We start from the raw sequence: 144179 nt of genomic DNA, 5'->3' as shown, positions 1-144179 counted from the left end.
GCTAGTGAGCAATATTTGGGAATGTAAATTGGAACAGCCAGTAAGGAAAATGGTATGGAGGGTCTTCAAAAACCAAAAATAGAACTACAATAAAATCCAGAAATTCCACTTCTGGGTGTTTATCTGAAAATAGCAAAACACTAATTTGAAAAGATACATACACTTCAATATTCATAGCATCATTATTTACAACTACCAAAATATGGAAGCAACCTAGTTGTTCATTAACAGATGTATGTATAAAGAAGATATGGACAACTGATTATTTCTCAGCCATAAAAATGAATCAAATCTTGCCATTTGTGAGAACATGGATGAACCTGGAGCATGTTATACTTCCCAGGTGGTGCAGGTGTAAAGAACCCACCTGCTGATGCAGGAGACATAAGAGACTCAGGTTCAGTCCCCATGTCAGGAAGATCCCCTGGAGGAGGGCGTGGCAACCCACTCCACTATTTTTGCCTGGAGAATCCTATGGACAGAGGAACCTGGCGGGCTACAGTCCATGGGGTTGCAAAGAGTTGAACATGGCTAAAGTGACTTAGCATGCACGCATGGAACATATTATGCTATATGAAATAGGTCAGACAGAGAAACAGAAATACTGAGTGATTTCACTTTGTGTGCAATCTAAAATAAAAAAACTAAACTAAACACACAAGTCGAACAGGAACAGACTCGTATAGAGGAAAGTGATGCTTGACAGAAGTGAGGGGGTGAGGAGACAGATAAAATAAGTGAAGGAGATTAAGAAATATAAACTTTCAGAACTTCCTTGATGGTCCAGTGGTTAGGAGTTGGCCTGCCTGTGCAGGGGACACAAGTTTGATCCCCGGTTCAGGAAGATCACACATGCTACGAGGTAACTGAGCCTGTGGACCGCAACTACTGAGTCTGCACTCTAGAGCCTGCCAGATGCAGCTTTGGAGCCCATGTGCTGCCACTACTGAAGCCTACGTGCCTGAGAGCCCATGCTCTGCAACAAGAGAAGCCACTGGAATGAGAAGTCCATGTTCCACAACTAGAGAGTAATCACTCTTGCCATAACTTGAGAAAGCCCACATGCAGTAAAGACTCAGTGCAAACAAAAGTAAGTAAATAAATAAGTAAATAAATTTAATATAAAGAAAGAAATACAAACTACTAGCTAAAAAAATAAATAAGTTATGGGGCTATAAGATACAACATAGGAAATATAGTCAACAATATTTTAACAACTTAGGTGACAGATGGTAAGTAGACTTACTGTAATTGTTATTTCATAATGTATAAAATATCTAGCCACTCTGTTGTACACTTTAAATTAATATAATATGTTAATTATAATTCAATTAAAAATAAATAAAATTAATCTATCCATAATTGTTCCTTTCTCACCATGAAAGGCTTCCAGAAGTTAAATAGCATTTATTTCACTTTATTTTGTAATTATGGGTTTTCACATTACTTGAGGTCAGGGCCTAAGGTTTAATTATTTCAACATGTACCACAAATTCCTAATTTAAAGTTTTGCCTTACTGGGAGCTAAATAATTTGTAATTAGAAAAATAAATTATTTCTTTTATTTATTCCCTAAATTTTTCTTAAGCATTTTAAATGTGATCATAAATGTAAAATTTCCATGTATTTTAAAGTCAAAGATTTATTATCTGTAAACATATTTTTATAAGGACCATTTTTGTCTAGCTTCTGGACAAATATAAAATTAGAGAAAGCAACAATGTTAATTATATGTCTTTTTTGTTGTTAAACCAAAATAATCATGCAACTTTCCTTCTTAAAGATATTTTTCTTCAATGGATGTTTCATTGTTCTTTCTAAGTGAACTTGAACGGGTCTTTCCCACAGAAAATTCTTCCAATGAAGTAATAAATTCTGATTTTTCCCCTCTATGTTCCCTACTATTCTGACAAAAAGTAAAAACAAGTCATCCATATTAATTATTGCTTTGGAATTTTAAAATAAATCTTTATATTCCACACATTATTTACATTATTTCTCTGTACTTTAATATTTTCTGTGCTCTTTTTCTAAATCTGATTTCATTATCATTTATTCTCATTTTAAAGTCATGTCTCATTTACCTCTCTCTTTTTTCTTGGTCTTACTTTTCTATGTCGTGGTCAGAAAGTCATGTTTCTGTTCTCATTGTGTCTACCTCTGCTCCATTCAGCTCATTTCATTGTCCCATTAAAACTTGACAACCTTTCTTTATAGTATAACACTCAATATTCATGTCCCAAATTTTTATTCTGTAACCTTCCAGGACCTGAACCCCTTTACAATGATGTTGAAAAATTCATGCTATCAGTGAGAGTTGGTGAAATTAAATTAAAAAGTAGATCTCCATAATTATACTCTACAATACTTAATAAAGTGTTTGTGAAAGAAATTTTACTGTCTCTTTATTATGTGAAAAATTTAATCTGATTTTAAAGGCCATTGTTATTTGACAGCTGAATATTCTATTATGCCACAAATATTTTTAAAAGTCAAGCTTATTCTATCCAATTCTGTTCCATATATATTTAATTCAGATGAATTTAATTACACAGTATACTAGGAGGATGTTTGCATTTTAAATGTTCATTCAGTTATGAAGGTATCCTCATCTGCTTTGTCTGAACAGAACTTTTCTGTCTGTTTTTGCCTAAGTGATATGTCTCTGCAGCTTCCATCAGAGGTTTCTGTCACCATATTTAAAACAGAAGTGAATTTGGGTCATCCAGTCTTAAATGAAGCTCCACAGTTTAAGTGTTAGAGTTTGAACTGTTAGGTAGCTTTATTTCTTGTTCCCCAATATGCAGTATGTGAATAACACATTAATGCAGATTTCCAATCTATCCAATTCTAAAATCTAATCTCAGAGAACCTCAAAAGATTGGAGATAAAGATGGATAAATAGATAGCTTTAAAATACATATAGATCTCTAAAAATCATATGGCACTTCAGTATATTTTGAATGTTCAAGAATCAGTTCAGATTTCTGGTTCTGACTAGATAGCAAACTAGAGTAAGAGGATAAACAAATCTGATGCAAAAAGACAACTGAGAAAGTTTCTACTAATGTACAACTGGAAATCACAAGTATTTCATTTGCTTAGTTCAACTGTGGTCAATAAATATTTGCATATTGTTTATTATGTGCCTGGCACTGTGAGAAGATCTGCATTCTACTCAAGGGTTACTGCGTTGAGGTGTAGAAGACAGCAAAATATGGATAGCATATCATACTGTGGTTGGTAAATGCTATAATCACAGGACAGAATTCCTCCATGGGCATTTCATGCATAATGTGAAAACACACAATTTTTTTCTCAACAAATGTTATACTTTCCCTGAAGACAAATAAATTAGAAAATAGAACACTTGAAAATTCTTATGTACAATTAATAATTTCCTTAAAGCTATATATAAATTGGGGCAGATGGATGACCTTTCTAAATTATTTCTATAAACATCTCATCTAATATGTTTTAGTGTAGATTATTGTACAGAATTTTTGAAATCCTGTTTTTCAACATTACTTTTATATTAGCAAGGTAAAAAGATATTTAAACTGTTAGTAAACAGATATGAGTCTTACAGTATGGCTTTTAGGGCGATTTTGCCCAAAGTTACAATGAACAACACACATTTAAATGTCTACTGGCAATTTCAAATTTATATTAATTTATGCTGACTTTTAACGAAATTTTTTTATAAAAGAGAAGGCCTAACAGGCTATACAAAGAGCTCATCTATTTTTGTTTCCATTTCCCTAGACCATTGTTACTTTAATAGAACACTCTACTGTGGTGGAAATATAAATCATCGCTTTCCAGTACAGTGTTCACTAGCCACATGTAGCTACTCATTGCTTGATATGTGGCTGCTGCAACTACAGAACTGCATTATTAATCATATTTAATTCTAATTAATTTAAAGTAATTCATATCATTAGCATCTAATGCATTGGACAGTATAACTGGAGTTATTTACCTGTGAAATGTCCTGTCCTGCATACTAAGTTGTGTCTGACTCTTTGCAACCCCATGGACTGTAGCCCACCAGGCTCCTCTGTCCATGGAATTCTCCAGGCAAGAACACTGCAGTGGGTTGCTATTTCCTTCTCCAGGGGATCTTCCAGACTCAGGGACTGAACCCAAGTCTTTGGCATTTCCTGCATTGGCAGGTGAATTCTTTGCCACTAATACCACCTGGGAAGCCCTTTACCTATGTAATAATAAAATACATATTTAGTTCCTCAACTCTTCTGTTTCTCTTTGCATTCAAAAAAAGATACAGGCTTTGGCAGGAAAGATGTAATACTCAGATCTCCTGCTTTAAGGATCTTAAGAGAAAAGCTGACCAACAACTGGAGGTACAGCTGCTCTTGTGACCATAACAGACAATGGCACCAGGGGCTGCATTCTGAATCCACCACCAGGTTCTGCTGAGTGCACTCAGTGGATGTACATAGCAGGAATATTGAGGCTGGTACATTCCTGCAGGATACCACCGAAGGATGATTTTGACTCAAGGAGACATGTTTGATCTGGAAGAAACCCTCTTAGGCCTATGCTACTGTTTGAGAATCTGCCTATCAATTAGCCTTTATGTCTTCTCCCTTTCACAGTATCTAGACTTGCATCTCAGTCTTCTGATTCTCTTCTAAAATTCCATCTCCCTCCACTTTTTCCTACACAGGCATTTCACCCTACAAAGCTCTTGCATATATAATCCTATCAGGGGAAACTGTACTTAGAGGACAAGAATCAACACACCAGCTTTTGCCATTTTTTAATAAGATATTTTACTACAGTTTTCAAAGTTAGAGGGTAACAAGTCTCCACAGAGAGGGTAATATAATTAGTGAGTAAGAGTTACAATAATTCAAATGTTTTTAGAACATAGTAAACTATTCCCTTCTAGAATGAGAAATCTAGTCTCCTTGGATTTTTTGTTGTTGTTGTTGTCATTTTCCCCCTCTGAATCACTTTACCTGATGCCTCTATGTTAGATATTTATAAAGACACGATGATAAATTCAAAAGAAAATAATCTCTTACCTTGCCTCAGTTGAAAACTTTGCACAAATTCTTCTTGACCAATGACTCTTTGCCGGGGTGACATTATCCTCCAAGGGATATTTACAAATATTTGCAAATATTTTAGGTTGTCATTGGCTTCCCTGGTGGCTCAGATGGTAAAGAATCTGCCTGCAATGCTGGAGACCTGGGTTCAATCCCTGGGTTGGGAAGATCCCCTGGAAAAGGGAATGGCTACCCACTCCAGTACTCTGACCTGCAGAATCCCATGGACAGAGAAGACTGGCAGGCTGCAGTCCATGGGGTCACAAAGAGTTAGACATGACTGAGCGACTTTCACTACCCTCAGTTCAGTTCAGTTCAGTCACTCAGTCGTGTCTGACTCTTTGCGACCCCATGAATCACAGCACGCTAGGCCTCCCTGTCCATCACCAACTCCCGGAGTTCACTCAAACTCACCTCCATCGAGTCGGTGATGCCATCCAGCCATCTCATTCTCTGTCGTACCCGTCTCCTCCTGCCCTCAATCCCTCCCAGCATCAGAGTCTTTTCCAGTGAGTCAACTTGTCTCATGAGGTGGCCAAAGTATTGCAGTTTCAGCTTTAGCATCAGTCCTTCCAATGAACACCCAGGACTGATCTCCTTTAGAATGGACTGGTTGGATCTCCTTGCAGTCCAAGGGACTCTCAAGAGTCTTCCCCAGCACCACAGTTCAAAAGCATCAGTTCTTCAGCAATCAGCCTTCTTCACAGTCCAACTCTCATATCCATACATGACCACAGGAAAAACCATAGCCTTCACTAGACGGACCTTGGTTGGCAAAGTAATGTCTCTGTTTTTTAATATGCTATCTAGGTTGGTCATAACTTTCCTTCCAAGGAGTAAGCGTCTTTTAATTTCCTGGCTGCAATCAGCATCTGCAGTGATTTTGGAGCCCAAAAAAATAAAGTCTGCCAGTTTCCACTGTTTCCCCATCTATTTCCCATGAAGTGATGGGACCAGATGCCATGATCTTTGTTTTCTGAATGTTGAGCTTCAAGCCAACCTTTTCACTCTCCTCTTTCACTTTCATCAAGAGGCTTTTAAGTTCCTCTTCACTTTCTGCCATAAGGGTGGTGTCATCTGCATATCTGAGGTCATCATAAATGAAGCAATGCCACTGACACTAGTGGGGAGAGTTTAGGGATGCTACAAAGCATCCTGTAATGAACAGGACAGATTTCCCACTAAGGATTACCAACCCAAAATGTCAGTAGTGCCAAAGATCTAGACAAACCATGATCTAGAACAAGCTTACTACCAAGCTATTGTATATCTGAACAATCTTCTCAGACTGTGTCCCTGCATTTGAAAGCTATTTCTAGCATAAAACATAGTCAGTATTATACACATAAAGAAGTGTAATATTCTTAATGATAGAGTTTCCCTAATTTTGTGCAACACTGAATTGGAATATTGGAATATAAATCAATTAAATCTTTAGGCTTCTAAATAAGGTTATTTGTTAAGTTAATGTCTGGTACAGTATCTTCAATTATGACAGTTATTGTCTTTTATTCAAGAAACATGTGTGAAGTTACTCCACAAGTTACAAGGTACAAGGCCATATAGCTCAGTCTCTAATTCTAAGACAGTAAACATATAGAGAAGAAGACAAGTAAACAATCATGAGATCATAATATCGCAAACTATGGGAATTCATAGAAAAGTCATCTAACTCCAAAAGGAAGAGTGATGGTATAAAAGTATTTAGAGTGAGGTATCCACAATAGATTTTTCAAAAGAAGCCATGTTATAAAAAGGTTTAGAATTTGGCTTTTTATTTATTGAGTAATAACAGTACAGATAAAGGGCATACCATAAGAGATGAAATTTAATCATCATATTCAGGGGACTATAAATTATGGACATAATTAATGAAGAAAATACATTTTGGGGATTAAAAAATATGAGATTACTACTAACGTAAGAAAGTGATTATGAAAGGTCTAACAGGCCAATACTCCAGAAGATGGTATTAAAGAACTAGGCTCACTGACAGTAATCATGATAATAGAAAGTGATAAAAATAAAGGTCTTTGAAAGCCAAGGGAATATAAATATTATAATTTATAGTAAGATCAGAGTGACAGTCAGGACAACTTGACCTGCTAAGATGTCTGAGAAGGTTAACATACCATGATGACATTAGGGACAGAGTAGAGAGGCAGCCAGCAAAAGCATTTATTTTGCACAAAGGAAATTAAGAATAGATTCTCAGGAAGTTGAATTAAGTTATCAAAACACAATTATGATTTCTTGCCAAGTTTCCAGGTAAGACCCAGTTTCAAACTTTTGCCTAAAAGTGAGGTCTATTCGTTAGGACCTTGGCCTGTGAGGTATGCAAGGCCAAATGGAAACCTCTGGCAGTATTATTCCCTGGCTGAGGTCATAAATAGAAAACACTATTACATCCTGGGATAAATGGCAAAAATTAGGAATATCCCTATAAATATAAAAGACGTAGTGTGGTGGTCCCCAGCCATTAATTTCACTAGTTTGATTCATGAAAAATCAAAGCAGAGAAAGCAAGTTGCCTGGTGTCTTTTCTTATAAAAGCCCTAATACTATCAAGGCTTCATTCATGACCTCAGCTAATCCTAATTATCTCTCAAAGGCCCAATCTCCAAATTTTGGGTGTTATGGCTCCAACTTAGGGATTTGGGGATATACACCACAATTCTTTCTATACCAATGTGTGTATGTGTGTGTGTGTACAGGAAAATTTTTCTTCCTACTTAAAATTTTTCTTTGACTCTCTATTTGAGATGAGCAAATAAAAATCTATGGAGGATGTGATCAAGGCTGTAGAGAAGAAAGAGCCTGAGCTTACCTCCTCCACTGGGCACACTGAAATTCATCTATTGTTACAGAGGAACTATCTATGAGAATGACCTGAAGACTAGCAAAAAAGATTTTCTATAATTAAAAATTTAAAGAAGGAATTACAAAAGATGAGTAGGAGAGGTGTGGACAGTGTAATTAAGACCTACACTCCCACAGAAATGACCCACAAACAGGAGGCCACCAGAACATCTGGCACTGAAAGTGCCATGGCAGAGAATCTTGTGTATGAGAAAACCAGGGGACAGTAGTAAACAGAGATTCTTCTTTTAAAGGATGCATGCAGAGGCTGTATATGGAAGCCAGATTCAGACTTAATGCACTCTGATCGTTCTGAGTCTTCTGGAGAGGGAGTAGGCAACTAAGACTCCCCTGGGGGACAAAGATACTGATGGCAGCCATTTTGGGAAGCTGAATTTATCAAAAAATAAAACAAAACTAGTGCTGGCAAATGCCATTTGAGGGCCCTCCCTTTAGTGTATTAGCATCAAGGATTTACCTGCCCACCAAAGAACCAGTACCAGCCTTGGGATCTTCACCAGCCCCATAGCCAGCAGTCACAGGAAGTGGTTCTGCTTAACAGAGGGCCTGTACCAGCTTCAGGACTCCCTTGACTTTATAGTCATCTGCTCCAGGATCAAGCCCCACTCACCAGTTGGTCAGCAGCCTCTGCACATGACTGAGCCAGGCATCACATCGGGCAGGGGTCTGCCCTATCTACCAGGATACCCGCAGTTGTTGGCCCCACAGCAACAGAAAGGCTGACCTAGCTCCCACAGGAGGAACTGCTAAAACAGCTCTAGTAGTCAGAGGGAATGAGTTGCTAGGACCCATAGGACATCTCCTGCATAAGGCCACTTCTCTAAGACTGGGAACCGCAAGCAACCTGCCTAATATATAAAAGTAAATACAGAGAATTAGGAAAGAGGAAGCGACAGAGGATTATGTTCCAAACAAAAGAACAAGAAAAAAATTCTCAGGAAAATAACAAAACTAAGTGGAGATAAACAATCTGGCCAATAAAAAGTTCAAGGTAATGATCATAAAGGTGCTCAATGGCCTCAGGAGAAAAATGGATGAAAACAGTGAGGATTCTAACAAAGAATTAGAAAACATAAAGAAGAACCAAGCAGCTGAAGAATACACATTTATAACTAAAATTAATATATCGGAAAAGACCCTGATGCTGGGAGGGATTGGGGGCAGGAGGAGAAGGGAACGACAGAGAATGAGATGACTGGATGGCATCACCAACTCAATTCACATGAGTTTGGGTGAACTCCAGGAGTTGGTGATGGACAGGGAGGTCTGACGTGCTGTGATTCATGGGGTTGCAAAGAGTCAGACACGACTGAGCGATTGAACTGAACTGATAGTAATTAAAAGAGTATGGTAAAAATAAATGAATAAAATACTTTGGTACTGGCACAAAAAAACAGACACTCTAGATCAAGAGAACAGAATAGAGAGCTCAGAAAAAAACTCACAGGTAAATGGTCAGTTCATCTATGACAAAGGAGGCAAGAATATACAACGGGAGAAAGACAGTATTTTTAGTAAACAGTGTTGGAATAACTTGTGAGTTACATGCAAAAGAATCAACCTGGACTACATTCTCACACCGTGCAAACTCAAAATGGATTAAAGACTTAAATGAAAGATCTGAAACCATAAAAAGTGTAAATGAAAATAGTTTTTAGACTGATGCTCTTTGACATCACTCCAGTTCAATTCAGTTCAGTTGCTCAGTCATGTCTGACTCTTTGTGACCCCATGGATTGCAGCATGCCAGGCCTCGTCCATCACCAACTCCCGGAGTTTACACAAACTCATCCAACCATCTCATCCTCTGTCGTCCCTTTCTTCTCTCGCCTTCAATATTTCCAAGCATCAGGGTCTTTTCCAATGAGTCAGTTCTTCGCATCAGGTGGCCAAAGTATCTTCAGCATCAGTTCTTCCAAAGAATCTTCAGAACTGATTTCCTTTAGGATGGACTGGTTGGATCTCCTTGCAGTCCAAGGGACTCTCAAGATTCATCTCCAACACCACAGTTCAAAAGCATCAATTCTGTGCTCAGCTTTCTTTATAGTCCAACTCTCACATCCATACATGACTACTGGAAAACCACAGCCTTGACTAGATTGACCCTTGTTGGCAAAGCAATGTCTCTGCTTTTTAATATGCTGTCTAGGTTGGTCATAACTTTCTTCCAAGGAGCAAGCGTCTTTTAATTTCATGGCTGCAGTCACTATCTGCAGTGATTTTGAAGCCCAAAAAAATAAAGTCGGTCACTGTTTCCACTTTCCCCATCTATTTGCCATTACTTATGAGACTGGATGCCATGATCTTAGATTTCTGAATGTTGAATTTTAAGCCAACTTTTTCACTCTCCTCTTTCACTTTCATCAAGAGGCTCATTAGTTCTTCTTTGCATTCTGCCATAAGGGTGGTGTCATCAACATGTCTCAGATTATTGATATTTCTCCTGGCAATCTTGATTCTAGCTTGTGCTTCATCCAGTCCAGTGTTTCTCATGATGTACTCTGCATATAAGTTAAATAAGCACGAAGACAATATACAGCCTTGATGTACTCCTTTCCTGATTTGGAACCAGTCTCTTGTTCCATGTGCAGTTCTAACTGTTGCTTCCTGACCTGCATACAGGTTTCTCAAGAGGCAGGTCAGGTGGTCTGGTATTCCCAACTCTTTAAGAAAGGGAATGGCAGTCAAAGGCTATGGCATTGTCAATAAAGCAGAAATAGATGTTTTACTGGAATTCTCTTGCTTTTTTGATGACCCATCGGATGTTGGCAATTAGATCTCTGGTTCCTCTGCCTTTTCTAAAGCCAACTTGAGCATCTGTAAGTTCATGGTTCATGTAATGTTGAAGCCAGGCTTGGAGAATTTTGAGCATGACATTACTAGTGTGTGAGATGAGTGCGATTGTGCGGTAGTTTGAGCATTCTTTGGCATTGCCTTTCTTTGGGATTGGAATGAACTGACCTTTTCCAGTCCTGTGGCCACTGCTGAGTTTTCCAAATATGCTGGCATTTCTTAGCAATATATTTTTGTCTATGTTTCTTCCCAGGTGTCTAATGGTAAAGACTCTGCCTGCAATGTAGGAGACACATGAGATGTGCATTCAATCCCTGGGTTGGGAAGATCTCCTGGAGGAGGAAATGACAATCCACTCCAGTATTCTTGCCTGGAAATTTCCACGGACAGAGGAGCCTGGTGGGCTGCACTTCATGGGACTGCAAATAATCGGGCACAACTGAGTATGCATACATGATACAAGAGCAATGAAAACAACAACAAAAATAAATCAATGGGATTTCATCAAAATAACAAAATTTTTGCACAACAAAAACTACAACAGATGAAAAATCAGCTAACTGAACAGGAGAATATATTTGCAAATGATAGAGTCAATAAATACTTAGGATCCAATACATCCCTGGAGAAGGGCATGGCAACCCATTCCAATATTCTTGCCTGGAGAATCCCCTGGGCAGAAGAACCTGGCAGGCTACAGTCCATGGTATCACAAAGAGTTGGACACAACTGAAGTGACTTAGTACAGCACATCCAATACAGACAAATAAGTCATACATTTGAACATCATAAAAACAAAGAACCCAGTTAAAAAATGGGGAGAGGAACTGAATACTTTCTCAAGAACAACTTACAGATGCTCAACAGGCACATGAAAAGATACTTTCTGAGCACTAATATTCAGGAAAATGCAAATCAAAATTTCATTGAGATACCACCTCACACCTGTCAGAATGGCTATCATCAAAGAGATGACAAATAAGCATTGGCAAGGATGTCGAGAAAGGGCAGCACTCCTGCACTGTCAGTGGGAACATAACTGGTGCAGCCTCTATGGAGTGTGAAGGTTCCTCAAAATATTAAAAAGAGGATTACCATATGATCCAGCAATTCTATTTCTCATTATTTATCTATCTATATATATATATGCTTTCCATTTTTTATTGTAGCATTATTTACAATAGCCAACATATAAAAGCAACAGAAGTTTCCATCAATAGACAAATAGATAAAGAAGATGCGGCAAGTATATACAAATGTGTATCTATATACATACATATACACAATGGAATTTTACTCAGCCATTAAAAAATGAAATCTTGCCATTTGTAACATCATGGATGGATCTAGAGGGTATTATGCTATGTGAAATTATACAAAGACAAATATCACATGATTTCACTTGCATGTTAAATCTAAGGAACAAAACAAAATGAAAATAGGCTAATAGATACAGAGAAAAAACCAGTAGTTGCCAGAAGAGAGGAGGTTTGAGGAGGGTAGGCATACGAGCTGACAAAGATTAGGTGACAGAGATATGCATAGTGGGTGACAGAGACAGCTATAACAGGTGAAGGAGATTAAGAGGTAAAAACCTTCAGCTATATAATAAATACATAATAAATAAGGCATAAGTGTATATATATATTTATAGGGGCTGGTGGGCTACAGTCCATGGGATTGCAAAGAGTGGGACATGACTGAGTGACTATAGATGAAGTGTTAGTCGTTCAGTCGTATCTGATTCTGCAATCCCATGGTCTGCAGCCCCCAGCCTCCTCTGTCTGTGGAATTCTCCAGGCAAGAATACTGGAGTGAGTTGCCATTCCCTTCTCCAGGGGATTTCCCCGACCCAGGGATCGAACCTGGGTCTCTTGCATTGCAGGCAGATTCTTTACTATCTGAATCACCAGGAAAGCCTTTATATATATATATATAGCATAAAGATATACCAAATATAAAGATCATCTCAGATATGCAGATGAAACCACCCTTATGGCAGAAAGTGAAGAGGAACTAAAGAGCCTCTTGATGAAAATGAAAGAAGACAGTGAAAAATCTGGCTTAAACCTCAACAGTCAAAAAACAAAGATCATGGCATCCGGTCCCATCACTTCATGGCAAATAGAAACGGAAACAATGGAAACTGTGACAGACTTTATTTTCTTGGGCTCCAAAATCACTGTAGATGGTAACTTCAGACATGAAATTAAAAGATGCTAGCTCCTTGGAAGAAAAGCTATGACAAATCTGGAGAGCATATTAAAAAGCACAGACATTACTTTGCCAACAAAGGTCCATCTAATCATAGCTATGGTTTTTCCAGTAGTCATGTATGGATGCGAGAGTCGGACCCTAAAGAAGGCTGAGCACCGAAGAATTGATGCTTTTGAACTGTGGTGTTGGAGAAGACTCTTGAGAGTCCCTTAGACTGCAAGGAGATCAAACCAGTCAATCCCAAAGGAAGTCAGTACTGGAAAGATTGATGCTGAAGCTCCAATGCTTTGGCCACCTGATGCGAAGAAATGATTCATTAGAAAAGACCCTGATGCTGGGAATGATTGAAGGCAGGAGGAGAAGGGGATGACAGAGGATGAGATGGTTGGATGGCATGAGTTGAGCAATCTCTAGGAGTTAGTGATGGACAGGGAGCCTGGTGTGCTGCAATCCATGGGGTTGCAAAGAGTCGGACATGACTGAGCAACAGAACTGAACTGATAGCATTAAGAACATTGTCAATAATAATGTAATAACTTTGTATCAGACACATGGCTACCAGACTTAGGATGATTATTTTATAATATATTCAAATGTCAAATAATTATATAGTATACCTGAAACTAATATTGTATATCAACTATATTTCATTTTTTTTTAATGTATGCACACATTAGCTAAAAACAAGATTATATTCATGTCCACGTATCCCAGTATGTCATAGAGAATAACAACCCAACCTTGCTGGTCTTTGCCTCCCAGGGTCAGCAGGAAGCATTGTTAAATGGAGAGATCCCCCAGTGGGCCAGTCAGTGCCTGGCAGTGTTGAACTCCTAAAGGAAGGGGCTTGCTAACCACTTTAGTTGCCTTGGCCTCTCAAAACTGAGGTTAGCATATTGAGACTGGCCAGGAGGGAAAAGGATCATCTGTTATCTGTAAATTCTTTGGCTTTGATTCAGTTAGCAGCTTTTAAAATGCCAGCATATTGTGGCTTTAAGGTTTAATTAAAGAGATTAACATAACAAATCCAGGAAACAGATAACCGTATTACATGGCTTTGGGTTTACCAGTAGAACATAAAAAAATTAAGATAATTTGATTTCCTGCCTTTGGAAAAAATTTTCCCAGATATATGCTAGACTATGCACACAAAAGTCATCGAGCAGACAATAGCCTTAACCAAATGTTCGGTACAGAAACTACCAGAACATGTGTGAACTTGTGTTGATCAATACTACTAAATTTTAGTAATTACAAAAATATACTATATCCTAAATGTAGTAGATACTAATAAATATGTTTCTCTATAACTGGTTTAGCTGAGAAATTTCAGGCAAGTGAAAAAGCTAAATCCTCAGTTAAAGTTTTATTTTTTTTTCAAATATATTCCCACTGTTTTATGTTGGCAGTATAAATACATAGCAGGAATGGATGAAGCAATGTCTATTGCTATCAGCATAAATGGCTAAAGGCTTCTTCAGGGGTTAATGGGGAGCGTATCTATAGGAACAATTTATGTTTTCAAAACTTGCCTATTAGGTGACAGTGCTTCTGCAACTGACAAGTGAGTTTCAGGGTGCAGTATACTATTCAGGGTCTTTGCCAGACAAGCAAGCCACACATCAAGAGGTGATCTAAGCTTTGGGGGCATATATCCTCTTCATCTCAATCCAGCATCTCATATAGTATGAGGATAGGTTTGTGACAGAGGCAAAGGTAAAACTGTACCCTTTCCAATGTTATTTGGCTCAAATACATGCAGGTTTTCATGGATTTCACCTAATTTTATAAATAATATTGTAAAGGATACATGCAATTGATTTATCATTTTCACTCAAAATCATAAATAATAGAGATAACTTTTCATTTGACTAGAGTTCAGAAAATAGGCAAATCATTCCTATTTAACTTTGCTGCAAATTCAGAAAAACAAATGCAATATAATGTTCTAAGTGTAGATAAGCAAATAATACACAGTCTGCTCAAGACCTTCCTTTTTCAGGTTCATGGTCCTTAAACTGTCCATTACAAGTCAATCAGCTTTCCAAGTTATTTTTGCTTAAATAAGTATATTCTAAATATTTTGTGAAGCTTATTTTTTTGGGGGGGTGGTTATTTTCTAGATATCAGTAAGGAGCAGAGGTTTTGCCATTCTCTCTGACATGATCTAAAAACAAGACAAAATAAAAAATAGCAAGACAAGGTTTAAAAAAATAGATGCATGAAAAGCAATAAATCAGAATATTGAAATAAGTTACATTTATTTGGAGATTTTCCTCAATCCCAGTTGATAGTAAAGGGATTCACGGCAACCTCAAACAACTATATAATTGTGCATCTAGATGGTTCTGGGGGCTTCCCTTGTGACTCAGCTGGTAAAGAATCTGCCTGCAATGCAAGAGACCTGGGTTCAATCCCTGGGTTGGAAAGATTCCCCTGGGGAAGGGAAAGGCTACCCACTCCAGTATTCTGGCCTAGAGAATTCCTTGGACTCTATAGTACTTGGGGTCACAAAGATTTGGACATGACTAAGTGACTGAGCACACTGAATATTCCATACTTTTCAAACTAACATTATTTGCAACATATCCTAGGAGACAATGATCCACAGTTCAAGCAGAGATTTTTCAGATTATTTGCTTTGTGATAAAATATTTTCTCCCTGGGATTACAACAGTAAGAATAAATGAAAGAAACTGCCATCTGTGGAGACTTTTCTAGTGTCCCCTCTAGGACACATTTAAAATATATTGATGATGACATGTCTCTTCTTGATTCGTCAGGAAGAAATCAATTTAAAGTGCTGTTACTGAAAAATGAACTCATATTCTCAGTTTTAAGATGAGGTAATGCTGAATGACAGAAGCTTTTGGTGACTGAAACCAAGAAAGAGGAAAGGAAAGGAAAAACATCAGTGGTATTTTAGGGAAAATTCACAGGAGTATGCATTGTAGATTACAGTGTTAAAGTGAACATCACTGACTACTGTAGGAGGATTTGGGTTGCAAAGAGCAGAAAGAAGAACCAAGTAGACTTAAATAATCAAGGAAATTATTGGCCAATGTAATTGCCTAGCAGTGTTCTTGGCAAAGGTTTGTCTGTGATTCAAAAAATTTTACTTATCCTCCATTTACTTCCCCTACTTCCTGGGTTTACTTCCACTGGACAAGATCTTTCCTCCTATTACTTAAAAGGTTATGAGCTGCCAATAAGACAATATGCTTCATGTACAGCTAAAAAGGGGTCATTTGTTTTCAAAGACCTTCAGGAAGAGTCCTGATGATTGCCTTGAGAATAACCTAGGACATGTGCAGGTATCTGGAATAACTGCTTCAATTATATTCATTATGCTTCCACTCTTAGAGCTGGGGTTTGATCAGTTTAATGTAAATTAAAGTATCTTTAAATGGAAAGAAAAGATAATTTCCCAAACAAAACTTGCCTTGCTTTCCAAAAGATGCAGATAAAGTGACAAATTGATGTTTGTCACTTAACTGCAAATATTCACTGAATGAAATGATGTTAACATTTAAAGAAAATAATTTGTTTACCCTGATTCTATGTCCAGTTTCTCACTACAAATTTTGCAGCCTAAAAACAACAACTATTTACTATTTCTGTTTAAAGATAAACTAAGGCATATTAAAATTTTCAAGAGTTTGAGCAAAATTGATTCCTATCAGGCAGCATCCAAGCTAGCAGACAGGAAAAGACCTTTGAAGAGCTATACAAAATCAAAGACTTTTATAAGCAAGAGGAAGAGGGAACAAGGAATGAGTTGAAAAAAAAAAAAAGAGGGGTTGGTTATTGTAAGGTTACTTTTCTTTAGGGAATGGCAGGAGTCTATCAGGCAAATTATCTAACTAGTGCTGATCAGGCAATTCCTGACTGACTGTTTAAGATTCCATTTCTGGGAAAGCTGAAACTGTAATTAAGTTAAATCTCAGTTTGACTTCCCTTGTGACTCAACTGGTAAAGAACCTGCCTGCAATTTAGGAGACCTGGGTTCAATCCCTGGGTTGGGAAGAGTCCCTGGAGAAGGGAAAGACTACCCACTCTAGTATTCTGGCCTAGAGAATTCCATGGACCGTATAGTCCATGGGGTCACAAAGAGTCGGACATGACTGAGCAAATTTCACTTTCACTTTGGTGATGTAGGGCTTATGTGACTGTCTTTGGGGACTGTAGTCTTGGTTTTTAACTCCTCACTCTTCTGAAGTTAGTCGACTGTCTAGTTTGCCATCGTGCTTAGGATAACATGATTGACATCAAGTAAAGTGTTGGCCAGGCTTTTGCTTCTGGAGTTTTCTGGGGAAAATCTGCTCACGAATTGTTCCTATATGTTGGCAGAATTCACTTCTTTGTGATTATAAAATGCAAATCCTGTCTTCCTGCTGCCTGAAGGTTGGAGGTCATTCTCAGCTTCTAGCCACAAGTTTAAGTTCCTTTTCTCATGATCCCTTCTGGTTGTAAGCCAGCAGTGGTTCGATGAAACATGCTGGTGCATCAAATCTCTGACTTGCTCTTTAGCAACAATCCCAGGAAAAACTCTCCTTTTAAAGGCTGATATGACAACATACGTGTTATATCAGCCTTTAAAAGGAGAGTTTTTCCTGGGATTGTTGCTAAAGAGCAAGTCAGAGATTTGATGCACCAGCATGTTTCATTGAAACACGTATGTTTTCATATGTGAAACGAATCACTAGTTCAGGGTCAATGCATGTTATAGGATGCTCGGGGCTAGCATGCGGGGATGTCCCAGAGGGAGGATAAAGGGAGGAGGGAGGTGGGAGGGGGGTTCAGGAGGGGGAACTTATGTAAACCTGGGGCAAATTCATATCAATGTATGGCAAAACCAACCAATATAATATTGTAAAATAATTTGCCTCCAATAAAAAATAAATTAACTACATAAAAAAAAATAAAAAAAAAATAATAAAGGCTGATATGAAGGCAATGGCACCCCACTCCAGTACTCTTGCCTGGAAAATCTCATGGATGGAGGAGCCTGGTAGACTGCAGTCCATGGGGTCGCTAAGAGTCGGACACGACTGAGCGACTTCACTTTCACTTTTCACTTTCATGCATTGGAGAAGGAAATGGCAACCCACTCCAGTGTTCTTGCCTGGAGAATCCCAGGGACGGGGGAGCCTGGTGGGCTGCCGTCTATGGGGTCGCACAGAGTCAGACACGACTGAAGTGACTTAGCAGCAGCAGCAGCAGCAGCATGACCAGATCAGACGTAAGCTGGCTTCCCTGGTGGCTCAGCCATAAAGAATCTACCAGCAATGTAGGACACTTCCTACAATGCACAAGCTGCGGGTTCGATCCCTGGGTCAGGAAGATCCCCTGGAAGAGGAAATGGCAATCCATTCCAGTATTCTTGCCTGGGAAATCCCATGGACTGTCGGACTACAGTCCAGGATGTCACAAACAGTCGGACACGACTTAGGGACTAAACAACAGCAGCAACAGTGACCAGATCAGGCCTACCCAGAAAAATCTATCTTAAAGTCAACTGTGTCACTAGAACATAGCCTAATCCTGGGAGCAAAACCCGTCATATTCAGCTAAGGGGTTATTCAGGACATACACCAGAAAGAGAAGGAAGCCTTTGGGGAAATCTTAGAATTCTAATACATCCACCTAATTACTTTTGGCCTATAAACTGATCTCTTAAACAAGTTTTACACATTTATCCACTTTAGAAAAGTAATTTCAATTATTATGCCAGGTGTATTTTAGGTACGTCAATTAATTATCATTCATATTTCGTAATTAGGGCCTTTGAATCTGGTGATTAAATTGACAAATTATTTTTTCTGAATCCATAATTTGATGAATCAACCAAAGAGTAATTTGCTTCTGAATCTCTCTTGAAATGGTCAGTTACCACCTCATTCCTGATAACCACAAATTGCTTAATTTGTATAGAGAAGGGGGAAAAAATGTAACACTAGTTTGTTTCCTCCTGCCACTTAAGAGAGAGAAAAAACGTTTGACACTTGCAGCCTATTTCCTCCCTTTGGAGACCCCTGGCCTTCCTGCCTGTTACCCTCTCATTAGGTTGAATTTTCTGTACTCCATTATCTCCCCATTTACACCAAAATTTGCTAGCTACTCAGATACTATGTATTTATAAAAATAAATTCCATATGCAAAGCCTTGTTTAAAAAGGTCATTTAAATATGTGGGGTGAATATAAAAGCTTATGATTAAAAAAAGGATATTTATGATCCTTCTGTGAATTATGATTAAATTGAAATAGTGAAGCTTTTAATATATAACAAAAGCTAAAATAATGTATCTATTATATTACGAAATTTTCATATATTCTCAGAATTGCCCCCACTTCTGTTGCTTAGTTAGTTTGCCAAAGGATTTAATGACATGTAAGATGTCAAAGATAAACTCAATTAACTTCATCCCTAATTCATACTTTCCTATACTTTACTTTCAATGTTAACAGCTTTCTCTAGTGTTTCCTTTTTTGACTTCTGTTCTTTAAAGTCAATAGTAAAGGGCTGAATCCCTCTGAGAGCCTGATAAAAATCCATTGATCTTCATCCCATAGAAATATGTATATGGGAATATATGCACATACATACAACATTTTGCTTTCAATTCCTTGACTCACTGATCCCCTAAAACTATCTCCATTTTATATCTCAAGCTTTGCTATTTGCTTCTCTGAAAAGTTTTATATCCATACTCTCTCTCCTTTTCCAGAGCTCTTATCCTCACATTTCATTTACTGCACTCATTTTCTTGCTCTTTCCAGACACTAGTGAATTCATACTCAATGCATCTTACACACAAATAAGGTTAAACTGTTTTTTTTTCTCAAAAAACTCTTTCAATATATTCATTTACTCAAGTCTCCCTCTCTGTTATTTTAATGCTCATTCTTTTCATCTAAACTTACAAAGGCCCCTTTCATCTCTTTTCCTTAAACTTACTGCCTTATCCTGTCCCCTAATTACTGGTTGAGGAAAATACTAAAGCAAGTGTTTTCCTGGCTTCAACTAAATTCAAATACTTTCTTCTAAGAGAAATTGACTTCATCCTGCTGTCTTCATGCCTTTCTTTGCAGCGGACTTCACAGACACTGTCAATGCCCTAGCTTCAGCTATCTGCCCTCCTGCAGTAAGTTTATTTGGTGTGTGTGTGTATATGCTGTTGATATTAATCTCAAACAATTTTTAATCTGCTCATTTTCTCCATTGCTGCACTGTATTGTCAGAAGGAAAATAGGTCCTGTGTCCATTGTATCTGTCCCTCTATCTTGCCTTGTCTCCCACTTTTAATTAAAAGTATTAGGTTGTCTGTAAAAAGCACAGGTATACACGCAGCTAAACAGTGCGTGTGTGCATGTTCAGTTGCTCTGTCATGTTGACTTCTTGTGACCATATGGACTGTACCCCACTAGGCTACATGAGATTTCCCAGGCAAGAATTCTGGAGTGGGTTGCCATTTCCTCCTTCAGGGATCTCTGCGACCCAGGGATTGAACCAGCATCTCCTGTGTGCCCTGCATTGGCAGGTGGATTCTTTCAGTGGAACCACCAGGAAACAGTTAAACAGAAGTAGTGAATAAAAAATAAGGCAATAATTTATATACCCTATATTTTTCAAATAAAGAAAAATTAATTTTAGTAGAACTATAGCTTGAAATCTTGTTTTAAAATTTACTGTTAATTATCTTAAAATATTTTTCACGTAACACATTACTCAAAAATACAAACATGTTTATACATGCATGCTTGCATGCGTGCTAAGTCGCTTCAGTTGTGTCCAACACTTTGCTACCCTATGGACTATAGTCCTCCAGGCTAATCTGTCCATGATTTTCAGCGCCCTCCTCCAGGGGATCTTCCTGACCCAGGGACTGAACCCACAGTTCTATGTCTCCTGCATTGGCAGGAAGTTTCTTTACCATGGGCGCCACATGGGAAGCCCATATTCATACATAGTAAAGTAAAGTCACTCAGTCATGTCCGACTCTTTGCGACCCCGTGGACGGTAGCCTACCAGGCTTCTCCGTCTATGGGATTCTCCAGGCAAGAATACTGGAGTGGGTTACCATTTCCTTCTCCAGGGTATCTTCCCTACCCAGGGATCGAACCCGGGTCTCATGCATTGGAGGCAGACGCTTTTAACATAGACAACTTCAAAAATAGAATATACAGCAAACTAACACAAAAAATTTTCATTCTCTCTGACAAAAATAAATGAAATGGGATAAGTTTTCAGGAGTTGCTTAGAGGTTAACTCTCAGACAAAGCAATTCATTGATGAGGTATTTTAAAAAATAAAATACCTCTTACCAACATAAGAGGGGCAATATAGGAGAAAGGGATTAAAAGGTTCAAATGACTAAGTATAAATAAGCTAGAAGGATATACTGGACAACACAAAGAATATAGAAAATATTTGTAATAACGATTATAGAGTATAAACTTTAAAAATTGTGAATCACAATATTATACATCTGCAATTCATATAATATTATACAACATCTATATGTCAGTAATCAATAAAAAATCCAAGATAGGAAGCAGAATTTTTGATCCTGTATTGTACTTAGATCCTGATGCCTGGTAACAGGATGGAGGGGAAAAAGAAATCTTAAATCGCATTAGTGTCTAGCACAGGAAAATAGTTACAGTTTGAAGAAGAAGTTTTGCCATGAAAAGTCTTCAATGATACAAAGTCAGGGACTGAGAGGAACTAGCAGAGGCTGACAGATTAGCCAAAAAAAAAAAAAAAAGATGTCCTTTTCATTATAGGGGACTAGAATGCAAAAGTTGGAAGTCAAGAAACACTTGGTGTAACAGGCAAATTTGGCCTTGGAGTACAGAATGAAGCAAGGCAAAGTATAATAGGGTTTTGTCAAAAAAAAAAAAAAAACAACACTGGTCACAGCAAACACCCTCTTCCAACAACACAAGAGAAGACTCTACACATGGACATCACCAGATGGTCAACACCGAAATCAGATTGATTATATTCTTTGCAGCCAAAAATGAAGAAGCTGTATACAGTCAGAAAAAACAAGACTGGGAGTTGACTATAGCTCAGATCATGAACTCCTTATTGTAAAATTCAGACTTAAATTGAAGAAAGTAGGGAAAACCACTAGACCATTCAGAATGACCTAAATCAAATCCTTTACGATTATACAGTGGAAGTGAGAAATAGATTCAAGGGACTAGATCTGATAGAGAACCTGATGCACTCTGGACGGAGGTTCATGACATTGTAGAGGAGACAGGGAGCAAGGCCATCCCCATGGAAAAGAAATGCAAAATAGCAAAGTGGCTGTCTGAGGAGGCCTTACAAATAGCTGTGAAAAGAAGAGGAGAAAAGGGAAGAGATACCCATCTGAATGCAGAGTTCCAAAGAATAGTAAGGAGAGATAAGAAAGCCTTCCTCAGTGATCTGTGCAAAGAAATAGAGGAAAACAACAGAATAGGAAAAACAAGAGATCTCTTCAAGAAAATTAGAGATATCAAGGGAACATTTCATGCAAAGATGGGCTCGATAAAGGACAGAAATGGTATGGACCAAACAGAAGCAGAAGATATTAAGAAGAGGTGGCAAGAATACACAGAAGAACTGTACAAAAAAGATCTTCACGACCAAGATAATCACGATGGTGTGATCACTCACCTGGAGCCAGTACATCTTGGAATGTGAAGTCAAGTGGGCCTTAGAGAGCATCACTAAGAACAAAGCTAGTGGAGGTGATGGAATTCCAATTGAGCTATTTCAAATCCTGAAAGATGATGCTGCAAAAGTGCTGCACTCAATATGCCAGTGGCCATATTTGGAAAACTCAGCAGTGGCCACAGGACTGGAAAAAATCAGTCTTCATTCAAATTCCAAAGAAAGGCAATGCTAAAGAATGCTCAAACTATTGCACAATTGCACTCATCTCACACGCTAGTAAAGTCATGCTCAAAATACTCCAAGCCAGGCTTCAGCAATATGTGAACCGTGAACTTCCAGATGTTCAAGCAGGTTTTAGAAAAGGCAGAGGAACCAGAGATCAAATTACCAACATCTGCTGGATAATGGAGAAAGCAAGAGAGTTCCAGAAAAACATCTCTTTCTGCTTCATTGACTATGCCATAGCCTTAGACTGTGTGGATACAAGAAACTGTGGAAAATTCTGACAGAGATGGGAATACCAGCCCACCTGACCTGCCTCTTGAGAAACCTGTATGCAAGTCAGGAAGCAACAGTCAGAACTGGACATGGAACAACAGACTGGTTCCAAATAGGAAAAGGAGTACGTCAAGGTTGTATATTGTCACCCTGCTTATTTAACTTATATGCAGAGTATATCATGAGGAATGCTGGGTTGGAAGAAGCACAAGCTGGAATCAAGATTGCCAGGAGAAATATCAATAACCTCAGGTATGCAGATGACACCACCCTTATGGCAGAAAGTGAAGAGGAACTCAAAAGCCTCTTGATGAAAGTGAAAAAGGAGATTGAAAAGGTTGGCTTGAAGCTCAACATTCAGAAAACAAAGATCATGGCATCTGGTCCCATCATTTCATGGGACATAGATGGAAAAACAGTGGAAACAGTGTCAGACTTTATTTTCTGGGGCTCCAAAATCACTGCAGATGCTGATTGCAGCCATGAAATTAAAAGACGCTTACTCCTTGGAAGGAAAGTTATGACCAACCTTGATAGTATATTAAAAAGCAGAGACATTACTTTGCCAATAAAGGTCCATCTAGTCAAGGCGATGGTTTTTCCCGTGGTCATGTATGGATGTGGGAGTTGGACTGTGAAGAAAGCTGATGGCCAAAGAATTGATGCTTTTGAACTGTGTTGCTGGAGACGACTCTTGAGAGTCCCCTGGACTGCAAGGAGATCCAACCAGTCCATTCTAAAGGAGATGAATCCTTGGTGTTCATTGGAGGGACTGATGCTAAAGCTGAAACTGCAATACTTTGGCCACCTCGTGCGACGAGTTGACTCACTGGAAAAGACTCTGATACTGGGAAAGGTTGGGGGCGGGAGGAGAAGGGGACGATGGAGAATGAGATGGCTGGATGGCATCACCGACTCTGTGGACATGAGTTTGAGTGAACTCCGGGAGTTGGTGATAGACAGGAGGCCTGGCGTGCTGTGATTCATGGAGTCGTGGAGAGTCGGACATGTCTGAGTGACTGAACTGAACTGAATGAAATGTATTATGGTTTGATTCACAGGAAACTCATGACAATAAATACCTGTCATGAGTTTAAAATGACCTGGGTGATTGTAACCTTATTGAATCCATCTCTTACTACACCTTTCTGCCTTTAATTCAGTCACATTGTATCCATGATTTATGTTATGTGTTTTATGCCCTTTTCCACTATGTTTATTTGCTCTTGGATCCTATACAGATTTAGTCTTAATCTCTTAATTCTGTTTCTTTATTTCTACTCATTTCTTAAACTTTACATTTTTTTTCAATCTTCTTTTTCTCCAATCACATTTTTAAGTTTAAAAATTTTAATTTACTTTGTTCTTTAAAAACTGTACTAAATTTCTTAGTATCTTTAGTTATTTTAAAAATATGAGATTGTACTTTTTGTCTATTCTTTAGGAATGTCTTCTTGAACCCTAAAGACTCTACCAGAAAACTACTAGAGCTAATCAATGAATACAGTAAAGTTTCAGGATATAAAATCAACACACAGAAATCCCTTGCATTCCTATACACTAATAATGAGAAAATAGAAAGAGAAATTAAGGAAACTATTCCATTCACTGTTGCAACGAAAAGAATTAAATACTTAGGAATATATCTACCTAAGGAAACAAAAGACTTGTACATAGAAAACTATAAAACACTACTGAAAGCAATCAAAGAGGACACTAATAGATGGAGAAATATACCATGTTCATGGATTGGAAGAATAAATATTGTAAAAATGAGTATACTACCCAAAGTAATTTATACATTCAATGCAATCCCTATCAAGCTACCAACGATATTTTTCACAGAACTAGAACAAATAATCTCACAATTTGTATGGAAATACAAAAAACCTCGAATAGCCAAAGCAATCTTGAGGAAGAAAAATGGAACTGGGGGAATTAACCTGCCGGACTTCAGGCTCTACTACAAAGCCACAGTCATCAAGACAGTATGGTACTGGCATAAAGACAGAAATATAGATCAATGGAACAAAATAGAAAGCCCAGAGATAAATCCACGCACCTATGGACACCTCATCTTTGACAAAGGAGGCAAGAATATAAAATGGAGAAAAGACAGTCTCTTTAACAAGTGATGCTGGGAAAACTGGTCAGCCACTTGTAAAAGAATGAAACTAGAACACTTCCTAACACCATACACCAAAATAAACTCAAAATGGATTAGAGAGCTAAATGTAAGACCAGAAACTATAAAACTCCTAGAGGAGAACGTAGGCAAAACACTCTCTGACATAAATCACAGCAGGATCCTCCATGACCCACCTCCCAGAATATTGGAAATAAAAGCAAAAATAAACAAATGGGACCTAATTAAAATCAAAAGCTTCTGCACAGCAAAGGAAACTATAAGTAAGGTGAAAAGACAGCCTTCAGAATGGGAGAAAATAATAGCAAATGAAGCAACTGATAAAGGATTAATCTCCAAATTATACAAGCAGCTCCTGCAGCTCAATTCCAGAAAAATAAATGACCCAATCAATAAATGGGCCAAAGAACTAAACAGACATTTCTCCAAAGAAGACATAAAGATGGCTAACAAACACAGGAAAAAATGCTCAACATCCCTCATAATCAGAGAGATGAAAATCAAAACCACAATGAGATACCATTTCACACCAGTCAGAATGGCTGCTATCCAAAAGTCTACATGCAATAAATGCTGGAGAGGATGTGGAGAGAAAGGAACCCTCTTACACTGTTGGTGGGAATGCAAACTAGTACAGCCACTATGGAGAACAGTGTGGAGATTCCTCAAAAAATTGGAAATAGAACTGCCATATGATCCAGCAATCGCACTCCTGGGCATACACACCGAGGAAACCAGAATTGAAAGAGACACGTGTACTCCAATGTTCATTGCAGCACTGTTTATAATAGCCAGGACATGGAAGCAACCTAGATGTCCATCTGCAGACGAATGGATAAGAAAGCTTTGGTACATATACACAATGGAGTATTATTCAGCCATTAAAAAGAATATATTTGAATCAGTTCTAATGAGGTGGATGAAACTGGAGCCTATTATACAGAGTGAAGTAAGCCAGAAAGAAAAACACCAATACAGTATACTTACACATATATATGGAATTTAGAAAGATGCAAATGATAACCCTGTATACGAGACAGCAAAAGAGACACAGATGTATAGAACAGTCTTTGGGACTCTATGGGAGAGGGTGAGGGTGGGATGATTTGGGAGAATGGCATTGAAACACGTATGTTGTCATATGTGAAACGAATCACTAGTTCAGGGTCAATGCATGTTATAGGATGCTCGGGGCTGGCATGCGGGGATGACCCAGAGGGAGGATAAAGGGAGGAGGGAGGTGGGAGGGGGGTTCAGGAGGGGGAACTTATGTAAACCCGGGGCAAATTCATATCAATGTATGGCAAAACCAACCAATATAATATTGTAAAATAATTTGCCTCCAATAAAAAATAAATTAATTACATAAAAAAAAAAAGAGGCCTTTGAGTTCCTCTTCAATTTCTGCCATAAGGCTGGTGTCATCTGCATATCTGAGGTTATTGATATTTCTCCCGGTAATCTTGATTCCAGCTTGTGCTTCTTCCAACCCAGCATTCCTCATGATGTACTCTGCATATAAGTTAAATAAACAGGGTGACAATATACAACCTTGACGTACTCCTTTTCCTATTTGGAACCAGTCTGTTTTTCCATGTCCAGTTCTAACTGTTGCTTCCTGACCTGCATACAGGTTTCTCAAGAGGCAGGTCAGGTGGTCTGGTATTCCCATCTCTTTCAGAATGTTCCACAGTTTATTGTGATCCACACAGTCAAAGGCTTTGGCATAGTCAATGAAGCAGAAATATGCAGAGTACATCATGAGAAATACTGAACTGGATGAAGCACAAGCTGGAATCAAGATTGCTGGGAGAAATATCAATAACCTGAGACATGCCGATGACACCACCCTCATGGCAGAAAGCAAAGAAGAACTAAAGAGCCTCTTGATGAAAGTGAAAAAAGAGAGTGAAAAAGTTGGCTGAAAGTTCAACATTCAGAAAACTAAGATCATGGCATCTGGTCCCATCGCTTCATGAAAAATAGATGGAGAAACAGTGGAAACAGTGACAGACATTATTTTTTTGGTCTCCAAAATCACTGCAGATAGTGACTGCAGCCATGAAATTAAAAGACATTTGCTCCTTGGAAGAAAAGTTATGACCAGCCTAGAGAGCATATTAAAAAGTAGAGACATTGCTTTCCCAACAAAATCCATCAAGTCAAAGCTTTGGTTTTTTCAATAGTCATGTATGGATGTAAGAGTTGGGCTATAAAGAAAGTTGAGCACCGAAGAATTGATGCTTTTGAGCTGTGATGTTGGAGAACACTCTTGAGAATCCCTTTGACTGCAAGGAGATCCAACCATACTAAAGTACATCAGTCCTGGATATTCATTGGAAGGACTGATTCTGAAGCTGAAACTCCAATGCTTTTGCCATGTGATGCGAAGAGCTGACTCAATGGAAAAGACCCCGATGCTGGGAAAGATTGAAGGCAGGGGAAGGGGATGACAGAGGATGAGATGGTTGGATGGCTTCACCGACTCAATGGACATGAGTTTGAATAAACTCTGGGAGTTGGTGATGGACAGGGAGGCCTGGTGTGTTGCAGTCCATGGGGTGGCAAAGAGTCGGACACGACTGAGCGACTGAACTGAAATGTTTTTATTGATTTATTATGGCTCTTTCCTGTTGCCATGGTTCTTGGCTAGAGTTGAAAGAGGAACTCTGGCCAGTGGTCTTCTTGAATATAGATATGGTAGTAAGGCATGGATGCACAGATTCTTCCCATAATTATCTGGAAGATATGTCAGTTCTCTGAATGACATCAGTAAAACCTGCACGGATTATGGGGAGGAGCAGGTGGAGAACCTAGTCAAAATTTGCTTTATTTTTTTTTTTAACAAAGAATTGCTTTATTAATACAAACTATTAATACATACCCAAACTATAAAGTGCTAAGAAATTTAAATATCTAAGTCACAGCAAACAGGTGGCAATTCAACATCCAGAGTCGACAGAATGCTTGAGGGAGACTGCAATAGATTAGACTCCCACAGTGGAGGAGGCATCTTCAGAGGCAAAGGGGGGCCCACGTGTAACCGCTGCTCAAGCTCCCTCTCCTCATCAAGTATCATGAGAGGCACTCTATTCAAGGGGAGGTGTGGGATCTGGTGCTCCTCAGGCAGGTCAAAACTCTCAAAATCTAATGGATTGAAGGGAAATAATTTTTCTATTTCTGGATAGGTGTCATCTGCGGCAGGAACTGAACTTTTTGCTTTAACAGTCTTCTCAGTAATCTTTTTGGTAGAGAAAGTTGTCTGTTTCTGTTTGAGTGGTCCATTCATCTTAACTGATTTTTCTGTAGCTCTGTTGACAGTTCCCAAAGCCTTTCTGGCAGGTTTTGGTAAAGCTGGTGGAGCATCAAACATTTTGCCAACACGTGGTGTTGAAACCTGAGATCTCCCATCTAAAGCTTTGACTGAAGGCACAGATAATAGCTTCAGCCTGTCCTTAGGAGCCACATGGATGCCTGGTTCTCCATTTTCCTTATCAACATAGATCAGAGTAGCTATTCTGGATCAAGTTCGGAGTAACAGCCAAACTCTCACAAGACTCATCTCCAAAAATTTGCTTTAAAAGCAGCTGCTTCCACTTTTCAATGCTGAAATCAAGAATTTGGGTGACTGAAGGGGAGAATAATTGCTATGCTATTAATTTGCACCCTAACTGTACCTTTAGGCTGGTGGCCTAAGGAAATATCTGTTATGTTATGTTTACATTTTAATTAGTATAGATTAGGCATTGTGGGAATTCACAGTTTGTCAGCCAACACTGTAAGTGGCATTATGACAATCTGCCTTTGGAAGTGCTGAAAAAATATTCCCTTTAGAACAAGAGATTTTTGCTCCTTTCTTCACATTGCACATAGAAAATTGCTTCTATTAGACTAATCTTGCCACAGAAAATGTTGATTAATTTAAAGAGTAGCTTTTCGGAAGCAGAGTAATACACAGACATTATGTAGCTTCATTTGGTTCCCTTGCAATATCTGTAAGTTTTTAATTGAAATGCATGAGACAATATCAGTATTTAGCAGGGTTTGAATATGTTTAGCCTGAGTATGTTTAAATGTTAGTCTCCTTTACCACCTTTTGGAGTAAGCCCAAATTCTTTATTTATCAAGGGAAGAAAGTGAACATCAAAGTAGAAATGACTTGTCTAAAGTATTTAGGATGATAACAGTGATAGTATATGGACTACATTTCAGATTATAGCAGCAGTTTTAACAATTCAAAAGTTAAGCAGACAGTAAAGATGTACATTTTATACAAAATGACAACTAAATTTTCTGCTGTTAAAATATTTTGAATGGGTGTAACACCTGCAGTGAAATGCTCCACTAAAGAGGAGGATTTTGTTTCCATTTCAACTTCTGCATTAATATCAAAGAGATCTTGTCAATTAACTGAAACTTAGGAACACATTTTTATCTATTAAACAGAGATTAAAAAATCTCTTTCTCACAGATGGCAATGAGGCTTAAATGAGAAAATGAGGTGAAATCATTTTGCAATGGCGAAGAGGAAAATAAATTTTAGTTATATCATTGTAGTTGTTGAACATGTATAGTTAGGATAAGCATAAGAAAGTGCTACTTTTAACAGAGAGTGATAAATGCACAAAACGGTTAAAACTCAAGCTAGACAATGCTAAAAATGACTTTGTAAGATTATTTAAATATTCAAAGTAAAAGATTCATGATGAATAACAATGGGAAATGAATTAGGGTAAATTTCTGGTTTTCTGAGAATAATGTTATCAAAACAGTACTTATTTAAATGCTTTGTAAATGTGTAATTGGCTAAATATTCTTGATTAATTGTTACAATATTGTATAAAATAGCCTTGTGCCAGTTCCAAATGTCAATAGAGCCTATTGAGAAACACTGGAAAAAGAGCTGAGAGGATGTGCAGCTCGTTGAAGTCAACACACGCCTTTGACTTCATATCTAAAGCCTGTGTCATTTCCCCCACCGGTAATAAAAAAGAAAAGAAGAAATGAAGGCTAATATTGTAAACATGTATGGACAAGTTCCCATGCATATAATACAGATTCTCCATTTTTACTACTCCAAGTTACAAGAAGAGACAAAAAGAGGAAATTTCAGAAAGAATATGTTCACTACCAGACCTGTTTACATGGCGATATGGAAGAGGGACGGAGTTATACCAGAGAATTCAAGAGGTCTATTTATTTTAAATTTCCTTTCATCTTTCCTTATTTTTCTCCTTCCTTCTTCTTTTTCTTTTCTTTGAAGATACTCATGTAATTACTTTGATAGCTGCAGTGATGATTGGTAGGGCAAGTACCTCATTATGAACTTAAATTCATTCTTTTAGGTCCTTGAGAATTTATACTTTATTCTGCCATCAATTCCCAGATATGCGGAGGAAATACAAGAATTTAAACTTCTAGCTATTTTTGTTTTATGGAATTTATCTTGAAAACCTCTTCTAAGAAACTCAAGGAACATCAATTTATGTTGCTACATATTTTTTCAAAGCTATGTGTGTAAAATGCAGTGCATAATATCTACCCAGGGTAAAAACTATATGATAATTTTAACTTAAAGGAAGAAAAACTCTCCCTTTTCTCTCTATGTAGAGGAAAACTAGAATGTACGTATCCCATAATAAGTAGGAATAATAGGATCAAAACATAACAATAAACATTTTTCCTTTATTCTCATCACTTTTCAGTTTTTAGCAATTAATTATGAATAGTAATCCTGAAATTGCTACAAATAACTCAAATAAATAACAATTTTTACTTATCTAAATAATACACAGATACTAGGAAGCATTTTGTTTTTTTGCTTTAAAAATTTACGACAATACACAGACCACATGAAACAACTACTCTACACATAAATCTTACGTTGGCTTATAATCTGTTTGTTTTATCACTCAATGGAAAGGCTGGTGAGACAAAAGAAACTGCCTTTACTATTAGTGCTGGAAAAGTCAGTTTCTAATCTCATTTCTGTATAATTACCTCACTTGGGTCTTTGATCCTCTGAATTTTAACAGGCCTCAATCTCATTTGATGTGAGATCAGTGTATGAATGATTCCAGCTCTAAAGGCACATATTTTACACATCTATATAAAACTTTATATATATATATATTAACAGGGGCTTACCAAATGGCTCAGATGTTAAGGAATCTGCCATCTGAGCAGAAGACCCAGGTTCCATCCCTGGTGAGGAAGATTACCTGGAGAAGGGCATGGCAACCCATTCCAGTATTTTTGCCCAGAGAATCCGTGAACAGAGTAGCCTGGCAGGCTACAGACCACGCAAACACAAAGAGTCAGACATGACTGAACTATTAACACACATACACACGCACACCTGTATATATACTAACAGGGGCTTCCCTGGTGACTCAGACAGTAAAGAACCTGCCTGCAATGCCGGAGAACTGGGTTGATCTCTGGGTTGGAAAGATACCATAGAGAAGGGAATGGCTACCCACTGTAGTATTCTTGCTTGGAGAATTCATAGACAGGGGAGCCTGGCAGGCTACAGTCCATGCAGTCACAAAGAGTTGGATATGACTGAGCAACTAACAATGTAAATTAACAGAATCCTTTGAATATAAGAATTCTCCCTTCTTTTACATTAAAAAAAGAAACTTTCACTTAGAAGTTGATTGAAACTCACTGACAAGAGTGCCTATGCATTAAATAATACATTTTATATATATATATATATATATATATTTTGTTAAATCCAGTAGATTCTGTAAACATTTGAAAAAACTGCAATACATACAACTGTGTTATTTATTCAACAGAAATAATGCTTTGTGCTTTTTTGGCTTCATTTAGACCAAATGTGACCAGATGATCAGGCACCATGAAATATTTTCTTTAGATCATGCTGAATTTTTAACAGTTGAGTTAATTTTCAAAAATTCAATTTATTCAGCTAAAATATTGTAGATTTATAAATTCTTTTGGCATGCTAAAAAACAAGCGGAACAATCATCTCCATCTTGGGTAGAGTATGTGCTTCTCCAGTTTACTTTGTCCTCCAGCTCTGTAGCTTTTCTTTTTTCTTCAGTCTGATTCACTTTTAAAACATGTTTTGCTTCTGCTTGGTCCCATAAGGCACCTAATTCTCATCCCACACTTTGATTATATTCCTCTTTATTTCATCCAGAGTCTCTTTAATTTTGTAATGACAAAATAAACTCACCTTGCTAAACTCAAATACAAATAATCCGTCTCAAATATATCAATAAAAATAATAAGGCAGAAACAAACAACTCAAATGCAAATAAAAGTAGGAAATTTACCTTTTCCCACATTAGCGACTGAACAACAACATTAACTACCTGTGGTTTTCCCATGGTTCCTTCCCCGCGTGTGTGCTAAGTCCCTCAGTTGTGCTTGACTCTTTTGTGTCCCCATGAATTATAGCCTGCCAAGCTCTTCAGCCCATAACATTTCCCAGGAAAGAATACTGGAGTGGGTTGCTATTTCCTTTTGAAGGGGATCTTCTCTACCCAGGGATTGATCCCGCGTCTCCTGCATGACAGGCAGATTCCTTACCATCTGAGCCACCAGGGAAGCCCTTCCCTTCCTGTACAGGTTCCTTTATCTTTTCTCAAGTGAAGTGATCCAGCCTCTCCCAGAACAATTCTTTAGCCTCTAACTTAATTTATGTATAGCACACTAATAACAGAAATTGTAGACAAAGTTTAGAAATGTGAATTCCTATGGCAAACAATAGGAACATTTTTTTGAATAGAAGAGGCTGTGAAAATCCATGCAAAATACATCCCATAGCTGCCTGTTTGCTCCAACAAACTGAGTCAGCCCAGAGATAGTAAATAGATTGAAACAGAATTAAAATATTACAGCTAATTGAAAATAATGATGAAAATAAACTCCATATTCCTCAAAGATTACACCAAGATTGGCAATAATATTTAATTTCAGTGGGTAAGAGACATTGAGATTTTCTTTTAATATACTGGACAGAAACTTGACATCTCCATTTATACTTCATGCTTTTTGTGTCCCAGTCTAGGAAATACTTCTTTCAAAACACAAGATGCTTACCCATTTGGTATTTTCCCATGTTTTAGAGGGCTTCCCTTGTGGCTCAGCTGGTAAAGAATCCGCCTGCAATGTGGGAGACCTAGGTTCCATCCCTGGACTGGGAAGATACCTTGGAAATGGGAAAGGCTATTCACTCCAGTACTCTGGCCTGGAGAATTCCATGAACGACAGTCCATGGGGTTGCAAAGAGTCAGACACGACTGAGTGACTTTCACTTTCATGTTTTAGAGATTCTTACTTTTTGTTTACATATATGATTAATCTTGATCAGTCCTGAAATAAATTTTCATTTGCAGTGTAAGACAGAAATCAGTCTCTTTTTCCTATTTTTCCCCATTGATATATTCATTTTTCTAGCACAACTTATTGAAAACAGTGTCTCTTTCACATAAGTTCAGTTCAGTTCAGTCGCTCAGTCATGTCCGCCTCTCTGCGACCCCATGAATCACAGCACGCCAGGCCTCCCTGTTCATCACCAACTCCCGGAGTTCACTCAAACTCATGTCCATTGAGTCGGTGATGCCATCCAGCCATCTCATTCTCCGTCGTCCCCTTCTCCTCCTGGGTGCTTTTGTTGAAAATCCCCTGATCATATACGTATTAGTCTCTTTTCAAATTTTCCATTGTTTTATTAATTTTTTATATTCTCAAGTCAGTATCATATAATTTTGATTGCTATAGCTTTTTTAACAAAGTCTTGAATCAGATAGTATAAAGCCTCCAAACTTGTTTACTTTTGACTGTTCTAGGTACTTCAAAGTACCTTTAAAGCTTTAAAGTAACTTAAAGCTTGCCAAATGTATCTTAACTAAAAATATTTCAAATTAATTTTACACTAAATTTAAATATAAAGTACAATGCAATTTTTGTAAATATTTAATGCAGTTAATTTGCATCTCAATGAAAAAATACATGTAACAATAAAACTAACAGAAATACTGTTGCGATAGAAGTGTTCATGAATTCTGAAATATAGAGAGTCAAAGAGGTGTCTTGATTTCAATTAATATTTGTTATTAAGAGTAATTATTTGTAATTATTATTCAGGTTATTTCTAACAAAGCAGAATGTAAACAAACAGTTAAGCTTAGCACAGAGTGGTCCTTAGTCAATTTGTCAATATACAGGACATTGACTGGCTGCCAAACTATTATATGCCTCAGGAGGTGTTAAGATGAGCTTCAATTTTTATATGATAATTGGAAATTTCAGAACCTAGTGTTCCATCAGTAAGCAAAGATGGATCTGTCCAAAGATATGATAACAATTTTGCAAAAAATTGCTGGTGAGTACAGATATCTAGCAAAGTTTAGCAAGTTCAAGTGACAGAAAAACTGCAAGAATAGGAAAATAATTTTTAAAATATATAGAATCATTCAATTACTTGTGATCTGTTGGAAACTGTCATTTTTCTAAATATTATCAAATTTCATTCTAAACCCATGGGAAAGAAACATGAAGCAAAAAATCACTAGGTCAATTATAGCTTATTTCATGTGTTATATTTCAACATCTGTAGCATGGAGAAAGAGCTTGAGTATTTGAATACTATTGACAAAACTTGACAAAGTTATTAATATAACATTTAATATAATACTTGTATTTCCTAAGCCCCCAAATAAGTGAGCATTTAATAAACATTCAAATACGGTTTTGCTTATTAAATACACATTTTAATAAAACTTTTTGGTCATGTTACTGAGGCATTTTTGTGTGTCTCTAATGAAAATAATCATATCATTCAAATTAATATTTATTCACAATTAATAATGATGCTATATCTTAGTGACAAGGAAAAGCATGCATATATAAAAAGTGGCATCACATTAATTAATCATGTATGTAATTTTCATTTGACAAATCTTTGTTGAGGATCTCATGTATGGGAATATCATATATGCTGTAGATGTAGCATACATACATAGCATATCATATATGCCTACATACTAGGGAAGAAAAAACAGTTTTTTCTTAAAGACATTGTACTTGAATGGGTAGAAAGTTTATTCATTAGAGCATATAATAAAATAGGAAATGCTCTCAAGCCAAATTACATTTACCTTTCAAGATTTATCTTTCCTCTAAAGTATTCCATATACTTTATACCTCTTAAAAATCTGTTTATTGTTCAAGATTTTCAACAATAAACCTTTGGCATGAGCCAAAATAATTTTCATCCTACACAGGATCTGATATTTTATTACTTTGAAATAAGATTAATATTGTAGTAATTGATAAAATCCGTGAGTAAAAGTTAGTTATTTGGAGTGTAAGAAAAATAACTTTCTAGGTAGAGCAAAAAGAGGATCATCAGCCTTCAGGCAGAAAAATGGCTGGGTTTATTTGAAAGCCAAAGTAAGACAATGTAGTGTTACCACTCAGTTGTGTCTGACTCTTTGCAACCCCATGGACTGTAACCCTCTAGGCTCCTATGTCCATGGCATTCTCTAGGCAAGGATTCCGAAGTGGTTGCCATTCCCTTCTCCAGGGGATCTTCCCAACCCAGGGATAGAACTCAGGTCTCCTGCATTGTAGGCGGATTCTTTGCTATCTGAGCAACCAGGGAAGCTCAAGACAAGGTAAGGTCAGTCTATAGAGCGCTTCATAAAAAGTGTGGGTTTATTATGAATTTGTATCAGTTTTCCAGAGTAGCTGAAACAAAAATATCAAAAACTGTGTAGTTTAAAAGAACAGAAATATATTCTTTCACAGTTCTGAAAGCCAGAAGTTCAAAATCAAGGTATCAATGGGGTTCATTCTTTCTGAGAGCTCTGAGAGAGTCTGGTGTATGCCTCTCTCCTTGCTTTTGGTGATAATCCAAAATCCTTGGTATTCACATGGGCATCTTTCCTTTGTGTCTGTTTATCTGAATTTCACTTTTATAAGGACAATGGTCGTATAGTATTATGTCCACTCTATGCCAATATGACCTCATTTTAACCCAGATAGCAAATCAGTCACATTTAAAAAAAGTCTAGTACCTATTACTCAATATATAACATTTTAGATTCCCATCCTGTGATTATTCAATCAAACACTATCAAGATACTGGTATGGAAGAAATTTGCAGAGGGAATTAAAGTCTCAAGTCACTTGACTTTAAATATAGAGACTATCTGGATGGGTCTAGCCCAATCAGACTGAGAAGGCAATGGCACTCCACTCCAGTACTCTTGCCTGGAAAATCCCATGGACATAGGAGCCTGGTGGGCTGCAGTCCATAGGGTCACTAAGAGTCGGACACAACTGAGTGACTTCACTTTCACTGTTCACTTTCATGCATTGGAGAAGGAAATGGCAACCCACTCCAATGTTCTTGCCTGGAGAATCCCAGGGACGGTGGAGCCTGGTGGGCTTCCGTCTATGGTGTTGCACAGAGTTGGACATGACTGAAGCGACTTAGCAGCAGCAGCAGCAGCCCAATCAGATGAATCCTTTAAAAGCAAAGAATTTGCTCCATATATGATCAGAAGAGGGAGTTAGATTTTAAAAGCACATGGGGAAGTCAACGCACTGTTGTTGACTCTGGAGATGGCAGGGCCACATGCAAGAACTGGAGATCTGTCTCTACATGCTGCTAGGGTAACAGCTGGCAAGGGACAAAAACCTCAGACATACAAACCTTACAGAAATGAATTATCCCAACAAGAATGAATCTAGAAGAGGATTCTTCTCCAGAACCTATAGAAAAGAGCCTCACGACACTTTGATTTTGGCCTTGTCAGACCCTGAGTAGAAAATCCAGCCCCACCATAGTAAACTTACAACTTAAGAAACTATGAGGTTATAAATTATTTTTAAACCACTAAGTCTGTAGTCATGTGTTACCCCACAGTAGAAAATAAATACAATTTTGTCCAGTGATTTAGACTCATCTCTTTGCATGGTTATTCTTTCCCACAATAAATATAGCAGTATTGCCATGAAAGAAAATTTTAGTTTCAATTTTTTTCCTTATAATTTCCTACTTGAATTCCTTTAAAAAAAAAAAAACAAACTTATCCAAGTAAGGCTTAAAGTACTGTCACAAATTCCTACTATATAAAAATTTGATGTTGTAGAAATACAACATGTGATATGGGAAATGTTGTATATAGTATGTGGTAGACTATGTTTCCTCTTCTTATAACTGAATATACTTTGACCGCCTGATGCAAGGAGCTGATTCATTAGAAAATACCCTGATGCTGGGAAAGATTGAAGGCAGGAGGAGAAGGGGACGGCAGAGGATGAGATGGTTGGAAGGCAACAGCGACTCAGTGGACATGAATTTGAGCAAGCTCCAGGAGATGGTGAAGGACAGGGAAGCCTGGAGTGCTACAGTCCAGAGAGTCACAAAGAGCCAGACACGACTGAGTAACTGAACACCAAGGATTTGGGGTTATCACCAGAAGCAAGGAGAGAAGCATAAACCAGACTCTCTCAGTTGTCACCAGCACTTCCCTGAAGCACCTGAATAACTAAAAAATGTTAAAACTTAGCCAGCCTTTATAGAAAAAAAAGTAATTAAGAATGACTTACTTTCTTTAAACTACTTTCTTGTTAATAAATTTTAAAAACTCATGGAAATTTCTATAAAATACCACACTTAAGCCAAAATAGGATTTATATTTTTCTAAATGTAGACTTCATAGGTTTCATTTAAATATAGCCTGGAATTTATTTCAGTTTTATTTACAACATGAAATTTTATTTACCTGTTAAGCAGTGGCATCACCGACTCTGTGGGCATGAGTTTGAGTGTACTCCGGGGGTTGGTGATGGACAGGGAGGCCTGGCGTGCTGTGATTCATGGGGTCGCGGAGAGTCGGACACGACTGAGCGACTGAACTGAACTGAACTGAACTGTTAAGCAGTAAAACTATAACAACAAAAAAGACAAGGAAATACCAATAGAAATACAGCCTAGGACATAATTTTATATAAGACATTGAAAAACTGTTTCCTTACTGAGCAACATGATCAGTTTCAAATATAATTATAACAGCTACTAAATTACTATGCATATAAGTTAGTTTCTTAGTCTCTTAATAGACCCCTATATATATATTTATAAAGTGTTTTTTTTTAATGAAATTTACCTTTTTACTATGAAACCTGTCTTCTCTCTCTTTTTTTTTTGCACAAATAACCAATTCTAGATCCAACTTAAGCACAGAAACTGAAATAAGGTCAGTTTTCTCCTTGTTCTTGATGCTTGTTAGGCAAGAAAATGCTTGTTCACTTATGTAAGATGTTGAAAACTACAGCAAAATATTGGTTTCATTCCTGAATATACTTCTTCTTCAGAGTTACAGAACTTGAATAGGGACAGATTAGCAAATTTAATCTTAAATATATGATCAGACTGCGCCTCACAAAATTCTTCCTGTTGTCTGAGTCTAGATCTCAGTCTGAGCAGAAGAGTCAGAAAAAGGTCCTCCCCATTCATATTTCTGTATTTAAAGAGAGGGAACACCCTGTTCAGTTCTTTCCTATAGGTCTTGCAGGTGGTTTTCAACAACTCCTGACACTGATTCTGTTTCATATCCTCAAGCCCAAGTGAGAGTAGAAATATTTTAATATCCTTTTGCAGCTCATTTTTAAAAAAGATTCTGTTTCCTTATAGAACACTTTCTGCAAGACCTCACAAAGACCTGTTAGACAGTGTGGAAACACATCTGCTATGCAGGACAGTTTTGGCAGCCATAGTTTACCTTGAAATTTTCCACTGAATCAAATGTACTGTATTCTTTAATGCATCTTCTAGTTCACCTCTTGGTTGAAACACCCTGTTGAGCACTGCTCCTCTGCTAACCCACTGGATTTCTGTGTGTAGCAAATTTATGCACTGCTTGAAAACCATTTGTACACCCATTTTAAAAGTCTCATGTAAAACTGATGTCTGTTTAATAAAGTATTTTTGTAGCATCGTTCAAAACTTCTCTTTAAAGATTTTACCTTCAAGAACTTTTGTCACCAGCGCTTCTCAATGAAGAAAGCATTGTTGTGATTACCTTGAGATTTTCTTTCATTTAAAGATCTATAAAACCTCTAGTGGAGCCAAGCATTGAGGAGCACCTTCAGCGCAAATGTCAACACAGTTCCTCCAAAACAGATTCTTTGTTTGCAGATAAGAGGGAAAACATTAAAAACATCTTGGCCTTTGCTTGTTTCAGTCTGCTCTTTGCAGTAGGAAAAAAAAATTTCTTGAATCTCACCATCATTCACAAATCTTACAAATGCTACAACATGACATTTACTGGGGAAATCTCAAGACTCATCAACCTGGTAAAGGAGCTGTTGTTTTTCATATTATTACATAAAACTTCTTCGGCATGATGTGATATGATACTAACATGTCTATTTTACTGTTTGAAAGTGGAACCTTTCCAAAACCTCATACTGCATCTTGTCCTAGCATTTTAATCTCTCTCATTTTACATGCTGACATTATTAGATTCTCACCAGTTGTGTGACTTTTCCTTCTCGGGGAATAAGTTTGGTTACTAAATTACTTGCTTCCTGAGAGTTTTCAGTAATGTGCCTTTTTAAAATGAAAACTTTAGTTTGCGGTGCTAATATCTGTTTAAAATAATCAGCACCTTTAAGTGTCAGAAGGCTGTACCTTGTAATGAAGTATATTTTCAATTTTGCTGGTGCCATTTCTGAATTTTTAGATTATTTGCCACACAGTGGAACAGGAGACAGGATTGTTGCCCAGGAAAAGCCAAAGGATAACAAACTTTCATTGTAACAGCAGTTTTTTTGTTTTGTTTTTTGTTGTTGTTTTATTGTGCGTTTGTCTTTGTTATATTTCTGAAATGATCCAAAAGATTATAATTGACCATTATCATCCTTTTGGAGTTGTTCACTGGCTTAGACATAGAATTCTCTTCTTTCTTTGACACCTCATCTTCAGAAACCATTGCACTTAGCACTCAGACATCTTTATTTTTTAAAAAAAGGCTAATGAGATAAAAACAGAAGTGTATCATAAAAGAAAATTGCAGAAGATAAAATATGAAAACCTCACAACACACTTCATTTCTAACCTACACAATCCACATTATGCAACAGTCACAAAATAACAAAGTATGAGAGTGAGTAGCCAGTTGCAACATATAGAAATTCTTTTGAATTAAGCTTTCCCTCTGACTTTCCTTTAGCCTGTGATAGCATGTTTGCTCTCGTGATTTTCCTAAATCGGTGGGTGCTACCTAACAGGAGGTTAGGGTCACTGATTTGAAAGGTACAGTGTAAACAGACTTGCCTACATGGCCTCAAAACTGAGAATGAGCACAACCAAATGAGCACAGTGTTTTTGTACACTGCTATCTGGGAGTGGAGAAAAACTGAAAACCTGACAATGGGGCTGCTCCATCACTGTGAGCACTAAGATCTTGCACAAAGTACAAAAACATTTCTTTTTTGCATGATGATCAGTCTCACTACCCACAACCATATCTCACCTAAACCAGGCAACTAGGTTGAGAAATTTTATTGTAAACCCACATGAAATAATATCATTACATATCATCGTATTTCTATTTATCAGTATAATTCATGTTAATTATTATAGCTTTGTTTCAGCATATATGTTTGATATTTGAGTGTATCATTTTAAGTTCTAAAATATAAATAAAATCATATACACATTATTTGAAAAATAATCTATTCTATGAATTGTCCAGTAACTATCCATAATGATTTAGAGCCAAGAAATGTAAAATCATGTTGAAGATAATGTGGGGAAACTCACATCTGTATGGATGCTGTACCACAAATCAAGTAAAAGGAAAGAACAGTAACGTTGGGTAGGCAGCTTCATCAAGATTGTTTCTATTTTAATGCATGCTATTGGCATTCTAGCAGTACAAGCAAGTCTTCAATAGCAGAACCTCCTTTATTATTTTTGTCATAAATTCTTATTTTTTTTCCTTCTTTCTTACCACTTGGAAAGTTATTCAGGCATTTTATGAGATAAGGTTTTATGAAACTCTATACTGTACATATCATTACAACTAAATCTTATTTTACTGTCCTTCTCAAAAAGTGAAACTACAAACTGGCACTAGATTAATCAAGTCACAGCCATACTCCCTATTGAACTGAAGATATCAAAACCTCACTAAATCATAATACGGATCCTGTAGCACAAACATCAAAGCAGAATTTGTTTATAATTGTAGACCCCAACCCCATCATAGGTGCCAGTCATCTTGTCCATTACTAGCTAGTTTTCAAGGTCAGAAAAGTATTTAATAATGTCCTCAATGTTGGCAAATATTCTAAAGTCCATCTGAGATTAAGTTTTGCAGATGTGATTTAACTGGAATAAAATTACATGCAAAGCAAGTAAGACTAATTATCAAACTGGCACTCTACAATTAATCAAAATGTATTGAAAGACTTCAAGTTAGGTCTTATTGCTGTCTTTTTATTTGTATTTTCTAAGTTCCTAATATTGAGCCAATTACACTGTAAGAATTGCCTTCAAAATTATTGATACACCTTGTTCTCAATCTGACTGCAAACAGAATCATGAGTAAAAATTAAAACTAAGGAACAAATATGTAATTACCAGAACCCACCCTAAAACAACAGATCAGGCTGTTTAACACTATGGACCAAAACAGATTTTATAAAGCTCTGCAAGTGATGAAGCACAGACAGAACTGAAAATCTCCAGACCAAATAATGTAAACATTTAAATCCCATATTTGTACAATTAGCAAATAAGCTACATTCCTTGCAGTTCTGTCAGTGCCAGTGGTAGCTTGATGAGTCATTCACTGATTCATTCATTCATTTAATCAGGAATTCATGCATGAAATTGTAATTAAATGACTGTTGCATACATTATATTCCAGGAAATGGAAATACAATAATGAATTAGGCATGGTTCCAATTCTCAAGAAGATCGTGTTATGAAAGCCAAACACATTAAAAAATTATAATGCAAAGTGGTAAGTGCAGTCACAGAAGTACTGCAATGCAAAAAAAAAAAAAAAAAGCAATGTGTCAAGTGTAATCACAGGCTATTCCAAGACACTAGAAAGGAAGGTTGTTTAGAGATTTTAGGGTCTTGAAGTATGATTTATACCTATTTAAAAAAAAATGCATGGAAAGGATGAAAGCATCTTCAGAAAAAGCAATAGCAAATGCAAGGGCATAGAAGAGTAAGAATTGGATATGGTTGAATAGCACACATTTGTTTAGAGATTATGAGAGATGGGTATGGAAATAAAAGGCCTTGAATACCATGTTGATGTCATGTTGGGAATTTTTAACTCCATTGGCCAGTTAATAACTTCTAGGTCAGTTACATAACCATCTGAATTCAAAGAGAGGTAAAGTAAAAGAAAAGAAATTAAGAAAAAGAAGAGCAAAGAAAAAAAATAGAATAAAAAGAAGATGAATGTGACCCACACTATCAGTTTTGTAGTTTTTCAAGTAAGATTAGGAAATAGCAACATCTTTATTAGTCCATTATTTCACAACCAAAAAACCATGTTAAAATCATAAAAGTGGAAAATAACATCAAAATTCACAGTTGTTTGATGAATTGAACATAATCAGTTTCATGCACAACTTGTGACATTGTCCTTTTTGTTCTCTTCTGTCTAAAGACAAGTAAAAATTTCATCAGAGTTTTGGGAATCACTTGGGGGACTTGGAAACTTAAATCTGGGACAAAACTAGATTTTATTTTTATCAAATCAATTCTATCATAGTGGAAGTAAGTGTGATAGGGGACAAGATGATTTCTTTTCTCACAAATCGTTAAGACTGCATTTGGGTCAAGTTTGTCCTTCTAAAATTTTTAACTTCTTTTAGCCAGAGGGTATAATTTAAAGCATTATCTTTTAGAACCAAATTGTTTGGATCAGGTTCATTAATTTACCATCCTCTTCAGGAGGACAAAACTCCTTGTTTCAAATCATTAACGGTGGACTAGTAATCACATGGAAAAAAAATCCAATATGCAGTAGCATATTTTAAATGATTGGTTGAATATATAAGGATCAATATGTTATATGCCTGAGTGCTTAGTTGCTTGCCCAGTTGTGTCTAACTCTCTGCGACCCTATGGACTATAGCCTGCAAGGCTTCTTTGTCCGTAGGATTCTTCAGGCAAAATAACTGGAGTGGGATAACGTTTCCTCCTCCAGGGCAATAAGTAAGTTAAATAAAAAATAAGAAACCAAAATTAGCTCTCTCTGACTTTTTTCACTTTAAAACAAAATAAGTTTATTGTTCTTATCCCTAATAGATCTTTAAAAATTTTAGCAAGCTCACTTAATGGGAAAACAATGCTTTCTGAAACCACCAAATGAATTCTGTCTTTTACACTACAGCATGTATAGCCTTTGACTGTTCTGTAAGGTTCTTTTCCAGAGGTCTAATTACTCGCAGGGCTTCCCTGGTGTCTCAGGTGGTAAAGAACCCACCTGCAATGTGGGAGACCTGGGTTTGCTCCCTGGGTTGGGAAGATCCCCTGGAGGGGGGCATGGCAACTCACCCCAGTATTCTTGCCTGGAGAATCCCCATAGACAGAGGAACCTGCCAGGCTACAGCGCATGGGGTCATAAAAAGTCAGACACGTCTGAGTGACTAAGCACAGCACAGCAATTACTTGAGAAGAGTACAAGGAGCTAAGGTTAACATGCACTTTAATAAAATTTTGCTCCAAGTACAGTTGGCAAAAGTAATACATGACATTAAATTCTATATGCCCTATGTGAAAATGTATGGCTAATGTATCTTTCTTAGCTATCTGACTGTATTAACCTTTCACAATTAAAGATACATGACAAAGAAAACACTCCAAAGAAAATGTCAGGATTATAAATCTATCATTTCTGGTTGTAGATGAGATAGACTTGATCAAGTTGGAAAGTAATAACTGTGTCATTCATGAAAGTGGATCACTCTCATGCTGAATAGTATTTTGCTGTTGCTACTGCTGCTAAGTCACTTCAGTCGTGTCCGACTCTGTGCGACCCCATAGACGGCAGCCCACCAGGCTCCATCATCCCTGGGATTCTCCAGGCAAGAACACTGGAGTGGGTTGCCATTTCCTTCTCCAAAGCGTGAAAGTGAAAAATTGAAAGTGAAGTTGCTCAGTCGTGTCCTACTCTTAGCGACCCAATGGACTTCAGCCCACCAGGCTCCTCCGTCCATGGGATTTTCCAGGCAAGAGTACTGGAGTGGGGTGCCATTGCCTTCTCCCGAATATTATTTTACTTAATTATCCAACAGCTAGCTTAATAAAAGTGAAGTAAAAATTTCTAAGTATACAAATTCAAGTTTTTCCAACAGACTCCTAGATTTTTAAATAAGTTACCATAAAATCTACTTCCCTATATACTTTTGCAGATCTTAACTATTTTATTAATAACTAATTGTGCATATTTTTATCTTTATTTCTATTCATTAATACTATAGGCTGTAGACATTCAGTAAAGCTAAGTGATTATTCATGGGAGTAAAATATATCCATCATACATATTTGTGAGCCGAGAGAGGAAATATTTTCAAACCAATTCTTAGAATTCTCCTGGTTAAGAATGGAAAATAGCTGCCTAAATGCCAGTGAACTACAGAAACCATATTTGCCAAAAGCCCTCATTGGAGAGTGAGACTCTTATAACCTCTCTTCTCTTCTAGAAATGCTCTCCCAAAATGACCTTAGTTCCTTTTTTTTTCTTTAATTTACTTTAAACTTTTAAGGATGATTGTTAATCTAGTCTTATAGAAATACTCAACTCCTTATTCTGAAGTAACATATATATATATATATATACATATATAATAAGTACATGTACATATATACACACATCATATAATACATGTATATCCATAAATACCACATAATACATAATATATTAATAATAATTCCATAATACATTATACATATATAATACGACATATTTATTTATATATTATATATTTATTATGTATTATATGCTAGATGCTTATACGTAAGTATATAGTATATATTTAATATAATTTATGGATATATACATGTATTACACAATAAGCACATATATTTAATACAATAAAAATGAACATTACTTTGTTATAATGTGCATTATTACTTTGTTATAATGTGGATTAGAGTGCTGAATGACCATTTTTTAAATATCAAATAATATGCTTTAGAATCATAGAACATTCTTCAATCTCCCCAAGTGCTAGTTGCTCAGTCTTGTCTGACGCTTTGTGACCCCATGTGACCCCATGGAGCCGACAGGCTCCTCTGTCCATGGAATTCTCCAGGCAAGAATACTAGAGTGGGTAACCATTCTCTTCTCCAGAGGATCTTCTTGACCCAGGGATCAAATCCAGGTCTCTTGCATTGCAAGCAGGTTCCTTAACGTATGAGCCCCCAGGGAAGCCTTCTCAATCTCCCCAAATTAAAACATAAATATGTTGTTAAATATAAAATTTGAGTAAACATAAATCACTTTTGCCAGCCATGACTAGTGTAAGCAACACAGAATATTGTCCTACTCAGTGTGGGCTGCTATAGCAAAATAACATAGACGAGGTGACTTAACCAACAGATATTTATTTCTCATGGTTCTGGAAGCTGAGAAGTCCACGATTAAGTTTCCCGGTGAGAACATGCTTCTTTTTACATACACTCCCTTCTCACTTTGTCCTTATGTGGTAGAGAAAGAGAGAGTGCTCTGGTTTCTCTTTCTGTTCTTTGAAGGATCCTAATACCATTATGAAGTTCCCACCTGCATGATCTCATCTAATCCTAATGACTTCCCAAAGGCCTTACCTCCAAATACTATAACACTGGGGGACAGGGCTTTAGTATGTGAACTGTGGGGATACAACACTAAGTCAACAGAAAAAATCTTTAGACAAATTTAGTTTAAGGCTTTATTTCATTAGAAAAAGAGTAGCTCACAGGTAAGACAGAAATCTTATCAGCTAGGATTCCATTATTTTCCCTGGAAAGTTACAAATTAATATAAAACAAGTGCCCTGGGAACTTCCATGTGGTGCAGTGATAAAGAACCCGCCTGCCAAAGCAGGAGACACAAGAGATGAGGTTTCTGTTCCTGCGTTGGGAAGATCCCCTGAAGTAGGAAATGGCAACCCACTCCAGTATTCTTGATGGAAAATCCCATGCACAGAGAAGCCTGGTGGGCTTCAGTCCATGGGGTTGCAAAGAGTTGGACACAACTGAACAACTGAGCACATTAGCACATGAACTGCCTATAATTCTCCAAATAGCTGTTTCACATATACAGTGGTGGAAATTCCTGTATTTCATTTCTCAGATGAATAGGAAATCTGACTTACAAAGCAGAACACCAAGAAAAATATGCATTTAATATTTGATGGTGTCATGGAAGGTACTTTAGTGGTATAGTAAAAAAATATTTACTTCATATGTTGGCACTTCTTACATGCAACACTTTTCAGAATGGGTATTCATGTGTGTAATTCATTGGTCATTACACACAATGATAAAATACAGTTACCATATTTTACAGCAATAAAAAAAGGCTATTCAAAATAACTGAGGATTATTTTGAAGCAGGGCAAAAATGTCAGGGTATGAATATTCACATCCTTCCTACTAAATCCTGCCCATGGAAAAAAATTTAGGCTAGTTGCTAAATAAATATGGAAAACAGTAAAGAGATGACAAAAGACATACAAGGCTATAACAAAAAGGATGTAAGGATTTGGCAAGCAAGAGGCTTGTAATAACTACAGAAGAAATGCAAATTGGGAATGGGAGAGATTTTTGAGGAATGTTGTTAGTAGGATGAATAGGTTTAATATTCTTTGAGAAACTAAATACAAATGAAATACCATTTAAAGTATTTTGACAGCTAATGGAAATCCATGAGAAAACTAATCCACAGAATAAAACCCTCACACTGGTAAAAGTTCCATTAGCAACAATTTCCATCTGCAGTCATCCAGCTTTAGGGACCAAAGATATATCACCAGTACCTGGTCTGAAACTCATTCTTATGCGGCGGGAGGTGGAAGAGGTTAGAGAGGGAGGGGACATGTGTATATCTATGGCTGATTCATGAATGGCAGAAACCAACACACTACTGTAAGGAAATTATCCTCCAATTAAAAACAAATAAGTTAAAACATCATTCTTGAATAACATGAAAAGATGGTTCTTGAACAACACAAGTAAAAAAGATAGTCCAGAAAATATTCTTAAGTTGGAGTTGCAAGTGTGGGAATAACTGACGGAGACTGTATACACTCACTAGAACATTATGTATAACACTAAATTTTGAACACCTAAAACTATCCTGCTGGAAGTGTTAAAGTGAAAATTAGCTGTTATGTCCAACTTCCAAGGACCTTTAATTTATTGAAAATTGTGATGATTTGGAGATAACGAGAAGATGTCAATATCAGGATTGGTTAGATTAATTCAAAGCTCTGACTGACTCCACAAATACTTATTATCAGACCAAATGCTTATTATCTTTCAGGTTTTAGAGCTGCTGGTGAAGCCTAATTGCAATGAATAAATTGGTACTTTTTTCAATAATTATATTGTCAGTGACTAAAGGAAAGAATTTTGAATTATAGTAAGAATATGTCATAATCAGGAATGAGCCATTTTAAAATGTGAACATGTTATGTGGTACCAGGATCTGTTCCCAGACCCAGAGTTTTATGAACTAATATCTCTGCAGTCATGAATCACTGCCATGAAATATATTTAAGCCAAGGTGGATGCTGAATGGGATTGTAATTTAAGATTATAGGTCATCAATCAGAGCAACAGTGTACATGTTACACAAGGACTAAACCATCTGTCAGGTGTTGATAAACTCGGATTGAAAGATCAGAAAAATGTGAACAAATATGTAGGAACAACTAATAATAGTGGATGTAAACACAACCCAGATCTTTTCTAAATCTTTCTGTCGGAGAAATTAGTCATAGAGGAAAAGAGGACAACTATAGTAACACTTCCAGGCATGGGGCAAAATAATGAAGTTCAGTTCATATCCCGCAGTCAGGGGCAGACTGGGAGAGTCTAAGTGATAAAGCTAAGAATTTTGGAACTGAATCAAAGCATCAAATAAAGAAATCAAGTGCATAGTAATGAACAAAATTACATTTGGCAGTTGGGAATATAATGACCATCCATAGAATATCTCCATATTTGGAGGAGAGAAGAGAACTGGCTTTGCCTTTGTTTCAGCAAAGAGTAGCTGACTGTTGTACACCACCATCCATCTAGATTTCACAAACTGTCACTTTCCAGAAGAGGAAATGAATGCAGATATTTGTGTTTATTCTCTAAGAAGTTGCAAAATATCCAGACTCAACATTGGAAAGAAGGACCCTCATAGGCTTAGTCAAATTTGACATAGTAGCAACCACTGAGAAATTAGAAAAGAACTGGATACACTTCCAGCTAAATTAGAAGAGAAGTTTGAAGATCTTGGGTTGTAAATTAGAGTTCTCAATCACTGATGATACAAGAAAAGTGATGATAAAAATAGTATTTTTTAATAAAACAATGTGAGAGTGTTTGTAGTTTCTCTTTCACTCCCTCTAATTTCAACCTTGATGCTTTCTAGCTCCCTCCCACCTTTTGAAAGATATGAATAAATAAAAATATAATTTCATAGAGCATGAGTCATATGACCTTTCCCAGAATTATAAGAGTAATAATACATAAGAATCTCTTGAATGTATCAAATTTTATTATATAAGCAGACCTTACCGAGGACAATGAAGCTATTTTGCTGCTAAATCAGGAAGCAATGCACACAGTAATTTGGACAGGGAAAGTTTAATATAAATATTTACTTTAACAGGAAATTTGAGTAATGGAAATTCGACTATAGAGACACAGATGTAGAGAACAGACGTGTGGACATAGCAGGGGAAGTGGTGGGCAGGGCAAGCTGAGGGACTGACACTGACATATGCACACTCCACGTGTAAAAGAGGCAGTTAGTGAGAACCCGCTGGGGAGCTCAGTGCTCCATGACGACCTCGATGGGTGGGACTGAGGGGAGAGAGGGAGGTCCAAGAAGCAGGGGATATATGTATACATATAACTAATTCACTTCGTTGTACAACAGAAATTAACACAACATTGCACAGAAATTCTACTCCAATAAAAAAAGAGGTAAAAGGAACAATAAACATAAATAAATAGCAGGTATAAGGGGTAGCCACTAACCCCAGGACTGACACAAAGACCTCACTGGAGAAGGGACAACCAGAGAACAGGTGGTGGTGGAGAAGTTTCCCAGGGTTGTGCTGGCAAAACTCTACCCTCTAAGATACCAGGGAAGCCATTTATGGAGAGGGGCCATAACTTGGCTCCTGACAGGAAGCCATCTGAGTGATTCGCCTGCATCATTCTGAAGATGCCTGGAGAAGTACGGAGGAAGCAGCTGCCCTCTATGCACGCAGGAGCCCGGTGTGAGAAATGCCACCTCCCCCACCTCAGAGGAGCCTGGTAATGGTAAAGGAGCACAGGAGGAAAAGAAACTGTTCCTGTTTCAGTGCTGGCTACTGACAAAGCTTAACACTGTGACAGCTGACAAATTATTACAGACTCAGCTTCCATTATTTTAGAATAGGTAAACAAGGATGAACTAAGAGGAAATAAATTGATAACTGACACAACATCCCATCATTAAGTGTCTGTGGATCTTAACTCACAAGCTTTGCTTTTATATGACGTGATTATTATTTCACTCTGCTTCAGCCCTTCTGACCCTTTCAGCCAAATTCCTCATACACAACCGAGTAGCTGTTTCTAGAACTTCACACAGAGTAACAGCAATTTTTGTACTTGTATATTCAGTGCATAATAATTTGCAAGTGTGCTCAGTCATGTCTGACTCTTTATGACCCCATGGACTGTAGCCAACGGGCCCTTCTGTCTAAGGAATTCTCCAGGCAAGACTACTGGAGTGGGTTGCCGTCTCCTCCTCCAGGGGTATTCATGGTTTGGCTTCCCATTACTTTGCTTTCTACATGTACCCTCCTCATCCTCACCACTTTCATATTCTCTTCATTTTTCCCAAATCATATTATTAAGAGAGAAAATGACAGAGAAGCTCAATCTTATCTAGGTAAAATTTATCATACTTTTAAGCAATTAATATGGTTTATGGATTCACTTCTTTATATTAGATCCTTAGGCCTTGTACAATCAGTTTGGACCAGCACAGGAAAGCAGATTTTGTGCACATCAAGTCTGTATCGGGGCAGTGTTGATGGTGACTGAAGTAAAAACACTATTCTACGTGATACGTCAGATCTGAATGTGCTATGCAGTTTGGGGTGACGGTGACTCTAGAAACTGCTAAAAAATAGTCACTTAGTAAATAAGTGCTAATCACTCAGTCTGCCAGGATCCTCTGCTCATGGAATTCTCCAGGCAAGAATACTGGAGTGGGTTGTCATTCCCTTCTCCAGGGGATCTTTGACCCAGGGATTGAACCTGGGTCTCCTGCATTGCAGGCAGATTCTTTAGCATCTGAGCCACCAGGGAATGGCATTGAAACATGTATATTATCATATGTGAAATGAATCTGACGTGGTTGGGGGCTCCCCACCTCAACACTCTGTGGATTCAAGAGGCCATTCCTTCCGGAAGTGTATAAATTAGCCTGGGATAGAACCTGCATGTTGAATTTACTAATTAAGTAATGAGAAACCAGAACTATAAAGGTGGCATAGAAATACAAGAAACCATTCTTAAGTAATCTTTTAAAACTTTGAACAGAGTTACAGATTTTACCATTTGTTATAAACTGGTATATATAATTTAACCAGAACCAAAAGAAAATTAGTATTGTGTGAATTCTGAAGCACTTGCAACATATTGTAGGAATAATGTGGACTTTCTTGAGGTTTACACATTCATAAATGAATGGTCTGCATCTCGTGCCTTTGTCGGTTTTCTGTGAGCTGTAGTTTCTGGGAAATGAGCAGCTCTCATATCTGTAACTCTTGTATCCCAGTCATTCATGTGCCTCCTTCATGAGGATTCAGTGCGGCTGTGGTGCTGTTATCCCTCTGATAGGAACTCTAACTCACTGTAAAGCCCCAAAGATCTGTTACTTATTTTTATTTTATATTGTACTATATTTCATTTACAGTGTTGTGTTTGTTTCAGGTTTACAGTAAAGTGATACAGTTATATATACATATATGAATTAACAAAAGCAGTTCCCGTCTTTTGATGGGGTGCTCATGGTTTATAACATAAATGGCATTATTTTGAGAGAGGGATAACTTAGGTATGCATTGGTTTTTTTTTCCCTTTTTTCAGCCTGAGGCAGTTGTAAAATTATGTAGCTTTTTACAACTGTGTATTCTATAGTATTTTTTCATTTGGTGAAATTTTAACTGTTAATGTTTTTGGCATTGTGCTTTGTACCCTTTATTAAATAAAAATTTTAAAAAATAAATAAAAATAGTGGAGTGTGAAGAAATCTTATGACAAAAATAAAGTCATATCCTATATCCCCCAAACATATCAATTTCATAATGTGCTATGGTGATGGTAGTTTAGGCACTAAGTCATGTCCAACTCTTTGCAACCACATGGAGTCAGCAGGCTCCTCTTGGCAGGCTCTTGCTTGGCAGGCAGGTTCTTTATCACTGAGCAACCTGTGTGTACCCTAAATATTAGAAAATTCATTTTTGTTTTGTAGAAATTTGAACTCCAAAAACTGAGAGTGGGAGGATAAATTTTTAAGTTATTCCTCAAGATTATTTTTGATACTTGCTAAATTATTATAAAAGCATAGTGTATAAGTTGAAAGTATTGACTTACAAAGACATATATGTGATATAATCTTTCAAATTGGTGAAAAGAATTGAGAAATACAAAAATTGGGAGAAGGATTGGAAACAACTTTGAAAGCAATTAATTTTTCTGTAACTTAAGGAAATCATATTTAGTATCTAAATGAATCTCAATTGTCAGCAAATAAAAATATTGTAGCTAAATATCTATGTGTATCTAACCTGTATCTATATCTGTATCTATGTGTGTGTGTTTCTAATGAGTTGGAAAAGACTCAGTCTTCCTCTATCTTTCTTTTTTACTCTCACACTCATACTTCTGAACCAGATACGTGGGGATTTTTTCCATACCAACTATTCTCTAAGGACATTGATCAAGTGTCCCACAGATTTAACTAAAATCTGATACTACCTGGAGATAGTGTCAGATCCCAGCTGGCAAGGGCTCAGCCCCAGCAGACTGAAGCCCCTCATTTAACATTAATCTCAAGTCCAGGTTGTCATCTGTGCCGGATTGATCAGCTATAACTCAAAAGGTCCCAGGATCCGTCCTTGGGTTCAATGTATTTTCGAGTGGCTCACAGAACTCAGAGGCACAATTTACTTACTAGGCAATTATTAATTATAAAAAGATATAACTCAGGAACAGCCAGATCAAAGATATGCTTAGGGCAAAGAATGTGGGAAGGGGTGTACCGCTTTCCCCAAATCTCTAGGCGTTCATCAACCCGGAAGCTATCTGAACTCCCTCCCTTTTTTTTCTTCTTAATGTCAGTCAAGTCAGTTCAGCCATTCTGTCGAGTCTGACTCTTTGCGACACCATGGACTGCAGCATGCCAGGCCTCCCTGTTCATTACCAAATCGCAGAGTTTACTCAAACTCATGTCCATTGAGTCAGTGATGCCATTCAACCACCTCATCCTCTTGTCGTCTCCTTCTCTCGCCTTCAATCATTCCCAGCATCAGGGTCTTTTCAAATGAGTCAGCTCTTCGCCTGAGGTGGCCAAAGTACTGGTTTTTCAGCTTCAGCATCAGTCCTTCCAGTGAACACTCAGAACTGATCTCCTTTAGGATGCACTGGCTGGATCTCCATGCAGTCCAAGGGACTCTCAAGAGTCTTCTCCAACACCACAGTTCAAAAGCATCAATTCTTCGGCGATCAGCTTTCTTTATAGTCCAACTCTCACATCCATACATGACCACTGGAAAAACCATAGCCTTGCCTAGATGGACCTTTGTTGGCAAAGTAATGGTCCCATCACTTCATGGGAAATAGATGGGGAAACAGTGGAAACAGTGTCAGACTTTTTATTTTTTGGGGCTCCAAAATCATTGCAGATGCTGACTGCAGCCATGAAATTAAAAGACGCTTACTCCTTGGAAGGAAAGTTATGACCAATCTAGACAGTATATTAAAAAGCAGAGACATTACTTTGCCAACAAAGGTCCGTCTAGTCTAGCTATGGTTTTTCCAGTAGTCATGTATGGATGTGAGAGTTGCACTATAAAGAAAGCTGATCGCCGAAGAATTGATGCTTTTGAACTGTGGTGCTGGAGAAGACTCTTGAGAGTCCCTTGGACTGCAAGGAGATCCAACTAGTCCATTCTAAAGGAGATCAGTCCTGGGTGTTCATTGGAAGGACTGATGCTAAAGCTGAAACTCCAATACTTTGGCCACCTCATGCGACGAGTTGACTCACTGGAAAAGACTCTGATGCTGGGAGGGATTGGGGGCGGGAGGAGAAGGGGACAACAGAGAATGAGATGGCTGGATGGCATCACCGACTTGACGGACATGTGTTTGAGTGAACTCCGGGAATTGGTGATGGACAGGGAGGCCTGGCCTGCTGTGATTCATGAGGTCGCAAAGAGTTGGACACGACTGAGCGACTGAACTGAACTGAACTGTACTGAATTATAGGAATTAGATCACTAAGCAATTAAAACTAACTCCTGACTTATGCTTTCCTGAATGCACACCATGCCTTGTCTAACCTGTTGATTCTTCTCCTAGATAAAAAGAAGAATGAAGTATTAAGCAGTTAAAAAAATGACTAGCTTTCTACCCTTAAAAGCCCCCCTTAGCAATCCAGAAGGCAAATCATGCAGGCAAGATGACATCTGAAGAAAGAATCAGCTAGTGTGCACTCAATGGAGAATGATGAAGAACCTGACCTCCTGCCTCAATGATTCACTGAGATTCTTCCCCCTCCTGCCATTTGTTCCTTTAAAAACTGTCATGGCTGAGCAGAATCTTTGGAGTTGGTCTCAGGACATGAGTCCATCTTCTGCCCAGACTGCTGGCTTTATTGATTAAAGCACCTTTCTTTACTACTGACACCTTAATCTCTTAAATTATTGGCTTATGAGAGGTGAACAGTCAAACCTGGGTTTGGTTACATTTTCTTTTCCTCATTTCTCCATCCTGATGTTTTGTATGTCACTGAGAACTAATTAAAATGCTCTTATCCACCTATCAATAGGCATGATATGTTATAAAGTACTAGTATTTAAATTCAGTACGGTGACTTACTTATCCTCTCAACAAGTATTTGTTAAATGTCTTCAATGTATCAGCCACTATTATAAATGCCTAGGGAATCCCCACTGAGCAAAATAAAATTCCCTTATTTTTTTCTTAATAAAGAGACACGTTGTTGGCATTGAAGCTTTTCCAGAATTCATTTGACTGTATTTATTTCACAATCAATTAACTACCAATACCCTGAACATCAACTAAAAATTGTAGGCACTTAGCTTTTTGGTTTTTGTTGTGCAGTCGTTCAGTCTTGTCTGATTCTTTGTGACCTCATGGAGTGCAGCATGCCAGGCTTCTCTGTCCTTCACTATTTCCTAGAGCTTGCTCAAACTCATGTCCATTGAGTCGGTAATGCTCCCCTGTTGCCCCCTTTTCCTCTTTCGCTCAGTCTTTCCCAGCATCAGGATCTTTTCCAGCAGGTGGCCAGAGTATTGGCACTTTAGCTTCAGTGTCAGTTCTACCAATGAATATTCAGGGTTGCTTTCCTTCAGGATTGACTGGTTTGATCTTGCAGTCCAAGGGACTCTGAAGAGTCTTTTCCAGCACCACAATTTCAGAGCATCAATTCTTCGGTACTCAGCCTTTTTTATGGTGCAGCTGTCACATCTACAAATGACTACTGGAAAAACCATAGCTTTGACTAGACAGACTTTTGTCAGCAAAGTGATGTCTCTTCTTTTTAATAGGCTGTCTATGTTGGTCATTGCTTTTCTTCTAAGAGCAAGTGTCTTTTAATTTCGTGACTGACTGCAGACACCATCAGCAGTGATTTTAGAGCCCAACAAAATAGTCTTTCACTGTTTTCATTTTTCTCCCCATCTATTTGCCACGAAGTGATGGGACTGGATGCCATGATCTTAGATTTTAAATGCTGAGTTTTTTTTTTTTTTTTTTGTAAACTTCCATATTTAAATTTATATTATACTGTGTATCAACTGACAATGAAGATGGTAAGTTTGTGATATTACCTAAACTTGGATATCTTCTGGAGTGAGTAGAGGGATTTGCTTCCTATGCTGGGAGAGAGCTAGATATACGTCTCTATCTCCCCAGATCATCTAAGTGCACACATTATAAACCTTGGTTAAACCATCTATTCTTTGGGCTTCCCTTGTGGCTCAGTGGTAAAGAATCTGCCTGCAATGCGGGAGACCTGGGTTCGATCCCTGGGTTGGGAAGATCCCCTGGAGAAGGGAAAAGCTACCTATTCCAGTATTCTGGCCTAGAGAATTCCATGGACAGTCCATGGGGTCACAAAGAGTCGGACACGACTGTGTGACTTTCACTTCACTTTCACTTTGAGGGCTTGGGAAACTGATTATGATTAGAGGTGGAGACAGCATGTTTAGTAAACCTGATGTTATCAACATTCCGCAGATGTCCTGGCTTTTGTCATGTTGCTATGGTTTTTGAAGTCCTACTTCCTTGTAAAACTATATAATAACGCCTGAAGAATAAAGCAAATTGTCAGTCTCCAGCAGGCTGTCCGTGTCCCTTTTTTCAGAAACAACTCCGCCGAGCTCTACAGGGACTACTAGGTGAGGTGGACAATTCACATGGAAATGGAAAAGCAAATATTTAGCCAGCAAATGTTTGCTGGCCATTCAGAGACAATGAAACACAGAGCAGAATTTTTAAAAACAGCCTTTGCTAGGTTCCTTCTTGCCTATGGACCCCGTTCAGACTATAGTTTTCTATGATGAAAACTCTTCCTGGAACAGGTCCTCTATATACATTCTTTCAGTCAGTCAGGGGGAAACTTTACAGTTTCTTCCTGAGTCTTGTTTTTAGTTCAAAATAATACATGTGTCAAAGAGACATTTTAGGTGGTAAATTTTACTCCTCTGCAACTCATCCAGGGCTTTTATTTGAAAGGAAATGATACATGCAGGGAGAGAAAGAGAAAGCTGGTATGCATCATATGTCCAAGAAGCATCCCCCAGCACAAGGCGCCTATGAACCAAGCTGTTTAAATGAAAGGTGATGAAACATGCTTACTGTACCTTAAACTACCAAGATCTGTGCAAGGAGTCTCAGTTTTGGGACAGTTATCAATGTGTGGAACTTCAAATGAAGTGCTTTTATAAATCCCTATATTCATAAAATAAAGACAAGTTTATCTAACCAGTTAGGTTAGTCTTAAACCATCAGTAAAGAAATTAACCATGGGGGCTGATATCCAAGAGCAGTATCAGATTTTACACTTGCTCTTGTTATTCAGTCGCTCAGTTACGTGCAACTCTTTGCAACCTTATGAACTGCAGCACACCAGGCTTATCTGTCCTCCACTATCTCCCAGGGTTTGCTCTAACTCACGACCATTGAGATGGTGATGCCAACCAACCATCTTAAGCTCTGTCATCTCCTTCTCCTCCTGCCCGCAATCTTTTCCAGCATTGGGGTCTTTTCCAATGAGTCTGCTCTTCCCATCAGGTGGCCAAAGTATTGGAGCTTCAGTTTCAACATCAGTCCTTCGAGTGAATATTCAAGGTTGATTTCCTTTAGGATTGACTGGTTTGATCTCCTTGCAGTTCAAGGGACTCTCAAGAGGTTTCTCCAACACCACTACTCAAAACCATCTATTCTTTGGTGCTCAGCCTTCTTTATGGTCCAACTCTCACATCCATACGTAACTCCTGGAAAAACCATATGGACATCTGTCGGCAAACTGATGTCTCTGCTTTTAATATACTGTCTAGTTTTGTCATGGGGGCTTCTCTGGTGGCTCAGATGGTAAAGAATCTGTGTGCAACACAGGAGACCTGTGTTCAATCCCTGGGTCAGGAAGATCCCCTGGAGAAGGGAATGCAACCCACTCTAGTATTCTTGCCCGGAGAATTCCCTGGTCAGAGGAGCCTGGCAGATTAGAGTCCATGGGGTCACAAAGACCTGGACATGACTGATCGACTAACACTTGCAGCTATTTTTTCAGTAGGTTTGTCATGGCTTTCCTTCCAAGGAAGAAGCATCTTTTAATTTCATGACTCCAGTCAGCATTTGCAGTGACTTTGGAGTACGAGAAAAGAAAACCTGTCCCTGCTTCCACTTTTCCCCATCTATTTGCCATGCAGTGATGGGACTGGATGCCAAGATCTTAGTTTTTTGAATGTTGAGTTTTAAGCTAGCTTTTTCACTCTCTTCTTTTACTCTCAACAAGAGGCTCTTTAGTTCCTCTTCACTTTCTGCCATTAGAGTGGTATCATCTGCATATCTGAGGTTGTTGATATTTCTCTCACCAATCTTGATTTCAGCTTGTGCTTCATATAGTCCAGCATTTCTCACGATGTACTCTGCATATAAGTTAAACAAACAGGTTGACAATATACTCCAGAATAGTGGGGTGGGTAGCCTTTCCCTTCTCCAGGGTATCTTCCTAACCCAGGGATTGAACCCTTGTCTCCCACATTGTGGGCAGATTCTTTACCAGCTGACCTACAAGGAAAGACCTGTTTTTCATTAGGCAATATTACAACTTTGCTGACTGTCTAAAATGAGAAGGTTCATTCTTTTCCACTTTTTTTTTTTGGCTACCCCAAAGGTTGTGTGATCTTAGTTTTCTGAGGATCACAGCCCCTGCAGTGGAAGCACGGAGTCCTAACCACTGCACTGCCAGGGTAGACCATAGCCTCACTGTTTCTTCAATGTCTTTGCTCAAAGCTCATTTACCAGTGTAACTTGTCCTGGCCATTTTTTTTTAAAGTTTCAACTCCTTCTTGTCCAGTCATTTTATATTCCCATTCTCTGGTATACGTGTGTGTTTTTCTTCAAAGCACTTATCACTACACAACTTCCATAATATTTTACTAGTTTACTTTGCTCACTATATTTGTACCTCACCTATAGGTAAACTTCAAGAGATAAGTTTTTTGTTTTTTTTTTCTGATCCAGAAAAAGAGCCATTACCAGAGATACATTTTACCAAGAACACTTATCTGCAGAACAGGCCGACCTTTGTTTTCTAACCATCTTCTTTCACTTTCCTGTGAATGGTCTTCTTCCCCTTTGCATCCCTAGATCCCTACCCCTTTCCTTAGCTTAGGATGGTATATACGCTTCAATTTTTTGATTGCCTTTTGAGTCTCCATGAGGCTCCCATATGCGCACATGCATGCATGTGTGTGTGTGTGTGTGTGTGTGTGTGTGCTCAGTTGTGTCCAATTCTTTGCATCCCCAAGGACTGTAGTCCACCAGGTTCCCCGTCCATGGATTTTCCAAGCAAAATACTGGAATGCATTGCCATTTCCTCCTCCAGGGGAATCTAGCCAACCCAGGGATTGAGCCCACATTTCCTACCTTGGCAGGCGATTCTTTATCACTGAGCCATCTGGGAAGACACCCCCCCATACTCATGCAATTTTGTCTTTCTCCTGTTAATCTATCTTGTATCAATTTAATTATTACACTAAAGAATCTAGAAAGGAAGAAGAGAAAGTGTTTCCGCCCTTATAGTTCTGAGGAAGGCTCTACCTGTTTTCACCCTTATTTCCCAAGTTCGATAGTTAACAAAGAAGCCAGAGGGATCTTTCTAAAATAACTCAGCTTGTTTACTCAAAACTCTCCAGTAGCTCCGCATTTGGTTCAGAGTTAAAATCCAAAGCTCTTAGCAAAGGCTTGCAAGGCTCTACTTGATGTGGTCCCCCATTGCCTCTCTGACCTACTTTTCTACTTCTTTCTACAATGTTCCAGCAACATTGTCTTTCTTGCTCCTCTAGTTCAGCAAATATATTCTTCCCTAGCACCTTTTCACTGGCTAAATTTTCTTTCTTCAGTGTTCTGCCCTTCTCATATGTACATGGTTCACCTTTTATATGTTTTTGCTCAAATTGTCCTCTTCTCAGTGAGGTTTTTCCCTGGCCATCTTCTCTAACATAGCTACACACCTCTGCATCTAAAGTAGCATTCTGAATTTCCCTTATCCTGCCCTACTTTTTTCTTTTTTACTGTTACAAAATTTAATTACCTTTAATAGAGCCTAATTTAATATTACCCATTAATTACAATTACTGTCTCTCCCTGTCCATGAAAACATAAGTTCCATGACACCAAGGATTTTTGTTTTTTTTGCTTTCACTGATTTATCCCAAGATGAGGCACAAAGTAGGCATTTGATAAATACATGGGGAGTAAATCTGTTCAAGTGTTTTCATGAAAGAAATCATCTTGCATATTTTTTATTTGTTTTATATATATATATACTTAGTAAGATATATATGGACAATAGATTATTAAATAGTAGTTACTTTAGTTCCAAAGGAAAAGGACAATTTAAGAAGAATCTAGAAGGTACTATTCACTATTATTTAACATATTTTGAAAGCTGCTTTTCTGCTCCTTTCCTGTTTGCTCTTTTCTGTCATTCTCTAACGTTGAAAGAACCTAATTATAAGAATGAGATCACTGTGTTTCCCTGGTGGCTCAGTGGTAAAGAATTTGCCTGCCAATGCAGGAGACATGCTTTCAATCCTGTGGTCCAGGAAGATCCCACACTCCATGGAGCTCATGTGCCACAGCTACTGAATCTGTGCTCTAAAGTCCAGGAAACACCCGCCCTACAGGCCGTGCTCAGCAACAAAGGAAGACCCCGCAATAAGCCAGTCCATGGCAACTAGAGAGAAGTCCCACTTGCTGCAACTAGAGAAAAGCCCACGTAGCAATGAAGACCTGGCATAGCTAATAAATAAATAAATAAAAAGAATGCGATCACTAAATGATCCTAACTACACACCTGGCCTAACCCGCCAATTCTTTTCCTAGATACAAAGATGTAAGAAAGAAGAATGAGGTAGTTAAAAATGACTAGCTCTCTACCACAACAGCCCCTTTAGCAATCCTGCAGACAGATCACATGGGCAAGATAAGCTATGAAAAGAGAGTCAGCCAGTCTGCACTTAACAAAGAGGGATGCAGATGATTCACTGAGATTCTCTCCCCTCTCCCACACCATTTTGTCCTTTAAAAACTTATGGCTGAGCAGAATCTTCAGAGTTGATCTCAGGATATGAGTCCATCTTCTCCCCAGATTGCTGGCTTTTCTGATTAAAGCATCTCTCCTTTCCACGGATACTTGCCTTTTGATTATTGATTTTTTGCTGAACCTGGGTTGGTAATAGTTTGGTAACAATTTAGTTATCTAAAATATACCAGGTCCCAATATAGTTCATGATAGAAGGTGAACAATTTGCACTTCTTTCATATCTTGAGGGAATGTAATTAGAAAGGTACTTACAGCAAAGTATGGTTAGGTATAGAATCATATTTACTTCAACTTTCCCCAAAGTATTTTGCATTTTAGTTCTTGACTTAGTAATAGAAAACCAAATACAGCTGGGTCTTATTTCAGCACATTACATTATAAAAGTAAAATATGCACACAAGTGTAGCTACATTAGTGTTAATAATGCTAAGAAATGTACAACCTCTTTAAAGCATCATCATGTACCAAGAATATTCTGTGAGCTGTAATTCTTTGGGAATAGCTATTTATTACAATATTTTATGACACCTAATAAGGGCTCTACTTTTTAAAATTACAAGACTCTTTCACTGAAAGGGATTTTTAATGCTAAGTGTATATTACTAATGGGTGCATAACAATCTGTTTCATCTTTTAAAAATATTTTGAAAATGTTGCAGATCTCTTTTAAATGATTAGCCTTGCTTGGGTTTTCCTTGCTCAGGGGGTACCCTGCTCAATGCTGACTCTGATGCCTGGGGCAGGAGAGTGAGCTCATTTCCTTTGTACCAAAATTGAAAGCTGACTACCTCTTGGTTCAAGAGTGCCTTACTTCTCATCAGGCATTATGTTATCTTGCCAAGCACCACAGGAGAGTTATCATGGGGAAATTGCTGATTGCAAGACTACACTTAGAGCTGATAAATATGCAGATGTGTAGAATATTAAATGACTTTATTAGCAATCAACATATTATGCCATTAAGTTCATCTGTATGACCCAAAACTAGGAAATATTAGTCTAATATTTTCAAACAATTGGGGCTCAGGGCAGGCCACCCTAAAATATGACAAAGTGGATTATTGCTTTTTTTAAAATTAAAGTTACTTAAAAAAACAACTGGTAGAAAAAACACACTCTGACCCTCTCCCCATCTCCCACCAAGGGTACCCTCTCCATACCAAGAGGTAGACAGACATTCTTATCACCAGCGATAAGGAAATTCAGGGCTTTATGGACAGAGGAGCCTGGTAGGCTGCAGTCCATGGGGTCGCTACTAGTCGGACGCGACTGAGTGACTTCACTTTCACTTTTCACTTTCACACATTGGAGAAGGAAATGGCAACCCACTCCAGTGTTCTTGCCTGGAGAATCCCAGGGACGGCGGAGCCTGGTGGGCTTCCGTCTATGGGGTCGCACAGAGTCGGACACGACTGAAGTGACTTAGCAGCAGCAGCAGCAGCATAGGCTATGTAAACAAACATTGGTACTTTTTTTTTCACTAATCCCAAACTCTGTTTGGATTATTCACTAACTAAGCACTCAAAATTTAAGTTTCTATGTCCTGTCAATTCCTCACAAATGTATTGGTCCTTTGTCTATAATATATTAAACCAGTCTGCTTTGGTAACTTCTTGGGTCCTACTTCTACAAGATTGCCATAGGTACAAATTAATGTTTTTTCTACTGTTAATCTGTTGTGTGTAAACTAAATTAGACTAGCCAAAAGAATTCAAGAGGAATTCCTCCTCAACAAAGCCAATATAATGTTTATATGTCTCTTTTTATTCTTTTAAATATATTTGAATAAAAGTTGATTAACTTTATGTCATCATAATGAAATCACCAAAGCAGTGTATCCCTACCATTATCTTCTTCAGAGTAAATATCAGTAATTTAAACTGAAATCAATTTAATAAACTGAGCAGAAAAAGCTGGGGGCAAATCAACATTTTTCAGTTCAGTAAAACTGACAACGCAGTGCACTTCTAAATGTTAAACTTGAAGTCTTAGTCTAAAGATAAGTGAAAATGATAGAGGCAGGAATCATTTTTTAATTTTATTATTGGAAATAAAATTATATTTATTTAATTGTATACATAATATTTATACCTAAATTTAATATTTATTTCTATATTATTATAGAAATATAATTTATAATATTTATTATAGTAGGTATAATCAAACTAAGATGTCCATTTCGCATAGTTATTTTTTTTTCCTAAAGTAGCTGAATAACTCCAAGAGTTGTTTTCTTATTCACATGCATATAACCTAAATTATTGGCTGCAAAGAATGTAACCAGTCTGATTTCGGTGTAGACCATCTGGTGATGTCCATGTGTAGAGTCTTCTCTTGTGTTGTTGAAAGAGGGTGTTTGCTATGACCAGTGCGTTCTCTTGGCAAAACTCTATTAACCTTTGCCCTGCCTCATTCTGTGCTCCAAGGCCAAATTTGTCTGTTACTCCAGGTGTTTCTTGACTTCCTACTTTTGCATTCCAGTCCTCTATAATGAAAAGGACATCTTTTTTGGGTGTTAGTTCCAAAAGGGCTTGTAGGTCTTCATAGAACCGTTCAACTTCGGCTTCTTCAGCATTACTGGTTGGGGCATAGGCTTGGATTACTGTAATACTGAATGGTTTGCCTTGGAAATGAACAGAGATCATTCTGTCTTTTTTAAGATTGCATCTAAGTACTGCATTTGAGACTCTTTTGTTGACCATGATGGCTACTCCATTTCTTCTAAGGGATTCCTGCCCACATTAGTAGATGTAATGGTCATCTGAGTTAAATCCACCCATTCCAGTCCATTTTAGTTCACTGATTCCGAGAATGTCTACGTTCACTCTTGCCATCAAGACCAGGAGCTGACTGTGGCTCAGATCATGAACCCCTTATTGCCAAATTCAGACTTAAATTGAAGAAAGTAGGGAAAACCACTAGACCATTCAGATATGACCTAAATCAAATCCCTTATGATTACACAGTGGAAGTGAGAAATAGATTTAAGGGACTAGATCTGATAGATAGAGTGCCTGATGAACTCTGGACGGAGGTTCGTGACATTGTACAGGAGACAGGGACCAAGACCATCCCCATGGAAAGGAAATGCAAAAAAGCAAAGTGGCTCTCTGAGGAGGCCTTACAAATAGCTGTGAAAAGAAGAGAAGCAAAAAGCAAAGAAGAAAAGGAAAGACAAGCATCTGAATGCAGAGTTCCAAAGAATAGCAAGGAGAGATAAGAAAGCCTTCCTCAGCAATCAATGCAAAGAAATAGAGGAAAACAACAGAATAGGAAAGACAAGAAATCTCTTCAAGAAAATGAGATACCAAGGGAACACTTCATGCAAGATGGGCTCGATAAAGGACAGAAATGGTGTGGACCTAACAGAAGCAGAAGCTATTAAGAGGTGGCAAGAATACACAGAAGAACTGTACAAAAAGGATTTTCACAACCAAGATAATCATGATGGTGTGATCACTCACCTAGACCCAGACATCTTGGAATGTGAAGTCAAGTGGGCCTTAGAAAGCATCACTATGAACAAAGCTAGTGGAGGTGATGGAATTCCAGTTGAGCTATTTCAAATCCTAAAAGACGATGCTGTGAAAGTGCTGCACTAAATATGCCAGCAAATTGGGAAAACTCAGCAGTGGCCACAGGACTGGAAAAGGTCAGTCTTCAATCCAATCACAATTGCACTCATCTCACACGCTAGCAAAGTCATGCTCAAAATTCTCCAAGCCAGGCTTCAGCAATACATGAACCATGAACTTCTAGATGTTCAAGCTGGTTTTAGAAAAGGCAGAGGAACCAGAGTTCAAATTGCCCACATCTGCTGGATCATGGAAAAAGCAAGAGAGTTCCAGAAAAACATCTCTTTCTGCTTCATTGACTATGCCAAAGCCTTTGACTGTGTGGATCACAATAAACTGTGGAAAATTCTGAAAGAGATGGGAATACCAGACCACCTGACCTGCCTCTTGAGAAACCTATATGCAGGTTAGGAAGCAACAGAACTGGACATGGAACAACAGACTGGTTCCAAATAGGAAAAGGAGTACGTCAAGGCTGTATATTGTCACCCTGCTTATTTAACTTCTATGCAGAGTACATCATGAGGAATGCTGGGCTGAAAGAAGTACAAGCTGAAATCAAGATTGCCGAGAGAGATATCAATAACCTCAGATATGCAGATGACACTACCCTTATGGCAGAATGTGAAGAGGAACTAAAAAAAGCCTCTTGACGAAAATGAAAGAGGAGAGTGAAAAGGTTGGCTTGAAGCTCAACATTCAGAAAACGAAGATCATGGCATCTGGTCCCATCACTTCATGGGAAATAGATGGGGAAACAGTGGAATCAGTTTCAGACTTTATTTTTTTGCACTCCAAAAGCACTGCAGATGCTGATTGCAGCCATAAAGTTAAAAGACCCTAACTCCTTGGAAGGAAAGTTATGACCAACCTAGATAGTATATTAAAAAGCAGAGCCATTACTTTGCCAACAAAGGTCCGTCTAGTCAAGGCTATGATTTTTTCAGTGCTCTTGTATGGATGTGAGAGTTGGACTGTTAAGAAAGCTGATCGCCGAAGAATTGATGCTTTTGAACTGTGGTGTTGGAGAAGACTCTAGAGGGTTCCTTGGACTGCAAAGAGATCCAAACAGTCCATTCTAAAGGAGATCAGTCCTGGGTGTTCATTGGAAGGACTGATGCTAAGGCTGAAACTCCAATACTTTGGCCACCTCATGCACAGAGCTGACTCACTGGAAAAGACTCTGACGCTGGAAGGGATTGGGGGCAGGAGGAGAAGGGGACAACAGAGAATGAGATGGCTGGATGGCATCACCGACTCGATGGACATGAATTTGAGTGAACTCCAGGAGTTGGTGATGGACAGGGAGTCCTGGCCTGCTGTGATTCATGGGGTCACAAAGAGTCAGACACGACTGAGAGTCTAAACCTTACTGAACATGAATTATTAAATTTCTCATATATAATTTCAGATGATTAGATGTCTTGAAAGTTTTAGAATGGGTTTTTGACATTTGGGCTTCCCTTGTGGCTCGGATGGTAAAGAATCTGCCTGCAGTGCAGGAAACACAGGTTTGATCAGAAAGATGGCCTTGAGAAGGAAATTTTTACCCACTCCAGTGTTCTTGCCTGGAGAATTCCATAGACAGGGGAGCCTGGCAGGCTATAGTCCATGGAGTCGCAAAGAGTTGGACACAACTAAGCAACTAACACTTTTACTTTTTCACTTTTTGCCATTTTATTTCAGTAACTGTGGCTAATAAAAGCAAAATTCATGCCTTTTATTTCAGAGACTAGTGCTTATAGAATATCATATGAAACTGTAGAAAATATAAGCAGAAGAATGGAAAACAAACCTGGATCTCAGATATTTGTGTATCTAGATTTAACTAGAGACTGAATTAACATTTTGAAGCATTAGTCGTTTAACTTGGAATTACAGTCTGCTAAACATTAACTTAGAAACATTAGAAAAACATCTATTTCTGCTTTTTGACTATGCCAAAGCCTTTCACTCTGTGGATCCCCAGAAACTGTGGAAAATTCTGAAAGAGATGGGAATACCAGACCACCTGACCTGCCTCTTGAGAAACCTGTATGCAGATCAGGAAGCAACAGTCAGAACTGGACATGGAACAAATACAGACTGGTTCCAAATAGGAAAAGGAGTACGCCAAGGCTGTATATTGTCACCCTGCTTATTTAACTTATATGCAGAGTACATCATGAGAAACGCTGGGCTGGGGGAAGCACAAGCTGGAATCAAGATTGCCGGGAGAAATATCAATCATCTCAGATATGCAGATGACACCACCCTTATGACAGAAAGTGAAGAGGAACTAAAAAGCCTCTTGACGAAAGTGAAAGAGGAGAGTGAAAAAGTTGGCTTGAAGCTCCGTTCTGTCGCTCAGTCATGTCCGACGCTATGCGACCCCATGGACTGTAGCCTACCAGGCTTTTCCGTCCATGGGATTCTCCAGGCAAGAATACTGGAATTGGGTTACCGTTTCCTGCTCCAGGGGATCTTCCCGACCCAGGAATCGAACCCGGGTCTCCCGCATTGGGGGAAGACGCTTTAACCTCTGAGCCAACAGGGAAGCCTTACCCAACATTCAGAAAACTAAGATCATGGCATATGGTCCCATGACTTCAGGGGAAATAGATAGGAAACAGCGGAAACAGTGTCAGACTTTATTTCGGGGAGTTCCGAAATCACTAGATAGAATATTAAAAGGCAGAGACATTACTTTGCCAACCAAGGTCCGTCTAATCAAGGCTATGGTTTTTCCAGTGGTCATGTATGGATGTGAGAGTTGGACTGTGAAGAAAGCTGATAGCCGAAGAATTGATAATTTTGAACTGTGGTGTTGGAGAAGACTCTTGAGAGTCCCTTGGACTGCAAGGAAATCCAATCAGTCCATCCTAAAGGAGATCAGTCCTGGGTGTTCTTTGGAAGGACTGATGCTAAAGCTGAAACTACAATACTTTGGCCACCTCATGCGAAGAGTTGACTCATTGGAAGAAACGCTGATGCTGGAGGGATTAGGGGCAGGAGGAGAAGGGGACAACAGAGGATGAGATGGCTGGATGGCATCACCGACTCGATAGACATGAATTTGGGTGAACTCCGGGAGTTGGTGATGGACAGGGAGGCCTGCGTGCTGTGATTCATGGGGTAGCAAAGAGTCAGACACGACTGAGGGACTGAAATGAACTGAAACTTTAGCTTATGAACAATCAATGAACATAAGCAGATATTCAAAAATATGCTTATATATGAATTTTGTTGCTAACTTCCTCAGACATGGAAACATAATAAATTTTATCATTTTCACAATGATTCCATTTATAAGAGCTTAAAATCAAAATTTCCACTCTAACAACAATCATCTACGTTCCTTCTTTCCTCTTCCAGATGCTGCCTCTATTTTCTTGTTTTCTATCAACTGAGACCTTTATTCCGTGGTTCTTTCTTTTCATCTAATTTATCAAACTCCATTTCTAGTTTGACCTTCACCTTTTTATCCATCTCCAAAGTGCTCCAATTTTTCTCTCTTGCTAATATTCTTAATTTCCTCATTGCATCATCCTTTTTTCTCACCGAATCAACTCAGTTCAGTTCAGTTCAGTTGCTCAGTCGTGTCCAACTCTCTGCGACCCCATGAATCACAGCACGCCAGGACTCCCTGTCCATCACCAACCCCCGGAGTTCACTCAAACTCATGTCCACAGAGTCGGTGATGCCATCCAGCCATCTCATTCTCTGTCGTCCCCGTCTCCTCCCACCCCCAATCCCTCCCAGCATCAGACTCTTTTCCAGTGAGTCAACTCATCGCATGAGGTGGCCAAATTATTGGAGTTTCAGCTTTAGCATCAGTCCTTCCAATGAACACCCAGGATTCATCTCCTTTAGAATGGACTGGTTGGATCTCCTTGCAGTCCAAGGGACTCTCAAGAGTCTTCTCCAGCACCACAGTTCAAAAGCATCAATTCTTCAGCGATCAGCTTTCTTCACAGTTCAACTCTCACATCCATACTTGACCACAGGAAAAACCATAGCCTTGACTAGACGGACCTTGGTTGGCAAAGTAATGTCTCTGCTTTTTAATATACTATCAAGGTTGGTCATAACTTTCCTTCCAAGGAGTAAGCGTCTTTTAATATCATGGCTGCAGTCAGCATCTGCGATGATTTTGGAGCCCAAAATAACAAAGTCTGACACTGCTTCCAGTGTTTCCCCATCTATTTCCCATGAAGTGATGGGCTCACCCAATCAAGTACATCCTAAATACCCAAATGGATTTACCCTATCCCCTGTTACTCCCCCTAGCCTGCAGAATGCTGCTTGGGTATAACTAAGACCACTGCTAGACTGGACCCAGTACACATCCATGACCACAAACCTACAGTCTGCTCTTCACTCTAGCCATACATCTAGCTATGCTTTCTGATTCAATCATCTATACATTCTCTATGTTTCCTACTTAAAATTTCCTTCTCTCTTTAAAACCTTATCCTTTCCAGCTAACTCTTTTCTTAGATGTTGAAATCATCTTTTATTTTACAGACAATACTCATGTTATCTGGCATGTTCTCACTCTAGTAGACTCATAAAAGAAAATTGCAATTCACTTACATTCAAATATTCCCTTTTCTACCAATTTAAAGAGGAATGTTAAAAGTAACGTGACTTCATCCTTTCCCAAGTCTTCAGGGTCCTTGAGAAATAGCTTATCATACCTCTCCTATATTTTCAACCCCTCATTTTGCATGCCTCAGGCAATTCAACAAACTCTTTAAAATTAAATAATAATTTCGTGACTATTCTTTCCTTATAATACATTCTTTCTTCACCAAAATAGTGTCAAACTTCTGAAGAGAAAAGGAGTAATTTCCTTGTAAACCAATAAAACCTGAGAGTGAATGCATCTTGTGAACTGTTGCATGTGTATGAGTTTGTTTTGAATTAAATTGAAATTAAATTTTCAACAGTGAAATAGAAAGACATATTCTCTGCTCTGAAGACATTTTCTTCACCAGGGAAAAAAAACTAAACATTAGTATTTACTGGAAAATATAAATTGCAGAACCAAATTTTATAGTTCAAAATGGAAATGCTATGTAAATAAAATTATAGAGACTGAAGAAGCACATAACAAATGTAATACTTATTTAAAATAAAGTAGAAATAGAAAAGTAGATTCAACAAAGTATAGGAGAAGCAAGTATACTAACAGCTAATTTTCTCTAGTTTTCCAATTCCATTTATTTTGAGATTCTGCAATTCACTGCTTCCACTACTTTTTCTGTGTCCCTACATACCTTATTTCTTATCTTTCTTTTCTAGCTTAAATTTCATGGTCATCTATTAAAATCGTTGCCTCAAACAAATCTTCAATTCTTCTGGTTATCTTGTTTAATAAAACTTTTTCAGCTAAAGTAATGTTCTGATCATGTCAAAGTTTTATCCATTGCGTGTCTGCAACTGATTAGCTGAATATGACTGAAGAAAAACAAAATCATGCTGATTGTTTTTATTTTACATCAGTCATTACTAAACTGAACAGTTACAATGTCACTCCTAAATTTACAGATATTCTCCTGTTTAATTATCATAGCTTTCTTTTTCATTTAAACCTAGAAAACATCCTTCATTTTCTTAATTCTCAACTGACAACCTTGCTTTTGTTTTCAATGAAACAATAGAAGTGATTAAAAGAAAAACATTCTTTTTTTCATTAATTTATTTTTTATTGAAGGATAATTGCTTTACAGAATTTTGCTGTTTTCTGTCAAACCTCAACATGAGTGATTCATGTTGAGAAAAACATTCTTTGTTTCCCATCACTGTACCTACATATCTCCTTGTGTTTTGTCTACATAATTTGTCTCTTAGTATAAATTATCTCTGCCCCTAGCAAGGGTCAATCAGCTATTTGTGTATTTTATTGCATATCTTTTCATCAGTTCAGAAATATTGCTCCAGAAATGCTCTCTTCTCTTACACGTGGCACCAGGTTTTATCATCCTTTCCTTGAGGCTCCAAATTAGATATTCTTTCTCTCTAAAAATCACTTTCATGATGTTTCTCTACCATTTTTTCTTTTTAAATTTTTGCATAAATTCTCAAAGGAGTTCCATACACCTTGACCTTTTTTCTCATCATGTATTTTTATTTGACCTTGTCCAATCAATATCTAAGTCACCAAACTACACTTACTGGAGCCAAAATGAATAAAGCCCTCAGCTTAAGATATTGGGAGTGGCGGTTTGGAATGTCAAAGGGGAGAAAGGCAATTTACATGGAGAAGGGAAAACAAATATTTTGTGAACAAACATTTGCTGGACTATGTAGAGCCATTGGGACCCAGACAGGAATTTTGATAAACAGACTTTGCTTGGTTCCTTTTATCTATACAGGTTCCTTCCGTTCAGTGCAGGAGAGGTAAAGAGACACAGGTTTGATCCCTGGGTTAAGAAAATCCCCTAGAGGAGGGCGTGGCAACTCACTGCAGTATTCTTTCCTGGAGAATCCCACAGACAGAGGAGCCGGGTGGGCTACAGTCCACAGGGTCACAAAGAGTCAGACATGACTGAAGCAACTTAGCATGCATGTACACACTAAGGAAATTAGTATAGATAATGTAGGTGAGCAAATTGGCCACTTCAGAATGTCTACTCAGCATACATGGTATTTTGAACTGAAAACAATCAAGAAGGAAAGAAAGAAACTTCGACCTTCTCCTCATCTATCTATGACACTAGTGGTAAAGAACCCATCTGCCAGTGTATGATACATAAGAGACACAGATTCTATCCCTGCATTGGGAAGATCCCCTGGAGAAGGAAATGGCAATCAACTCCAGTATTCTTGCCTTGGAAATCCCTTGGACACAGTAATCTGATGGGCTATGGCCCATAGGGTTGCAAAGAGTCAGACACCACTGAAGTGACTTAGGATGGACTCATCTGCCTGGCTACGTAAAAAGGTGAAATTCCTTTCAGTCTTTGCAATTTCTAAGCAGATTGTCTCTGATGTGCATCCCGTTTTTCTTTCATGCTTAATCAATAATAAAACTGGTTTATTTTTCTTCTGCTTTTATTGAGAGGTTTTCTGGTTTGGGAGGTTATTTTATTTTTAATTCTATTTCCTCAAGAATTCTGGTGTTGAGGAGGGAATACCTGATAATTCCTGAGTTGAGTTTAGGAATTTAGGAGGAGTTTAAAGTCTGTGGCCTGACAAAAGTCCATAAAATGTCTCCCTCCTATTTGCCTGCTCTGTTGAAATACTAGTTTGACAGACCACCTTTTCTAAATTCAAGATTTTACTATAAAATAAGTATGAGTGATACAGGTTTTAAATTGCATAGAATCACCATATGGTTGGAAAATATGGGAAGCCAGGAATGCTGCTTATAGATCTTTGTCTTACAAAGTTTATATTTCAGACCCATGGGAAATAAACAGATGAGAATCCAGTCTTTCAGTTGTCCAAGGCTGCTTCCTTTGATTTAGATGAATTAATGTATTTCTGGAATTTCTTAGGCAAGTCTCATTCCAAGCAAATGAAATACTGGCATATATCATCTAAGAAGAAAATGAGAAAAGATTTGGGTGACTATATTGAAAAGAAAAAGAAAAATGGAAGAAATATTAAGATGAATGTGTTTGGAAAGAGTATTTTCTCATTACCTTTTTTGAGTTCTTGTAGTTGAACTAATAATAATATCAACACAAGACAAAATAGCAAGAGAAAAAGAAACAAATTTTAATTCATATGCAAAGTCTCATAGAAATGGGGTCAGAAAAGTAGCAAATTTTATACATTTTAGACAAAAAAAAAATACATTTATGAGAAATTGACAGGTAGGGGAAAAATGTTTGCCACCAAAAATGTCTTATTGAGATGAAGATTATTTCTAGCTGAAAACAGTCAAGGTCCAAAAGACTAAGGAAGAAACTGACCATCCACCTAATTTAGCCCACAGGAATGCAGACAGAGGGCCTATTCCAGGAAGGCAGCTTTCACCATTGATAACCATAGCATGAACGATGTGTTATAGACATGAAGGAACCTAGTAAAATCTGATAAATTCTTCTCTGAGTCCCACTGTCTCTGCATAACCCAGCAAACATTTGCTCACAAAATATTTGTTTTCCATTGCATATAAAATACCTTTCCACCTATAAGACTTCTGAAGAAAGCTGATCGCCAAAGAATCGATGCTTTTGAACTGTGGTGCTGGAGAAGACTCTTGAGAGTCCCTTGGACTGCGAGGAGATCCAACCAGTCTATTCTAAAGGAGATCAATCCTGGGTGTTCATTGGAAGGACTGATGCTAAAGCTGAAACTCCAATACTTTGACCACCTCATGTGATGAGTTGACTCACTGGAAAAGAGTATGATGCTGGGAGGGATTGGGGGTGGGAGGAGACAGGGATGACAGAGAATGAGATGGCTGGATGGCATCACCGACTCGATGGACATGAGTTTGAGTGAACTCTGGGGGTTGGTGATGGACAGGGAACAGGGAGGCCTGGCGTGCTGTGATTCATGGGGTCGCAAAGAGTTGGACACGACTGAGCGACTGAACTGAATAAGACTTCTAGAATTAACACCAAAAAAAGATGTCATTTTCATCATAGGGGAATGGAGAGCAAAACTAGGAAGTCAAGAAATAACAGACAAGTTTGGCCTTGGAGAACAAAATGAAACAGGGCAAAGGGTCACAGAGTTTTTCCAAGAGAATGCACTGGTCATAGCAAACACCCTCTTCCAACAACACAAGAGAAGACTCTATACATGGATATCTCCAGATAGGCAATACTGAAATAAGATTGATTATATTGCAGCTGAAGATGGAGAAGCTCTATACAGTCAGCAAAAGTGAGTCCCAGAGCTGACTGTGGCTCAGATTATCAGCTCTTTAGAGCAAAATTCAGGCGTTAACAGAAGAAAGTAGGGAAAACCACTCTATCATTCAGGTATGACCTAAATCAAATCCCTTATGATTATATAGTAGAGGTGATTAATCAGATCAGGTCAGTCGCTCAGTCGTGTCCGACTCTCCGCAACCCCATGAATCACAGCACGCCAGGCTTCCCTGTCCATCACCAACTCCCGGGGTACACTCAAACTCATGTCCACAGAGTCGGTGATGCCATCCAGCCATCTCACTCTCCGTTGTTCCCTTCTCCTCCCGCCCCCAAACTTTCCCAGCATCAGAGCCTTTTCCAGTGAGTCAACTCGTCGCATGAGGTGGCCAAAGTATTGCAGTTTCAGCTTTAGCATCAGTCCCTCCAATGAACATCCAGGATTGATCTCCTTTAGAATGGACTGGTTGGATCTCCTTGCAGTATAAGGGACTCTCAAGAGTCTTCTCCAACACCACAGTTCAAAAGCATCGATTCTTCGGCAATCAGCCTTCTTCACAGTCCAACTCTCACATCCATACATGACCATGGGAAAAACCATTGCCTTCACTAGACGGACGTTCGTTGGCAAAGTAATGTCTCTGCTATTTAATATACTATCAAGGTTGGTCATAACTTTCCTTCCAAGGAGTAAGCGTCTTTTAATTTCATGGCTGCAATCAGCATGTGCAGTGATTTTGGAGCCCCAAAAAATAAAGTCTGACACTGTTTCCACTGTTTTTCCATCTACTTCCCATGAAGTGATGGGACCAGATGCCATGATCTTTGTTTTCTGAATGTTGAGCTTCAAGCCAACCTTTCCACTCTCCTCTTTCACTTTCATCAAGAGGCTTTTGAGTTCCTCTTCACTTTCTGCCATAAGGGTAGTGTCATCTGCACATCTGAGGTTATTGATATTTCTCCCAGCAATCTTGATTCCAGCTTGTGCTTCTTCCAGCCCAGCATTCCTCATGATGTACTCTGCATATAAGTTAAATAAGCAAGGTGATAATATACAACCTTGACGTACAACTTTTCCTATTTGGAACCAGACTGTTGTTCCATGTCCAGTTCTAACTGTTGCATCCTGACCTGCATACAGGTTTCTCAAGAGGCAGGTCAGGTGGTCTGGGATTCCCATCGCTTTCAGAATGTTCCACAGTTTATTGTGATCCACACAGTCAAAGGCTTTGGCATAGTCAATGATGCAGAAATAGATGGTTTTCTGAAACTCTCTTGCTTTCTCCATGATCCAACGGATGTTGGCAATTTGATCTCTGGTGCCTCTGCCTTTTCTAAAACCTGCTTGAACATCTGGGAGTTCACGCTTTACATACTGCTGAAGCCTGGCTTGGAGAATTTTGAGCATGAATTTACTAGCGTGTGAGATGAGTGCAATTGTACGGTAGTTTGAGCATTCTTTGGCATTGCCTTTCTTTGGGATTGGAATGAAGACTGACCTTTTCCAGTCCTGTGGCCACTGCTGAGTTTTCCAAATCTGCTGGCATATTGAGTGCAGCACTTTCACAGCATCATCTTTCAAGACTTGAAATAGCTCAACTGGAATTCCATCATCTCCACTAGCTTTGTTAGTAGTGATGCTTTCTAAGGCCCACTTGACTTCACATTCCAAGATGTCTGGCTCTAGGTCAGTGATCACGTTTTCGTGACTATCTTGGTCGTGAAGATCTTTTTTGTACAGTTCTTCTGTGTATTCCTGCCACCTCTTCTTAATATCTTCTGCTTCTGTTAGGTCCATACCATTTCTGTCCTTTATCGAGCCCATCTTTGCATGAAATGTTCCCTTGGAATCTCTAATTTTCTTGAAGAGGTCTCTTGTTTTTCCTATTCTGTTGTTTTTCTCTATTTCTTTGCACTGATCACTGAGGAAGTCTTTCTTATCTCTCCTTGCTATTCTTTGGAACTCTGCATTCAGATGCTTATATCTTTCCTTTTCTCCTTTGCTTTTCACTTCTCTTCTTTTCACAGCTATTTGTAAGGCCTCCTCAGACAGCCACTTTGCTTTTTTGCATTTCTTTTCCATGGGGATGGTCTTGGTCCCTGTCTCCTGTACAATGTCACGAACCTCCGTCCAGAGTTTATCAGGCACTCTACCAATCAGATCTAGTCCTTTAAATCTATTTCTCACTTCCACTGTATAATCATAAGGGATTTGATTGAGGTCATATCTGAATGGTCTAGTGGTTTACCCTACTTTGTTCAATTTCAGTCTGAATTTGGCAATAAGGAGTTCATGATCTGAGCCACAGTCAGCTCCTGGTCTTGTTTTCGCTAACTGTATACAGCTTCTCCATCTTTGGTTGCAAAGAATATAATCAATCTGATTTCGGTGTTGACCATCTGGTGATGTCCATGTGTGGTCCAGCCGAATGTGGTCCACTGGAGAAGGGAATGGCAAACCACTTCAGTATACTTGCCTTGAGAACCCCATGAACAGTATCAAAGGGCAAAATGATAGGATACTGAATGAGGAATTCCCCAGGTCGGTAGGTGCCCAGTATGCTACTGGAGCTCAGTGGAGAAATAACTATAGAAGGAATAAAGGGATGGAGCAAAAGCAAAACAAATACCCAGTTGTGGATGTGACCAGTGATAGAAGCAAGGTCCGGTGCTGTAAAGAGCAATATTGCATAGGAACCTGGAATGTTAGGTCCATGAATCAAGGCAAATTGGAAGTGGTCAAACAGGAGATGGCAAGAGTAAACGTCGACATTCTAGGAATCAGTGAATTAAAATGGACTGGAATGGGTGAATTTAACTCGGATGACCATTATATCTACTACTGTGGGCAGAAATACCTTAGAAGAAATGGAGTAGCCATCACGGTCAACAAAAGAGTCCGAAATGCAGTACTTGGATGCAGTCTTAAAAATGACAGAATGATTTCTGTTCGTTTCCAAAGCAAACCATTCAATACTACAGTAATCCAGGCCTATGCCCCAACCAGTAATGCTGAAGAAGCCGAAGTTAATCGATTCTATGAAGACCTACAAGACCTTTTAGAACTAACACCCAAAAAAGATGTCCTTTTCATTATAGGGGACTGGAATGCAAAAGTAGGAAGTCAAGAAACACCTGGAGTAACTGGCAAATTTGGCCTTGGAGCATGGAATGAAGCAGGGCAAAGGCTAATAGAGTTTTGTCAAGAGAATGCACTGGTCATAGCAAATACCCTCTTCCAACAACACAAGAGAGGTGATTAATAGATTTAAGGAATTAGCTCTGGTAGACAGAGTGCCTGAAAAACTATGAATGAAAGTTTGTAATATTATACAGGAGGTGGTGACCAACGTCCTGCCCCCAAACAGAAATGCAAGAAGGCAAAGTGGCTGTCTAAGGAGGGCTTACAAATAACTAGAAAAGAAAGTGAAAGGCAAAGGAGAAAGGGAAAGATATACACACCTAAATGCAGAGTTCCAGAGAAGAGCAAGAAGAGACAAGAAATCCTTGTTGAGTGGACAATGCAAAGAAATAGAGGAAAACAATAGAACGGGAAAGAATAGAGAGCTCTTCAAGAAAACTGGAGATACCGAGGGAACATTTTAAGCAAAGATAGGCACAGTAAATGACAGAAATGACAAGGACCCAACAGAAGCAGAAGAGATTAAGAAGCGGTAGCAAGAATACACAGAAGAGTACACAAATAGGCCTGTATAACCATGATGATGTGGTCTCTCACCTGGAGTCAGACATCCTGGAGTGTGAAGTCTAGTGGGCCTTAGGAAGCATCATTATGAACAATGCTAGTGGAGGTGATGGAATTCCAGTTGAGCTATTTCAAATACAAATAGATGATGCTGTAAAAGTGCTGCACTCAATATGCCAGCAAATTTGGAAAATTCAGCAGTGGCCACAGGACTGGAAAAGGTCAGTTTTCATTCCAATCCCAAAGGAAAGGAAAGTCGCTCAGTTGTGTCTGACTCTTTGCGACCCCGTGGACTGCAGCCTCCCAGGCTCCTCCGTCCATGGGATTTTCCAGGCAAGAGTACTGGAGTGGGTTGCCATTTTCTTCTCCAGGGAATCTTCCTGACTCAGGGATTGAACCCGGGTCTCCTGCATTGCAGGTGGACGCTTTACCCTCTAAGCCACCAGGGAATCCCAAAGGAAGGCAAGGCCAAAGAATGTTCAAAGTACCATACTGCTGCTGCTGGTAAGTCGCTTCAGTCGTGTTCGACTCTGTGCGACCCCATAGATGGCAGCCCTCCAGGCTCCCCCGTCCCTGGGATTCTCCAGGCAAGAGTACTGAAGTGGGTTGTCATTTCCTTCTCCACCATACAATTGTACTCATTTACATACTAGTAACATAATGCACATACTCCTTCAAGATAGGCTTAGCAGTATGTGAACTGAGAAATTCCAAATGTACATGCTGGATTCAGAAAAGGCAGAGGAACCAGAGATCAAATCGCCCACATCCACTGGATCAAAAAGCAAGGGAATTCCAGAAAAATATCTACTTCTGCTTCATTGACCACACTAAAGTCTTTGATTGTATGGACTAGATCACAACAAACAGTGGACAATTCTTAAAGAAATTGGAAAACCAGATCACATTATCACCTCCTCAGCAATCTATATTCAGGATAAGAAGCAACTGTTAGAACCAGACATGAAACAATGAGCTGGTTCAAAGGTTCAAACTCTGGAATGGAATACATCAAATCTGTATGTTATCACCCTGCTTATCTAACTTCTATGCAGAATACATCATGTGAACTGTCAGGCTGGATGAATCACAAGTTGGAATCACAATTGCTGAAGAAATACCAACAACCACAGATATCCAGATGATACTACTCTAATGGCAGACAGTGAAGAGGAACTAAAGAGCCTCTTGATGAAGATGAAAGAGGAGAGTGAAAAATTGGCTTAAAACTTAAATTAAAAAAAAAAACAAACTTAATATTATGGCATCCAGTCCCATCTGCTGCTGCTGCTGCTGCTAAGTCACTTCAGTCGTGTCCAACTCTGTGCGACCCCATAGACGGAAGCCCACCAGGCTCCCCCGTCCCTGGGATTCTCCAGTCAAGAACACTGGAGTGGGTTGCCATTTCCTTCTCCAATGTGTGAAAGTGAAAAGTGAAAGTGAAGTCGCTCAGTCGTGTCCGACCACTAGCGACCCATTGGACTGCAGCCTACCAGGCTCCTCCATCCATGGGATTTTCCAGGCAAGAGTACTGGAGTGGCTTGCCATTGCCTTCTCCGCCAGTCCCATCATGTCTTGGCAAATAGAAGTGGGAAATGGGGAAACTGACATATTTTATTTTCTTGGTCTCCAACATAATTGTAGATGGTGATTGCAGATATGAAATTAAAAGACGCTTGCCCCTTGGAAGAAAAACTGTGACCAACCTAGACAGTTTATTAAAGAGCAGAGACATCACTTAGCCAACAAAGGTGTGTATAGGCTAAGCAATGGTTTTTCCAGTAGTCATGTATGAATGTGAAAGTTGAACCATAAAGAAGGCTGAGCACCAACGAACTGATGCTTTTGAATTGTGGTGCTAGACCTGCCTCTTGAGAAACCTGTATGCAGGTCAGGAAGCAACAGTTAGAACTGGACATGGGACAACAGACTGGTTCCAAATATGAAAAGGAGTACGTCAAGGTTGTATATTGTGACCTTGCTTATTTAACTTGTATGCAGAGTACATCATGAGGAACGCTGGGCTGGAAGAAGCACAAGCTGGAATCAAGATTGCCAGGAGAAATATCAATAATCTCAGATATGCAGATGACACCACCCTTATGGCAGAAAGTGAAGAGGAACTAAAAAGCCTCTTGAAAGTGAAAGAGGAGAGTGAAAAGTTTGGCTTGAAGCTCAACATTCAGAAAACAAAGATCATGGCATCTGGTCCCAACACTTCATGGGAAATAGATGGGGAAACAGTGTCAGACTTTATTTTTTGGAGCTCCAAAATCACTGAGGATGCTGATTGCAGCCATGAAATTAAAAGATGCTTACTCCTTGGAAGGAAGTTACGACCAACCTAGATAGCATATTAAAAAGCAGAGACATTACTTTGCCAACAAAGGTCCATCTAGTCAAGGCTATAGTTTTTCCAGTGGTCAAGTATGGATGTGAGAGTTGGACTGTGAAAAAAGCTGATGGCCAAAGAATTGATGCTTTTGAACTGTGGTGTTGGAGAAGACTCTAGAGGGTCCCTTGGACTACAAAGAGATCCAACCAGTCCATTCTAAAGGAGATCAGTCCTGGGTGTTCATTGGAAGGACTGATGCTAAAGCTGAAACTCCAATACTTTGGCCACCTCATGCAACGAGTTGACTCACTGGAAAAGGCTCTGATGCTGTGAGGGATTGGGGGCAGGAAGAGAAGGGGATGACAGAGAATGAGATGGCTGGATGGCATCACTGACTCAGTGGACATGAGTTTGAGTGAACTCTGGGAGTTGGTGATGGACAGAGAGGCCTGGCGTGCTGTAATTCATGGGGTCGCAAAGAGTCGGACACAACTGAGCAACTGAACTGAACTGAACTGAGAGAAGACTCTTGAGAGTCCCTTGGACAGCATGGATATCAAACCAGTCAATCCTAAAGGAAATCAATCTTTAATATTCATTGGAAGGACTAATGCTGAGGCTGAAGTTCCTATACTTTGGCCAGCTGATGAGAAGACTAATTTACTGGAAAAGACCCTCATGCTGGGAAAGATTGAGGCAAGTAGGATAACCGGGTGACAGAGGATGAGATGGTTGGATGGCATCACAGACTCAACGGATCTGAGTTTGAGCAAACTCCAGGATATACTGAAGGACTGTGAAACCTGGTGTGCTGCACTCCATGGGGTCACACAGACTTGGACATGACTTAGTGACTGAACAAAAACAACACTTTAAAGTACTGAACCACCACCCCTGACATCCTCTTAAGTTGCGGGCTTCACTCATTTTGGAGATTTGTACAGTTTTCCTGGGTCTCTCCCACATATCAGCTCAGCTCAGTTTAGTTCTTTGCTGCTGCTAAGTAACTTCAAGTCATGTCCAACTCTGTGTGACCCCATAGACGGAAGCCCACCAGACTCCCCCGTCCCTGGGATTCTCCAGGCAAGAACACTGGAGTGGGTTGCCATTTCCTTCTCCAATGTGTGAAAGTGAAAAGTGAAAGTGAAGTCGCTCAGTTGTGTCCGACCCTTAGTGACCCCACGGACTGCAACCTACCAGGCTCCTCCATCCATGGGATTTTCTAGGCAAGAGTACTGGAGTGGCTTGCTATTGCCTTCTCCGAGTTTAGTTCTTTAGTCATGTCCAAATCTTTGTGATCCCGTGGACTGCAGCACGCCAGGTTTCCCTGTCCATCACCAACTCCCAGAGCTTACTTAAACTCATGTCCATTGAGTCAGTGATGCCATCCAACCATCTCATCCCCTGTAGTCCCCTTCTTCTCCTGCCTTCAATCTTTCCCAACATCAGAATCTTTCCCAGTATATCAGTTCTTCACATCAGGTGGCCAAAGTATTGGAGTTTCAGCTTAAGCATGAGTCCTTCCAATGAATATCCAGGAATGATTTCCTTTACGATGGACTGGTTGGATCTCCTTGAAGTCCAAGAGACTCTCAAGTGTCTTCTCCAACACCACAGTTCAAAAACATCCATTCTTTGGCACTCAGTTATCTTTATAGTACAACTCTCACATCTGTACATGACTACTGGAAAAACCATAGCTTTGACTAGATGTACCTTTGTTGGCAAAGTAATGTCTCTGCTTTTTAATATGCTGTCTAGGTTGGTCATAACTTTCCTTCCGAGGAGCAAGTATCTTTTAATTTCATGGCTGCAGTCACCATCTGCAGTGACTTTGGAGCCCAAGAAAATGAAGTCTCTCACTGTTTCCAATGTTTCCCTATCTATTTCCCATGAAGTGATGGAACCCGATGCCATGATCTTATTTTTCTGAACGTTGAGTTTTAAACCAAATTTTTCACTCTCCTCTTTCACTTACATCAAGAGACCCTTTAATCTTCTTCATTTTCTGCCATAAGGGTGGTGTCATCTGCATATATGATGTTATTGATATTTTTCCCAGCAATCTTGATTCCAGCTTATGCTTCATCCAGCCTGGCATTTTGAATGATGGACTCTGCATATAAATTAAATAAGCAGGGTGACAATATACAGCCTTGACATACTTCTTCCCCAATTTGGAATAGTCTGTTGTTCCATTATGGTTCTAACTGTTGCTTCTTGACCTGGATACAAATTTCTCAGGAGGCAGGTCAGGTGGTCTGGTATTCCCATCTCTTTAAGAATTTTCCACAATCTCTTGTGATCCACACAGTTAAAGACTTTGGCATAGTCAATAAAGCAGAAATAGATGTTTTTCTGGAATGCTATTGCTTTTTCAATGATCCAGCAGATGTTGGCAATTTGATCTCTGGTTCCTCTGCCTTTTCTAAACCCTATTGAACATCTGGAAGTTCAGGGTTCATGCACTATTGAAGCCTGGCTTGGAGAATTTTGAGCATTACTTTGCTAGCATGTGAGATGTGTGCAACTGTGCGGTAGTTTGAGCATTCTTTGGCATTGCCGTTCTTTGGGATTGGAATGAAAACTGACCTTTTCCAGTCCTGTGGCCACTGCTAAGTTTTCCAAATTTGCTGGCATATTGAGTGCACCACTTTCATAGCATCATCTATTACGATTTGAAAGAGCCCCACTGGAATTCCATGACCTCCACTAGCTTGTTTGTAGTGATGCTTGTAGTGATTCTCCCATGTATACATACATTAAACGTTTGTTTGATTTTCTGCAGCTAAAATATCTCAAGTCACTTTAATTCTTAGACTAGCCAGAAGAACCTAGAAGTGGATAAGAAGATTTCTTCTACCTCAACAACAGGACAAAGAACCTTGGCTTAATTAATTAATTAGCTCAGTTAGCGCAGCATCTAAACAGAGTTTGGGCCTGGGATGTTAAAGAAGTAACATGATTTGTTTACACATACAGTATTCTTGGCTCCAAATTCCCTGTTTTTGGTATAAGTGTACCCTGCTACTTCCAGAGGCAGGAAGTGCACCTTTCACATGAGACATTTATTTCCTGCTTTCAGGAAGACAAACAAGTCAAAATGTCCCTCTGTTGACAAAAGGTTAACGGCTATACACTAGTACTGAATTGAATCTTGTAGACAGAGTTTTGGGTGAAGTAAAAAAGAAGAGCTTTATTGGTTTGCCAGGTGAAGGAGGAGACAGTAAACCTCTGGCCTCAAAATTACGTGTCCTAAATTGGGAGAAACTGGTGAGGAGTTATTATAGCCATGGTTTAAGAGACAGCTTGCTGATAAGATCAGGGTGTAGGAAAGGCCTATGCTGCTTTAATACTTTCTCAGGTAGTCTCCTAATCTCCTAATATTGGAGAGTTTCTCTGGTTCCTTTAATCTTGTCTCAGGTAGTTTCTTGATTACTCCTCCCCACACCCCCCCGCCCCCCGGTGGCTCAGAGGTTAAAGCATCTGCCTGCAATGCGGGAGACCTGGGTCCGATCCTTCGGTCGGGAAGATCCCCTGGAGAAGGAAGTGGCAACCAACTCCAGTATTCTTGCCTGGAGAATCCCTTGGATGGAGGAGCCTGGTGGGCTACAGTCCACAGGATCGCAAAGAGTCGGACACGACTGAGCGACTTCACTTCACTTACTTGTCTCTTCATCCCCTCCCTTCCCCTGTTACTCTTTGAATCTGCCCTGTGGGTCTCATGAAAGTTCATGGAAGCTGAAGGCTGTTCCCTACAAGTAAGTAATGAGGGGGGAGGGGGCGGGGAGAGAAATGCTTCCATGCTCAGAAGCCCCATAGGGTCCTGCTTGGTTTCACCTGTTATGTAAGTTGTTTCTTATATGGACAAAGAATGTTACCTGTCATTCCAGTAAAGAACAAATATGCCCACCATAATATATCAGCCACTGCAGTTGCCCCCAGACAATGTACCCTGAGGGGAATTCGGGATGGAGAAAAACAGAAGACATTCTGTGCTTCCTATAATTTTCTTAGATAGTAAGACTTAACTCTAAGGAATAATTTCAGTAGGCCCAGATTCTTGCATATTCCCACCTGGTGCAAAGAGCCAGGTGGGAAAAGACTCTGATGCTGGGAAAGATTAAGGGCAAGAGGACAACAGAGGATCAGATGGTTGGACAGCATCACTGAATCAATGGACATGAACTTGAGCAATCTGCAGGAGATAGTGAAGGACAAGGAAACCTGGCATGATGTAGTCCATAGGGTCGCCAAGAGTAGGACACACTCAGACACTAAACAATACTCTAAAGTCATTAACTCAACATGTCTGTTTTTGTGATTAGCCCTATCTTTTGATATTCAACTACATGCTTCCCCCCTTCCCCTGCCCTGGCCCAACAAAAACTCCTATATATCTTGGCCTCTCCCTTTACTCTTCGAAGCATTCTTCAAAGCTATCTGGGAGGCTGTGTCCCCACCTATAATCCTTAGTAAGATCTCTTGAGTAAAACTTAACTTGTAACTTCTAGGTTGTGCATTTTCCTTTAGAAGACACTCAAGTAACTTTTAAAATAATTAATATGCCATTGAAGCATATTTGGAGATGGCCCTCCCTGGGCACCTTTTCTCTCACAGAATTCTCCTGCATTCTTTTCTTTTGCTTCTTCCTCTGTTTCTCTTGTGTCTCTTCATCTCTCCCTGACTCAAACTGACTCAGGGGTTGGGATGCGCTGTCTGAGAGGGGATGTGATGGACAGTTTCTTTCGTTAATCAATTTCCTTCACAAAAGAACAAAGGAACAACTTCTTTAACCATTCACTTCAGTTCAGTCGCTCAGTTGTGTCTGACTTTTTGCGACTCCATGAACCGCAGCACGCCAAGTCTCCCTGTCCATCACCAACTCCCGGAGTTTACCCAAACCCATGTCCATTGTGTCGGTAATGTCATCCAACCATCTCACCCTCTGTCATCCCCTTCTCCTCCTGCCCTCAATCTTTCCCAGGATCAGGGTCTTTAACCCTTAACACATTATATTTGTCCTGTGTGAGGATGTAGGTTTGCCTGTCTTGTGGTCTAGTCCTGTGTCCACTTCATGTCTTCAGTCAGATTCACCTTTATGAGTACCTTCTTTTCCACACATTATGTAACTAGGAAAACAGACATGATCAAAAGACCTGACTTGAAAATAATTGAGAACTTGCATAAAATACTGCCTCCATATAGAAAATCTGAAAAAGGCAGACACAAAAGGCATTAGGCAGATAAATGCCAACACAGAGAGGGAAACCAAAATGCCACATAATTAACTTTATATATATATATGAAGGAAACTACCCATGACTCCTGGGTATTTGGTGTGCCTTTCTCAGCAGTTGATATTATTCTTGTAAGGCTTCTTTTCTCTGTGACTCCAGAAATATTCAGCACAGCATGTTATTAGTTTAAAGCTCCATGGCTGGAGGCATTCACTGGTACTGCTTGGACTTTGCTTCTCAGATGGAGTAAGCACATCAGAGTCCAGGAGATGAACACAATAAAGGGTATGGTGGGCAGGGGCAGCCAACTATATGCCTCTCCCCACAACCATGAAAAGTCTGGGGGCAGTAGAGACCTAAAAGGGGTTGACAATGGCAGTACTGAAGCCTTATGCTAAAGGTCTGCTGAGAGAATCTACAGTGGCGTACCCAAAAGAGAGGTGAACTCCCCCAAACTATTTAATCAGTAATTTGTTGAGATTTTCACAGAAATTACTGGCATGGATCCAAGGGCAGGTCAAAATTCCTCTTGACTCAGGTTTATCTTGGGTCTCTTACTGGATGTCAAAGCCCATATTTAGGGAAAAGGTGATAGGAAGGCAAGAGACTATTACTCAAATTTTAGCAGCAACTACTCAGTTGGGCACAATGTAGATCTAGGTGAAGAAGCAAAAACATGAAAGACAGCTGAGTTGGCTGCTCCATTAGCGTTCTTTACGGAAGAGAATAACCCATTCTGATCAGCCTCTGAAGGGATCTCCACAGACACTCCATCTAGTCTACAGAAATAGGTCTGCACAAGCAAATCAAGTTGACAGCTGTTATTAGAGATGCATTTCTTGGTTCTGGATATTAAATGAATATACAGACTATACATACTAATGATAAATATATATTTGGCATCTATCATACAACAAAGCAATTTTTTTTTAAATGGAGGATTTTTTACTCCTGTAGGTACTAAAAATATCTCATAGAAAAGTGATAGCTGATTTGGTAGAGACAACAACTGCCTGCTCAGGTAGCAGTGATTCATTTTGTTGACAGAGCTGTCAAATTTACTGTTAAAATATGGCAAATTCCAAACTTATGATCTCCTTTTTCATACAATGAGAAATGTTTATTCATTTAAAAAACATATGCTAAAAAAAAAAAGCAGATGGATTATAAAAGGGACTGGCTAAAAGAAATTTGACTGGAGTATGGGAATTACTTAACAAAATAATCCTGTACCAAAGTTTCCAATTGCTTGATCTGTGCTGTGTGCCACCAATAGAATCATCTGAATAAAACAGGGATTTTAGAGACTCTAGACTCTTACAATGCATACACTGATAATTTTGATAAAATAATCAAAAACATATTTTTAAAATGTACTCTTTGTCAGCATAATTCTTTATGGGCTACTACCAGTATAAGCACAGGATGTTCTTACTGACTTCACCAAAAACCAGGTGGCACCTGGTTTTCATAAAACCAATATTGTAAAAGGTTAAGAGATTTTATCTAGTTATGATATGTATGATAAATAAAATCTTTCTTTCATCAAAAGAAAACAATTTTCAAGAGATGGTAAAGACTCATAATAAACATAATTTCTACTTGTGGGTTATTAAAGCATTTAAATCAGACAGAGGAAGTAATTTTATTTTTATCAAGTAATTATGCAAATATTTACAAATTCCTAAAGTCCTTAGTGCTCTAGAAAATACAGTGAATAAATCAAACTGTATAAAACTCATTAGCTAAGATTCTGAAATTTGCTATGTCAAGATGGTCTTCAGCTTTACCACTAGCCTTGTCAAAAATTAGAGTGATTCTTACAAGTAAACACAGAATCATTTTTCTTAAATTTAATTTAATTTAATGTATGTATTAAGCCTATAAATTTAGGCCTGAGACCATATTATATATATGATTTGATTTAATTCTGTCATAATTATGTCCAGTACTTAACAAGGTTTCTTTCCTTAGAAACCTTGAGAGATAAAGTCATAATGATCTAGAAGGACTTGGAAGAAATCTGCCATTCCTACTGACCAAATTTTGTGTACATAGAAATGTTGGAGAGGAAAGACAAGACAAGCTGTCATCGTACTGGAAGAGACACTTTCATATTGTTCATATTGTTGCTATCTATGTGAAAAACAAACAAAAACCAAGATGGAATCATGCTTCCCATGGGGAGCTAGCCTCTTAAGATGACTAGACTATGGTTCCCACAAAAGAAACTTTAGTTTTTCCAGAGTTACTAATATTGGTACTGAATGTAGCTGAATGTAGGTATTCTAGCAATCTTATTAGTGTTCTCATAGATGTATTGCTGTTCTATTCAGAATTGTTTCATTATCTCTTTAAGAATCACATTTTACTAGAAACTAAACATATCATCTATTACATTTACTTTTTCTTTCTGCAATCCTAGAAATAGTTTCCATAATCTCATTCCCAATATTCCAAATTGTACTTACAGCATCAACAAGGTCTGGATTTTTAAGTTAAACTATCTGACTATTGTTAGAGTAAAAATGGATTATCTTCCTTAGTAACTTTTGATAAGAAGAAAATAAAAGTAACTAATATACAACCAGGTACTCAAGTTCTAAATTTGACATAAAAATGTTTTGTTCACTTGTATACCTAAAGAATGAAGTAACAAAAAAGAAAACCTTAATTACAGACAAACAGAAGCTTGGTACTTATATAGATTTACTTCCCTGGTTGCTCAGACAGTAAAGAAGCCACCTGCAATGCAGGATCAGTTCAGTTCAGTTCAGTCACTCAGTCGTGTCCGACTCTCTGCGACCCCATGAATCACAGCACGCCAGGCCTCCCTGTCCATCACCAATTCCCGGAGTTCACTCAAACTCATGTCCACTGAGTCGGTGATGCCATCCAGCCATCTCATTCTCTGTCGTCCCCTTCTCCTCCCAACCTTTCCCAGCATCAGAGTCTTTTCCAGTGAGTCAACTCGTCGCATGAGGTGGCCAAAGTATTGCAGGTTCAGCTTTAGCATCAGTCCTTCCAATGAACACCCAGGATTCATCTCCTTTAGAATGGACTGGTTGGATCTCCTTGCAGTCCAAGGGACTCTCAAGAGTCTTCTCCAGCACCACAGTTCAAAAGCATCAATTCTTCAGTGATCAGCTTTCTTCACAGTCCAACTCTCACATCCATACATGACCACGGGAAAAACCATAGCCTTGACTAGATGGACCTTGGTTGGCAAAGTAATGTCTCTGCTTTTTAATATACTATCTAGGTTGGTCATAACTTTCCTTCCAAGGAGTAAGCGTCTTTTAATATCATGGCTGCAATCAGCATCTGCAGTGATTTTGGAGCCCCAAAAAATAAAGTCTGACACTGTTTCCACTGTTTTTCCATCTATTTCCCATGAAGTGATGGGACCAGATGCCATGATCTTTGTTTTCTGAATGTTGAGCTTCAAGCCAACCTTTTCACTCTCCTCTTCCACTTTCATCAAGAGGCTTTTGATTTCCTCTTTACTTTCTGCCATAAGGGTAGTGTCATCTGCATACCTGAGGTTATTGATATTTCTCCCGGCAATCTTGATTCCAGCTTGTGCTTCTTCCAGCCCAGCGTTCCTCATGATGTACTCTGCATATAAGTTAAATAAGCAAGGTGACAATATACAGCCTTGACATACTCCTTTTCCTATTTGGAACCAGTCTGTTGTTCCATGTCCAGTTCTAACTGTTGCTTCCTGACATGCATACAGGTTTCTCAAGAGGCAGGTCAGGTGGCCTGGGATTCCCATCTCTTTCAGAATTTTCCAGTTTATTGTGATCCACACAGTCAAAGGCTTTGGTATAGTCAATGAAGCAGAAATAGATGTTTTTCTGGAACTCTTTTGCTTTCTCCATGATCCAGCGGATATTGCCAATTTGATCTCTGGTTCCTCTGCCTTTTCTAAAACCCGCTTGAACATCTGGGAGTTCACAGTTCACATACTGCTGAAGCCTGGCTTGGAGAATTTTGAGCAACGCAGGATACCTAGGTTCAATACCTGGGTTGTAGAAAGAAATGGCAACCCACTGCAGTATTCTTGCCTGGGAAATCGCATGGACAGAGAAGCCTAGTTGGCTATAAGGCTAGTTGGGTCACAAAAGTGTTGGATGTGACTTAGCTACTAAATAACAACAAAATAAAGGTGAATGCCTGTTAGTCATAGAGATTTTATATGAGTTGCCTATTATAATTGTATTACTACCGATTTAGAGCCAGTGCAGAAGAAAAATAAAAGTGACCCATGGGGTGTGTTTCTCTTCAAAAGCAAAGCCATATACATTAAACACTGGACTTTCAATCTATACCCTTCAGTGAGTGCCTCATAATAAGACTTTGATCCCAGATTATGGCTACAAGTGTATTTCACATCTGGGAACAACCATGGGAAGATAAAACAATAACTAATTGGCCTGAATTGTTGTACAAAAGTCATGGTATTTTTGTGACTGACTGGAATTCAGGAGAAATATACTGGGCCTTACAAAGCAAAACTGTTAATTAAAGTTTCAGATTATCAGGCTTCAGTGCTAAGCTATTATTTAGGCTTAGATTGGGTAAGACTTTATAAGGAACTAACAGTTATTCATTTGAGCTACTAATTCATTTGAAAATGCAAGTATAAAGACGTCACAAATATTTGTAAAACTAATATACGACTAAAAAAGAAACTCTTGTGTATTGATAACCAAGAATTTGATTTAACCATTTACTATTTGTATGATATGGTTAAAGGTTATTGCTCCAGATAAACACTGTATGGATTTTGTGAAATTTAATGAATTTGTTATTTGATCAGAATCTGACAATTATTTTACGTCGTATTTTGCTACAGACTTGCCCATTATTTAGAGTGTGACAACTTGTCCAGAGAAAGGTGAATATAGAATGGAGTTAGAAATTTGTGGTGTCACTGTATTGCAGTACTAAAGGGAGGGCTACAGTGGCAAATACAAAGTGAAAAAGAAAAAAAGAGAGAGAGACAATTCTCTATGTTGAAAATAAGGGAAGACTTCCATTTTCTTTTTTTTCTTAAAACATTTATTTTAGAAAACTTATCATTCAAAGTCTTATCTCCCTTTAACATGTATGTGAATGATTTTAATTGCTAATCAAGCCTCTTGTTAAATTTATGGCCCACAAGAGTCTAATTCAAGGACCTGGGAACTACTGAGTCCTTAAAATGTAATCATCAAGGAAGACAGCAGCCCTGGGAAGATGCACATGTCATAAAGATATGAGAATGTTTTTCCTTTGGCTAATACAGAAGGCCATCCCAATTACCAAGTCAATTTAGGATGAACTATATGTGAAAGACATGCCATTAAGTCCTCTTGGGAGGACTATGTATTGTTAATCTTGGGAACATTTATATGACGACTGTATCTGCCCAATTATATAAAAAAGTGAGATTTCTTTCTCTCTTTGCAATTTCTTAGTGGATTTCCTGTGATGGACATCACATTCTGTTTTCATGTCTATTCAATAATAAAACTGCTTTCTTTCTCTTCTATCTTTGAGGAGAGGTTTCCTGGATAGGGAGGAGATTTTGCTTTTAATTATTTATCCCCAAATAGTGTCTTTTTTTGTTTGTTTGTTTACCTCAACAGATAGAGAATGCCTAAAAGGCAGAGTCTATATATGTCTAGTACTTATTAGTCAATAAACGTAGGTTAAATCTTATTATATTCAGTGGACATTATATTGATATATGTATGATGATGACTGTTTAAAATATTGTAAAAGAGAAAGTGCTTTGGCTTCAAAAGCAGACTTCAGTTCTTTGCCTATAGCCTGCTCTTGTACCAGCTTTTCTTTCTTCTACCCAATAAGCCAATTTTCTGCCCTAAATATTCTGAAGTCTTCTTCAGTAATTTCTCAAATCTTCACTTTTCATGGCCCTGTATTTTTACATGTATCCCTGCTCCCCTGCCCTCACCTCAGGAATGCCCTTCTGCAATCAAATTCTTCTACATACAGCCTACCCATCATACTAGCAGCTGTGTTTGTACATAAGGAAGAAAAAGATAGGAGTGGGAAGCAGATTTACTTTTGAAAAGAGCATCTATGTGCACCTTTTAAATTGTACTCTATGCATGCATTAGCTATTCAAAAATAGATAAAATACTTTAAATATATTTTGTTAGGAAAATTTTAATAGAATAGTTACTCCCTGCAGGAACTCTCCCTTACCCGCTGTTGGTAATGTTGTTGTCCATGTTAAAGTAGAACTCTGCTTAAGAAGCAGTCACATGGTCACTGTTTAATAAAGGATTGCTGAGTGAATGAATAAACAGGAGGAAGCTTGTGCTACCAGCTTATCAATGGCCCTCGCATCTTAAGGAAAAAAAATCTATTCCAACTGTTATGGACAAGAAGTAACAAACTCACTTCTAAGCTTTCTGACTAAAGAGAAGAGGCAAGTTTTAGAAAAGAGTTAATCTGTCTTGAAATCAACAATTTCTTGTTCATATGGGCAGGTTAAAAACAACTTCTAAGCAAAAACTCCAGATGAAACAGGTCTTTCTTAACCAGAGTGATGTTCTATTCCTGCCCATGACTGCACTGTGTTCAGTGATTCCATTTCAGTGGCTGTCTTACCACAGACACTATGAAACTAAATTAATGAGAAAAAATATTTCAAAAGTAAAATCCAGTGGTAACAATGATTCAATACCATATATCTTTTAAGAGATACTTGCAGTGCATTTGCATTTTGCTTTTCACAGGTACTTACAGATGTTAAATAAAACTGCTGCTAAAAAGTAAACGGATTAAGACCATAATGCGATTATGATTATCATAAAGTCTCACACTAGAGTGTTTGTTTCTTTAACTTTATTTATGCACCAATTCTTAGAACATTGTGCAGCAGATATTTATTTCCTTCTGTTTCAGTGTGTCATACAAAATGTGGGGTTCTCTGGAGTGAATGGTATAAAGTCAGAGAAGGACTTTCTAATATAAACTAAGTTGAGAAAAATTACATAGGGAATAACTGTATAAAAGAAGTCATTCTACACTAGCTAAAAAATAGCAGTGACCATAAGAAGAGTGTTTTTTTAAGGTGTCTTGAGTACAGTTGTGTATTTGTTTTTCAGACTGTCTTTGCTTAATAATTAGCATATAAATGGTCCCAACTAGAATTGAAAGTTAACGTTTCATTAACCTCACTTATAATACCTAAAGGAAGCATCCGCATTTAAATTCAGGGGGAAATTAGTCTAACTAAGCTCTCCTGAATATAATAATCTTGAAGCAGCCACAATCACACTGAGCATTGATACAGCATCAAAAGTTCTTTTATGACATATACACACTTATACATGCACACTTAGCAGGAAAGAAAAAACTAAATTACATTATTCTCTCAAAGGAAACCTTTAGTGATATCTTAAGATACTGTCTTCTAATATTTAATCAAGTATTTTCTAAAACAAAAAAAAAAATTTCCTTAATTTATTCATTCAATTATTTGGCAGTTTATTTCATCTTTAGTCCTTAATTTACCTGTTGTTTACTTAACAAATGCTTAAAAAAGCACTTACTTCAGGTAAAGCACAATTCTGAACTAAGTAGGAGACCCAAAGAAAAATAAGACTTGTGATCCCAGCTTTATGGGGTCTGCTGTCTAGCAGAGAGACCAGAACAAGTTCAAAAGAATATGATGAGACAGGTTATCAGTGAGGAGAAGGAAGTGGGAGGGAGCATATAGGGGTAAGGGATTAAGAGGTACACACTGTCATGTATAAAATAAGCTATGAAGATATATCGTACAACACATGATATAACCAAAATTTTATAATAATGACAAGTGGAGTATAACCTTTAAAAATTGAGAATCACTATATAGTACATCTGTAACTTATACATCAACCATACTTAAAAAAAAATAAACAAAAAGAAATGAGTTGCAACTAGCACTGTTAAGCATACTGCGATACCATAAAACAGAATTTTATCAAACACATAGTTCAAAAAGACTTCTACCATCCAAAAGGAAGAGTGAATAAGGGTGAAGAATAAGGTCACTCAAATCACACTGTTTAGGTTTACATCTTGGCTTGGTCATTACTTCCACTATTACCTTAGGCAAGCCATTTGGCGTCTCATTGCTTCACCCTTGTGTGTAAAAGGGGAATGATAAGAAGGATGCCTACCTTACAGGTTTGTTGTGAGAATTAAATTACTTAAGAAATGCCAGCCACTAAGAACTGTGTCTGATATTTAGTAAATGTTGTAACAAGTATTATCTTCTTTAATGTTGATGTATCACAGAAGTTTTCCAAAAGGACAGACAGTATAGCTAAAAGGCAGCAAAGCTGTAGATTTTTTTTTCTTTTAAGTGAATTCTTGTTTCTATTAGTGAGACTAATTCAGTGCTTCACAAGAACTAAATGTTTAGTGCCAACTAGTGAGGATATCTGTAGCACTTTAGAACTATGATGTTTGTATTAGAAAAAGTACTGGACTGAGAGTCAAGCGTACAATGTTAATTCTAGTTTTATAGTAATTGTTATATGAGTTTCAGAAAATTACAAAGAACTGAATTGTAACCTTCAATTTCCTAGTTCACAAGATAATATGCATTGTTGTGTGCTTATGTGTAATGGGGGTGGAGTGTACTGCTGCAAAAGTATTTAAATAATACAACAGGAGTTGATAGCTCATGAACTAATAGAAGACATATCTGAGTCTCATATTATGAAGCTTTGTGCCATATGCTGCAATTTGTGCTTCATAAAATTTAAGAAAGCACAAAAATATCTACCAATCATAAAATAGCTGTCTTCTTGAGGTTAGAAACATTATATCCTGATGATAATCAATAGAATACATGAATCAGTGAATTGAATTTTAGCTGAGAAACCTTATATAGAAATCTTATTCTTGGATCAATACCATCTTTGTTTCTGTATCTGTATCTGAATTTGTCTGGAATTTGTTTTCTCACCTGCAGGTAAAAGAAAATTATTATCACATTTTTAAAGCTCTAATTCAAGTTGATCTATTAAGAAATAGACATTTTAATTGCAAACTTCATTCAAATTGAAAAAAATTTTAAATGCACAAATATAAAATTACTATAATGTATCTAAACAGTAAAGAAATATATAAAGTAAATGTTAAAGTATCTTTACTCCCTATCCTGCCTACCTGGCATGGCCACAACGCCCAACACTTTGTTTTTGACCCTTCCGGGCATAATCATTATTTTAATTACGTGGTATGAAAAAGTGAAAATTGCTCGGTCGTGTCTGACTCTTTGTGACTCCATAGACTATACAGTCCATGGAATTCTCTAGATCAGAATAGTGCAGTGGGTAGCCCTTCTCCAGGGGATCTTCCCAACCCACCGATCAAACCCAGGTCTCCCACATTGCAGCCGGATGTTTTACCAGCAGAGCCACAAGGGAAGTCTGATTCTGTTCAATTTGGTTTTCTATGTATTTTTGTGCATATATACATGCATGTGTGCTTCCCAGGTGGCGCCAGTGGTAAAGAAACCGCCTGCCAATGTAGGAGACATAAGAGATGCAAGTTCGATCCCTGGGTTGGGAAGATCCCCTGAGAAGGAAATGACAGTCCACTCTAGTATTCTTGCCTGGAGAATCCCATGGACAGAGGAGTCTGGTGAGATATAGTAAATAGGGTCACAAAGAGTTGGATACGACTGAAATGACTTAGTATGAATCCATACAGGCATGCACACCTGCATATTTTTCTTCACATAGATGGCAATATACAACAGATTATATTCTATGATTGGAAAAAAAAAAAGCATTTTGAACTTCTGGTTTCTTATTCTGCATATAAGAAACATAGAAAATGCCGCTGCATCCTAACAAGTAAAAGCTGAACAGACGGAAAAATCAACAATGCTTCTCAGATCCATAGGTTGGAAAGACAACAAGTGAATACTGGGAATCACAGTTCACCACAGCAGAAATTCATTAGTAGAGATCTCCATAGGAACCAATGCCATCGTAAGAAGATCTAAACTGTAATCGATCAATCATCAAAGGCTCAATGTGGACAATTTTGAGAGTTAAAACCTGGGGGGGATGGTGAAAGACTGATGAAAAACTCCTGGAATGACAAAAAGTAACACACACACACATACACAAAACTCTTGGCACATAAGCAACTATAGCAAAATTGTAGGATGTAAGTTTAACACACAAAGTCCATCACTTTCTTGTATTCTACAAATTTAGTCTGTTAATAAATACAGTTCCATTTACATTAGCACCCAAAAATGAAGCTTAGCTCACTCTTTTCCCAACAAAATATATACATGGTTTATACAGAGGAATTGAAAAAATTTAAAAAATAACTAAATGGAGAGATATTCCCGTTTATGGAAAAGAATACTCAGTATGTCAAGATGTCAATCCTTTCCTGTCAATACTTCGATCTATAGATTCAATGCAATCTCAGAGAAAATTCCAGCAAGTTATTTTGTGCATATCAGTAAAGTTATTCTAAAGTTTATATAGATAGACATAAGATCCAGAATAGCCAACACCACACTGAAGGAGAAGAACAAAAGTAGATGCTACACAACTTAAAGACTTACTACAAACCTACACTAATAAAAGACAGTCTTGGCAAAATAATAGAATGGAGAGCCCAGAAATAGACCCACATATATGTGGTCAACTGATTTTTTGACAAAAGGAAAAAAGGCAAAACAATGAAACAAAGATAAGTGTTTTCAACAAATAATTCTGGAATATCCACAAGGAAAAAAAATGAATCTGGACACAAACCTAGTAATCTTCACAAGAAATAACTAAAATTGCATCTTAAGAGCCTTCTCTAGTGGCCCAGCGGCTGAGATTCTGGCTTCCAATGCAGGAAGCCAGGGTTTGATCCCTGGTCACAACTAAGAGTTCCCATTATGTAATGAGGATCAAAGATCCCAAGCGCCACAACAAAGGCCTGGTGTATCCAAATAAATAAAAATAAATATCAGACAACAACAAAAAACAATGCACCATAGACCTAAATATGAAATACAAAATAATAAAACTCCTGGAAGATAACACAGGAGAAAACTTATATGACTTGGGTATAGCAATGGCTTTTTATATACAGCTATAAAGGTGTGTTCCATGAAGGAAACAATTAGTAAGGTTAACCTCATTAAAATTCAAAACATGTGCTCTGTGTAAAGCAATGTTAAGGGAATGAGAAAACAAGCCACAGACTGCAAGAAAATGTTTTCAAGAGACACACCTGGTAAAGGACAGGTATCCAAAATATCAAAAAAAAAAAAAAACTTTAAAAATTCAATAGTTAGAAAACAAATAACCCAAGGAAAAAAAAATCAGCCACAGCAGATACCTCACCAAAGAAGCTAAACAGCTGACAAATCACCATATGTAAAGATGCTGAATGCTTCACATCTTATGTCATCAGGAAAATACAAATTAAAACAAAAATGATATGCTGCTACACACCTATTCAGTTCAGTTCGGATCAGTTCACTCAGTCGTGTCCAGTTGTTTGCGACCCCATGGGCCATAGCACACCAGGTCTCCCTGTCCATCACTAACTCCTGGAGTTTACCCAAAGTCATGTCCATCGAGTTGGTGATGCCATCCAACCATCTCTGTCATCCCCTTCTCCTCCTGCCTTCAATCTTTCTCAGCATCAGGGTCTTTTCAAATGAGTCAGCTCTTCACATCAGGCAGCCAAAGTGTTGGAGTTTCATCTTCAACATCAGTCCTTCGAATGTCCAAGATTCAAAAGATTAAAACACAAGCTAATAAAGATGTCTAGTAACAGGAATTCTCATTCATTGCTGATGAGAATGCAAAATGGTACAACTCTGGAGGACAGTTTGTTGGAGGAAGCATATTGACACTGTAACATACAGAAATTATGTTACTTGGTATTTATCCAAAGGATCTGAAAACTTATCTTCACACGAAAACACATAAATGTTAATAGCAGCTTCACTCATATTTGTCAAAAAATTGGAAGCAATCAAGTTGCCCTTCAATGGGTGACTGAATAAATAAACATAAATAAACTGGTACATCCGGACAATGGGATATTATTCAGCAAAATAAAAGAAAAAGAAATGGACTATCAAGCAATGAAAAGACACATGGAGAATTTTAAATGCATATTACTAAATGAAAGAAGCCAGTCTGAAAAGGTCACATATTGTAAAATTCCAAGTATATGACATGCTGCAAAAGGCAAAATTATGGAGAGAGTAAAAAGATCTGTGGTTGCTAGGGCCTGGGGGTGAGGGAGTAGATGAATAAGCTGATCACAGAGGATTTATACACCAGCAAAAATATTCTGTATGATATTAAGTCCAGCTCTCAGGTACCTACTAAAGTATGTACCAAGGTAAGTTATGTACTTTGGATAATTATGGTGTATCATTGTAGGTCCACTAATTGTAACAAGTATATGGCTTTTGGGAGGATGTTGATGACAGTAGAAGTTGTGCATGTATGGTGGCAGGGGATATAGTATAGTACAGGAAAATCTCTTGTACTTCCTGCTTAAAATTGCTTTGAACTTAACACTGCTCTTAACAATAAAAATCTAAAAGAAAAAACTGTCAAATGATCTGCTTTACTAGAAAAAAAACACATTTTTAAAGTTTCATAATTAGAGCTATATATTAAGCAACTTTCCTACCATTTATTGGCTATTAACATTCACTTTTTGTAAATTTTATTTATTTATTTTAATTGGAGGCTAATTACTTTACAATATTGTATTGGTTTTGCCATACACTGACATGAATCCGCCCCGGGTGTACATGTGTTCCCCATGTTGAACCCCCTCCCCGCTCCCTCCCCATCCCATCCCTCAGGTTCATCCCGGTACACAGCCCCGAGCATCTTGTGTCATGCATTGAACCTGGACTGGCGATTCATTTCACGTATGATAATATACATGTTTCAATGCCATTCTCCCAAATCATCCCACCCTCGCCCTCTCCCACAGAATCCAAAAGACTGTTCTATACATCTGTGTCTCTTTTGCTGTCTCGTATACAGGGCCATTGTTACCATCTTTCTAAATACCATATATATGCATTAGTATACTGTATTGTTGTTTTTCTTTCTGGCTGACTTCACTCTATATAATAGGCTCCAGTTTCATGCACCTCATTAGAACTGATTCAAATGCATTCTTTTTAATGGCTGAGTAATACTCCTTCGTGTATATGTACCACAGCTTTCTTATCCATTCGTCTGCAGATGGACATCTAGGTTGCTTCCATGTCCTCGCTGTTATAAACAGTGCTGCAATGAACATTGGAGTACATGTGTCTCTTTCAATTCTGGTTTCCTTGGTGTGTATGCCCAGGAGTGCGATTGCAGTCGTATGGCAGTACTATTTCCAGTTTTTTAAGGAATCTCCACACTGTGTTCCATAGTGGTTGTACTAGTTTGCATTCCCACCAACAGTGTAAGAGGGTTCCCTTTTCTCCACACCCTCTCCAGCATTTATTGCTTGTAGACGTTTGGATAGCAGCCATCCTGACTGGTGTGAAATGGTACCTCATTGTGGTTTTGATTTGCATTTCTCTGATTATGAGTGATGTTGAGCATCTTTTCATGTGTTTGTTAGCCATCGGTATGTCTTCTCTGGAGAAATGTCTTTAGTTCTTTGGCCCATTTTTTGATTGGGTCGTTTATTTTTCTGGAATTGAGCTGCCGGAGTTGGTGTATATTTTTTTGTAAATTTTTATAAATTTTGTCCATGTTTTTTTAAGTAAGAACTCTTTACAGTTTACTTGTTGTTGTTGCATACATTGTGAGTATTTTTGGTCTAGGCTATTAACTGAGTTCTGTTCATGGTCTTGTTACTATAAATGTTACCAAATAAATTAAATTCAAGTCCACTCACCTGATACACAACAAAGCCAATCTACTGACTCTGAGTTGTGGGGAAAGAAAGTACAATATTTATTGAAGGAGACCGAGGAGAATGGGCAACTAGTGCCAAACTCCCCGGTGGCTTTCAGGCAAGGCTTTTAAAATCAACATCAAGGGTGTGAGTCACAGAATGTGTGATCTGCTCATGAACATTTTTCTGATTAGCTGCTGATGAGGAAACATGGTGATGTTTCAGGAAACCTAATTATCCGCTGATTGGATGGAACCAGTCTGACATCTTGTGCTTGTTGTTAGCATACAGCCACCATCCTCTACTGGGCAGGGTCTTAGTTTCTTCAGGACAACTCAAAGATATGTTAGATTATTTTCTATACCCTTTCAGGAGGAACTAAGAATTACATGACTCTAATTAACTGCTTAAGTCTGCTGTTTGGAACTTGCTGCTACTGCTGCTAAGTCACTTCAGTCGTGTCCGACTCTGTGAGACCCCATAGATGGAAGTCCACCAGGCTGTCCCATCCCTGGGATTCTCCAGGCAAGAACACTGGAGTGGGTTGCCATTTCCTTCTCCAATGTGTGAAAGTGAAAAGTGACAGTGAAGTCGCTCAGTCGTGTCTGACCCTTAGCGACCCCATGGACTACAGCCAACCAGGCTCCTCCATCCATGGGATTTTCTAGGCAAGAGTACTGGAGTGGCTTGCCATTGCCTTCTCCGGTTTGGAACTTGAGGAAGGCCAAAAAAGGAGACACAGAGAGGCTTCGATCTGGGAAGGCCATGTGGGATCCAGTTTGGTTTCATAAATAGTTTTAATTTTACAGGATCAAATCCTCATTCTTTACCTTTAACGTTACTATTTGATTTAGAAGCTACCTTATACTTGCTGCTGCTAAGTCACATCAGTCGTGTCCGACTCTGTGTGACCCCATAGACGGAAGCCCACCAGGCTCTCCCGACCCTGGGATTCTCCAGGCAAGGACACTGGAGTGGGTTGCCATTTCCTTCTCCAACCTTATACTTAAAGTTAATAAAATGTCTCCAATTTTCTCCTATATATGAATATGTATTTGTGTGTATGTATATGTGCATATGGGCTTCCCACATGGTGCCAGTGGTAAAGAACCTGCCTGCCAATGCAGAGGACATAAGGGACACAAGTTCAGTCCTTGGGTCAGGAAGATCTTCTGGAGGAGGGTATGGCAACCCACTCCAGTATTCTTGCCTAGAGAATCCCATGGACAGAGGAACCTGGTGGGCTACTATCTGTAGGGTCGCAGAGCCAGACACAACTGAAAAAACCTAGCACACTTATACACTCATGTACACATACATGAGTGTACAATATGCATAAAATAAATGTATTTAATCCATCTTGATTATATTTTTGCACTAGGTAAGATATAATATTATTTTTAGCTTTTCCTTTTCCCCAACAAATAATAGCTTATTTTTCAACATTGTGTCTTACTTCTAATTCACCTTTTCACCACATAACTGAAATTCCATCTTCATCACATAACATATTCCTACCTGAACATGAATAAAACAAATAATCATTAAGGTCTGCATTAGTAAAATGATTTATATTATGTCAAGTTTTAAATTTTAGGTTAAACTTTAAAATAGCTTACTGGAGGTTGCATATTTGAGATTTAAAGTGTTAAGCAGAAAGAAGATCAGAATTAAAGAAGAAAATATATTGAAAATAATACTGAAAGATATAGATTTCCTTAACATAAGTATAACTCACATAAACTACTTAATAGTGTCTATCATGGATGTGTGTTACAACATTATGTAAGAAAATACCAGTGTAATTTAGAACACACCCTATCCATATCTGATATTTAAAAAGTGAAAATCTTTTGACTTCCCTGGTGGTCCAGTGGTTATGCTTCTTACTTTTAATGTCCCAAATAAATGAATAAATAATATTTGAAACTATGGCCATGGACATATTTCAAATTTTAAAACAATAGTGAATGATAGTCTACTGTTGTGCTTTAAAAAAAAAACAACAAAAAAATAATACTCCCCCAGTGGTAGAAGAGGCATATTGTGGAAAAATCTCACTTGTCATTTTCTATACAAATTGAGAAACATGATGTGCAATTATAAGACACAATGATGTACTGCAATCTCCAGAAACCTCTTGAGGATATCAGAAAAATATCCTATTTGAATATTGAGAAGTAAGGAAGTTAATCTGGCCTGATCTATGCAACTTGGCCTGTTAATACTTAAGTTGCTGTCAATCTTCCTTTCTGAATTAATGTTTAGCACAGCAGGAAATACTAACTCATGCAAAACTAAACTACTGCCAATGAGAAAAAAATAGAGTTTTCTATTTGCAAAAAGACACTTTTATAATCAAAAGATATTTCATTTTTTTAAGATATCTTTTTAAGTATGCAAATAAAATGAATTTTAGTTGTGCAATCTATACATTACTGGTATAAGACATTAAATTACTGAATTTACTTTTCTTTTATGTTTTTATGCTGTGTTAATAGTGGGAGTATTGTAGTGCTCCAAAGACATAATTTATGAGATAAAAAATATTTTTTTAAAGATCAAGTCATGTATTTGAATATAATTAATAATAGTGCTAACAATGCAACCCATTAGCAAAATATTAATTTCTTAATCATAGCTATGTAAATATACTAGGTATAATTTTTTTCCTTATGTACTTTAACCTTATGCTAATTAAGGTCTTGACTGACTCAGTAAATATGGGAACTAAATCATCAACTGTTACTTCAATTTATTTTCTTCAGTTCAGTAGTGGCTAATTTATTAAAAAGAAGGAAAGAAAACAATATAAACATCCTACTGATGATTGTGAAGGAATGTGGTATCAGTAACATATTCTCCAAATTCTGTATAAAATTAACAGTATATTTTTAACAATAACTAAGCTGGATGTGAGAAGTGGACCATAAAGAAAGTTGAGTACTGAAGAATTGATGCTTTTGAATTGTGGTTCTGGAGAAGATTTTTGAGGGTTCCTTGGACAGCAAGGAGATCAGACCAGTCAATCCTAAAGGAAATCAACCCTGAATACTCATCGTAATGACTGATGGTAAAGCTGAAGCTCCCATACTTTGGCCACCCGTCGTGAAGAGCCAACTCATTGGAAAAGATCCTGATGCTGGGAAAAAGTGAAGACAAAATGAGAAGAGGGCAGCAGAGGATGAGATGATTAGGTAGCATCACTGACTCAATGGCCATGAATTTGAGCAAACTCCGGAAGATAGTGGAGGACAGAAGAGCCTGGCGTGCTACAGGCCAAGGGGTTGCAAACAGTCAGACACAACTTAGTGACAGATAAACAACAATACCAGCAAAGCTTTTATAAATGAAGTAGAATTAATATACTGCATATCTTTAACATAAAAGAAGCATATGGTAATGAAATAAAAATACATACTTTAAGGCAAGACAATAAATATTTAAACATAAAACTTTGCCCTTGTCCTCCTCCCACTTGTCTAGTATGCATCATGTATCTGCCTTATATGTTAATCAGACCTCCCCAAAGGCAGAAATACCTGCTCAACCATAAAGATCAATTTTTCTCCTTCTGACACCAGCCATGTAACTCTTTAGAAGATATTATTTGTTTCTTGCTCTCAATCCTGTAAGGGGTCATGATGAAGTATCATTTGCCTTATATGTATAGGCATCATTGGTGAACTTTATGAACAATGCCGATATATAATTTCTCTTAAAGACAGTGACTGTTGCAGAACTGACTGATAAGAGGGCCTGGGAAATACTGGGCCACACTTAACAGAAGTTCTTAGCCTAAATACCTGCTTATGACCTTATTAATGTTACCAGCTATATTACTTGTATTCTACCTATTTTACAAGATTATTGTTTCTTGCAATACCAAATGTGTGACTGAGCCTCAGATAAAATTAATGATGATTAGGCAATTTGAAACAACTGATCAAAAATATATTTCTATAAGATAAATGACTGTAACAGTATAATTCTAAATATGGGATGAAAAAAGCGACAAGAGGGAACCATTTCCTGGATCATAACAGACTCATAAGATAGGTGGTCCAGAAGCTTTTGGTTACTATTAATAGGGCCTGGTCCAGTAACAGCACATTAAGTGGCTTATCAACAAAATCCTCACCTGACCTGGGAATAAGTATTTCCATTGCCAAGGGATAAATTGATCACAAAATACCTCCCAGACTTTGGTGGAAATTAAGACTCAAAGAAAAAGGATTGATAGAGAATGTTGTCTACCATTCAGTTCTACAAAAATCAAGTCACTAGTCACTGCAGTGACATGCAATATACCCTAAGAGGAACCAGAGTGAAGATAAGGATAAGGCATTTTGTGCTCTGGGAAAACTGACAGAACAGGTCCTCAGATAGTTAAATATTTTTGGGAGAAAATTCTGTGAACCCAGTTTCTTGCATCTCCCCATGCTTAGAAAAGCAATACACCATTAACTAAGATGCTTGCTCCTCATAGCTAGCAGCAGCCTTCTACTGAGACGTGTTGATTGCATGCACCTCTTCACCAAAATCACATATATACTCTCCTACACTCTTACCTCTTCAAAGAGTTTTTAAAGCTCTCTGAGCGACTATTTCCTGGGTTATAACCCTACAGTTGGCTCAGATAAAGTTTTCCATTTATTTCTTAGACTGATTATTGATTAATATTTTCATTAACAATGGTATTTAGTTCATATGACAAAGGCATTTGAAATATTTTTTGAGAAATATTGTATACTTGCAAGGTATTGAATAATATCTTATTTTACCTGATAATGATTACCTGGTTTTTCACATCCACAGAAAAAAAAAAAAAGTTCAAAAAATTCAGTATGCCTTCAATTATTAGGTAGGCAGTAGAGTGTGACTGTTAAGACCTAGGCATTACAGTCAGATTAGCTGGATCCTAATTTTGCCTGCAGCAATTACTAACCATAAAAATATTAGTAGGTAGGATACTAATAATAGGCAAGTAATATGGATTTTTTGAGGATTAAATAAGCTAATCCATGAGAAGAACATAACACAGAGCCAGGCACTTTATTAGTATGCGATAAATGTCACTTTTATTTCTTTGTTTGCTTTACTAACTTGAACAAGTTCCAGAATATTTAGAGAATCGACCTAAAACCTGTTTATTGGCCCTAAATATGTCTTGAATAATTCTATCTCCATAGTGGTAACTATATAGTGCTGTAACAGAGCTTTCTGCAATGATGGAAAGATTCTATAATCTATGCTATCTAATTTAGCCACTAGTAGCCAAGTGATTAGTGCAACCAAGACACTATATTTTGAATTATATTTCAGTTCAGTTCAGAAGCTCAACCGTGTCCTACTCTTTGTGACTACATGGACTGCAGCACACCAAGTTTCCCTGTCCATCACCAACTCCTGGAGCTTGCTCAAACTCATTTCCATTGAGGCGGTGATGCCATCCAACCATCTCAGCCTCTGTCGTCCCCTTCTCCTTTTGCCTTCAAACTTTTCCAGCATCAGGGTTTTTTCCAATGAGTCAGTTCTTTGCATCAGCTGACCAAAGGATTGGAGTTTCAGCTTCATCATGCTTCCAGTGAATATCAGGAATGATTTCCTTTAGGATCGACTGGTTTGATTTCTTTGCAGTCCAAGAGACTCTCAAGTCTTTTCCAACACCACAGTTCAAAAGCATCAATTCTTCAGAGCTCAGCTTTCTTTATAGTCCAACTCTCACAGCCATACACAGCTAGTGGAAAAACCATAGCTTTGACTAGAAGGACCTTTGTTGGCAAAGTAACATCTCTGCTTTTTAATATGCTGTCTAGGTTGGTTATTAATTTACTCTTAATTAATTTAATTAGCTGCATGTGGCTAGTGGTTAAAGTACTGTTATTCTTTATAGTGTTATTCTTTAATATATTTCTCAGCTAAAACAAGATGCTTCCAGCTATTCCTGTAAAATAAAACAATTAAATTGCACTTGAATTTAGGAAGACACTATCCCAATTTGCCTAGAGGTTTTCTTTGTTTTTTTATTGACATAAAATTAGTGTTTTTCCTTTGTTCAACTTTAGAGTAATTAATACTAGTTTTTCTTTTGGGATCCTGGGTTGCAGAAGCAGAACTACCTGCTGACCATAGTCCTGAAATTCTACATAAACATCATCACACGATTCAGGACTTTTAGCTGAAAGCAGTCTTCTGTCTCCTGGTAAACACAGAAACAGCACAGAGCTAAGGCTCGAGTTTCTAGGGATCAGGATACATAACCATGGCCTATTCAGAATGCCTATTGATACTTGTGGAGAAGGAATTCATAGGGCCTGGACTCCATCTTAGGCCTGTTCATGCTGATCATGCTCGGCCACCTTTCCAATGGACTCTGAACTCTGTGTTTAGTGCCTATGAAAATGACAACAGAAGGATAAGACCCCCTCCATACAGGAGAACCTTGAAGATCGCATCTAGGTTACTTATCACCTAAGAGAAAACATACACTAATCACCCCTTCCTCCAGACAGGCCGTAAATTTTTCTGTATCTCTCAGAGTGTAACCTCGGGTTTATTGATTATTGGCTAATTGTTTGACTGTTTGAGCACATGAGCACATATCACGTGAATGATGGGGTTATTGGGATTGTATTTTCCTTGGTTTATGTAAGTCTCAAGGAATTTGGACTGGTGGGTTCAGACACGTACACATGGGGTATGAAAGATTTTCACATATGCTGGTCGGGGTTGTTGGCTAAGAGGAGATTTTGCCTTGGGCCGGCCGGTGTAATACACTGCACTCCACTATCTGCATTTTCCTTCTGAGTGAGTTTGTTTCCCGGAATGCGTGGCTACAACACTAGGTGCTTTCAGAAGCAAGGAGCCAATTGATGGTCTCTCTCAGGACTTCTCTGTCATAAGATATGGTTCCTCCAAATACCAGTCCTTTAAAATTATCTGATACTTCCCTTTGGCCAAGTACAGCTGAAGGCTGAAAGGTATGAGAGCTCTGCTGATGATGGCCATACAGCTCTGCCTCCTAGGCAGAGAGTAAGGAGAAAGAGGATGTAGAGAGACTCTGAAAATGCAAGTGTAAGATATGAAAGATACTCTATTACCAACCTGAAACTGTGATTGAAATCTAAGAAGCTATGGCAGGATCCTATTCATAAATGATGTAGGTAAGCCTGCAAGAATGAGCATAAGACTTCTTGCAGTTTTCTTATGCTCATTCTTTCAGGCTTATGCTAGTAAAGTAATGCTCAAAATTCTGCAGGCCAGGCTTCAGCAATACGTGAACTGTGAACTTCCAGAATTTCAAGCTGGTTTTAGAAAAGGAAGAGGAACCAGAGATCAAATTGCCAACATCCATTGGATCATGGAAAAAGCAAAAGAGTTCCAGAAAAACATCTATTTCTGATTTACTGACTATGCCAAAGCTTTTGACTGTGTATATCACAAGAAACTGTGGAAAATTCTGAAAGATATGGGAATAGCAGACCACCTGACCTGCCTCTTGAGAAACCTATATGTAGGTCAGGAAGCAACAGTTAGAATTGGACATGGAACAACAGATGGTTCCAAATAGGAAAAGGAGTATGTCAAGGCTGTATATTGTCACCCTGCTTATTTAACTTATATGCAGAGTACATCATGAGAAACGCTGGGCTGGGGGAAGCACAAGCTGAAATCAAGATTGCTGGGAGAAATATCAATAACCTCAGATATGCTGGTGACACCACCCTTATGGCAGAAAGTGAAGAGGAACTAAAAAGCCTCTTGATAAAATTGAAAGAGGAGAGTGAAAAAGTTTGCTTAAAGCTCAACATTCAGAAAACGAAGATCATGGCATCTGGTCCCATCACTTCATGGGAAATAGATGGGGAAACAGTGGAAATAGTGTCAGACTTTACTTTTGGGGGCTCCAAAATCACTGCAGATGCTGATTGCAGCCATGAAATTAAAAGACGCTTACTCCTTGGAAGGAAAGTTATGACCAAACTAGACAGCATATTAAAAAGCAGAGACATTACTTTGCCAAAAAAGGTCCATCTAGTCAAGGCTATAGTTTTTCCCGTGGTCATGTATGGATGTGAGAGTTGGACTGTGAAGAAAGCTAATCGCCGAAGAATTGATGCTTTTGAACTGTGGTGCTGGAGAAGACTCTTGAGAGTCCCCTGGACTTCAAGGAGATCCAACCAGTCCATTCTAAAGAAGATCAGTCCTGGGTGTTCATTGGAAGGACTGATGCTGAGGCTGAAACTCCAATACTTTGGCCACCTCATGTGAAGAGTTGATTCATTGGAAAAGACCCTGATGCTGGGAGGGATTGGGGGCAGGAGGAGAAGGGGACAACAGAGAATGAGATGGCTGGATGGCATCACCGACCTGATGCACATGAGTTTGGGTGAACTCCAGGAGTTGGTGATGGACGGGGAGGCCTGGAGTGCTGCGATTTATGGGGTCGCAGAGTTGGACACGACTGAGTGAATGAACTGGACTGAACTGAAGCCTGCAAAGAGATAAAATAATATGACTTATGACATGTTGTTAACTAGCTATGTGATTTGGCAAGTTAGTTAATTCTCTGCATTGGCTTTTGCATATATATTGGGCATAAGATGATAGCCTTGAAGTAAGTGTGTTATTTCTAAGGTATCCTTCAGGTTTTTTTTTTTTTTTTTTTTTACATAGGCAGCTAGGCCTAAATTCCCTATCTTTGGTGATAGAGTGTCCGCCCATCTCCAGATGCAAAGAGTACATTTTTCACATTAGAGATATATTTCCTACTTTCAGGGAGACAGGAAGGTCAGGGTGTCCCTTTTGCATTGGCCATTGCTTAAGTAACTTTACTTAAAAAATAATTAATATGCTGTTGAAGCACATTTTGGGGAAACCTAGCTTGTGACCCATCAAAGGTATGGGCAAATTTCCTACAATCAAAATCTAAGACGACAAATGATAAGTAATTTCTTAGTTCAGTTCAGTTCAGTCACTCAGTCGTGTCCAACTCATTGCGACCTCATGAATCACAGCACACCAGGCCTCCCTGTCCATCACCAAATCCTGGAGTTCACTCAAATTCATGTTCATCAAGTCGGTAATGCCATCCAGCCATCTCATTCTCTGTCGTCCCCTTCTCCTCCTGCCTCCAATCCTTCCTAGCATCAGACTCTTTTCCAGTGAGTCAACTCGTCGCATGAGGTGGCCAAAGTATTGGAGTTTCAGCTTTAGCATCAGTCCTTCCAATGAACACCCAGGATTGATCTTCTTTAGAATGGACTGGTTGGATCTCCTTGCAGTCCAAGGGACTCTCAAGAGTCTTCTCCAGCACCACAGTTCAAAAGCATCAATTCTTCGGCGATCAGCTTTCTTCACAGTCCAACTCTCACATCCATACATGACCACAGGAAAAACCATAGCCTTGACTAGACGGACCTTGGTTGGCAAAGTAATGTCTCTGCTTTTTAATATGCTCTCTAGGCTGGTCATAACTTTCCTTCCAAGGAGTAAGCGTCTTTTAATTTCATGGCTGCAATCAGCATCCTCAGTGATTTTGGAGCCCCAAAAAATAAAGTCTGACACTGTTTCCACTGTTTCCCCATCTATTTCCCATGAAGTGATGGGACCAGATGCCATGATCTTCGTTTTCTGAATGCTGAGCTTCAAGCCAACCTTTTCACTCTCCTCTTTCACTTTCATCAAGAGACTTTTTAGTTCCTCTTCACTTTCTGCCATAAGGGTGGTGTCATATGCATATCTGAGGTTATTGATATTTCTCCCAGCAATCTGGATTCCAGCTCGTGCTTCTTCCAGCCCAGCATTCCTCATGATGTACTCCGCATATAAGTTCTTATATGAACAACTTTTTCAAAATACAACAGAGGGAAATTGAAAGGAAATACATTAAGTTCACTAATTGCCTACTGGCCTGATTTGTACAGAAATACTTGCAAGAGAAGTTTGACTACAACAGTGATACACTCCTTTCATTGGTTAAGACTACATTCACATAACAGATCCAGTGAAGTATTAACTGGCCTATATTTTTCTTCACAGTCTCAGGTCAATTTCCACTTTTCATTTTTAGTGAAAAACTCTCTGAATTATCAGAGAGTAGAAGCAAAACAGGAGCTAATAGTGCTTTGTAGTGAAGATGTGGATTCAAGACTGCTGCCACCACTGCCTAACTATGTGACTTCAGGCATGTTATTAACTAGCTTTGTGATTTGGGCAAGTCAATTAATTTTCTACACTGGTTTTTGCCTATCTATTGCATATAAGATGAGAGCCTTGAAGTGCATTGTCTCTGAGGTATCTTTCAGCTCTGATTCAGGGCTCACATGTGCTCTGTAATTCCAAATTTATTTTATTTTTTGACAACCAAAAGAATGGTGAATTATTTCAAGGCACACTAAAACATTCTCAAACCTTTCTTAAAATATTATTTGAAAACATAAATGCAATTTGTAACAAATACATTGGGTCAGGTTTGTATCAGCATATGAAATAGACTATTTAAATGTATTGTAATTGCTAGTGCATTGAGCATTACTTAACTATAATTTTGCAAAAACATCATATAGATGTAACACATACATCTTCACTTGCATTTTGAGAGATGAAACAGAAAAAAAAAGTCTTACTTGAATGTCCTCAAAACAAACCAGCCTAATTAAATCAAATTAAAAGTCAGATTCATAGTGTGCTGCTGCTGCTGCTGCTAGATCACTTCAGTCGTGCTGACTCTGTGAGACTCCATAGATGGCAGCCCACCAGGCTCCCCCGTCCCTGGGATTCTCCAGGCAAGAACACTGGAGTGGGTTGCCATCTCCTTCTCCAACGCACGAAAGTGAAAAGTGAAAGTGAAGTCGCTCAGTCGTGTCCGAATGTTCGCGACCCCATGGACTACAACCCACTAGGCTCCTCCGTCCATGGGATTTTCCAGGCAAGGATACTGGAGCGGGTGCCATTGCGTTCTCCGCACAGTGTGCTAGATGGATGATATCCTAACTGCAGAAATGAAGCATGCCAGTTTCATTTTTGAGGTTATCTTCCATCTCTTATTTATCTCTTTATTGTTTGGAGTTCCCAGAGTATTCAAGTCATTCTGGGAACTTGTTGATTAAGCCCCTGGGGTACAGTCCTCGGGCTTGTGCACAAGTTCCCCCAGTTGCAGGAAACTCTGCTCTACCACTGATCAGTCTTGTCATCTAGGAACTTTGTAAGCCACACCCACTTGCATGGGGGATGGGGCAGTGTGCTAGCCACGCCCTCATTACTTCCTTTGTGGCTTAGCTAGTAAAGAATCCACCTGCAATGCGGGAGACCTGGATTCGATCCCTGGGTTGAGAAGATCCCCTGGAGAAGGGAAAGGCTACCCACTCCAGTATTCTGGCCTGGAGAATTCCATGGACTGTATGGTCCATGGGGTCGCAAAGAGTCGGACACGATTGAGCGACTTTCACACATCCCGGATGTCTGTCCGCCTACCTTCCCAGAGTCCCTGCTGCCGTGTCTACTAGTTTCTTAGGTTGTACTGCAGAACATGGACAAAGTTCCCACTTCTCCTTGCTATTAGGAAAGGTTCCCACTTTTCCATCTGTGAACATTTTAGGGAAAAGTTGCTTAAGGACCCATATCTTATAACCCTTTTGTCTAATGAGCAGTTATTTTTTCCTCAGGACACCAAGCTGTCCACAACTGAGTTCCATTTCAGGTCCTGTGCTCAATCGAGTGAACTGTGCTGGATTCCTTCTCCCAGTCATCTTGTGCCCCTCCATGATGGGCTCACCAGACTCCCCTGTACATATCTGAATCCCAACCACATTTAGAGTCCAAATGCTGGGCAAAAAAGAAGGTGGTGCTAGATACGAGATGAGTATTGGTGCTGGAGGTCAGCAGTGCAGGTGGGGTGTTGCCTGACACCACCTGAACAATCTGCCTGAATTCACATCCTCATCTTGCTGATACACAGGATTGATAAGGAAACCCTGTTACAGTTTATTCCAAAATTAAAGCACAGACATTGCATTAAATATTCTGAATATACTAAGGAGATTTTTAATCCCCACTAACTAGGGACAAAAAGTTTATCATAGCAATAAGCTGGATTTATGCTCTAATTCTAAACAAACTTTTGACCAGCAAATTCAGTTTTTAATGAGTTTTTAAACAAACAAATAAAATAGGAAAATGTTTCCCTAATAACAAAGTAATAACTCTTTTTAAAAAGTAATTACAAAACAAAGTAGCTATTTAGAAAATAGAAAATACAACAAAAGTGAGAGAGGTATGGGAAACAGCCTGAAAATCACTGTCTTGAAATAATACTTATTTTGTATTGGAGTTTCCTTCCTAGTTTAATTCTTTTTTTTTAAGTTGTTGCTATTATTGTTGGTATCTATTTTGTTTTAACATTACTGCTATAATACTGTCCACATATTTTATAAAGTTTGCTTTTGACTTAAGCTTATCACATATTTATCCTTGCCATTACCTAGAATTTATAGCCATTAACTATAATACTTATGCACTAAAAGCTATGGCTATAGCAAAGATTATTAAGCCTTTCACTATCATTAACTATTAAAGTTTCTTTCAGCTTTTCAAAAATTTAAATTGTTTTAACAAATATATATGTGATGAAATATTATTCTATTTCTTTAGAATAGAGTACAGAAGCTATTTGGTTAAGTCTATAAATATTTGAAGACATAACCTATCATCAATTGCTTTTCAAAAGAATGCCACTTACACAATCAATCGTGGTATATGACAATATTTAAGAAACATTTTTAAATGATATAATCAAAATTATATAATTTAATAGCTGAAATATTAGTATGTAAAAAATAGGTTTGGACAAAAATTAGTAATTTTTTTCAATTTCCAATTTACTGAGAAGAGTCATTAATTATATGTAGATAATCTAGTTTCTTATATTAACTATAAACTAATATAGGGAAAACTATCACATAGGATCTTTATAATACACATGAAGGATATTTACCAAGTATTTCTTATCTGAGAATTGTGAGGTTATTTCTCTGAGACTGCTGCTGCTGCTGCTGCTAAGTCACTTCAGTCGTGTCCGACTACATCTGTCTAAATTTTACTGAGACAAATGGTGGTGGTGGTGGTTTAGTCGCTAAGTCGCGTCTGACTCTTGCGACCCCATGGACTATAGCCCACCAGGCTCCTCTGTCCATGAGATTCTCCAGGCAAGCATACTGGAGTGGGTTGCCATTTCTCCAGGGGATCTTCCCAACCCAGGAATCAAACCCGAGTTTTGTGCATTGCAGGAAGATTCTCTACCAACTGAGCTATGAGGGAAGCCCGAGACAAGTGGTAGAATATTAAAAAATATTTCTCCCCACATTTCATACCCAAAATCATCTTCTGACTGGTACTCTTTTCCTGAAATGAATTCCTAACTATTAAAAAATATGCATTATGGTCATTCATTAAAATCACATATATTCTTAAAATTGAAACTCAGTATTAGGTAAACTTATCCTGTAACACATAGCTAGAAAATGGTTACATAGCTAGAAAATAGCTGATCTTCCTCCAAACGAACACTTTCCTTGTAAAGTCTTGGCATCAAACATTGGAACAGGAAAGGCACTTCCAGGGAACAGCCAGATCCCCAAGAGACATAAGAGAGGTGGGCCTAGATCAAGAAGAATACACACTTGCTCTTCTAACACTTGCCAAGTGGATAGCTCCCTCACCTCCCTGGGAAGAGAGGAGCCAGAAAGGACCAGGAATGCCTAAGAGACAATCAGGCCTCATGTAGATGAGGGAAATGAGAAAGAAACTTCTGTAACAATATCCATTTAATTCTTTTTAGAAGTAGATGTTTTACATATTTCCTCATTCAATTTTAGATCTCCCAACAATTTGACCAGGTAGTAACTGTGGTTATCTTGTCTATACAGATGAGGAAACAGACATGTAAGTTGCTTCTTTAAGGTAACAAACATAGAAACTAAATGCTAAGTTGCTTCAGTTGTATCTGAGTCTATGCAACCCTATGGACTGTAGCTTGCCAGGCTCCTCTGTCCACGAGATTCTCCTGGCAAGAATACTGAAGTGGGTTGCCATTTCCTTCTCCAAGAAACTATTAATAGTATGGCAAAAATTTGAAGCAGGTAGTTCTTAGTCAACACCACATCCTAAGTGCTATGTTATACTCTTAAAAGAACTTAGTTTCTAACTGAGCGAATCAGACTCTATGAATGTATTAGAGTTAATTTTAACCACAGAGTAAATGGCTTCTGAGTGACATAATGCAGGTCCAGAGTTAATCTTTATGCCCTCAAAAATAGGTCTAGTTTGGTCCTGGAAATTTGGAGTAAGGCAGATAATATGCAATTAATGAGGCCAGTCTCTCTTGTTCATTCTGTACCATCAAGAATTCCTGCTATGAAACCTGGAAGACAATTCAGCCTAAAGTCATCTTCCCTTTGTACAAACAGATCAATGGATTAATGGATGGACTAATACACAACTGCATCGATTAATCCAGGCTGGACTTGAGTCAGAGCTGTATAAAAGGCTTAAATTCTTTTTTTTTTTTAAACTAGATTGGATCTTGAAATAAGAGTACTGCTGTTCAACTAACAAAAAATGTAAAAACCCCCACAATTCCCAGAGGCTGAAGGCACTTCACTGCAGTACTTTCTATACTGTGATCCCTGAGGAATCTGTTTCTTGCCAGCTCTGTCGGAGGTCACACTCTGCTCCTAGAGGCATCCTCAATTCTTCACCATATGAGTCTCATTAAAGACAGCAAGGAAATAGAGACACCCTAATAAAACCAAAGTTTCAATCTTATATAAAGCAATCATATACATCTCATCACCTTTGCTACATTCTGTTAGTCAAAAGGAAATCACAAATTATGCCCACACACAAGGGAATGTATGCCAGGAGGGAGGACTGTGGGAGCCTCTGAAGAATCTGACACACTTGCTAGGCTCTCTGCTAACTCAGAATTGTGTGTGTGTTGTTCATACAGGCACATACACCATTGTGCTTAAGACATTACTAAATGAGCATTTACATATAACATCCACTTTAAGTAAATGGTTAACCTTTGAAGGATGTTACCAAAGGATCAATCATTCTCAGTAAAGTGGGTCCACTGTGATCATACCACTCTTGAGTGAAACAAACAAAAAACTGAAATTTTCGAGTAAGTTAGATCATTCTTAGAAAGCAGTTTTTTGTTTTTTTAATTTCCATATTAAGTAAATGTTAAAGCATGAATCCTTGAACAAAAGAAGAGCCATTTACCACCAAAGTAAATTTAATTCATTGTACAGTTTTCCCTGAAAGCTTTTCCTGGAATATTTCTTTGAGATCTAAGAACTTTTATGCAACTGTTTCAATTGAGTTATATTGAAAATAATAGAAATTAGGCCTAGATTAGTTTCTGATAACTGTTGTTAACAAATTACCGGTGATATAGTGGCTTAATAAAACACAAATTTCATAACTTACAGTTCTAGACTTCAGAAGTCTCAAGTGGGTAAGCAAGCATTTTTCCTTCTAGGAGAGGCTGTTTTCTTGCCTTTTCTAGTTCCTAGAGGATGTGCCTGTTCCTTGGCTCATGGACCCTTCTTCCATCTTCAAAATCTGCATTGTGGCATCTTTAAATCTCTATCAGACTCTGACCCTCTCTCTCCTGCATCCTTTCCTCATTAAAAACAAAAACAAACAAACAAAAAACTGTGATTACATTAGGCTCACCCCAGTAATCTAAAGTCCCATCTCAAAATGCTTAACTAAATTGCATGTGCAAAGTTAATTTTGCCATGAAAGGTATTATAGTCACAGCTCCTCAGGATTACAATGAAAGAATCTTTAGGCAGAGGACAATTGTTCAGTATACCATATGAGGTTAAATAAGTTTATTTTTCCTATGTAATAAGAAATTGGGAGAAAGGAATATAAAGGATCAAAAATGTTCAAATCAATACCTCTCATCTGGGGCGGGGGGGAGACTGCCTCATAACTGTAAGATGGCTACTGCATTTTATTGTCACATTCCTGTTTATGTTAGAAGAAGGCAGAAGAGAGAAGGTAAGCAGGCATTAACTTCAGAGTGTAATTCATTAACCAGAATTCTTCCATAGAATTATACTAGATGCAAGAAAGAGAGGGAAGTCAAGAGTCTAGTTTGCACAGCCTGAATTTTAGAGATGAAAAAAGAGAAAACTGTTAGGGCTGAATATTTGATGAGTTAGTTGGTAGTTTATGCTAGAATTTTAATATCTTATTAGAGTAAAATTTTTACATTTTACTAATTGTTAGGAAGGTGCGCCCTATGTATTTTCCTCCTTAGAAAAGAAATTTCTTGGTAAATTAAATCTTCTTTGTGAGAATTACTTGAATAACTGTGATTTCTTTTCTTCTCAGAAAAGTAGAGAATTTATGACTGTGATTTCCATATTTACACTCTTATCCTATATAGAGCCCATTAGTCTTATGTAATCCACCATTATTTGCTTTCCTCTTGGGACAATGAGAAGAGATATAAGAATGAACCTAAGAAATGAGGCTCTGTAGCTTTCAGCTGTCAGTGAATTAGAGGTAGAGCCTTTCTAGTTTCAACTTTCATGGTATAGTAACTAGAGGGCTGTCAATCAACTTTGTCTGCATATATTTTCAGACAGAGTGGAGCAGAGCAAATGTACATTGGAAGAGAATTTTGAACAGTTCAGCCGAAGAGAGGTTTACTCTCACAGGAACAAGGCATTCAGCCGGAGTTAAGGTCAGAACTGACACACTTCTGTCAAAGTGCTCCCAGCTTTACACTGTGGAGCTCTAGAGTCATCTTTGGAATCCCCTGCCTGCCCTTGTCTGAACAGAGATCCCAGCAGTTTTGACCCTCAGGGCATTGAACAAACATTTCTTTCAAGTTGGTTTAGTTTAAGGCATAGAAACCACATACAGCATGATGTATCTTCTTTAATTCATTTATTTTGTGATTGTTATTACTTGAATATTTAAAGGAATATTATATTTGATTCTGTTGATACTGCATGTCATTATAGAACAGGATAATCTTTCAAACACTGAAATAATAATCATCAGTATTTTTCTGACTCAAGAGCAATTCTTTCACTACAGGTATATGACTTATCCTAAAACCCAAGCACAGACTGTGTCAAATTTATACACTGGCATGGTTCTATTTATTTTTATGCTAATTTGGGGTTGTATCAAAGTCTGCTTTTGGTTTATTTCCAAAAAAGACAAGATCAGTTTCTACCTTTATAATATAAGAATGGGGAAATATATTTAGATTCCAAATTTAAAATAAAAATTTAAAAGATTGTATATATATATTCTGAATCTAAGTCAAAATGTTATATATTATCTTTGAGAGTAAAACTTTAATTGGATGGCTCTTTGAAATGGAAAAGGAATCTATTATAATCTTACAGTCCTGAAATGAAAACATTAATACATTTTTTCTAATAATAGACCAAAGTTCCAAGTTTTTAGAACTCAATCATAATTTATCTGTCAAAATTAAACATCTGTTAAAAATCCTTTCAGTATTTTCTATTACATTAGTGAAGTCCAGAGCTTTCATTAAATGCATAAAAGCTTTCATCATAAAGTGTATATTCTAACTTTACTTTTAAAGCTGAAAAAGCCTTACTTCTTTTCATTCCACATTTTTCTATCATATTGCAGCATGTAACAACTCCTTTGGGGTCACAATAGATGTGTGAGATTTCTAATATCTGGAAAAAATTTTAAGTATAAAAATGTATATGTTGATCTCTGCTTTCTTTTCACTGTGTTTATTAGTCCTTGGTTTTAATTTTACGGTAATTTATGTACATAACTATTTGAAGGACGCATTCATGTTTGAAATATATTTGTATGTACTTCTGAGGTATACCTCATTTACCAAAAGGTACTTAATAAAATCTTCTCGGAAAATTGACAGGGAAGAGGCATAGAATAACTACTACAGCTCCACGTTTCTTTTTTCTGTCTGTATTTCCCCTTGTGCTTCCTACACTATACACTGATATTAATACTGATTAATATTTTTATCCATTATGAACTCTGAATGCATGCGTGTTAAGTTGTTTCAGTTGTCTCCTACTCTTTGGGACTCCATGGACTGTGTCCTGCCAGCCTCCTCTGTTCATGGGATTCTCCAGGCAAGAAAACTGGAGAGGGTTGCCATGCCCTCCTCCAGGGGATCTTCCCAACCCAGAGATCCAACCTGCTTCTCTATGTCTCCTGCATTAGCAAGCAGGATCTTTACTACTAGTGCCACCTGGGAAGTCCATTGAATCAATTAAGTCTTTCCAGAATAAAATATGATTCTGATTTCCATGAGTAAATCTGTGAAACCATTGCAAAAGCACATTTTAGATTTGCCTACGTTTTACTTCTAGTTTAAAAAAAAAGACAGAAAATTGTAAAACTTGATAAAGGATAATGCAATCCTCTGCTTGCATCAATTAAATGGTTTTCACTAAATAGACAAGTTTTCCTAATTAAAGCTCTTAATGTCATCATGGTTTTAGTCTGTTTATCTTAGGATAAATTTAAGATAATTTTCCTTAAATCCTACGGCATTCCTGTGTGCAAGAAGTGTGTCATGGACTTAATTTGCATATGTCTGATAAAGAGTTGAGAGTGATTAATTTTTAAAAGTTATGTATTTAAATATTTTAAGTAACTATTAAATGTAACTAAAGCCATTTAATAGTAACAAAAAATATTGCTTAAGAGTTCTACTATTCATTGGAATCTAGAAAATGACCCAATTCAATTTCTATCAGTTATCCAAAATATTATTCATTTCCCTTTCATGTCAAAATGAAATCAAGTATAATTCAGAAACGTTTCTTCAGAAAAAAAAAAATGTCATTGGACAAATGACCACTTAAATTCTTGATTTCTGGGAACATTAAGGTCATGTCTGCACTAGAAATGTGAAGACATAAATGAGACAAATTTCTAGGATGAAGCAAAGCTGAAAGCTCTTTTGCCAGAGCAGGCCAGCTGCCTAGCTAAATTATAAAACCATAATGTACATGACTTTATCTACCAATAAAATGGGAATTATACTACAAGCCAATTCTGTCACAGGATGTTATAGAGATAATGAGATGATGTCTTTTAAGTGCTTTCCGTGTCTCGGATGAAAGAAGATAACTTTTCCATCCTCAGTAAAGGGGAGACCCATGATCACTAACACTTCACATTGCTAAATGTAACTTCTTTAGAAAAGTGATGCTATTAAAATAATGATACATAAAGCTCCTCTATAACCTGCTGTAAAGCTATATTCATCGGTAATGAAGGCATGGATCTGTGGCTGAAATCAGTGAGCTTCTCCAAAAATATCAACTATTTTCTCTAAGTTTAACAGGCACATTCAAGGGCATTTACTTCAAAGCTGGCTGTAGACATGAAGCATTCCAAACCATAACAAATTTTCTATCAGTAAGAAGTTCCTCTAGATAGTATACAAATGTGAATAATGAAAATCATACTCTCCAATGTTAATTAAAACAAGATCTGGTATATAACCTAGATGCTCTTTTAAACTCATTTCCTTCCACTGTCCAATAGAAGTTAATACTTATAACATATTTAACTCATCCATCCTCTGAGTGACCACATTACAGTGACACAAATAATTTTAATTGATTCAACTAAAGTGAAACTTATTATGGTATTAATAATACTGGACTATGACCCTCTATCTATCTGCCATGCTTTTCTTTAAATCTGATAAATAATTTATTAGCCATATTGTCAATGAGAGATATTAGAAGGAAGTTTCCTTTTCTTTTTCCTTTCCTCTGGCCTCAGTTATCTGTAAAGGCAGCACAGTATCTGGAAATTTACCTAAATATGGAGAAGTTAAATTTTTAAGAAACTCTAAATGCCCAAGAAATTAAAAATGCCCTTAGAAAGTATGAAAAATTTAAAACTCCAGAGGGATAAATTGTAAAATAGTAATAATAAACATAGCAGAAATTGTGAATGACAAAACAGACAATTTCTTGGTTGATTACAAATGGTTCTTGAAAGTTTCATGCAAATGAAATTACTACTTTTAGTAATAAACTTTGTCTCAGTCACAAAATACTGATGGCCCACTTCGGCATTTCTCTAATGATAAAATATGTAATTATTTTCTTTTTGCAGTGATTGCCTTAGGTGGGTCATTGTGCCTCCATTTCAGCCATCTAGCCAATAAAAAGTTAGACGATTTCTGGTAATGGAAAGATTAACTAGGTCATAAATAAGACTTAAGGAAAAGAGAATCCTTGTTCTGCTTCCAGACATTGGTGTGTAGAAATTTGAGGCCTGGAGTTTTTGCAGCCATCTTTCAGCTGAAGGGAAGATAACAAATACAGTGAGAATAAGTAAGCAGAAAAAAATGTAAAGTGCTTGCACCCCTAATGATGATACTGAATTGACCAAAGTGAAAATGACTTTATCTCTACATTCTGTAATAGATTATCTTAATGTTTATGTCATTTGAGTCTAGGTTTTCTAGTATTTTCAGCCTGAACCTGCTCACTATATCAGGTAACTTGGTGAGAATCATGTCTGTGATGACTTTGGGTATTGATCCAATGGATTCTGACTTTGCTGATGGGGTTAGCAGCCATGGCCTTGGGATCTTCAGGACTATGTAGCTTGGTTAGAGTTCATCTTTCTGGGGATGCCACAGCTTTAAGCCCCATGGCAAGTGCCACGAGCAAGACAAAGAGCACCATGTGACATTCAAGTGAAGTGAAAGTCACTCAGTCAAGTCCAACTCTTTGCGGCCCCATGAACTATACAGTCCATGGAATTTTCCAGACCAGAATACTGGAGTGGGTAGCCTTTCCCTTCTCCAGGGGATCTTCCCAACCCAGGGATTGAACTCAGGTGTCCCACATTGCAGATGGATTCTTTACCAGCTGAGCCACACAGGAAGCCCAAGAATACTGGAGTGGGTAGCCTATCCCTTCTCCGGTGGATCTGTCTGACTCAGGAATCAAACCAGGGTCTCCTGCATGTGACATGTAAAGGATCAAGGAATTTCATCTGGTGGTGCAGTCATCCTTATTATTTTCCCTTGTACTGAGTTTAACATAAGACAATTGTCTGCCCATTTTGAGAGACAGGATTTTCTATTTTGAAGCACAACAATATTTTGTTCAGGCAGGCTTAACTCTGGTGACAATAGCAGGTAGGAAGCAAAATATATGTGAAGAATTATATTAAAATAAAAGTTTTGGAATCTAAGATCCTTAAGAGCTTAAAATCTCTAAAAAAAAAAATGTAGTGTTTTGTGGAATCGCGGAGAGTTGGACACGACTGAGCGACTGAACTGAAACTTTTATTATTTTTTAAGTAATTAATTATTTATTTTGGGTCACACCAACTGGCATGAAGGATCTTAATTTTCCTACAAGGGATCAGACTGGTACCCCTGCATTGGAAGTGTGGAATCTTAATCATTGGACCACCAGGAAAGCCGGAAACACGCTTTTATTATAATTCCTGGCTAATGAGTGTTCAGCAAGCTTTTTTAAAATAAAACTTGCCTGAAGTCAAGGTAGTTAATGACAGAGTTGGGATTCAAACCCAGTCGCACCCTAGCTCTCATTCATTAAAAGGTTAAGTCCGTGTTTTTAATCCTTAAGCTACACAACGTTTAACATCAAGTACTATATATTAAGAAACAGAGAGATGTACAAGAAGATAAGTGGTGTCCCAAAGGAGCAGAAATGAATTTAGCATAGAGTCTGTTTTATATGGGGGCTTCCCAGTTTCACTCAGCGGTAAAGAATCTGCCTACTGATGCAAGAGACACAGGTTTGATCCCTGGGTCAGGAAGGAAATGTTGGGTTTGGAAAAGGAAATGGCAATCCATTCCAGTATTCTTGCCTCAGAAATCTCATGACAGACTGGTGGGCTACAGTCCATGGGGCTGCAAAAGAGTTGGACATGACTTAGCAACTTAACAGCACCTGTTTTATATGAGGTTAGTGGCAAAGTGGTTCATAGCATATTTGCTAGAGGATATGGTTTTAAATGAATCTTTAAAGTCTAACTAAGAACTGTACAAGTGATTTGCTAAGAAAAGAACATTCCAGTAGTTGGTAGAGGATATACAAAGAAAATAAACTTAATTCAGGAAACTGCTGATTCCAAGTGATGCCAATAAATGAATGGTGAGAAAAAACTTATACGAAGAAGGAATACATCCCTTTAAGGACTGATAAAGTAATCTTCTTGTATATAATCACATTACACCCTATAGCTCACTTAATTTATCACTTAATTTGTAATACCATAGCTGCCTGTTTACATGTATTTTTTTTTAATTGAAGGATAATCGCTTTATAGAATTTTGCAGTTTTTTGTCAAACCTCAACATAAATCAGTCATAGGTATACATATATCCCATCGCTTTTGAACCTCTCTCCCATCTCCCTCCCCACTCACCCCTCAAATTCAGCCCCTGTTAGAGTTTCTTGAGTCATACAGCAAATTCCCATTGGCTATACATTTGGGGTTGATTTTGTAGATCTTTTTTCTTCTGTTGCATTTCTTGACTGCTGCTGCTGCTACTGCTGCTAAGTCGCTTCAGTCATGTCCGACTCTGTGCTACCCCATAGACGGCAGCCCACCAGGCTCCGCTGTCCCTGGGATTCTCCAGGCAAGAACACTGGAATGGGTTGCCATTTCTTTCTCCAATGCGTGAAAGTGAAAAGTAAAAGTGAAGTCGCTGAGTTGTGTCTGACTCTTAGCGACCCCATGGACTACAGCCTACCAGGCTCCTCCGTCCATGGGATTTTCCAGGCAGAAGTACAGGAGTAGGGTGCCATTGCCTTCTCCGTTTCTTGACTATATAGTCCATTTAACACTTGTAAAGCTGTTCTGGTGGTACTGAATTCTCTTAACTTTTGCTAGTCTGAAAAGTTTTTTATTTCTCCATCAATTTTGAATAAGATCCTTGCTAAGGACAGTAATCTTCACTGTAGATTTTTCCCTTACAGTACTTAAAATATATCCTGCCATTTCCTTCTGGACTGCAGAGTTTCTGCTGAAAAATCAGCTGTTAAGCATATGGGGCTTCCCTTGTATGTTACTTGTGCTTCTCCCTTGCTGCTTTTAATATTCTTTCTTTGTGTTTAGTCTGTTAGTTTGATTAGTATGTGTCTTGGCGTGTTTCTCCTTGGGTTTATCCTGCATGGGACTTTTTGTGCCTATTGGACTTGATTGATTATTTCCTTTTCCATGTTGGTGAAATTTTCAACTATAATCTCTTCAAAAATTTTCTCATACCATTTCTTTCTCTCTTCTTCTTCTGGGACCCCTATAATCTGAATGTTGGGGTGTTTGATATGGTCCCAGAGGTCTGAGACTGTCCTCAGCTCTTTTCATTCTTTTTACTTTATTCTGCTCTTCAGAAGTTATTTCCACCATTTTATCTTCTAGCTCACTGATTTGTTCTTCTGCTTCAGATATTCTGCTATTGATTCTTTCTAGAGTATTTTTAATGTCAGTAATTGTGTTGTTTGTCTCTGTATGTTTATTCTTTAATTCTTCTAGGTTTTTGTAATTGCTTCTTGTATTTTCTCCATTTTGTTTTCAAGGTTTTTTATCAACTTTACTATCATTATTCTGAATTCCTTTTCAGATAATTTTCCTATTTCTTCTTCAATTATTTGGACTTCTGTGTTTCTAGGTTGTTCCTTCATTTGTGCAGTATTTCTCTGCCTTTTCTTTTTCTTTTTGAAGTTATTGTGTTTGATGTTTCCTATTCCCAGGCTTCAAGGAAAGTTGAATTCTTTCCTTGAAGAAAGGTTGAATTCTTTCTTCCTTTTGGTTTCTGCCCTCCTAAGGTTGGTCCAGTGGTATGTGTGAGCTTCATAGAGGGTGAGATTTGTGCTGAGTTTTTGTTTGTTTGTTTTTCCTCTGATGGGCAAGACTGAGTGAGGTGTAATCCTGTTCACTGATGATTGGGTTTGTATTTTTGTTTTGTTTGTTGTTTAGATGAGGTGTCCTGCATAGGATGCTACTGGTGGTTGGGTGATGCCGGGTCTTGTATTCAAGTGGTTTCCTTTGTATGATTTCTCACATATGATACTCCCTGGGGTTAGTTCTCTGGTAGTCTAGGGTCTCGGAGTGAGTTCTCCAACTCCAAAGGCTCAGGCTTGATCTCTGGTCAGGAAGGAAGATTCCACAAGTGGTTTGCTATGGTATTAAGTGAGATTAAAACAAATATCCAAAAACAAGAAACCAAGGAGGAAAAGTGAAAATAAAGTTGCTCAGTCGTGTCAGACTCTTTGCGTCACTATGGACTGTAACCTACCAGGCTCCTCCATCCATGGGATTTTCCAGGCAAGAATACAGGAGTGGGTTGCCATTTCCTTCTCCAGGGGATCTTCCCAACCCAAGGATTGAACCCTGGTCTCCCGCATTGCCGGCAGACGCTTTACCCTCTGAGCCACCAGGGAAGCCCCCAAAAGATGAACCCCAGACAAATGGCAGTTACAAAATCAGGCAAAGAAAAATTAAAATAATGGAATATACACATATACATATACACCCATGAGCAAAATGAATACAGTCCAACAAAAATGAAGTACAATAGATTGACCCGCCAAACAAAGAAATCCAAAAATTACAGAACAAAACTAATTAAAGCACAAACTGGAAAACAAAACTAAAGCAAGGTGCCAATGGAGAATAAAGCAATGAAAATAAAATTAACAAATATGTTGAGAGGAAGGGAGAGAAAGAATAGACATGCAAAGTTAAATACAATTAGATAAAGAAGATATATATATTAAAGATTAACTGAAAGGGGAAAAAATAATAGGTTTAAAATTTAAAATTAAAAAGGAGAAAAGAAGGAAAACGAGGAAAACCCCACAGAATTGCAAAAGCCCAACGGAGAGGCAGAGGTTTATGATACCAATGAAAAATGTGACTGAGGAAGAATAAAAAAGGTCAAAAGCTTAATTGGATTTCTTAGTGTCTATAAAATCAACAACTACAAAATAGGGGGTGGGGAAAGGAATAAAAAAAAAAGAAAAAATCTGAAAGAATCTACAGAACAAGTCAAAAAATAATAAAAGTTTTTCTTGAGTCACTGCTGTCAGAGTCCTTTCCCGCGCTGGGAATCACAGTCCACCTTACCGCCCTAGGATGCCCTCCAACACTGTGCTGATCTCTGGACCTGCTGTCGGGCTGCTCAGATTCTAATCTGGTCCTACACCTATGTGTTCTTGCCTCCAGTGTCCACAGCTATCAGAGCTAGTGCGTTTTCTTTTACGGGCGGTTTCAATGACCTTTTATATATTCCATAGACCCAGAATCTGCTTAGTTGATTGCGTGGATTTAATCTGCAGCTTTTACAGCTGGTGGGAAGGTTTGGGTCTTCTTCCTTAGCCACATGCCCCTGGGTTTCAACTGTGGTTTTATTTCCACCTCTGCATCTGGGTTGTCTACTGGGGTTTGCGCCTGAGGCTGCCCTGGAGGGCTTGGGTTTGCCCCTGTGAGACCCAGTTGTGGAGGTGGTGCAGCTGCTTGGGCCACAGGGGTTCTGGCTGCACCAGGTATTCAGGGGGGTTTGCGGCTAGGGCAGCAGGAAATATACTGCTCTAGAAGGGTATGGCAACCCTTCTCTAGAAGGGTATACGCTGCAGGATTCTTGCCTGAAGAGCACCCCCTCTGACAGAGAAGCCTGGCAAGGCACAGTCTACAGGGTCGCAAAGAGTTCGACAGGATTGAAGTGACCCTGCGTGTATAAATACAAGATTTATTTTTTTTTGCATGTGGCAGCTCTGCCCCAGTGAGAGCTGAGCATGAAGGCGGTGCTGTTGTTTGGCTTGTGAGGATCCTGGCAGCGCCAAGTGTGCAGGGACACGGACTGCCTCTGCCACAGGAATTATGGCCCTATCAGAATCTTTTTTCTAGCCTCTTGTAGCTGGTAAACAGAAGGTCTTTTTGGCCAGTCTTTCTCTGTAGCTTTGCCTGTTCAGGCACTTAGAGGGCTCCCTTGCCTGGGAACCTTCTCTGTTGGTGACAGCTCCAACCCCTACGTGTGACTCCACAGTATTGCCTTGCTTCCATGGCTGCCTGGCTTTCCTCCACAGGCAATTCCCACCACTATCTCCTCCCTCTACTGCTGCTGCTAAGTCACCTCAGTCATGTCAGACTCTGTGCGACCCCATAGATGGCAGCCCACCAGGCTCCCCCGTCCCTGGGATTCTCCAGGCAAGAACACTGGAGTGGGTTGCCATTTCCTTCTCCAATGTGTGAAAGTGAAAAGTGAAAGTGAAGTCTCTGAGTTGTGTCCGACTGGGAGCGACTCCATGGAGCACAGCCAACCAGGCTCCTCCGTCCATGGGATTTTTTAGGCAAGAGTACTGGAGTAGCTTGCCATTGCCTTCTCCATCTCCTCCCTCACATCGCCTCAATCCATTTCTCCGCAGTCAACATCATCTCCTGCCCTGGGATTGCTCCACAATCCCTTAACTCCAGCTCCCAGCTGCTGCTCCTTCCAGGAGACCAGTATCTCTCTCCGGGGTATGTATGGATGCGGCAAGGTCTGTCTGATTCTCATTCCATTTAGGCTGCCACAGATCAGCTGTATCACTCTCGGCCTTAAATGTTTCTTTTCTGATTCACACAATTGCCCCTGTATGGGGATGGGACCCCTGCTTCAGTTCCCCAACCTGCCAAGGGCGGGTCCAGTCCTACTGACACTCTTGTTTTTCCCCTAGTTCCTTCATCCTACCGAGTTTTGCATAGCTCTATATATTCTTTTCCACTGGTCAGGTACTCCTGTCTGCTCTCAGCTGGTGTTCTGCATGCACTTCTGTGTCCAAAGGTGTATTCCTGAAGTATCTGTGGAAAGAGATATACTCCGTGTACACCTACTCCTCCAACATCTTGTTCTCTACATGTCTGTTTTATATTGGTCTTTCATTTCTGCTAAGACAGATATTATGTCTACCTTGTTTATAATTTTGCTTTTAAAGACACAGGAGATTGTCTGGCTCCCAACGACTCAATTAATAAGTATATATAGTTATAATAAGGTGATTTGTTTTTCCAGATTGTTTTTACCTCATTCAACTCCTCTTCATAGACAAGAAAGACAGAGTGGAATACTTGAAACAGAAGTCTAACATCCTCTGTCAGAAGTATTGAAGGGATGCCTCTCATGGAAAGACAAGGATAGAACACTGGTTATATTCTGAAATTGAATTATATCACTTTAACTTTTTTTTCTTACTTAAGGCTGTGCTCCAAAATAATGAAATATTTAAATATTGATTATTGAGATCATGATGACTATTTATTGTTGCCTTATAACATAAAAGATATTAAACAATGAGGAACTATCCCTGGAAAACTAAAAAACCATTTAGCATTATTAACTAAACAACAAGAGGTGTATTATGACACCAGTGTCTGGGTGATTCAGTGTTTTTATTCCATAATTGCGTCTACTTGACCAACAGACCTAGAGACTCAGACTCTTATTAGTAGTAATGCTGACATTTTTATATACATTTTAATAACTCTAGTGGCTATTGATCCCTAAATCTAAGCTTTAGATTGAGAAAAAACCATTAATTTAAAGGTTAAAGTATGTCCTTAAATTTCAACACCAAGCAGAGAGAATATATATTTCATTTGGAGATCTGTGATGCTGAGAATGTCATTATGAAGGAGATTGGATTTGAGCTGAGTTTGATTAGATCCCCCTACACACCAGGTAGAGAGAAGACCCGCAGACTTTAAATTCTGTGGAAAAAATTATGACTGCAGCATGTAGAAAAACATCATGCAAACATTTTCAGGAATTATCAGATTGTAAATTGACTCCCAGAGGACCCAGGAGAAAACTGGCAGGAAGTAAATAAAAAAGTGTTTGGTTAATTAGGTTAATGAATGCCATATTAAGAACTGTAGTTTTCCCTGGTAGCTCAGTGGTAAAGAATCCGCCTGCCAATGCCGGAGATATGAGTTCAGTCCTTGATCTGGGAAGATCCCATATGCTGCAGAGCAAATAATCCCATGAGCCACAACTATGAAGTCTGTACAGTAGCACCCGGGAGCCATAGCTACTGAAAGCAGCGTGTCCCGGAGCCTGGGCTCCACAAGGGAAGCCGCTGCAATCGGAAGCCTGTGCCCCACAACTAGAAGGCCACGCCCACTCAATACCACTAGGGAAAAGCCCACACTGTAACAAAGACCCGGCATGGCCAAAAAATAACAAAACAAACAAAACAAAAATTTTGAACTTTAAGATCAAACAATCCATGGAGTGTTTCTGACCAAAGTTCCATTCCTAAAAGGAAATATAGGTAGCCGCTAGTAACATCTACTGAATAAGTCTGGGATGGCAAGCAAGAGGAACTGGAGTATTGAAACAAACTACTGGCTGACTCTGCCTAAGCCCCTCAACTTAAAAATACTCATATTGTTGTCGTTTAGTCATTAAGTTATGTGTGACTCTTTGCAACCCCATGGACTCTAGCTCACCAGCCTCCTCTGTTCATGGAATTCTCCAGTCAAGAATACTGGAGTGGGTTTCCATTTCTTCTCCAGAAGATCTTCCAGACCCAGGGACTGAACTCGACTCTCCTGATTGGCAAGTGGATTCTTTACCACTGAGTCACCTGGGAAGTCCAAAAATACTCATATATCTCCATACAAACTGTGATAGATTCCACTGACTTATAAAGAGTAAATTGAAATGAGCGAGTTATTGGTTTTGAAACAACTCAGTGTAACATTCATTTAAAAAGAGTTGTCCACTACATGATCACAAAGATCAACCAATATCGGGAGATGTTTAGCTTGTCTTTCTTGCTTTTTCTTTACAAAAGCGTTTAATTTACCCTTTTAAAGCTAATTTAGAATTGTGACTTTGGCTTTTACTTTTACTACATCAAAGACTTTATACCTTAGCTCAGGCTGTGCATTTTAATCTCAGTTTTCAGGAGTCTGTGAACTTTACTAATAACATCACAAATTAGAAGGAGAGCTTCAGGGATGGGTACTTGACATTCAAGCACCATTTTCATAGACTTACCAATTGATGTTTGACTCCAGTCTAATTTTTCCTAGTATTCATTTCCTTTGCACTTTTCAAAGCACTGTCTATATATCTGAAAATTTTCAGTTTGGTTTTCTGAGGAAGTAACACTGTTTTCAGTAATCCTGAATGCTAATTATATAGGGACTGCAATCCACGATCCATAATCATTAGCAGTCAATGTGCTGCATATGTTAATAGTAAATTGTCACTTAGCTTTGGAATTTTTCTGCATCTTTAAAAAGTAGCCAATTTTGTTTAAATAATCTTAAAACATCAACTTTCCAAAATATATATTTTTTATTCAACATTCTTCCTATTTTTTTATAGTGGTGGGCTCCACTTTCTTATATTTTAAGTATTTTTGTATTTAGGCTTATGAGGAATTATGGTCAGTAATATTCTTATCTTTTGATATCTCTAATAAATTTTAGGATGAAAAATAGGTTACCTCAGGAAAATCGCTTGGGAAATATTTCTCCCCTTCTATTATTCCCCCAGATTGCAGGCAGACACTTTAACCTCTGAGCCACCAGGGAAGCCTATTATTAAGAGTATGTATACGTTTGACATGATTTCTTTTCAAATATTATATGTAATATCTATATGAAAGAAGACTGGAGGTTTCTTTTTTGCAAATATTTAATAACCAAGTGAGTTTTGTATCAATTTTGGTAGATCTGATTATTTTTTCCAGATTTTTTCAATTCATTTAAATGTGTAGAGTTTATCAGTATAAAGTTGTTTAGTTGTTTATAATTTTTACTATTACTCTGATATTTATCGGCTTCCCTTGTGGCTCAGCTGGTAAAGAATCTGCCTGCAATGCAGGAGACCTGGGTTTGATCCCTGGGTTGGGAAGATCATTGAATAAGGGTAAGGCTATCCCCTCCAGTATTCAGGCCTGGAGGATTCCATGGACTGTACAGTCCATGGGGTCACAAATAGGTGCTAATTGTTATAATTTCTTTCATTTCTGATATCACTTATCTCTTTCTTCTTTATTCATTATAGTGAATGTTTTTCAAATTTGTTAATTTTTTTAAGCATTAGCTTTTGGTTTAGATAATTTTGTGCATTGTTCTTCTTGTAAGATTGATTTCTTCTCTTTAATTTCTACTAACTTTCTTTGTGTTTACCTTTCTTTCTTGATTTCTAAGACAGAAATTTTAGATCAATGTTGTAGTAAAACTTTGGTTTTGGATATAAGCATTTGATGCTTTAATTTTCCCTGTAAGCATTGCTTTAGTGGTACTGTTTAATTTCTGAGTATTTGATGATTTTCTAGATAAAGTATTATTGATTCTGATTTAATTCCAATATTGTCAGAAGAAACATTCTCAAACATTTTATTCTTCTGATATTTATTCAGACTTTTCGTTTATCTTGGTAAATGTTTTATGTACTCGATAAAATATGTATTCTGTAACTGTTGGGCATAATATTGTGTAAATTTCACTTATGTCAAGGTTGTTGATGGTTCTGTTCAAATTTTCTGAATCCTACTGATATTTTTCATCTAGAGTTTTATTAATTGCTAATAGAGTTGTGTTAAAATTTCCTTCTATAATTTCATTTTTGTCTATTATTCCTTTGATTTTCTTAGCTGTCTGCTTTATGTATTCTGAAAATCTGTTAGATCCATACACACTTATAATTGTTTTATCTTAGTGGTTGGTTGGCCCTACTAACATTTATATTTACCTCTTTATTTCTGGTAACAGTACTGAAGGCTCCATAGTGTGATAGAATATAGTCACTCAATCTCACATGTAGTTAGTGTTTTCTACTATATTTTTTTCAAGTACCTTTTCTGTTTTATTGTCTTTTCATCTTTGAGGTTAAAAATTATGTGGCTGTTAGACCCTCAAATTTGTTCCTTCAGGTTCTTGAATATATTTAAAATAGCTCCTTTAAAGTTCTTTGCTGGAAATGTTCCCTTGGTATCTCTAATTTTCTTGAAGAGATCTCTAGTCTTTCCCATTCTATTGTTTTCTTTTATTTCTTTGCATTGATCACTTAGGAAGACTTTCTTATCTCTCATTGCTATTCTTTGGAACTCTGCATTCAGATGGGTATAGTTTTCCTCTTCTCAGTTCACTGAAGAATTGATGCTTTTGAACTGTGGTGTTGGAGAAGACTCTTGAGAGTCCTTTGGACATTAAGGAGTTCAAAACAGTCAATCCTAAAGAAAATCAATCCTGAATATTCATTGAAAGGACTGATGCTGAAGCTCCATACTTTGGTCACCTGATGCAAAGAGCTGACTCATTGGAAAAGACCCTGATGCTGGGAAGATTGAAGGCAGTATGAGAAGGGGACGACAGAGGATGGTTGGATGGCATCACCAACTCAATGGACATGAGTTTGAGCAAACTCTGGGAGTTGGTGATGGAGCAGGAAGCTTCATGTGCTGCAGTCAATGAGGTCACAAAGAGTCAGACATGACTGAGAGACTGAACTGAACTGAAGGCTATTTACTGCTTCTTCCGACTTCTAGGGCATCTGGGATCCATTTCTGTTGAACAACGCATGATTTATTTCTTGAGTATGTGTTATGTTTTTCTATTCCTTATTTTGTCTGATAATTTTTTGCCTTAAAGTTGACATTTTGAAAAGCATATTGTAGACACTCCAAGGAGGGCTTCCCTGGTGGCTTAGATGGTAAAGAATATACCTGCCAATGCAGGATACTTGGGTTTGATCTCTAGGTTGGGAGGATCCCCTGGAGAAGGGAATGGCTACCCACTCTAGTACTCTTGCCTGTAAAATTCCATGGACAGAGGAGCCTGGCAGGTTATAGGCCATGGGGTTGCAAAGAGTCGGACGTGACTGAGTGAGTAACAGTTTCGTAGACACTCCGAGTTTAGTTATATTGATTTGAAGAGGGTTGATTTTTGTTCTAGGAGGCAGTTAACTTATCTTTGAAAACAGATTCTGAACTGTTTTCTATGGAGTGGAATGCAGCAGAACTTTTCACTCAATTCTGTCAGATTATACTTTTTGGTTTTATGGGAACCATGCGGTCTCATTGCCATGTGCATATTCAGGAGCCACAGAAGATGGGAGTTCAATCCCTGGGTTGGGAAGGTCCCCTGGAGAAGAAAATGGCAACTCCCTCCAGTATTCTTGCCTGGAAAATTTCAGGGACAGAGGAGCCCAGTGGGTTACAGTGGGGTCATAAAGAGTTGGACAAAACTGAGTGGCTGAGCATACAAACACTATTAACCACAGACAAGTTTTTAAGTATTTGTGATTTAACCATGTAATACTTGTTACATGCGGGAAGCATGACCAAGATATTTCATATCAACAGGCTATTTTTATTATTTCACATCAAAAGTATTTCCTACCTATAAAAGCGTAATGGGCAAGGAAAAAAATAACTTGCATATGAATCACTTGGAATGTATCTACTTTAGGTATATATTTAAGGATCCCCTTTTAGAAAAAAACCAACATAGAAGTGTGGTGTACTTGTTAAAATGGTGAGTTTGGGAAGGAGGAATTTTAAGGAAAATAGAAATTAAGAAGACATTGTAAACAATATAGAATTTATGAATCAGCTAAAATCATCCTGTGTGTGATGAGAGTGATACTGTCTGAGCTAAAATTCTTTGTCCTCTCTGACATCAGAATCATAGATCAATCATAAATTCCCTCCACCCCTACCCCACCCCCACCCAGTAATCCAGGTAATAAGTCACTGCAATGGAATCTTTGACTATCACAAAATATCTTAATAGGAACCGACCTTGTTCTTAACATTTTTCTCCTGATAAAAAACCATAATGGACCACGGATTTCTAAGTGCTCAGCCCAAATTCTTTTACTGTTTAAGAATTCATGAAACTCAAAAAAATTGTGAAGAAGCAGTGAAAAAATTCTTTGATTTTCAGGCTAAAGAAAGGAAAGAGAAAGAAAATGGATAGAGTGCTTCTTGAGTTTATTGAGTCACTTAAGTAGAAATGCTTCTACTTCAGTATAGTATGTGGTATGTGCAAAGTGGCCCACAGGGGTGGGGATGATGAGCACTCAGACATACCTGGAGCCATTCTGAAACACTAGAGCCAAGGATAAAGACTTTAACATCTATCAAGAGATCACTATTGAACAGAGTTATTCATTGTCTTAGAATTTATCATTACAAAATTCAGGATAAATAGATATCAAGGGAAAACTGAAGAACTTTTCACCTAAGCTTTCAAATAGACAGATGAAAATAACACCATTATTTCTAGTTTCTTCGAACAAAATAGGAGGGAAAAAAAGTTTGACTATCTGAGACTTTATGAGTTTTATATATCTAGCTAAAATAATTTGACTGAAAATAGTTCTTAAAATCACTTTTTCCTCCATCAAAGTAAAAAATGATTTTGGCTTCACATTATTAAAAATAACTGAAATCAGGATATAGGTATGTAATTTCAAAAGGAACTCTTTGACTAGCAAACATATACTAAGTAAATTTATTCATCAATCATACTTTGTCATGGAACAGTCATAATATTTTTAATAATATATAATGGTGATTTTGTCAGCATTTTTGATGCAATATAAATTCCATAAAAATGCTGCCCAAAACATAATCAACTGCATCCCAAGTGATGTCAGATATTTACAATTTTCCTTGATGCAATCTGTAAATGTTTATATTTGAGTAGCCATATTAAATACAGTTACTTTCTGGCAAAATGCCATTTTTGACTAGGCAATCATGTTTATCAGGAAGATTCACTGTATATTACTTGTATCTGAAAGAAGCATTTTCCACTTTCTACACACTCAGCACTCTGACAGCAATGTTTTTTGTGACACTTGGTTAAAAATAACTGTGTGAGGAGAAATGAAGATAAGTTTTTTTCCCCCTTATTTCATTCTTTTTGAAAAATAAATCATATAAAAGAAAATTACATGCATGTTGATACCATGTATAATTTTAAATGTTTTTTATTTCCTTTCAAAATACTGTTCTTTAGAGTATGAATATACATTTCAAGAAAAAAAAATCATTACAGTTATTTCATTGAAAATGACTCTTTGTGACCCATAGAATGTAGCCCTCCAGGCTCCTCTGTCTATGGGATTCTCCAGACAAGAATTCTGGAGTGGGTTGCCATTCCCTTCTCCAAGAGATCGTCCAGACCCAGAGATCATACACGGATCTCCTGCATAGCAAGCAGATTCTTTACCATCTGAGCCACAAGGAAGTCCCTTATTTCACTGAGTGAATGCTTTAGTTTCTAATCTCACACATGTCTAATCTTATATGTCAAAGTGATTGTTTAAATAAAGGAATCAATGTTTCACTTCTCTTTAAATGAAATTGTGTCATATAGAAATAAATATAGTATAAAAAGATATACATACATGGCTTAAAATATTTGTATTAGAAAGAAATAGAAACCATATGTACAAGTGAAATTAATGGTCAAAGTTGAAAAGTAACGATGAGATATCATTAAGGTATAACTTTGCAATTACACCTTAAGATTTCCTCCTCTGAAGACTGAAAGAAGGCTGAAGAATTGGAAGGAAATGAAGTAACAACTGGAATAACTTCTCTCCCATGAACAGTCAAGAGCCTAAATTTGGCCCATGTACTCAATCTACTAAGCAGTGGATGCAAATAAGCTGTTATCAAGATTTCTGCTATCTTCAAGGGATAGTGAACTAAGAATTCCCAACTCCTAATAGGAGTCAGGCACTCCACCTAGAAACTTTCCTATAATATCTCCTTGAAGAAATTTGATAGTGTGTAACAATCCTTTTCAAGTAACAAAGGTAACAGTTTTATTAATATTATGCATGTTTTCTACCAGGTAGAAACAGTATGTAAAGGTCAGGTACTTCTAATTACAATTTTAATACCTAATATTTGCCTAATCATAGAACTTGCTGCTACAGGCAGTGAATTCTGAAGCTATTTATGAAAATCTATAATCTGAATAGCTAATTCTATGTCCTGTTAGTTTTAAGTCCTGTCTTCCTGGTTTCCTTCCTTCCTTATCCTTCATTTCTTTAGTTTGCCATTGCCTCTCCACATTACTGTATGGAAATGCTATTGGATCAGTTGCTGAAAACTGGCCCACGATATATTTTATTTATGCTATTATTATTTTATGCCACGGCACCACGTGATATGCTTCACTTCACATTTGACTGAAAAAAAGATTTCTAAAAACAGTTATTAATAAAAATAATTGAAGACTTCTATTGGTATTTCACAGATTTCTCATCATCACTTGATATTTAAATAATTCTCTTTCATAAGATCTTTATCATCATCTTTGTCAATGGTCCTTTCAATTATAAACGTATGAACCCTGGAGATCAATCCTGGGTGTTCATTGGAAGGACTGATGCTAAAGCTGAAACTCTAATACTTTGGCCACCTCATGAGAAGAGCTGACTCACTGGAAAAGTCTCTGATGCTGGGAAGGATGGGGGGCGGGAGGAGACAGGGACGACAGAGAATGAGGTGGCTGGATGGTATCACCGACTCGATGGACATGAGTTTGAGTGAACTCCGGGTGTTGGTGATGGACAGGGTTGCCTGGCGTGCTGTGATTCATGGGGTCGCAAAGAGTTGTACACGACTGAGCGACTGAACTGAATTGAACTGAACTGAACTGAAGTGGTAAGTAATTTTGTTTTCCTGGTGTCTCAGATGGTAAAGAATCTGCCTGCAATGAGGGAGACCTGGGTTCAATCCCTGGGTTGGGAAGATCCAGTATTCTTGCCTGGAGAATCCCCACGGACAGAGGAGCCTGATGGGCCACAGTTCTTGGGGTCACAAAGAGTCAGACACAACTGAGCAATTAAGCACAGAACAATTTTGCTCAACATCTCACTTTACTGACCGATGAAATTCTGCATCTTTGACAAGATAAATGCAAATGCACCTTGTTATCACACTGTTTTTAAATTTTCATTCTTTTGTGAAATGCTTATAGCATCCAAAAATTGGCAAAATACTTCTAAAAATAAATGCCTGCATTTCATGTGTATTTGTGTGTTGGGGTGAAGGTATGGATGTTTGAAAAGAATCTAATCCTAGGAGATATTTTGGTACTATTAATAAATAATGTCACATTATAAAATTATTGTATTTCTTTTGCAACCTTGCAACTGCAAAGATTCAAAGATTGAGTACTTTTATGATGAGGCCTGTTTATAAAAAAATTGGCAATAAGGACCCTGAAGCAAGAAGCATAAATCTCAGAATGTAGAAAATGAGGAGACAGAGAAAAGTTAGGAAAAACCAAGAAGAACCTAGACTAGACCATCATTATTTTCTCAATCAAATAAATTATCTCATTACTAATTCTTCAATGATGAAGAGTAAACATGGATTTCATAATCAAGCTTTGCTGCTGTTTGCCTAATTTATGTATATAGTTGTCATTCCAAAGTGCATTTGAAAATGTATAGTTCTTACCACACATTTTCTTACTGTTTTCACAAAGTGCTCAGTTAAGAATTCTATGAGGTAATAATATATCAATACAACAAAATGAGAAGTGTAAAACAGGTTAAAATAAAAAAAGCAAATGGTCACAGAATTTCCAAACTTTAGAGAAGGGGGGATTGTGTCAAATAAAGTTTTGGTTAGGAAAACTCATTATTGGGCCTCTTTAGAGTCGAATTTGAGATTAAAAAACTGAACCTGTTTGTGAGTTTTTCCTTAGCTGCTCCTAAGGGGTTGTGGATATTAAGAAGTGGAGAAGAGAGATGATAGAATGTCCTAGATGAAGTTACAGCATCTGTTTATAGGCCAAAGTTAAAACATAAGAAACAGTCTGGCAGATAAAGCTATACCCAAGAATCTCCTGAGGTATCCCAGTCTAGTTTTCATACTTGAAAATTTACCAAGTCCTCCTTAGAGTAATTACCTTTATTTGGTGGTGGTAGAAATCTGAGAAAAGATCTTGGGTTACTTAAAGAAAATAACTGAACTTGGTGTTTGCCCTTTCTTGATATTGGGGCTCGTGTCAGAAGGAAAATGTTCTGACTGACAATGCAAATATGTTAAATCACTACTTCTTGTACATCTTTATTAATCACATGTTAATTGGACAATGCTTTCAATTATTGAGGTATACATTAATATGAATTAAATATATATCGGAATTGCATGAGCTTAAAAATTTTAAAAAAAGAATCATAATTGATGTAGCAACAGCCATTCATTAATATAATTAAAAGAAATATTCCATGGTAGAGTTGTTAAGATGACAAAACTGGAGGTTAGTCAGATCTGGGATTGGAACTTGGCTCTGTCACATTAAATCTTGATGCTACTTTGAAAAAACTGGTTACATTTTCTTTACTTTGGTTTTTTATTTGAGGCAGGGGAAGTGATAATATCTACTCCTTCTCTCTGAGGTTGTAAGCTGTTATAAGAATTACAATACACAGGGTAGCATTTCTTAAACTGGAAATGGGTAACACCAGTGGTATATTAGATGCATTGAGCTGGGATTATGAAAGTATTAGTAATGCTACCCTCATGGCAGAAAATGAAAAGGAACTAAAGGACCTCTTGATGAAAGTGAAAGAGGAGAGTGAAAAAGTTGGCTTAAAGCTCATCATTCAGAAAACTAAGATCATGGCATCTGATCCCATCACTTCATGGCAAATAGATAGGGAAACAATGGAAATAGTAGCTGACTTTATTTTTCTGGGCTCCAAAATCACTGCAGATGGTGATTGCAGCGATGAAATTAGGAGATGCTTACTCCTTGGAAGGAAATTTATGACCAAACTACAACATATTAAAAAGCAGAGACATCACTTTGTCAACAAAGGTCCGTCTAGTCAAGGCTGTGGTTTTTCCAGTGGTCATGTATGGATGTGAGAATTGGACTATAAAGAAAGCTGAGCACCAAAGAATTGATACTTTTGAACTGTGGTGTTGGAGAAGACTGTTGAGAGTCCCTTGGACTGTTAGGAGATCCAACAAGGCCATCCTAAAGGAGATCGGTCCTGGGGTTCATTGGAAGGACTGATGTTGAAGCTGAAACTCCAATACTCTGGACACCTGATATGAAGAGATGACTCATTGGAAAAGACCCTAATGATGGGAAAGATTGAGGGCAGGAGGAGAAGGGGACAACAGAGGATGAGATGGTTGTATGGCATCACTGACTCAAAGGACATGGGTTTGGGTGGATTCTGGGTGTTGGTGATGGACAGGGAGGCCTGGCATGCTGTGGTTCATGGGGTTGCAAAGAGTTGGACACAACTGAGCAACTGAACTGAACTGAACTGATAATAGTGGCATATCTGAATATAAATATTTGCATGTGTATGATGGGAAAATATATAATTATGAGACCCATAATTTCACAAAGAAAGAAAGAAAAAATGAGTTCATTATAAAAGGAATCAAGCAAATGACAGATACATCATTAATATAGCAAAATATTGAGAAGGAAAGTTTGCAAATCTATGAGAAGATAAACACAAAATTCTCAGAAGAGCAAACAGTACAGGGAATGCACCCATTACTCTGTAATTATTGTTGTAAAATGCCAGCTATTGTCCTAGGGGCTTTCACATACTTTACTTTATGTAGCGCTCTCAGCAATCTCATGAGGTATCTTCACATTTTAGAAGACAGATAATCAGAAGGTCACATACGTTGACAAGTGCTTCGCCAGCATCACACAGTGAGTTTGGCTTATCAAAGATTCCAATCCAAGGAGACAAAATGCCACTATCTCTTTGCAGTTTTACTCTGTCACAGCTGCCTCGTCATCTAGTCATTCTTTGCCACCAATGATGCAGTCATTTTATTATATTATTTTTTTGATTCAGCTATTTTAAATTCTGTGATTTTTTTTCTGACTGAAGAAGCTCCCTTTTCTGATATCACCTAGCAGAACTATTTTTTTTTTAATTTTAAAAACCATATTAGAATTCTACCAGCACATGTAATTACCCTGGCAATACTAAAAGAAGAAACATTTGAAGTGAGTTTGAGAACTATAAGCTGCTCATGTCAGTAATTACCCAATTTATGCAATTATTGCTGGAATTCTTATTAACTGGGGTCACCAACAGCTCTTTTCAGGTTAAGTGGGGGAATTCTTAACAAAAGGAAAGAAGAGAACTAACTACTGTATTTCTTAAGATATGGCTTTTAATAGAGTGAGTTTAAAAAATTAATTGGTTCTATAATTACAGCAAAAAAATGAAGTCAGAATCTTATGTGCATCAAGCAATTCATTTATATCTCTGCATAAATTTGCAAGGGTTAGCTGAATTTTGGAGAATAATAAGTATTTATTAAATTGCTACCTTATTTTCATTCATTTTCATATATACTAAAGTAAAATATGGAAGTGGGAAAAATTGCTTTAACTTTTATAATGTGGAAAAGTCATATTTATTTTGGAAAAGAACTTCAGAGTCATCTGAAAGTAACGTGAGAGAGTGATTTTCAGAATATCTCTGTAATTAACAAAGTAATTCTAGTAGAAAAATGTTTGAATCAATATTAAACAGGAAACTATGAATGACAGAATAAGGAATGCTTTTATTGGTTCTTCAGATAAAAGTGGACCTTGGATTGAATATTGCGCAGAACAAGTTGAATGATTTCTGCAAAATTAGTTTAGATCAGAGTATTAAGGATAATGGTTATCAGCTTATGATTCAATCCATGACAAATAAGTAGGCGGGATCAAATAAACAAGGCTTGCCCACAAGTTCAAACTTCCAAAGAACAAGGAGTATACGTGAAGGCCAGCTATGTGGTTCCTTATGGTGTATATGTAATAGACATATAAACTATCTGAACATGAAACTGTATCTGTTAATCCAGAAGGGAAATACTGAGCAAAGGAAAATGAGGAACTCTTATTTCCTTCCTCCCTTCATTCTTTTATTTCTTCCTTCAATACATGTTTATTGATATTAAACTCCATGAAAATTCTTCCTCTGAGCATTAAGGAAGCAGAGATGAAATGAATATGAGATTTTCTCTGCTGCTGAGATTTTCTCATATATGGCAGAGAAATTGATGCTGGACTATAATAATACTAATTCAGGTACAACAGGCTTAGTTCTATGCCAGAAAGAGTACACATTAGATAAAAATTAATTTCTAACAGAGAAAGGAGAAGTTCTGTGGAGACAATCAGCAAGTCCACTAACTTTACCTAGAAACTGAATAGCTGAGATGGGCAGATGGAGAGAAGAAGGAAGAGGGTATTTCAGTACTAGGACTCTGGTAGTAAAAGGGAGTCTTGCAGAAATTTTAATATCTGTTGTAATTGGCCACTATGCTAATATTGGGTTTCCCTCATAGCTCAGTCAGTAAAGAATCTGCCTGCAATGCAAGAGACCAGGGTTCAATTCCTGGATCAGAAAGATCCCCTGGAGAAGGAAATGGCAACCCACTCCACTACTCTTGCCTGGAGAATCCCAACGACAAAGGAGCCTGGCAGGCTACAGCCCATGGTGTCACAACAGTAGGACATGACTTAGTGACTAAACCACCACCATGCTAATATCCCTAGAGTAGAAGGAATATAGAGGTATTGAGTCCAGACTCTGTGTGTGTGTGTGTGTGTGTGTGTATAGGAGTGGGAGAGCTTTTGGGTTAGACTATGAGCTTTAATTTTTTTTCTTTTTTTTTTTAGTAAAGTTTGGGAAAGCTTAAAAGAGATTTTGAGCAAAAGACTGACATAAAAGTACTGAAGCTCTAATAAGAAAGTGGCAGAGGAAGGATGGATTGAAGAAAAGAAGCTTTGAAGCTCCTACAAGAGTAAAACTGAGAAGCAATGAGATCCAAATTAAAGGAGAGGGAAATTTCAAAACAGACACAAGACATATTCCAGATATAAAATCAAATGAGGCATGTGAAGGATACCCTCAAATTTTAAGTTTCTGTGACAGAATTGAAGAATACAGAGGAAGGGCTTTATGAAACAGCATGGGCACTTCTCTTGTAATTCGCTCTCAATTTAGCACCTAATATAAACTACATTATTAAAACCTGCTACTACAATTGACTGATACTGGATGCACCACTAAAACTGTAAAAACAACAAATTCAAAATTAGCACTGGAAGTTTAAGTGACCCTTTTAAACCAGATCATTGCACTGTGAATATTTTCAGTTTTTTGAGTTGATTCCTAGCATCAAGAACTCACAATAGAGTGAAATACTTTTATCATTAAAACAAGCTAAATGAACAGAATATGTTACACTATGTTCCATTAGCTTCAATAGACAACACTTTAAGGCACCAACTACATTTCTCTGTAAGGTTATTAAGGGCTTGAAAATTCAAATTTTACAATATTTTTTATCATAAATTTAGACTAATTAATGAACTGACTTAGGAAAAAATGCTATAAAGGTCTTGAAAGTGAAAGTGTCAGTTGCTTAGTTGTGTCCGACTCTTTGTGACCCCATAGACTGTAGCCCACCAGACTCCTCTGTCCATTTAATTCTCCAGGCAAGAATACTGGAATGGATAGCCATTCCCTTTTCCAGGGGATCTTCCTAACCTAGGGATTGAATCTATGTCTCTTGCATTGCAGGTGAATTCTTTACCATTTGAGCCACCAGGGAAGCCATGCCCTAGTGGCTCAGATGGTAGTAGATTCTTTAGGAATGGTTACCCATTCTGGTATTCTTGCCTGGAGAATTCCACGACAAAGGAACTAGGTGGACTACAGTCCATGGGGTCGCAAAGACACAATTGAGCAACTAACACTTTTGCAGTTTGGGGTAAAAAATGCTTTTACTACAGTACTAATATACTTAGGTTTTATGTTTGAAAAAAACTATAAAAATTGTCCTGTGTGCTCCAATAAATTTTTAAAAAATATTGTCATATATTAAGTTTGTTAGGTAGTTAGAACAGGGAAAAGGAGTCCAAAATGGTGGTGGCTAAAAGACAAGGAAGGGAAAAGCCCTCAAAAATAGAACAAAGGAAGCTCAAAGAAAGGTCTGAGGACCAGAGTGAGGACTTCAGGTAGAACAGCACTCCTGGCTGAGCCCAATTTGCATAGGGCAGGCCCAGGGGTAAGAAAACATATAAAAGGAGGAACCAAGCGCTCTCTCTCTCTCCGCCGCATGTTCGAGGGTGGATTCTCCTGCTATCTTCTAAATAAAATAGAGCTGTAACACTGTTTGTCTAAGAGCTATGACATGGTTTGTTCAAGACGCAAGAGTGTGACTCACTGAGGGCTTTAATGTCCATTGCCCCAAATCATTGTTGTGATGAGACAAGAACCGAGAAACATACACTCACCTGACAAGTTCACATACTCACTATTTCCAGAAATTTCCTGCCTCTAAATGTCTATCATTAAAATCATGATACATTTACATTTTATAACTACACATCATATATGAGTGTAAGTTAACATAATTGTGTAATGTCTTTTAATTACTAGTTTAATAACTGTCAGGCCTCATAGGATCACAGAAATTAAATATGCAAAAGCACATTAACACGTCTATTCCACCCCCTTGACAGTGTACAAATATTTTGTTAAGAAAAATGGTGCTTTACTAAGTGCTGTTTCTATTTCAAACTACTTTGTCTTCTATTATCTCTTTTTCATAATGTACCTGATAACATTGTATTGTGGAATAGAATGATTACTTACTTTCACAACAGGACTAATTTTTCGACTGAGGACTTTGGGGGAAAAATCAGAGATAAATGGATTCCAAAAATACCATGCTACACTTACATACACGATGAAATTAACATGTTAAATAATAATATAAAACAATAAATGTCATAAAAGCTTTACATGTATTTTGTACTAAATGAAAACAAAAAACCTTCCAGAGGTAAAATTGATAGGACTTGGTAAATGATTCAACGTCTGCGCAGCACTGGGGCAACTGTGAGGAGATACCCCACATAAAAGGGCAGAGAAGTCCCAGCTAGCCGGTAGACACTGAGAGGCGGCTGTGCCGCACTGGAGTGGAAGCTGCGCCATGCTGGAGTGACTTTGAGGAGATAACCCAGGGCCAAGGGCAAAGGATAAGCCCCAACAAGATGGTAGGAGGGGCGAAATCACCTTCAGAATCAAACCACACACCCGCCAGAGGGTTCAAACATATTTTGTGTGTACCCAGAACACCACAGAGACTGAGATAGAACTGTATTTGGGTGTCTCCTGAGGAGGTACAGGTCAGCAGTGGACTGCTGCAGGGGCGGGGGCTCTGGGTGCAGTAGACCTGGGTATGACATAAGTGCTATTGGAGGAGGTTGCCATTAATCCCACCATAGAGCCTCCAAAATTTACACAGGACTGGGGAAACAGACTTTTGGCGGGCACAAACAGAACCTTCTGTGCACCAGGACCCAGGAGAAAGGAGCAGTGACCCCGCAACAGACTGACTCAGACTTGCCTGTGAGTGTCTAGGAGTCTCTGGTGGAGGCATGGGTCGGTGGTGGTCTGCTGCAGGGTTGGGCTCACTGAGTGTAGCAGAGCTTGCATGGGACCTTTCGAAGGAGGTTACCATTATCTCCATTTCCTCCAACATAGATTGGCCTCGGGTCAAATAACAGGGAGGGAACACAGCCCTGCCCTTCAACAGAAAATTGGATTTAAGATTTACTGAGAAGGCAGAGGCACCAGAGATCAAATTGCCAACATCCGCTGGATCATGGAGAAAGCAAGAGAGTTCCAGAAAAACATCTATTTCTGTTTCATTGACTATGCCAAAGCCTTTGACTGTGTCGATCACAATAAACTGTGGAAAATTCTGAAAGAGATAGGCATACCAGACCACCTGACCTGCCTCTTGAGAAACCTGTATGCAGGTCAGGAAGCAACAGTCAGAACTGTACATGGAACAACCGACTGGTTCCAAATAGGAAAAGGAGTACGTCAAGGCTGTATATTGTCACCTTGCTTATTTAACTTATATGCAGAGTACATCATGAGGAACGCTGGGCTGGAAGAAGCACAAGCTGAAATCAAGATTGCTGGGAGAAATATCAATAACCTCAAATATGCAGATGACACTACCCTTATGGCGGAAAGTGAAGAGGAACTCAAAAGCCTCTTGATGAAAGTGAAAGAGGAGAGTGAAAAGGTTGGCTTGAAGCTCAACATTCAGAAAACAAAGATCATGGCATCTGGTCCCATCACTTCATGGGAAATAGATGGAAAAACAGTGGAAACGGTGTCAGACTTTATTTTTTTGGGCTCCAAAATCACTGCAGATGGTGATTGCAGCCATGAAATTAAAAGACGCTTACTCCTTGGAAGGAAAGTTATGACCAACCTTGATAGTAAATTAAAAAGCAGAGACATTACTTTGCCAACCAAGGTCCTTCTAGTCAAGGCTATGGTTTTTCCCGTGGTCCTGTATGGATGTGAGAGTTGGACTGTGAAGAAAGCTGATCGCCAAAGAATTGATGCTTTTGAACTGTGGTGTTGGAGAAGACTCTTGAGAGTCCCTTGGACTGCAAGGAGATCTAACCAGTCCATTCTAAGGGAGATCAATCCTGGGTGTTCATTGGAAGGACTGATGCTAAAGCTGAAACTGCAGTACTTTGGCCACCTCATGCGACGAGTTGACTCACTGGAAAAGGCTCTGATGCTGGGAAGGTTTGGGGGCGGGAAGAGAAGGGGACGACAGAGAATGAGATGGCTGGATGGCATCACCGACTCTGTGGACATGCATTTGAGTAAACTCCGGGAGTTGGTGATGGACAGGAAGGCCTGGCGTGCTGTGATTCATGGGGTCGCGGAGAGTCGGACACGACTGAGCGACTGAAATGAACTGAACTGAACTGAGCATGGCCTCACCCATCAAAACAAGACCTAGTTTCCCCTTCAGTCAGTCTCTCCCATGAAGAAGCTTCCATAAGCCTCTTACTCTTCTCCATCAGAAGGGCAGACACACTGAAAACCACAATCACAGAAAACTAACCAATCTGATCACATGGGCCACAGCCTTCTCTAACTAAATGAAACTATGAGCCATGCCAAGCAGGGCCATCCAAGATGGACGGGTCATGGTGGCTAGTTCTGACAAAACGTGTTCCAGTGGAGAAAGGAATAGCAAACTACTTCATTACTCTTGACTTGAGAACCCCATGAACAGCATGAAAAGGCAAAAAGATAGGACACTGAAAGATGAACTTCCCAGGTCAGTAGGTTCCCAATATGCTACTTGAGATCAGTAGAGAAATAACTCCAGAAAGAATGAAGAAACAGAGCCAAAGCAAAAACACCACCCAATTGTGGATGTGACTGGATGTGAAAATAAAGTCCAATGTTGTAAAGAGCAATATTGCATAGGAGCCTGGAATGTTAGGTTCCTGAATCAAGGCAAATTGGAAGTGGTCAAACAGGAGATGGCAAGAGTGAATATCAACATTTTAGGAATCAGAGAATTAAAATGGACTGGAATGGGTGAATTTAACTCAGGGTACCATTATATGTAATACTGTGGGGAAGAATCCCTTAGAAGAAATGGAGTAGCCATCACATTCCACAAAAGAGTCTGAAATGCAGTACTTGGATGCAATCTCAAAAATGACAGAATAATCTTTGTTAATTTCCAAGACAAACCATTCAATATCAAAATAATCCAAGTCTATGCCCTGACCAGTAATGTTGAAGAAGCTGAACTTGAATGGTTCTATGAAGACCTACAAGACCTTCTAGAAGGAAACCCCCAAAAGATGTCCTTTTCATTATAGGTGACTGGAATGCAAAAGTAGGAAGTCAAGCAACACCTGGAATAACAGGCAAATTTTGCCTTGGAGCACAGAATGAATCAGGACAAAGGCTAATAGAGTTTTGCCAAGAGAACACACTGGTCATAGCAAACACCCTCTTCTAACGA

At 38.2% G+C, this 144179-nt stretch overlaps 1 pseudogene; it reads right to left on the bottom strand.

Annotated features, from left to right (window-relative positions):
• Window positions 1–28188: 28188 nt before the first annotated feature.
• LOC129542291 (securin pseudogene) lies at window positions 28189–141310 on the bottom strand (annotated as a pseudogene).
• Window positions 141311–144179: the final 2869 nt, after the last annotated feature.

This window comes from Moschus berezovskii, chromosome 19 (assembly GCF_049115385.1).
Source record: "Moschus berezovskii isolate FMDL1 chromosome 19, NW_MosBer_1.0, whole genome shotgun sequence".
In the NCBI taxonomy this organism is placed as follows: Eukaryota; Metazoa; Chordata; class Mammalia; order Artiodactyla; family Moschidae; genus Moschus; species Moschus berezovskii.
The sequence above is the reverse complement of the archived record's forward strand: the minus strand, read 5'-3'. Positions and strand labels throughout refer to the sequence as shown.